Source organism: Panicum virgatum, chromosome 5N, assembly GCF_016808335.1.
Source record: "Panicum virgatum strain AP13 chromosome 5N, P.virgatum_v5, whole genome shotgun sequence".
Lineage (NCBI taxonomy): Eukaryota > Viridiplantae > Streptophyta > Magnoliopsida > Poales > Poaceae > Panicum > Panicum virgatum.
The window spans coordinates 747,552-864,574 of NC_053149.1; the positions used below are offsets into that span (position 1 = coordinate 747,552).

At 46.2% G+C, this 117,023-nt stretch overlaps 18 protein-coding genes, 1 long non-coding RNA gene and 2 other non-coding genes across 35 annotated transcripts; 8 read left to right on the forward strand and 13 right to left on the reverse strand.

Moving 5' to 3' along the window:
- Positions 1-4,402: 4,402 nt before the first annotated feature.
- Positions 4,403-9,810, reverse strand: LOC120674201. The gene is made up of 2 exons (XM_039955338.1): positions 9,001-9,810; positions 4,403-4,824 (listed from the first exon to the last, which is right to left on the reverse strand). The coding sequence occupies exon 1, from the start codon at positions 9,616-9,618 to the stop codon at positions 9,022-9,024; it is 597 nt and encodes a 198-aa protein (XP_039811272.1). The 5' UTR covers positions 9,619-9,810; the 3' UTR covers positions 4,403-4,824; positions 9,001-9,021.
- An 882-nt stretch (positions 9,811-10,692) lies between these two features.
- On the reverse strand, positions 10,693-12,189 carry LOC120674203 (glutaredoxin domain-containing cysteine-rich protein 2-like). 2 transcript variants are annotated; one of them, XM_039955340.1, is made up of 2 exons: positions 11,256-12,189; positions 10,693-11,208 (listed from the first exon to the last, which is right to left on the reverse strand). In XM_039955340.1, exons 1-2 carry the CDS (start codon positions 12,045-12,047, stop codon positions 10,861-10,863), a joined length of 1,140 nt encoding a protein of 379 aa, XP_039811274.1. In that variant the 5' UTR covers positions 12,048-12,189; the 3' UTR covers positions 10,693-10,860. The 2 variants fall into 2 exon arrangements, with proteins under 2 accessions (XP_039811274.1, XP_039811275.1); XM_039955341.1 differs by having other exon boundaries at positions 10,693-12,189.
- An 88-nt stretch (positions 12,190-12,277) lies between these two features.
- On the reverse strand, positions 12,278-17,830 carry LOC120674202 (RNA-binding KH domain-containing protein RCF3-like). Its single transcript, XM_039955339.1, has 9 exons — positions 17,651-17,830; positions 16,129-17,171; positions 15,546-15,977; positions 14,329-14,580; positions 13,955-14,188; positions 13,749-13,828; positions 13,543-13,654; positions 13,301-13,462; positions 12,278-13,200 (listed from the first exon to the last, which is right to left on the reverse strand). The coding sequence occupies exons 2-8, from the start codon at positions 17,161-17,163 to the stop codon at positions 13,319-13,321; spliced, it is 2,289 nt and encodes a 762-aa protein (XP_039811273.1). The 5' UTR covers positions 17,164-17,171; positions 17,651-17,830; the 3' UTR covers positions 12,278-13,200; positions 13,301-13,318.
- A 9,423-nt stretch (positions 17,831-27,253) lies between these two features.
- Positions 27,254-32,040, forward strand: LOC120672632 (transcription factor MTB1-like). Its single transcript, XM_039953137.1, has 2 exons — positions 27,254-27,599; positions 29,795-32,040. The coding sequence occupies exon 2, from the start codon at positions 29,800-29,802 to the stop codon at positions 31,660-31,662; it is 1,863 nt and encodes a 620-aa protein (XP_039809071.1). The 5' UTR covers positions 27,254-27,599; positions 29,795-29,799; the 3' UTR covers positions 31,663-32,040.
- An 820-nt stretch (positions 32,041-32,860) lies between these two features.
- Positions 32,861-36,793, forward strand: LOC120672599 (WPP domain-interacting tail-anchored protein 1-like). 2 transcript variants are annotated; one of them, XM_039953094.1, is made up of 5 exons: positions 32,861-33,078; positions 33,431-33,979; positions 34,067-35,223; positions 35,995-36,159; positions 36,355-36,793. In XM_039953094.1, the coding sequence occupies exons 2-5, from the start codon at positions 33,484-33,486 to the stop codon at positions 36,586-36,588; spliced, it is 2,052 nt and encodes a 683-aa protein (XP_039809028.1). In that variant the 5' UTR covers positions 32,861-33,078; positions 33,431-33,483; the 3' UTR covers positions 36,589-36,793. The 2 variants fall into 2 exon arrangements, with proteins under 2 accessions (XP_039809028.1, XP_039809029.1); XM_039953095.1 differs by having other exon boundaries at positions 32,861-33,073.
- A 680-nt stretch (positions 36,794-37,473) lies between these two features.
- LOC120672600 (50S ribosomal protein 5, chloroplastic-like) lies at positions 37,474-38,733 on the reverse strand. The gene is made up of 2 exons (XM_039953096.1): positions 38,529-38,733; positions 37,474-37,964 (listed from the first exon to the last, which is right to left on the reverse strand). Exons 1-2 carry the CDS (start codon positions 38,629-38,631, stop codon positions 37,630-37,632), a joined length of 438 nt encoding a protein of 145 aa, XP_039809030.1. The 5' UTR covers positions 38,632-38,733; the 3' UTR covers positions 37,474-37,629.
- Positions 38,734-39,310: 577 nt separating this feature from the next.
- LOC120672819 (heme-binding protein 2-like) lies at positions 39,311-39,697 on the reverse strand. The gene has a single exon (XM_039953421.1). It carries the CDS (start codon positions 39,695-39,697, stop codon positions 39,311-39,313), a length of 387 nt encoding a protein of 128 aa, XP_039809355.1.
- A 5,858-nt stretch (positions 39,698-45,555) lies between these two features.
- On the forward strand, positions 45,556-49,402 carry LOC120673186 (protein DEFECTIVE IN MERISTEM SILENCING 3-like). Of its 2 annotated transcripts, none has more exons than XM_039953918.1 (8): positions 45,556-45,578; positions 46,194-46,296; positions 46,411-46,525; positions 47,176-47,410; positions 47,533-47,724; positions 47,812-48,132; positions 48,396-48,615; positions 48,885-49,402. In XM_039953918.1, exons 2-8 carry the CDS (start codon positions 46,249-46,251, stop codon positions 48,972-48,974), a joined length of 1,221 nt encoding a protein of 406 aa, XP_039809852.1. In that variant the 5' UTR covers positions 45,556-45,578; positions 46,194-46,248; the 3' UTR covers positions 48,975-49,402. The 2 variants fall into 2 exon arrangements, with proteins under 2 accessions (XP_039809852.1, XP_039809851.1); XM_039953917.1 differs by lacking the exon at positions 45,556-45,578 and adding an exon at positions 45,860-46,021.
- A 105-nt stretch (positions 49,403-49,507) lies between these two features.
- Positions 49,508-51,364, reverse strand: LOC120673187. Its single transcript, XM_039953919.1, has 3 exons — positions 50,981-51,364; positions 50,195-50,422; positions 49,508-49,982 (listed from the first exon to the last, which is right to left on the reverse strand). Exons 1-3 carry the CDS (start codon positions 51,244-51,246, stop codon positions 49,973-49,975), a joined length of 504 nt encoding a protein of 167 aa, XP_039809853.1. The 5' UTR covers positions 51,247-51,364; the 3' UTR covers positions 49,508-49,972.
- On the reverse strand, positions 50,782-50,853 carry TRNAQ-CUG. Its single transcript has one exon. It is a non-coding gene; the product is annotated as a tRNA-Gln (tRNA).
- Positions 51,365-52,129: 765 nt separating the features above from the next.
- TRNAQ-CUG lies at positions 52,130-52,201 on the reverse strand. The gene has a single exon. It is a non-coding gene; the product is annotated as a tRNA-Gln (tRNA).
- Positions 52,202-52,329: 128 nt separating this feature from the next.
- On the forward strand, positions 52,330-55,172 carry LOC120674140 (E3 ubiquitin-protein ligase SINAT5-like). The gene is made up of 3 exons (XM_039955270.1): positions 52,330-52,816; positions 53,958-54,344; positions 54,501-55,172. The coding sequence occupies exons 1-3, from the start codon at positions 52,619-52,621 to the stop codon at positions 54,858-54,860; spliced, it is 945 nt and encodes a 314-aa protein (XP_039811204.1). The 5' UTR covers positions 52,330-52,618; the 3' UTR covers positions 54,861-55,172.
- A 1,592-nt stretch (positions 55,173-56,764) lies between these two features.
- On the forward strand, positions 56,765-60,808 carry LOC120673936 (25.3 kDa vesicle transport protein). Its single transcript, XM_039954983.1, has 6 exons — positions 56,765-56,970; positions 58,146-58,384; positions 58,775-58,935; positions 59,024-59,170; positions 60,042-60,118; positions 60,312-60,808. Exons 2-6 carry the CDS (start codon positions 58,197-58,199, stop codon positions 60,393-60,395), a joined length of 657 nt encoding a protein of 218 aa, XP_039810917.1. The 5' UTR covers positions 56,765-56,970; positions 58,146-58,196; the 3' UTR covers positions 60,396-60,808.
- A 212-nt stretch (positions 60,809-61,020) lies between these two features.
- LOC120673935 (WW domain-binding protein 11-like) lies at positions 61,021-62,554 on the reverse strand. The gene has a single exon (XM_039954982.1). The coding sequence runs from the start codon at positions 62,108-62,110 to the stop codon at positions 61,145-61,147; it is 966 nt and encodes a 321-aa protein (XP_039810916.1). The 5' UTR covers positions 62,111-62,554; the 3' UTR covers positions 61,021-61,144.
- An 11,778-nt stretch (positions 62,555-74,332) lies between these two features.
- LOC120672821 (pectinesterase-like) lies at positions 74,333-76,191 on the reverse strand. Its single transcript, XM_039953426.1, has one exon. The coding sequence runs from the start codon at positions 76,189-76,191 to the stop codon at positions 74,401-74,403; it is 1,791 nt and encodes a 596-aa protein (XP_039809360.1). The 3' UTR covers positions 74,333-74,400.
- A 3,155-nt stretch (positions 76,192-79,346) lies between these two features.
- LOC120676829 (B3 domain-containing protein Os01g0234100-like) lies at positions 79,347-83,460 on the reverse strand. Of its 3 annotated transcripts, none has more exons than XM_039958151.1 (8): positions 83,288-83,460; positions 82,727-82,888; positions 81,949-82,008; positions 81,639-81,703; positions 81,430-81,541; positions 80,725-80,931; positions 80,505-80,595; positions 79,347-80,423 (listed from the first exon to the last, which is right to left on the reverse strand). In XM_039958151.1, the coding sequence occupies exons 1-8, from the start codon at positions 83,309-83,311 to the stop codon at positions 79,750-79,752; spliced, it is 1,395 nt and encodes a 464-aa protein (XP_039814085.1). In that variant the 5' UTR covers positions 83,312-83,460; the 3' UTR covers positions 79,347-79,749. The 3 variants fall into 3 exon arrangements, with proteins under 3 accessions (XP_039814085.1, XP_039814084.1, XP_039814086.1); XM_039958150.1 differs by having other exon boundaries at positions 81,934-82,008; XM_039958152.1 differs by lacking the exon at positions 81,949-82,008.
- Positions 83,461-88,988: 5,528 nt separating this feature from the next.
- Positions 88,989-92,721, forward strand: LOC120676832. 2 transcript variants are annotated; one of them, XR_005676005.1, is made up of 3 exons: positions 88,989-89,407; positions 89,668-89,952; positions 92,537-92,721. It is a non-coding gene; the product is annotated as an uncharacterized LOC120676832 (long non-coding RNA). The 2 variants fall into 2 exon arrangements; XR_005676004.1 differs by lacking the exon at positions 92,537-92,721 and having other exon boundaries at positions 89,668-90,007.
- Positions 92,722-94,883: 2,162 nt separating this feature from the next.
- On the forward strand, positions 94,884-99,447 carry LOC120676830 (putative ubiquitin-conjugating enzyme E2 38). 7 transcript variants are annotated; one of them, XM_039958157.1, is made up of 8 exons: positions 94,884-95,143; positions 95,863-95,955; positions 96,807-96,833; positions 97,382-97,587; positions 97,672-97,735; positions 98,206-98,345; positions 98,439-98,750; positions 98,936-99,447. In XM_039958157.1, exons 2-8 carry the CDS (start codon positions 95,895-95,897, stop codon positions 99,200-99,202), a joined length of 1,077 nt encoding a protein of 358 aa, XP_039814091.1. In that variant the 5' UTR covers positions 94,884-95,143; positions 95,863-95,894; the 3' UTR covers positions 99,203-99,447. The 7 variants fall into 7 exon arrangements, with proteins under 7 accessions (XP_039814091.1, XP_039814087.1, XP_039814089.1 ...); XM_039958153.1 differs by having other exon boundaries at positions 94,892-95,143; positions 98,891-99,447; XM_039958155.1 differs by lacking the exon at positions 94,884-95,143 and adding an exon at positions 95,484-95,615 and having other exon boundaries at positions 98,891-99,447.
- Positions 99,448-99,948: 501 nt separating this feature from the next.
- On the reverse strand, positions 99,949-102,602 carry LOC120676827 (serine/threonine-protein kinase AGC1-7-like). The gene is made up of 3 exons (XM_039958146.1): positions 102,398-102,602; positions 101,162-101,910; positions 99,949-101,042 (listed from the first exon to the last, which is right to left on the reverse strand). The coding sequence occupies exons 2-3, from the start codon at positions 101,908-101,910 to the stop codon at positions 100,190-100,192; spliced, it is 1,602 nt and encodes a 533-aa protein (XP_039814080.1). The 5' UTR covers positions 102,398-102,602; the 3' UTR covers positions 99,949-100,189.
- Positions 102,603-105,304: 2,702 nt separating this feature from the next.
- LOC120676831 lies at positions 105,305-106,838 on the reverse strand. 2 transcript variants are annotated; one of them, XM_039958162.1, is made up of 5 exons: positions 106,549-106,838; positions 106,414-106,483; positions 106,198-106,338; positions 106,010-106,108; positions 105,305-105,706 (listed from the first exon to the last, which is right to left on the reverse strand). In XM_039958162.1, exons 1-5 carry the CDS (start codon positions 106,819-106,821, stop codon positions 105,702-105,704), a joined length of 588 nt encoding a protein of 195 aa, XP_039814096.1. In that variant the 5' UTR covers positions 106,822-106,838; the 3' UTR covers positions 105,305-105,701. The 2 variants fall into 2 exon arrangements, with proteins under 2 accessions (XP_039814096.1, XP_039814095.1); XM_039958161.1 differs by having other exon boundaries at positions 106,198-106,483.
- Positions 106,839-108,244: 1,406 nt separating this feature from the next.
- LOC120676828 (cyclin-A1-2-like) lies at positions 108,245-112,379 on the forward strand. 2 transcript variants are annotated; one of them, XM_039958149.1, is made up of 11 exons: positions 108,245-108,590; positions 109,498-109,903; positions 109,995-110,128; positions 110,537-110,629; positions 110,724-110,857; positions 110,959-111,034; positions 111,146-111,222; positions 111,309-111,342; positions 111,440-111,589; positions 111,694-111,828; positions 111,912-112,379. In XM_039958149.1, exons 1-11 carry the CDS (start codon positions 108,384-108,386, stop codon positions 111,981-111,983), a joined length of 1,518 nt encoding a protein of 505 aa, XP_039814083.1. In that variant the 5' UTR covers positions 108,245-108,383; the 3' UTR covers positions 111,984-112,379. The 2 variants fall into 2 exon arrangements, with proteins under 2 accessions (XP_039814083.1, XP_039814082.1); XM_039958148.1 differs by having other exon boundaries at positions 108,300-108,590; positions 109,992-110,128.
- The last annotated feature ends 4,644 nt before the right edge of the window (positions 112,380-117,023 follow it).

Below are 117,023 nucleotides of genomic sequence, written 5' to 3' on the forward strand. Positions count from 1 at the left end.
TTAATTTATTGGGAAGATCGATCTGCGCTTGCTCACACGTACGCACAGGATCAAACCCGGATCGACATGTGTCATCGCATATTGCAATGCCAGCTGTCGTCTATATATAACATCATCAACAAGAACTAACTCAATCATCCATATATAGCTTCCTCGTACTTTAGTCAAATAATGAATTCACGACCTTTTATATTATCTTGCTTTTTTTGTGTTGTAATCACCCGGCCCTCACTGGGTACGGTGGGGAATATTCAATTCGCGGCGGTAGAGTCATTGCATTACATTGCATCCATGGTTTGTGTTACGAAGAAATTAGAATTATTGATCAATTTATTATAATAAGTTAATTAGCGATTAATGACATCATTAAGCTGCTTACTAATCACGAAAGGGTCAATTCTGAAGGGGTGTGTCGCTTCGGCCATTGGTCGGCATGTATATATAGACTTTGGCGGGCATCCATCCTTTCCCTCTCACTTTTTCTACTAACTTTGCAAGCCTGTAAAAGTGCCCTGCCTACGAAGTAGAAGGTGTTTAATCACTAGTTTAATGTTTTGGAATCAATTCATCAATCAAGAGCATGCACACTTAGTTTATGCTAGCTAGCCTGCTTTGCTCTTTTTGATTTGCATGGGTTAGTGCTAGGATTGTGCATGATAATTAACTTTCTTCATTGCTATTGTGTTTTTAACCCTTGCTTAATTATATATTGGCATCTCGATCTCTTTCTCTATGAATGCAAGAATCAACTAACGACACGCACGCATGGATGGGTAGCTCAGGCTAGGTGTGGGCTACGGATGAATGCAATGGATGATCCGTTGGAGCTGCAAATAAAGTGCGCAAAAGATTAAAATATGTTACCGGGCGCACGCCTCCATGTGGGAGCCAAAACCAGTTAACCTCTAGGCTCTATATAAATGTAGCCTCTGCTAGCTAGCTCAGCTTGCAGCCTCATCTGATGCACGTATACGCCTGCCGCCATTGGATTCTACTGAAGAACAACCCTTTCTTGTTAACATACTCCCTATGCAAGTGTGTTTGTGGCAAAAGGATCGCTGGCACAAAGGAGAGATCGATGATGATGCATTGGCATGGGTGATGAGAATGCATGCATGGGACCCACAAGCCTTTCCTAGGGAGAGGAAGCTCATCCATGTCTCACCTCCGATCCATCCGTCACGAGTGACACCACACAACGACTCCTTTTGGTTAAGCGCATGACGACGACCTGCTTCCCTTTCATTTCAGACGATGAATGAAGGAAATATTTCAGCTCTACACTACAAAAGAAGAAGAAAATTAAAATTTCAGGTATTTAAGATGCTTGCTAATACAACAAACATATGAAAGTGATCTATCATTTCCTAGGGAGTATCTGTCCGAGATGCCCAAAGGGAGGATCTTTGTCCCTCACATGGAGAGTATCACGAGGAATATACTAAAAACTGAAGACATTTGCGTGGAATTTGCATCACCATGAGGTGTGCCTAACCCAATCATACGGTAGGCAAACCACGAGACAGAGAGCAGCCAATTCAAGGTCTACAGGCAGCAGCGCATTAGGGACTCCTGCTTGGCCGCTACTGGCTCTCAATTCTGAATGGATGTTTAAATATGCTGTTAACCCGGGCATTAAGATTTAAGAAACACACCCACTTGGGCATTAAGAAACCTCCATGACAATAATGTGGAGATTATATGGGTGTCCTGCTGTCGGATTTGTCGTTTGCAGGGGGGATTATATGCAGGCTTTCCTTTCCTTTCCTATCCTGCCTGCCTTGTATTTGGCAATGTCTTGGTCCCCCATGCTTTGTTTAATCAGAATGCCTTTTTTTAATTTATAGCCACCATAATAGTTGTTCAGGTCCCTGTACTATGCTCATTATATTGACCCATTTGCATTACTAATCCTCACTAACTCAGATGGATGGATTGGTTGTTCATCAGTTACCTGAAACATCAATGTTTCGGCATCTGGGGAACAAAATTGACGTACTAACTGTTGTTCCATAACAAGACAAGAAACAGAAAAAAAGGAAATCATTTGTAAGAAACAAGGAGCAAATCAAAGGATGACAGTGTTCTATCTCACAGTGGCATTGAACTACCAAAAGTGGAGCAAATCATAGGGTAGAATATAAAGGTCTTCACTGTCTGCCTGAATAGATTGTGAAAAATAATGTTTAAGTAGCATTCACCAAGTTATGTGTACAAGAAAGCTTGTTCAGAGATGAAAGACTAGTTTAGTCAGTTTTTTTGGCATCTATGCATGAGTTGGATTGACTTAAAGTCTTGGCACTTGGCAGGGAAGATGTCAGTGTTATCAACTTTTTTAAGCTTTGAGGCAAAGCATAATCTATGCAGGCAGCCTACTGGCTTTCCAATTACATAGACAGGCAGCAAAATTAACTATGGAGCCTATGTTATGTGTGAGGAAGAGAAAGCTCCTGTAGGATAGGCAGGTAACGAATATGCCATGCAACTTGTTCTACCTATCAATTTTGACCGGATTTCTTTGCTATGCAAATCATGCTCCATCCACTCCGCACCACGTTTAAAAACAACCTGATCGATCCGCCAGTGAATTTTCCATGATGCTTCTCCTCTCCTAATCTGCTCCTATATCTTAGGCTGCTGCATATCTCATATAGTTATGATAGCAAAGATCACATTCTTGATTCAAAGCAGCAAGCACTTACTCCCAACTGTCAATAAACTAGTTAGTAGTCCTGCTCGACAGAATAACATGGCGAGTGTTCATATTGTCGATCGAACGATTCTCGCATCCAATGAGCTCTGATTTGCGATCGATGCTTCCTTAGGTGATGTGTTGTACTCCTACATGTGAGCGTTAAGCAAAGTGCTTAGCATGGTACAAGAGAGATAATCATATATATATGGGCTAGAGGCTAGTGGAGGGGACTTGAAAAATGCATGCAAAGAGGGCCAGGAAAGCAAAGCATGAAGGAGCAAGCTTGGGTTAGGCTCTAATATATGGAGATGGAGAGCAGCAGGCATTTGCATCTCTGACCACTAAAGGATGGCTTCAGGCCTCTGATGTGGATCCACTTGTCGACGCGCATTGCGATTGCTCATCATATATAATTCATTCAGGAATGGCATTTTTGCGCGCCAGAATAAAGCGAAAGACGCCTTTTCCCTGCGCCTTCGGCTCTGTTTCTGCTAATATATTTTATGTTTCCATTGATTCCTCCTAACTAATGCTTGTGGGTTTTGTTTTTCCTTTCAGTTCAAGTTTATCGTCAGTAGACCCCTCAGGCCTCAGCAGTGGATGCTGATAAGCATGAAAATGGAGAGCCTATTGGCTGCTACTGCAACTGCAACTGCAATGCCATCTTTTATTGCTGTTAAGCTGCCAAGAACCTTCTGAATGTTGGAACCAGCACTGCCTGCACATAAACACAATGCACTTGGTCCCCATGTCCTAACCTATCTGCATCCTAGGGGCTTACGAAATGCTTGATTCAACTGTTTATGGAATGCAACCAACTTCTGACGACGGCTCCTGTCATTGCAATGGTGACGGCAACGACATCGTGTTGAATTCGACTCAATCATTGAATTCCGTAGGAACTGAAGGGTTTTCCCTATGAAATTTAGTATTGCTCTAGTCTGAATGGCTAACTTGGCCGGTGGGCAAACTAGCACTGTTCCAGCATGTGGTCGAACACGAGTGCAGATAGCAGGTAAAGCTTGTATGATCCAGGATAGGATCTGGATCGAAGCCTGGGATTGAAATGGGCCAGCAGCACGTGCATTCAATCTAGCGTAGCGTTAGGTGAGACAACTGACCTGATCATGACAAAACCAATTCTTTTAAATCTCCTTCTGAATTTGACTTGATTTGATGGATGAGGCCGCTCACTCTCCTCGTCGGGAGGGGCTTGCACGACTCCTTTTCGCAATGTGCTGTGTCGAGCCTGTTTCGGACGCCTGAAATGACCTGCAAATTGACCGGGTGCAAAAGCAAGCACTAGCTAGCTTCCATGTCTTCAGTTCTGGCAAGGATAACTGTTATATCCATGCATGCCCTGCCATGAAACTGTGACAGTCAAATAAAATTATAAAAAGGTTGAACTGATAAAGGATATCAGGAGGTGAATCATGGGTATGTGATATGTTTCTTCTCCAATTTCTCTGTCGCAGCCGGAACTCGCAACTCAGTAGAACAAGTGTGACTGGACTGGTGCCGTTCTATGCCGCTCTGTGAACCATCACAGAAGGCACAAAACGGCACTGAGGAAGTCTTAGTAGTACAGACAGCCAGATTTCCTTCTGGGGAAAAAAATACTACAGAGTTTCAGCATCTCTATGTGCTTCCATCTTAACACGCAGCAAACTACAGCACACTGTTGTTGACAATAAGCATCGCAGAATATATACCACAAAGTTCCCAGGTGAAGGTGGGAGCAATTATACATGATCATAACATTTGCAACGAGGGAAAATAGGAACAACGAACATGAGGAGGTCTGGCAAAGGTTATGACAGTAAGATTCACATATACCCGAGTCTGCCATCCAATGGGGTAAAATCTCAACATTTGCTTCATATAGAAAATTGAACGAAAAAATTGAACTACAGGTTTACAAATCACCTTAACCAAACCAACAAATTCAAACTTATCAAGTCTAGCAAGACTGTCGGCCTTCACTTTTAAACACGAGTCATACAATAAGGAAGCAACAATATGCGGGGGGCCGAAGTGCCTTTGCTTGCAAATATTGGCAGCTTGCAACCACTTTTCCTTCAGAGAAACAACTGCACTCCAGATTTCTTGCTTAAAATTAGAGCAGCAGCCTACAGCAAGAAGAAAGGAATAAAGATCAAAAAAATCAGTACAGTATGAAGTTTCAGTTCCACACAGTGTCCTTTCTTGCAAAACTTAGATTTTTGTCCTTTTTTTCTGAGCTGTTCGAGGTACTTCATAATGTTATTGTCAAAAGAGGACTTGATTGCCTCCACAAAAGTCAAGAGTTATTGCCACAGTGATGGGGTAGTTTAATATAGTTTAATCGCAGATGTAGTAACTGATGCATTCCCAATTTTCCTAGATGGAAAAGACTCAATGCCATGGACCTAAAGACCATAATGCTGTAATAGAAGGGAATACATCAATACAAACACAAGAAGCGATGCATCAAGAGGTAAAAAATTTGAACCCTGAAAAACATCAACACAAAAGACTACAGAAAAATGTGGAACTTGGAAGTAAACGATTTAAGACCACAATAAAAGGATGGATCAATGCAAGTACAAACTGTTGTGCAACAGCTCGATAACAAGTGCAAACTCCTTATTTGCACAACAAGCAAATAAAACATAGCTGATTTGAACATCTGATCTATTAGTTCACAATGTCTACCTACCAGTTTTACAGAAGAGACATATCTGTTTTCATTTATTTTGTTATTTAGTCGGTTGAGATAGTCTCAAGTTATGCACCTTATTAACATGCAACTATAGCTTTTAATACAAACAATAAATGATGCATCACATAAGTTACTCTTTAGTCAATGTACATACACAGATAGAATGCAGTGATGCCCATCAACCTAGCTGAGAGAGGCTCAAGTTGCCATGCCACCATACACACGACGGCAAAACTGGAAACTCTTGGGAAAGTTTCCAAATAAGCTACAGCTTTGACTTTTCTTTTTCTAAATATCACCTCCCAAATCTAAATTGCCACAATGAAAAGAAAAGTTTCCAATCTTTACTTGACCATATCATACATATTATGCATGTGGCAGGAAAATAGTACATATTTAGTAGGCATTGAAAGCATCACTTCATTCGTGTAGGTCGTTCCGAGAAACTGCTTTAATGAGTAATATGCAATAGTGCAATATTTTTCATCTACTCATATAATATCCAAAGATGAATCTGTGAGTAAAATTGCTCTGTTTAGTATGTATGTAATCTCAACAAAGCACGAGACAAAAGGCTGAAGCAAGATTTAATTTACTTTTTTTTATTGCACGGACACATGGGATTTCATTTATGGAGTAAATTAGGAAGGCAAGACACCTACGAAGAGAATCCCATCTGTGGTCCGCTCCTCAATTCCTCTCATTACTTATCAGTGTATGCGATTAAAGATCTCATTGTATGATATACGATGTAATGTCAATGTGTCATCTATAGAATCATGCTATCACTTGATTATTTAATGGCATGTCATACAAGGCCACCAACATCAAGAAGCACCAGTTTCGCAACTGGTTTTACAAGAATTTAGTATTTGTGATGCTGTAATTTTCAGTTTCAACCATGTTAACTAGAACTTTTAGGAAAAAAAATGAATATTTGTATTTTGCAACTTTAAAATGGTCATATTAAATCATAAATGAAGTTATTCAGATGGCTCTACCATTTTGCTTCTGCATCCTGGATTTGCCATCAGAAACAGGTATGTGTGTGATTCTACTGTAAGCAAGAAGAAAATAAAGTTAAGGATGATGATTTGATGAAAGGAACACCCATGTTAATACCAGACATGATAGCCAAGAAAGGTTACAATGAATAAAATAGATTCATGACTAATGATAGTCAAATATCACCTTGAAGATTAGAGTCTTTGACATGTATGCCATTAAGAAAGTTCGTCGCGCTGTATATACCACTGAAAAGTTGAGTGGGTCATTTGTGCCATCGCGCGAACTTCTTTTGACATGTGTGCCATTCCATCCATATTCCGTTAGAACTTAACAGAGTTAGAGCCCTTACAGGTGGGACCCACCAAAGCAAATGACCATTATGCCCCTAGGTGTATATATCGAGTTTTCTCTCCTGTCCGCCCTTCCCCTCCCACCCAGCCGCCCCTCTCGTACGAGCGCCGCCGCCGGCAGTGCACTGGCGAGTCCGTCCGCGTCACTACCTCCCGGCCCCTTCCCGCTCTGCAGCCGCCGCCGCCAGGGCGTGCCGGTGCCTCTGGCAAGGCAACGGGCGGCAGGGGCGCCGGCTCCTTCCACGTCGCCCCCTCCCGGCACCCCTTCCGGCCTTCCCGCTCTGCAGCCGCTGACGCCAGGGGGGCCTGCAGCTGCCGCCAGCAAGGCAATGGGTGGCAGGGGCCCTAACCTAGAGCATGCCTTGCGGCGGTAGCGGCCGGCACCGGCGGCCCCCTAGCGCAAGGCACCGGCGGAGGCGGCGCCCCCCTCGCAAAGGGCACCTGTGGAGGCGCTGCTGCAGGGGAGGGCGGCTCAGTTGCATGAGCACCCGGTCAAGCCAGCGCGGCTGCTGGCGCGCCGCGGCGCGGGCCTGCCGCAGGGGGCGTAGCAGGTCGGCGCGGCTCCCGGCGCCCCTGCTGGGCGCAGCTCCCAGCGGCCCTGTTCGAGCAGCGTCGGCCGCCCCTGGTGCAGGCGCTGCAGGCATGGACGAGCCTGATTCTTACCAGGATCCTGAAGCAGCCGCCAGATTACTAGTGTCCGGTGTCATGATTCTGATTCCCGAAGCAGCTACCGGATTACGAGTCCAGTGTCCGGTGTCTCTAGCTAAGAGAGTTTCCGTCTACATATTCTTCTTATTTTGGAGTAGGGCCGGATCTCTTTCAGAAAAGCAGAAGGGCATTAGAGTCATTTTGCACCTCCGTTAGCCTCCGTTAAGTCTCCATCCGTCAAAAGTGGCACACATGTCAAAAGAAGTTCGCGCGATGGCACAGATGACCCACTCAACTTTTCAGTGGCACATACAACGCGACGAATTTTCTTAATGGCATATATGTCAAAGACCCTGAAGATTAACATAGTCCGAAACAGATTACCACAGTTATGGTTATGGGTGCTTCTTCACTGGGACTGCTCAGATCAAGCGTGCTATCATCCTAGGGAATGAAGTTTTGTTCCTTGTATTATCCAGTTAAGTTTAGGACAAATTGAAACTACAAGTGCTGCAGCATTGCTTGTAGTATTCCTTTGGATTTCTTTTCCCCCAAACAAGTTGTGCAGTTCCGTCAAAAGTGCAGACTCATTTCGTTGGTAACAGACACAGAAATCAGTTCCCCAAACCTTATACCCATACCACCATGTGTATGTACAGGGGATCAGTTTAATAACAAAAATCGAGCCAGCAGAGCAAAATAATAATTCTCAATCATGGCGATATTTTCATCCCTGAGAAATACTGGAAATCTAAATTCTATATTCCATCCACATCCTCAATGAACCAATATTGTGCAGAAAGTATACATCTCTGATTTTTACCTCACCAGTCAACTCCTCTGCTGAATTCAGATTAGCACTAAACTCCACACATGACACATCCCATCCTATGGTTGTCCTTTCTGCTTTAGCTTGGATGCTCTAGAACTATGCCAGGGCAAGCTTAAACTGAAGTTGTGTTTCTAGGTTGGGTTATACTAGTCTAATAGATGCTAAACACAATTTGGGCTCTTGTCGTGCCAATTTTTTGAAGCAGGAATCGTGTGCCTAACAACTAGTGTACAATCCTACTGCCGCTTTACAATTCAAATGTTGAACCAGCAACGCACTTGAACCATATCACATTCAGCTGCTGTCTTCATGTCCCAAAGCATTGATGATACAGCCATTTGCCGTCAGGAGAAGAAACCTTGGCCAACTGTGTAACGCAGAAGTTACAGTAACAAAAAAAAGGGGCCCTCTATAACAATTCCATATGGACAGTGGATGTGAAGACAAGACATGATCATCTGTGCTGGAGCCTGGAGGTGGGGCACAGCTAGCGGCATCCAGCAGGGTAGACATCCTCTGCCTCCCTATATGATCCAAGCAGAGCCATATTTGCCAAGATCGCAATACAGATTGTAGGATCATAAAGATTGCATAATGTGGATCTGAATTTGATAAGATCTGTCGTAAGTTCAACAGTGCGAGTAACTGAATGGCAGTGATTAACACACACTAAGGTAAAGGTTGCATTTTTGGTTGTTTTTCTGTGAGTCTGAACCCTGGAATCATAGAAATCACGGCACCAGGAGGCTGAGAGGAAATGCAGTACCTTGAAAACTTGTGTAGGTATTTACCGGCCAATGCAGCTGAATCCCCTGCAGACTGCGAGCCATGCGGCGAAGAGGACGGCTAGGAGTACGAGATCCACGAGTATGACCATCCAGAGCTGTCGCCTCCAGGCCCAGGCGGCGGCGCCCCCGTGGTGGTGGCGGTCCCGCTTGGGCGTCCTCCGCGCAGCGAGCTCAGCGTCCCTCCTGGCCGCCTCCTGGGCCTCGGCCTCGGCCTCTGCGGCGGCGACGTCGCGCGCCTCGCGCGCGAGCGCCGCCTCGTCGTCGGTGGGGAGCGGCAGGCGCATGGCGAGGCGCGGCATCTCGGGGCGCATCCTGTCCTCGGGGAGGCATCGCAGGCGGCGGAGGAAGAGCAGGAGCTGCGCGGCCGGGAGGTGCGGCGCCCGGGAGACGGCGGCGAGCGCGAGCGGGGGCGCGAGGAGCAGCGCGTGGGCGCGGCCGGCGGCGGAGTGGGTGAGGTGGCGGTGGTGCGGCGGGGCGGCGGCGACGAGGGCGGCGGCGAGCGGGGGGAGGTCGTCGGCGTCAGTGGGGAGCTCGGCGACGAGGTGGGTGTCGCGGAAGACGCAGGCGTAGAGCAGCGGGTGCGAGGCCGGGAGCATCCGAGGCAAGCGGGCCCCAGGGCGGGGAGCGGAGAGAGAGATCCGAGTGGGTGACGGGGGCGGCGCGGCGACTGCGAAGCGCTGGAGGAGGGAGGAAGGAAGAAGGGGGTCTGGTCTGGGTGGATCGTGGTTGGCTCTCTGTGAGAGTGCAGCTCTGCCCTTCTCCTCCTTCCCCCTCCCCTCCCTCCCCTCCCTTTGCCAAGAAAATTCATTCCAGTTTTCAACAGTTTCTTTCTCTTCTCAAAAAAAGGGGAATGAAAAAACATTCAACGCGAAAAGCTTCTTTTATCTGTTCCCTTTTCTTTTTGGATTGGATGTCTACATTATCTAGTAAAAGAAAGGCGAGAAATGGTTATGCTGGAGCCGTGATAGCAGACGACAGATCATTTCTTTTTGTTTTTTTTCTGTAACATAACACTTAGTAACTGAAATAGTTCATCTATCTATTCCACTAATCTTACCTAATGTCAAACTTGTTGTGTGCCAAGGCGGAATAATGCCGTTGCGTTGAGATCTCGCAGCAGCATGGTTTATTATTCGTTTCCTTGGTCCTGCATCTATCCATGTGCTGCTTTGTTGCTCTGCTCGTTGAGGTGCCCTGGGATTGGCAAGGATTGACTGACTGATTGCTCATTCATATCCATGTTTTTTCACCCACTCATCCAAGGGCATGTTTCAATGTTAAGTCGCATCTATTAACCTTCATATATTTACTAAAATAATATTTAAATCTTGATTAAAATTTAGACTATCCATTAGCACTCCTGTTTGGATAGGCTAGTGCTAAAATTTAGCACTTTCACCCATTAGCACTCAGACCTAAGATTATATGCAATACCCTAGTTTATAAGCCAGAGCTGTGAATGAATATGATGGGATGCCCCTAGCATACCTGCAATTTGTTTAGTTTTTTTCAAATCCATTTATATAACGTTGTGTTCGCTTGGCTGTGGTTGGTGCTGATTTGTTATGAGAGAACAGTACTGCTGACTGGCTGTTAGCTGGTGCTGATTTAGTATGAGAGAATAGTATTGTTAACTGTTTGGCTGCCAAGCCAAACGAACCGAGCGAATATGCACAACTCTGCAGCCAACATATATATTCAAGGAATGGAATCATCATACCATACGTGTACAATATACATACAGTGGATGCTACTGGAGTGTATATGTATACATACAAATGTAGTAGTAGTAGTTCAAATCTCTTGAATGAATGAACAAAGGGATGATGCAGTGCAAGCTAGTAAGATGCTATTGATGACGCATGGAGGATGATCCGTAAGACAGATAGATTCAGTGGCAGAGTGGGCACATCATGAGTCCGTTCTCGTTGCACTTGGCGCACCTCTCCACCTGATGCTGATGGCCGCCTCCCTCCGCCACCACCTTGCGGCGGCTGCCGCCGCACTCCCAGCACGGCACGAAGCGCGCGCCGCCGCAGCCCTCGCAGCCGCGGCCGTCCATGGCCGCGCCCGCCTCGCCGCGCGCCTTCACCCAGCGCATCATCTCCCTCAGCCTCCCGGACTCGGCCAGCTTCACGCACTCCTCCGCGCCGCCCACGTACCGCCCCATCACGAACAGCCGCGGCGGCGCCGCCGCGCCATCGCCGGCCAGCTCCCGCAGCTCGCGGAGGTACTCCCCGTGCAGCGACACGTCGCGCTCGTCCACCGCGCCCACGCCCGCCGCCTCCGCGCAGGCCTCCACCACCCCCCGCGCGCGCTCGCAGTCCTCGAAGGTGCGCCGCACGCCGTGGAGCGTCGTCGTGTACAGCACAACCCCACCGCCCGCCGCGCCCGGCGGCCGCCGCTCGGGGCAGCCCTCGAACGGGTCGCGCCGCTTCCACCTCGGCGCGCTGCCCGCCTTGCTGCTCTCGCGGTCGCGCATCAGGAAGGGGTTGTCCTTCACCACGCGCCGCCCCGCCAGCTCCGGCGGCGCTTTCTTGCCAGCCTCCTCGTTCGCGGCACCACCACCAGCAGCAGCTACGGCCGTCGTCGTCGTCGGCTGCTGCAGCTTCTGCTCCGCTGCTGGTTGTTCTTCTTCCTTCTTCTTCTTGGCCATCTTCTTCTTCTTCTTCTTCTTGGGATCCGGTGGCTTGGTGTTGGCCTGCTTGGAATCCAGCAGCACGGGCTTCATGTCCTCCAGGGCCTTGCTGACCTCGGACCACGAGGCCGGGGCGAGCTCGTAGCCCTCGAGCTTTTCCAGGAGCGGGAGCGGCACGACGGTCTTCTCCTCTTCCTCGTCGTCTTCCTCATCGGTTTCTTCTTCCTCCTCTTCGTCGTCATCTTCCTCGTCACCGGCTTTGTTCTTGGCGATGAGCCAGGGCTCCTCGACGGCGCTGATGTCGAAGAGGGAGACGCTGGTGGGCGGCGGGCGGTAGACGTCGGCCACAGCGACGTCCGCGCTGGCCTTGGAGCCCCAGCACCCCATAGTCTAGCCTAGCTAGCTCATGGAGGAGTAGAGCAGTGAAAATCGAAGAAGAAGAAGACGGAGGTTGTGGTGGAGGGAAGGGCAGCTAGCAGAGTTTTTGAGCGGCTGCCTTGCTCTCTCATGATAAGATGACGACGATGCGTCAACGTCCAGCAGACAGAGCAATTCGATTTACACAAACAAAATTCAGAGTACAACAATAAAGGAAAAATAAAAATTCAGACGCCAGGGACATACATACATACATACATACATACTCTTTGCAACCAAACATAGCATAGTTACATATAATTAATCCCTGCAACCTAAGGCACTCTTTGCAACACGAGAAGATTTTCTCCAAGGACTTGGAAAGAAGAACATTGGAGAGAAACTCAGAATCCAGCATTCCAGAGAACGCAAGGCTTAAACGTGGAGCAGAGCACAACAGCAGCACACAGATATTGACAAAACAAAACGACCCACCAGATAGCGATCCCACAAACATGCAAACAAATTGGTTTTGCAAGCAGCTTGTGGCCATATGATCTATCTGTCTGTCTGTCACTGATGCTGTGACCAAGTATTTGCCTTGCCCTCCATGGTCCACCTTCTCAGCCGACAACATCCAAATCTGGCCCTATTGCTACCCTTGCATTTCATTCAGGCCACAATTGTTATTTCTGGCTGCAACAATTTTGACTAAAATTATTCTTTCCTTTCCTTTTTGCAGATGCTGGCACTTGTAGCACCACAAAAGGCACAGTTTGACAAAGACACGAGGAATTACACATTATTATGCATACAAATACCATAAACACTTCCCAAACCTTGGTCGCAACCGATAGGCACTAGCCGCATTGGTGCTTCTTAGAGATACAGATACCAAAGAAAATGGTATTTCTCATCTCATAAAAGAAGGCTAGAGGCTGATTTCCGGTTCACGCATACTGCTTACAATAAGCAATACATTTCGGGTGCTACCCGGAATGTGCCCCATATCTCTAAGGGGCGAGTTTGGAACATTCTTCAACAACCTAGAAAGAACCAACAGATTGGGACTTTAGTCTCTATCTATTCAGCCTAATTAACCTCTTGGACCATATGCCACTCAGGCAAACAGGGATGCATATTCACAAACACGAACCCACATTTTTGTCACTAGCTTCAATGCCTACACAATTAACATCGCCATAAATTCCACCAGCTGCTTTAGATAAGATATATATTTTGTTGAAATGAAACAAACAAAACATTAGGAACAGATGCATCACCTTTCCAGGATCGCGATATCATGGGCCAAATGATTCACTTATAACAAATGCTTCAACAAGACTCCGGGCAGCATGCATCTGGTCTGGTGTGCCAGATATTAAAACAGCAGAGTCCATTGAATCAGCTATAGGTTCAGCGACTGTTATCTTAGCTTCCGAAAACTGCGCACAAATTAAATAGGTCAAGCACGCTTATCACAGTTAGCAAGACATGCTAAACAAAATACTAGTTGAATACAGACCTCACGAATCCTATCCAAACAACCTCCATCTTCACCACAGAGAGCGGGAATAACTAATCTTGGAACTAAGACCTCTGCAGTCACGTTTGGCATCAGGGATGACTGACCAGGACTGCAATGACAATTTTCTCAGGTTTAAACACCTAAGTTGTTGATCAAGAGTGTGAGTGTATACAAAAAGACAGGGTATGAGAAAAGAAACAGACCCAGAAAATCCACCAAGTTCTCTATGCCCTGCTCCGGGGATATCAGGTATTGACATTGGATCACCGATATCACGCATGCCCTACAAAATTTTGGACCAGAACTGCATCAGAATAAGTATAAGGAACATGGAAGTCTATCAAAAGATGCATCATGCCAAATCTGTTGATTTTGCTGCTCAAGCAGTAGTGATCAGTTGGCTTGGTACCTTCACTGTCCAAGGGGCAGAGATCCCATCCAATGGCCGTCCCATAAAATCTTTATGAAACAGAGATGGAGATTCATGGTTCCCCACATAAGGACCAAACTGAGAATCTAACAAACCAAAAGGTGGCCGCATATTAGGACCCATTCCAGGCATTCTGTCTCGGAAAAGATGGTTACGAAGCCTAGCAGTTATCTGCATTAGAGCTTCTTGAATGGCTTCACAGCCCCCGCTTATCTAAAAACAGCAATTTTACAGATAATTAACAAACAAATAAATACAGGTAAAATATGAATTAGAATTTCATCGGGGCAAACAAGATCTCCATACATTCTTTCAACAATTAAATTCTTGAACACTGCACAACAAAAACAGACCTGAATAACTTCATCATCTTCTGGGACACCACTCGGGATCTTGTCTTTGCTCAACACAATTATAAATGCTCCAGAAAGCTTCCTCATTTCAGCTATGACACTACCACCTTTGCCCAGAAGGCAACCAACTTGGTTTGGTGAAACAATCAGCCTACATATTGCAGGACCCTCCTTATCTGAGGTAGGCAGCATAAGTTTTCGCTGCACATGCAAAATGGCATTCTGAGCAGGGGAAATTCCATCACCTGGATGCTGCAGAACAAAAAAAAAAGGAGAAACAGATACATCAGTGATCAGTGACTAGTCTCTCCTTTTAAAACGTCGAATGACAGTGGTAGTGAAATATTAAGAGCTAAGTCCATAGAAACCTTATAATTCCTTTATGAGTTCCAAAAGCAAAAATTAAAAGTCACCAAATGAATTAATAACTCTCAAGAGTCAAATAAAGAACAAAAAACTAATTTAGGTAAGCAAGAAATAACTACAAAAAATAAAGCTATGCAAACAAATTTTTATGCCATCAAAACTTCTAACACTCCCTGGTAAGTAGGTTGTGGATTTGATGGAAATTTTATCCTAAGTTTTAACAAGATTAATTGCAAGCTGCTGACAAGCACATTTCTGGTTGCTGCCTGCCTGCAGTCTTGCTCTTCCTAGTAAATGTAACCCATAAAGTGGTTCCAAGAGGGATATCTGTATATGGAGCATGCAAAAATAAGTTGACATTGCACTAACACTAATTATGTCCAGAAAATTTACAATTCAAGAAACATGAAATGGAGTTTCACAAATAAAGGTGTATTATGCAAACAAATTTTTATGCCATCAAAACTTCTAACACTCCCTGGTAAGTAGGTTGTGGATTTGATGGAAATTTTATCCTAAGTTTTAACAAGATTAATTGCAAGCTGCTGACAAGCACATTTCTGGTTGCTGCCTGCCTGCAGTCTTGCTCTTCCTAGTAAATGTAACCCATAAAGTGGTTCCAAGAGGGATATCTGTATATGGAGCATGCAAAAATAAGTTGACATTGCACTAACACTAATTATGTCCAGAAAATTTACAATTCAAGAAACATGAAATGGAGTTTCACAAATAAAGGTGTAACTCAGCTGAATGCCATTATATGCAGCAAGCAGGTCAGAAAATACATTAAATAGGGACAGATGAAAATCTGATGCAAATATTTTGCAACAAGAGATAATGAAGGTGGTTACCGCAGGTCCAGATATATTTATGATACGATCATCTGTTTTTGGCAGTGTCTCAAGAACTTTTATTTCACAGCCTGTATCATTTTGGATAGTTTTAACCGTGTTTCCACCCTTGCCTATTACACTGCCAACCTTGTCTTTTGCACACAGTAACCTAAAGGAGAGGGATTCTATAGGAACTGAGGCATGGCCGTGTATTGGAGCTTCAGGTTTGATAGGAAAAGGAGCCATATTTGGTTGACGATCAATGATACCAAAAGGTCCATTGGGTTGCATTCCTGAAGCAAAGCCATCTGACTGGCTAAACAAAGACCGCGATGATGATCCAAAAGAATGAACACCAGCAACTACATCAGTTTCCTTGGGTGGATGAGCTAACAGCAATTCAGCTACTGCATTCAAACCTTTCCTTACTGAGTCAACCTCTCCATTGATCTGTTTGAATGATATATCAACAAACACCAAGAGCAAAAGTAAATATTTGAAAGAAAGATTGAATGATCTTACAACATGATCAAAGAAAATTTACAGGAGACACTAGATGAAAATGAAACACGATAATGAAATCCAATCCTGAAAAACGTACCTGGCAAAGTCTGTCATTGGGTAGTGCACATGATGGAAGTTTGTCCTTTGAAACACGGATTTCACAGTTGTTATCAATTGACATTTGCTTAATGACACTACCACCCTTCCCCAAAAGCCAACCTGCTTGGCTGTATAGCACCAATAATCGCAAAGAAACAGGAGCGCTCGCATCTGATGCATCCCCAGTTTCATTGTCCTCTTCAGCTGCAAAAATCCTGTCAAAGACAAACAAAATGGCCTTCAAAGCTGATGGCACTACCTTCTCCGGTTCTGACTTGATATCTTTTGGAACAAAGGGACCATCCTTTTCTTCCTTACTGTGATCTTTCTCCGAAGCATCCTTTTCTTCCTTATTGTGATCTGTCTCTGAAGCATCATTTTCTCCCTTACTTTGATCTGTCTCTGAAGCATCATTTTCTTCCTTACTGTGATCTTTCTCTGAACTATCATCATTTTCTTCTTTAATGTGCCCTTTCTCTGAATCATCCTTATTTTCCTTACCATTTTCTTTCTCTGGACCATCCTTCTGCTCCTTGCTGTTGTCTTTCTTTGAATCGTCCTTTTCCTCATTACTATAGTCTCTCTCTGAGTCATCTTTTTCCTGGTTATTGCGATTTTTCTTTGGATCATCATTGTTCTCCTTACTGTTGACTTTATCCTTCTCATGGTCACCAGAAGCAGAAACAGCAACACCTCCATCATTCTCTCCACCTTGCTTGCTAATAGCTTCTTCATCCTTGTCAATGGCAGATATGAAAACAACTCTCTCGTCACAACCAAGGACTGCTTTATCAACACTGATTCTCAATCCAGTTTCTTGCCGTATCTTTGCGATAATGCCGCCCTTTCTACCGATTACATTCCCAGATTTTGAAGCAGGGCAGAGAATGCGAAAGATAGGGACACCAGGCTCTATTTTGGACTGAGATTTATGTGAAGAAGAATGCTTTGTTTTCTGCCACTTGCCCCGGCCATTGTGATCTGAAGAATATTTCTGAAACGGCCTCTTGGAAGGTGTCATGCGTGAAGCCATGCCTTCTCCTGGAAACAGAGGGAAGAACCCATGATGTGAAATGAGGTACCAGTACCACAGCAGAAAACTTAATAAACAAAAAAATAGTAACTGCTGGCACACATGAAAAGAAAACTGAGAGCAATTGTTATATAGTAGTCAAGAAAAAAAATGAAACTAAAGAAAAATCCATCTCATTAGCATATAAGCATCTGTAGTTGGTTGGTAGCACTCGTTTAGTCACATGTAGGCTGTCAAGTAAGGATCAGAATACATGGCAAACTTTCAACGAAGGCGTTAGATCAAAACACGGTTTTTACAAGCAGCATAGGGCGGACCCAGCATAAGACAAGGGTGTACACATGTACACCCAATAGTTTTTGCAAACGAAATCGAAGTTAGCAGGTAATATTTTGTAACTGGATTCGGATCCGAATACAAATAGATTTATTAGGGTTTGGGGTGCTCCGTCTTGCAAAGCAAAAGGAAAGAGGAGGGGCGGGCATACCTGGAAGATGCTCGTCGCCGGCAAAGGGCTTGGCGAAGACGTGACAAATGGCGCCGCCGCTCGCCCAGTCGCCGCCGCCAGGGAAGGAAGAGCAAGGGAGAGAGTCCGAGAGAAGGGAGGAGATGTGAACCTGAGGCCCTGAGCCCTGGGCCGTGTTTGGTTTTGTCTGAAAAAAAAATTGGCGAAAACTTTTTGCATTTTTAACTATTTATTTAGAGTATTAAATAAAATCTAATTACAAAACCACCTGCAGGATCCACATGTAAATCGCGAGACGAATCTAATGAGGTCTTTGACCGCGTGATTAGAAAATGATTACCGTAGCATCACCGTAACAAATCATCAATTAATTACCGTTATTAGATTCGTCGCGAAAAGTTACATCCATCCCTGAAAAAAATTTTACAAATAGACTTTATTTAGTACTTCATACGGACATTCGTCTGTTTGTGTAAAGTTGATGTGACACCTATCCAAACACAACCCTGAGCGGAATTTTGTTGTGAATGAGCCGAGCTCAAGCGAGCCTGTCAGCCTGCCACCTCAAACTCGGGCCGTGTTTAGATCGGGCCATAAAAGCCTTTTTTTTTGCAAAAACGGCATTTTTGTGTTTACGCATCTAAACGGGTCGGCGAAGTATTTTTTGGCATCGGAGGGCCGTTCGGCCGCATTCTCTGCCTACCAACTCCCCCCGGCGCCCCGCCTTATCCATTCGCCCATAGCATGGGCGACTCCCAACCCTAGCTCCCCCGCTCCATACTCGCCCCCCCCCCCCCCCCCGCCCTGCCGTGCACCCACCCTCCCGCCGCCGCCACAGCCAAGATCCAGCACCGCCGCCTGCAGATCTAGCCCCTGCGCAGGTGCAACGACCACCTGCGCACCTCCGCGGCCATTGACGACTACAACGACGACGCCTACAACGCCGGAGGCTACGGCAACGAGGACGATGGCGGCGCCGGAGACCTTTTCGGCGCCGGCGTTGGAACCAGGGACTTCCTGTCCATGGGGCCGGGGCCGTCCGCATAAGGTGGGTACGCCGCACAAGGTGAGCCTGCCCCCAAGTTATTTGGAATGTCCACACATGAATGCCTTTCGTGATTCAGTTGCGCTCGATTTGTTGCATCGAGGTTGAGCTGTGTTTATGTAACGGGACTTGTACTTTCTGTTGTAATTCGTGAGGACTTGTACTGTTGAGGACTTTAATTCGTGAGAATTTCTACTGTTGAGCTATGTGTTTCCTCATGTGTTGGAACTGGAAGCAGCATGCATCATGGAAATGGCCTACCCAGACAAGCGCACCAGCATGCAAACGAAATGGCCAGCATCGCATGCAGCCATGCAGCGGGCGCATGCAAGCATTTATTGATGATGTCCTGTACACTAGAATACAAAATGAGTCATCCAACTAAACACCTGTAAACACAAAAAAACTGTAAAGTTTTACATCCAACTTTAGGGCTGTAAAGTTTTTTTGCAAAATTTTGGATCTAAACACAGCCTCGAGCATCCGAGCCGGTCGATTGGGCCCGAGCTGGACAATATGCATCGGCTCAGTTACTTTAGGGTCCGTTTGGTTGCCCGCGTAAGTTCTAGCCAGGCTCCAGCAGTACAGGTATCTCATGTTTGGTTGCCTGTTTAAGGTTCTTAGCCAGGCTCTATCAATGCAAGGAGGGGGCCTTAGCCAGGCTTGCTGGAAACGGCCAGATCTAGCGTCTCCACGGAGCCAGGCTTGGCTTAGCTTCGGCCCGGTGTCTGCTCACCAATCCATTTGCCCACCGGTCTTCCCCGGTTGTCCGCTCACCGGAGATGCCCTTCCCCATGGCAGAGCTCCCCCGCCTGGCCGGCGGTGAGGCCCCGCGGCGAAGCTCCCCCGCACGACTGGTGGCAAGAAGGGTGAAGGATGGGTCCCGCCGGCAGAGAAGGGCGTTGGGGAGAGAGATGGCGGCGACGAAGAAGGTGAAGAAGGGGAAGAAGAAGGTCGACGGAGGGTGCTCACCGCACGCCACACTGGGTTGCCTCCGTGCATTCCATTTCCATTGGAGCTCAAGGCCGCCGACGAAGGGCGCCCACCTTGCGCCGCACTGCTTCTCACCTCCATGTGTTCCATCTCCATTGGAGTTTGAAGTCACGACGGTGATGGAAGTGGCAGAGCTCAATTCGATTCATTTGCCAGGGTCCTCGATCCGGCCATCTCGAGCTTGATTCGGCCACCTGGTCCATGGTACGATCATGCAAAGCTCGATTCAGCCACCTGGGATCTTCATGCGGCCACACCTATTGGGCAAGCATAATGGGCGGCGGCGGGAGCAGGGTCGCTGCATGAGCCTGCGCCTATGTTGGCGGCTGAGCGCAGGGTAGATCTTGGGTGGAGGAGTTCGATTCGGCTTGCTTTGAATCGCCATCACCATCGCTAGGGAGAGGAATCGACTGGAGCATGTTCATCACCGTCACTTCGTCAGCTAGCAGTGAGAAAGGACGAAAGGTGAGACGAAGTGAGTGGTCACCGCTGCAAAGAAGAGGTGATGCTACTCAAGTAAACCAAGCAACCAAACATAAGCTTACCCAATCGAGACTTATCTAAGTTAAGCAACCAAACATGGTCTATTGTATCTGTGAAGCCAGGCTTGGTCAAGTCAGGCTTAGAATTCTAGCCAGGCTAGACTTGGTCTGATAACCAAACAGACCCTTATAGACTGACTTCAACAGAGATAGGCAAACACATTTTTGCCTCTCCAACCTCTATGTTCAAACAATGCAAACTCGGGAGACAATGCATTCGAGGAGAGAGGGCGATGCAAAATTGCAATCCCTCTCCCCTCGAATGCATATAAGTCCGTGAGGCCAGACGAGCCCGCGGCGAGGAGCGGTCGGCGGGGCCAGGCGAGCCTGCGGCAAGGAGCGGCCGGCACTACCACGACCGCCTCCCGAGCGACGGCTAGCAGGAGCTCCCTCCGCTTCTCTCCCTTGGCCCGCATGACGACGCGGAGGAGCAAGGGACGCGGAGGCAGGGGAGGTGTAACAGAACCGCCCAAATCAAACCGGGTTAAGTGCGCTAACTATCATCTTAAGCGTTAATCAAGTAAACACGTACTTAAAACGGTGTAATCCGGCAGCCTGTTGGGTTAATGATCGAAAACACTGGAAGTCTCGCACGAAGACGAGCACAGATGATTACAAGCAGATAAAAGTTCTCAAATTTAATTTACAAAGCAGAGCTTTACAAAATGAGTTTTAAACAAATTATCAGAGTTCAACATGCAGCGGAATTTTAGTAGAAGTTTAGTTTAAAAACCACGATAACTACGATAACGTGAGGACGTCACATCGAGCCCACCAATGTAAATCCTGGTTAGCTCCAACCAGCAGTAGTTACCTGAAAACAGGGTGACAACAAACCCTGAGTATACTAATACTCAGCCAGGCTTACCCGACTAGTGGTATATACTTAGCCGACTCCTAGACATGCAAAGCTTTTTGGCTCTGGAGTTATTTTGCTCAAAAGCTACTAATAGTGGATCCTTACTTTCAATATTTTAGCTCAAATTTATCATACAAATACCAACTAGGTTTGTCTGAATATCTAGAGCACACATGGTTGATCACATTATCTTTTTAGAGTACCACAGTCATATCTCATAATCTCAACTTTCCAATCTCATTTCAATCTTTTACTACGATGTGACGCAGTGACCAAGGTTCTCTTAACCGAGAGAGACGGTGGATCGATCCGATTTAACCTTGCAAGATGGACCTAACTCACATGACACATGCAAACCACGCCGGGCCACACGCGTCAACTGTTCCCATCATTACCCCGACGTCTGAATCACGCCTGCCAAAACCCGGGTGAAGGGCCCCTCACAGCGAACTCCCAGAGAACCCGGAGATGACATACACTCCAACACCCGCCATCATTCCACTCCCAGAGTAGCATGTCACGATTCAAAGTTTCGTTGCAAATCAGGTAATTAGCTTACCGGTTTCGACTACCTCCTACTTCCGGCATGTGGTTAGTACTGTTCAAACTCGGTCAGCAGGGCCAACAACGGTACGGTCCTCAATCGACATAGGCGGAGGCTTACTTTCCATCCATTCCATATCCAAAACCAAAATCATCTCCGCCCGGTCTCCATTTTTCTTTCCTCATTGTTTCATTCTCAAGCCACGTTGCCATAAGTAACAAAAACCTATAGCTCGCGAGTGACAGCAATCACTCGACTTCTACCGGATCCTAGTTAAGCATGGCAATACTAACGACATATGTATACTAGTATAGACTCATAGGTACCTAGGGAGAAACATGCATACTAGGGTTCCATACAACTCCTAAAAATGTAAATGCACAAATACTTAAATAAACATTGAATACTCAAATTAGGGGTTATGCTCCGGGGCTTGCCTGGGTTTGACACAAAGTCAGTCAGTTAGCTTGCACCGGCTTGATAGCATCTCCGGCCCTAGCTTGCATCTTAGTCGGTCCTTCCATCTTGTGGGTCGGTTCATCAGTACACCATCTTCTGGATCGACTCCAACATCACCCTTCAGTTCTGCGCGTCACACATCTAGCGTACCTAAATGGGATGCAACAATGCGGATGTCTGAATGCATGGACAATGCATCGAAAAGGGCAAGCAAGATAAGCACAAGGTCGCTATTGCATGGGCACGAGCATCTAAAGAAGTGAAGGTTAATTAAACATCACACAAGTCTACCGTAGAGATAGCAAGTACAGCAAGCATGGTACACAACTAGCAGACAATATAAATAAAGTGTTTCGCTTCCAAAAAGCATTACATAAACTTATTTTGGAAAAGCTAAGACACAGCGTAAATCAGGAAAGGTTAGACTAGAACTTCATTAACTAGCAAGCAAGTATGAGCAAGAGAACACACTAAGGTTTTCATTTATCTTAACCAGCCAACATAAGCAAAATGGAAAAAAACTAGGGACTTCTATTCAACTAAAAAGCACATAGAACCCAGCGATATGAAAGCAACCCATATTCTGATTCTAGACGCAACCACCTGAAATGTAAACTGGACCAAGCAATATAAAGCAAACCACATATGATCTCAAATGAGTTTACACGCAACAAAGCATTTCCTAGCAACCGCATACAAGGAAAACTAACACTAGGAACCAAACAAAAAGTAAAAACTTAACTTGCAATCATAAACTGGTAACCAAATTTTACCAGCATGATAAGCTACTAAGAAGAAGTGTAAAAACAATTAACCAATATTTACTGATAACATAAAGCATTTATTTTATCCTCAACAACACAAACCGAACCAAAAATAGATTTACACACATGCACATAGCTTCTGGTTCTGAAATTTTTACAGTGAACTAGACATGTAAAGAGTAAGCTACTACATAAATTCCATAATTTTTGAACATCCAAAAACTGTAGATATTAAATACAAAAGCTAAAACAAGCATTAACCATGATTAATCAATACGTCATAGAAACATTAAAAAAAATAGCAGGTTAAATATATTTTTTTAAGTTCTACATGTCAAAATAAAGCTAACCCAACTGGTTTTACATTTTTACCATTTTCTACTATTTACTATGCATTTTCAAAGCTTGCAACCACTTAAATTAACATTTAAACTAGAGCAAAAACTATTTAGAAACTGAAGATCAACCTGTAAGTAAAGTTGTGGATCTTAGAACAAGGAATCCAACAAATTTTAGTTTGCATTTTTCTGATTTTCTATGATTTACTATGATTTTCCAAAGTTTCAGCCAAAAATTTCAAAAAGGTCCAGCGCGACACTATTCATATGAGTCTTGGTGTGTGCACAAGGTCCCTGGTCGCGATTTTTGGAACAGAGGAGGCTCAGGGAGCTCGATTCCGGCGATGGGGTGCTTCCCGGCGGCGAGGGAGAGGTGGGGGAGCATGAGAGACTCGAGAGCTACCTCTGGGTGGTCTCGGTTGATGCCGGGGTGGTCGGAGGAGAACCGGCGACGGGAGCAGGCGGCCGGCGGCGGCGGTGAGCGACCACGACGAGGTTCCGGTGGCCGATTCGGGGCGGGCTCGGGCCGAGGAGCACCGGTGGGGCGTGAGGAAGCTTGTGGGCGGGTCGGTTCGGGCCGAGGGAGGCCGAAGGAGGGAGCTCCACGGCGAGCAGGGGGGCGGCGACGCTGATGGCGCGCGGCGGCGCCTCTGGAGCACGAACAGGGGCTCGCCCCGGTTCTAGGAGGAGTGGAGCAGGTGCGGGGCGAAGCGAGGCGGCCTAGGGCGCGAGGAATCGCAGCGGGGCGGCGAGGGAAGGCCGGCGCGACGCCGGTGGCGGCACTCTGCTCAGCTCAAACCGGAGGAGGAAGAGAAAGGAAGGAAGAAGAAAAGAAGGCGCCCAGGGAGGAGGGGATAAGGTCGTGCGCGAGGGATAAGGCCGAGCGCGGCGTGGAGGGCGAGGATCGCCGGGCGTCGACGGTTGGAGGTCGCCGGCGACGACGCGTGGGCGTGCAGCATGAGCGCCGGGAGCAGTGAACACAGAGAAAACGATTCAACGAAACTTAACTCGATTTTGACCGTCCAAAACTCAAAATTTCATATAGAAACTCGAAAAATTTCAAAAATGAAAGTTGTTGAAAATTTGATTTCCTCCAACTTTTGTTTTAGGCAAAACTTCATTTGAAGATCAAATCATGGTTTAAAATTTGAAATGTTAAAACCAAGGCATTAATGTTCTATTCAAAGCAAAATTAAAAGTTTTCTTCAAATTTTGTGCTGAAACTTTAAAAAAAATCATAAACACGAAAGTTTTTCAACACTCCAAACTCTACAAGTTTGTTTTTTTAGACAAAAGTTTATTTAAGCAAGAATTTAAAAGTTATTTTTAAAACATGTTTCATTGGATTTGAAAAAATAGTCATCATTTCATGTGTTAACAAGCTAGCAAAAATGTAATTAAAAAATATTTTTTGAATGCACGGTTAGTGTTAATGACGATACCAAACACATGATTAACCTTAACTACAGGTGATTAACACCTGGGGTGTTACAACCCTACCCCCTTAAAAGAATCTCGTCCCGAGATTCAGAACGGAAGACTCTTAAGGGAAGAGGAGCAGACCAACCATCAAAGCCAGCAGGACAAAGTCACACTAGAGAAGATTGATGTTGACGATATGATCCTTTGCGGATAAAGAATGAGAACTTAGAGATAGTTTAAGAAGCAAGGTATAAGAAGCACGATATCTCCCACGATTTTATTCGATTGGTGACTTGTTCGATTTCAAGTGTTGTATGGCCTCTCGTTCTAACAGCAATGGCATAGGTAGTTTTGATCCTCTCGGCAGATTTAACAGGGTCGCTTGTCTGCCACCTTTTGACGACGACGATGCTTTTAAGAAGGCACTCAAACTGGATTCTGACACGGCTCTTAAACCAGGACGAATAATTAAGTTATGTGAGGTTTTCCGTTCAAGAAGAAAATGTCAAACAAAGCAAGGAATGATGATGAGACAAGGTGATCAACTTCTCATAGAGCTAAGATCACAACATGAGGAAAACAATTGTCGGCGAGATTCATCACAAGACTTATGGATAGCAAGTGATGATAGTACAAGAGATTGATTTACGAGTGGTGTTTGGAACATTCCTGCTCAGAGTTTATTATCTGAAAAAATCACTTTAGTGAGCAAAGTATAAAAAAGAATTAACAACTCATCCAGGTCATCATACATAGCAATAAGAGAAAAGGGGGAAAAAACTTTGTTCACACACTCCACCAATCGCCCATGTTTGTATTCATATAACACCATAAGTAATCGATGACTTGTAAAAAAGATCCACTTTTTATTTCCCAAAATGTCAAGCGCCCTCCATCCTAAAAGCATAGCTTTGGATTTAACTTTCGGTGCTTTGTACAACAAATTAGTTGTTGTCTATCAAGTACGTACGTAGATGGAAACGTGGGCTGCACTACACAATAGCAGTATAGGGCATGCGGTACTAGTATTTTGGTAGCATAAATCTTCAGATTATAGCCGGAGCGTCGACTAAGAACAGTGTTAGATTATCAAGTCGATCCAATTGGAGGAAAGAAATGATAAAAGCAGGAAGCAACAATGTCGTGCTAACGAGAGGTAGGAGAGGAGGAGCACGCCCACCTCGTCCCTCCCGTCGTTTGCCGGGGCCGGTCCCACCGAAGACCGCCACCCAGCTGCGGGCCCCGCGGCGTCAGCCAGTGCGGAAAGGAAAAGGCGCGCATGGTTAGAGCGGGCCTAAAACGTGTCAAGGGCCTCACGTTTTTCCTTAAATAGAGTTCACGTTTCCCACCACCCACCACCCTCGTCGCTGGCTGCCTCTGTCTGACAGATGGGACCACCGAGTCTCTGGTCCCATCCGTCAGTGACGTCTGGAAGCAACACTGGCAGTGCGCCTCGGGTGGGCACACAGGTCACGTGGCGTCACGAGCCCCCCCTCTCTCCCGATCCCGCCAGGTCCTATGACACGTGGCCAGCACGTGCTCACGCGGAGCCGGCCAGCTGCGGCAAAGGAGCCCGAGCCCGAGCCTAGCCGAGGAGGAGGGGGTTCACGTGCTGGAGGGATCCTCTGCGCGGTGCAGGTGGTGTGCTTATCCGGGCAGGCAGGGACAGGGCCCAGCGGCCCCAGCCGCCCAGAGGAGGGAGGGAGAGGGGCTCGTGGCGTGGGCGCCCCCGACCAACCGCGCGTCGGCACGTAGCGGCGGGACGCCACGCCAAGGCGCAAAAGTCAGCACAAGAAAAAAGACAAAAAAAGATAAAAAAAAAGAAAAGGCAAGCACATTGCTTTTGATCAATCAATCTATCCTAGGCGCTAGGCACTGGCCTACAAGATGAAGATTGGTTCGCACTTTCTCTTTTTAAGCAACTCTAGAAGACTCTTCATATCCATCTTAATTGTTAGGAATAGATATTTTGATGAAAAAATAGTCTTCAAGAACTTCTCTAAGTGATTATCCAAATATAGCTATCATCTATTCCGAATTTCTCACTAGCCAAAAATAGATAGTGAAAATGGCTCTTTAGAGTATAAATATGATATAGAAAAACTGTTGAAGAATGAAGATGCATAGAGAGCGAAATTTATGTAAATGACTCTCCAAATACTGATTTAGAGAGTGAAATTGAGATAGACTCTTGGAGACTCTTAAGGGGCACTGGCTCACACATACATAGCAGTGGTCTGTTATAGTCACCGACTAGGCTACTTCAATAAGCATATGAACAAAATGGAAAGCTACATAATTTTTATTAAAAAAACAAACCTCGATTCTAAGGAACACCGCATACTTTCTCAAATCACTAGCAAATTCAAATTTCTAATCCATACCTAAACAATAGGCGATATCATATAATTGTATAATCCGTACCTTCAGTTTCTATTATTATTATTATTATACACAGTCATGCTAAATTGAAAGAAATATAAAGCAGAGATGTAACTAAGTGCAATCATCGTTGGTCATCAAACCCTCCTTAACTTGATGGTCCGTCAAAACTGGGCTGCACCGAGCCGACGGGGTGTATCGGCTCGGCTCTGTAGGAGAAGCCAGCCAGCCAATAGAAAAGGGTGGGAGGGAGGGAGGCTCTCCTCTTCCTCCTCTGCCTCTGCATCCATCCATCTCTCTCTCGGAGTGAGTCGCACGCAGCAGCAGCAGCAGGGGCTGTTTGGCTGAGGTCGGGCGGGTCGCCCCCACCTCCCCGAAATCCCCTCGCGCACCAGAGAAATTCTCCAGCCACCGCCACCACCGCCGCGCCCAGCACCTCCCTCTCCCCCACCCCCACCCCCGCTAGGCGCTACCTAGACTCACGCCGCGCCCCTTCTTCCTCCCCACGCCGGAGCGACCTCGCCTTCACGCGGGAAGAGATCCGGGCCCCGCGGCTCGGATTCGGCCGCGCTGCTGGATTCCGCGGCCGAGGCCTCGATTCGGCCGCTGGGCCCCCAATCTGGTGAGACCGCCGCTCTCCCCTCTTCCGTTTCATCCTTTTTTTATTTTAATCTAATCTAATTTAATTCGATCAATTGCCGCAACTCTCACTCCCTGCCTGCCCTGCCTGTTGTTCCGAATGTGATTCTCATTACTGCTGCACTCTTAGCTTCGCTAGTCTGCGGATTTGCGTGCCCAGGAGGGTTAGAGACTTGATTAGGCCGCAATCGCCCTCCTTCTCATGGGTGTGATCCAAATCACTAGCACCAAGCCACACTGTTCGCGTCATGTTGCCTTTAGCTCAGATTTGGATTACAATTCCGTGGGTCACGCATCCTCAGATCAAGTGTCAGCCTAGTTAAAACATACAGACAGTTGGCGGACGTTTTATTTTATGCTCTTTGACTGACTGGGTTATTACGAGTATATATATACTAGGTAGAATCACGCGCTCCGCCGCGTGAAGAAAAAAAGCACAAAGATAAAAAAGAAGAAGAGGAGAAAAGCAAAAACAGAGAAAAAAAAGGAGAAAAGCCAAAAAAAAAAACAGGCCGGCGCTCCCACGTCAACATCGGAAGCGCCGGTCGCCTCCTCCTTCCCCAGCGCCCCGCCTCCGCCTCTGTACCCGGCGCCGCCTCCCTCCCTCCTCGAGCGCGAGCGCCATGGCGGGCCTCCTCGAGCTCCGCGACGCACCATGGCGGGCTGCGTCGAGCTCCGCGACGCGCCATGGCGGGACGCGTCGAGCTCCGCCGCGCGCCATGGCGATCGTCGTCGCCCTCGACGGAGGCTACGGCAGGCGAGCTCCCCGGATCTGCGCGCCCACATCTCGAGCCGACGAGCGGCGGACCTGGCGGCGGAGCTCCACGCCAAGCTCTTGGCCCTCCCCGCGTTCCGGCTGAGGTTGAGCTTGCGGAGCGTGGGCGCGAGCGCGCGGAAGGTGGGCTGGACGCCGCCGGGGAGGCGCGCGAGGGAGGGCGCGAGTGCGCCAGCGAGGCCCGCGCCGTGGATGCGCAGGCGCTGCAGGGCCCATGCTCGGCGGAGGTAGAAGGGGAGGGGCGGCGCCTCCGCCATGGCCCCGCGCGGGCCGCGCCTCGGCCATGGCCCCACGCAGGCCTGGCACTTGCGAGCGGGTGGGAGGGGCGGCGCTGGAGCGGGAGAGCGGGCGAGCGGCGCTGGCCCCTGCCCCTGCCCCCGTCGGCTGATCCGCGCCCCCGCTGCCACTGGCCGAGCGCCTGGGCGGGTAACCGCGTCTAGCGAGCCTCGCTGCCGCCGGCCGAGTACGCGGGCCGCCACGCCGACCTCCATCCGCTGAGTGCGTGTCGCACTCCATCTCATCCTTGGATTTGCGAGATTCATGGGGTTCCTTGCGCAACGCTAGGCAGATCCGGCCACGGGAAGGTTGGATCCCGCTCTGGTCCGCCTCCACGCCCCACATCGCCGGCCACCTCCATGCTCTGCCGCGCTGGCCGGATCTCCGCCCGCTGGCGCTGAGAGTAAGGGGAAAAGGAGAAAGAGGCAGAGGAGGAAGCCGAGGTGGGAGGCGGCGCTGCGCGGTCGTGCTGATGCGGGGCCAGGGCAGACCCGACGTGCGAGGAGGAGACGGCGTTTTCCTCAGGGCCCGCGTCGGGCTTCTCCACACACGTGTCGTCCCAGGGCCGCTCGCGGAGCGCAGGGCTGCTCCGAGCGCTCCCTGCCCACGGCGGATAGGAGTTATCATATCATATTTCCATTTCATAGCCACCCCCTTGGTAACACTAATATGCCCTATATTTTACGAGCTCTGCTCATTTTCATGACATACTACTCTAGATAGTGTCACCCTTGGCCTGACAAGCTCATCACATGTAATATGTATCTACTGCCCTGGATTAGCAAAATCCGCTTTTTATTTTACTTATTCCTCTGTGGAGCTTGCAGCCTTGCACTAGACACTGGTTCAATCTCAAAAAGTGTATGTTTGGAAGTGTGTCGACTACCAAGTGTGCTCGCAAAACTTTTGCTTACCACTTTGGATGCAGTTCAGTATGCCTTTCTATCTAGACAGTGACAGCAAACCGTTCTGTTTTACCTTTTCCATAAATACAAATATGATGGAATTTATTTTCTATATTTGCCTGAAAATCTTATCTTTTATGTTTACCTTACATATATATTGATTTAGGACTTACTTTCCCCAACTGCACTGCTTTATGTCCTGATCTTGTCCATTTTGAGTAGGTATTATGGTCATGAAGATGGAGATGGAGGACGACGGCGCTGTCGGAGGAACTGGTGGGACATGGACGGAGGAGGACCGAGCTCTCGGCGCTGCTGTCCTCGGAACAGATGCCTTTGCATATTTAACAAAAGGCGGCGGTGCCATATCCAAGGGTCTTGTTGCTGCATCTCTGCCAGATGACTTGCAAAACAAACTCCAGGAGCTTGTTGAATCAGACGGCCCTGGTACTGGTTGGAATTATGCCATCTTCTGGCAGCTCTCACGCACAAAGTCCAGTGACCTTGTCCTTGGATGGGGGGATGGCTCCTGCCGTGAGCCCCGAGATGGAGAGGTGGGAGCTGCTGCTTCTGCAGGCAGTGATGATACCAAGCAGCGGATGCGCAAGCGTGTGCTGCAGAGGTTACACATGGCATTCGGGGTTGCGGATGAGGAGGATTATGCCCCTGGTATTGATCAGGTGACAGATACTGAGATGTTCTTCCTAGCATCTATGTACTTTGCATTCCCTCGTCGTGCTGGTGGCCCTGGCCAAGTATTTGCAGCAGGCATCCCCCTCTGGATTCCCAATAATGAGCGCAAGGTATTCCCAGCCAACTACTGCTACCGCGGGTTCCTTGCAAACGCGGCAGGATTTAGGACTATTGTGTTGGTGCCGTTTGAGAGTGGTGTTCTTGAACTGGGCTCAATGCAGCACGTAGCTGAGAGTTCTGATACTATCCAGACCATACGGTCTGTGTTCACAGGGGCAAGCGGTAATAAGGCTGCAGTTCAGAGACATGAGGGAAATGGCCCCACTCCTCCTGAAAGATCTCCTGCTTTGGCAAAGATTTTTGGGAAGGATTTGAACCTTGGCCGGCCTTCAGCAGTGCCTGCGGTTGGTGTATCTAAGATAGATGAAAGGTCATGGGAACAGAGGGCTGCTGCTGGTGGTGGGACCTCATTGCTTCCCAATGTCCAGAAAGGATTGCAGAATTTTACTTGGAGTCAGGCACGGGGCCTGAATTCTCATCAGCAGAAGTTTGGCAATGGTGTGCTGATTGTGAGCAATGAAGCTGCACACCGCAGCAATGGAGCTGCGGACAGCCCTAGTGCAACGCAGTTTCAGCTTCAAAAGGCGCCTCAGCTTCAGAAACTGCAGCTCCAGAAATTGCCACATATTCAGAAAACACCACAGCTAGTGAACCAGCAGCCGCTGCAGCCACAGGTACCTAGACAAATCGATTTTAGTGCCGGGAGCAGCTCCAAGTCTGGAGTGCTGGTTACAAGAGCAGCTGTTCTGGATGGGGAGAGTGCAGAGATGGATGGCCTGTGTAAAGAGGAAGGCCCGCCACCTGTTATAGAGGACCGGCGGCCAAGGAAGAGGGGAAGAAAGCCTGCAAACGGGAGGGAAGAACCACTTAACCATGTCGAGGCTGAGCGGCAGAGGAGGGAGAAGCTCAACCAGCGGTTCTACGCACTCAGAGCCGTTGTCCCAAACATATCAAAAATGGACAAGGCGTCCCTGCTGGGCGATGCGATAACGTACATCACTGACCTCCAGAAGAAGCTGAAAGATATGGAGACAGAGAGAGAAAGGCTTTTGGAGTCAGGTATGGTGGATCCGAGGGAGCGAGCGCCTAGGCCAGAGGTGGACATCCAGGTGGTGCAGGATGAGGTTCTTGTTCGAGTGATGTCTCCCATGGAGAGCCATCCAGTCAAGAAAGTCTTCCAAGCATTTGAGGAGGCAGAAGTCCGCGTTGGTGAGTCGAAGGTGACTGGCAACAACAACGGGACAGTGGTGCATTCTTTCATCATCAAGTGCCCTGGCACTGAGCAGCAGACGAGGGAGAAAGTGATTGCCGCGATGTCTCGTGCGATGAGCAGTTGAGCAGAGCTTAGGACCAGATTGGCGCCGTAGGGGGTGTCGGTGTACCATGTTGCTTGCAAACAAGCAGCAGCAGCCCTTGACATGTCCCGTTGTCGATAGGAGGAGAGTTGTAGGTGGAGAAAGGAAAGTTCAGATTCTGACCTTTAGCGTTGCAGGAAGAGGGGAAAAAAAAGGGGCTCTGCTGCTGTGTGGTAGATTTCTTGTGGTGGTCCGTGTAGTTTTTTCTTTTTAATGTTTTTTTTGGGGGGATGGGGATGGATGGATACACTGTGTGTCCTAGTGTAAGCTTGATGATGCAGCAGAACAATAAACAGCAGTACATGTTTTTTCTCTTGTCATGAATGAGTTGGAAATTTCAATTTCATTTAAATTTTCTTATTCATGTGTCAATTCCAGTTTATGTGTGGAAGTACAAGTTTGAACTCCTGCCCTGGGACAGAGAGATGGTTGCTCTTGCTCGTTGTCGTGCAGGGGACCGCCGTTTACGGTGAGCGAGCATTACAGGACTGCTGGAGCCAGACACCCACACCCTACAATCCCAGATAGATGCAGTCAAGTTTCTCCCTCCCTCCCTCAGGTATCCCGTGTCGAGGATGCAAAAAAATCATACTGCTTCTGCGCTACCCTTCTCTGATCTCTCTCACACACACCACTCTGTTTGGTTTTCCCTAGCGCAACTTGCGCTACGAGAAAATCTTGTATGCATGGAGTACTAAACGAATTTTATTTGCAAAACCTTTTTCACGGATGAGTGTAACTGTTCGCGACGAATCTAATGACGGTAATTAATTCAAGATTGTCTACAGTAATGCTATAGTAGCCATCCTCTAATTATGCGGTCAAAGGCTCATTAGATTCGTCTCGCAAGTAGCGCATGAGTTGTGAAGTTAGTTTTGTAAACTAACTTTATTTAATACCTTTAATTAATAGTCAAAATTTGCTACAGTAACTAACGCTACTGCACCACCAGGACCCAGAACAAACTGTATCTCCTAATTCATCAAAACAAATGTGATGCATCATGTTCACCTTCTGATAGAAATGTCTCTTGATACTTTTTTTGTCCAATCGATTTGTTGAAGATTTGATGATCCTGCACGGTGAAGTGATCAAATCTGAAATAAGTAGATGTTAATACCATTTTATTTATATAAATTCGATTCAATATAAAATCGAGCTGCATTCTTTTGCAAATCCACGAGGGGCCACGTCAGCCCCCCTCGTGCGGTGCGGGTCAGGGACCCCACCTCAACGTTCCTCTTTTCCGGCGGCGAATCATCCCATCCGGGCCGGGCTGGGCGGCGCAGGCACAAGAAAACGGAGCGTCGCCCCCTCTCAAATCCTTCATCCTCCTCGTCTGCCGCCGCTGCCACCCCCGGAGAAGGAGATCGCGACGGCTCCGCAACCCCAGGCAAGGTAACCCAACCCAACCATCAGGAAGGAGGAGCTCCGCTCTCCCGATTGCACTCGACTACTGTTATCCTCCATCTATTAGCTCGCTGCGATTGTTGCCTGATTGTTCGACTTCACGGTGGAGGGATTATAGCGTGTAAGATTCGCCGGTACGTATGATGGGAGGAATGGACTCGACTCGCGGATTATTGGGGCTTATTATTTTGGGTTTAATTTCACACATCCAACTTCATAGCCACAATATACCCACCCACTGACCCACCCTGCATGTTCCTCTCCTACAGCCTCTTCATATATGAGTGTCTGACTACTGTTATATTTATTCCTTCACATCACATATGTATGCAACCCTCAGGCAGGATATACACATAAATAAAGACAGAGAAAACAACACGAAACAGAACCACCATGGATGCCCACAGTTTTCAGGACGATGATTATTTTCAAGAGGACATGCTGTTACCCGGAGAACAACAGCTTGCAGGGGCAAGCACTTGGGACATTCTGGCTAGGGTGGACCTCGAGGTCGCGTTCGCCTCCGAGAAGCTCCTAAACCTGGAGGTGCTGGTCATGGAGATCGCTCGCCGAGCCGCTGACATCGAGCCTCTCATGCGGGAGCCTCAATCCATTTCTGCCGAGTTGGTTCACAAGGCTTTCGAATTCGATGTCCTCTATGCCATCGTAGACTCTGAAACCAATGAGTTGGAGAAGCTAGTTGCTTCTATCCAAATGGCTATTGCTAGCGCTGAAAGCAAGGTCCCGGAGGAAGAACCAGGGAGCAGCCTCATGGACAAGCTGCATACCACAACAGATTCCTTGAAAAAGATGCAGGAGCTCATCTCTGCTATTAGAAGGGAGTCTGCAACCTTCGAGAAATCCATACAGCCTTCGCAAGATAATCAAGGTTTGCTCAAACCGTCAGTTTCTTATTATACTAATTCTAGTGGTGAGTGTTGATTGAATGCATTTCCTAACTACTGCAGTTTTGCAGGAACTGGTGAGGCCATGGGATATGAAGATGGACACATGTCAACTCACACCACTATGCAGGCTGAGGATCAGAGAAATGTTCTGCAGATGTTACAACAGTCTATAGCAAGTGAATTAGATCTTCAACAGAAGTTATTCGGTTCGCAGTCTTCTGTGGAAGACCTCAAAATGAAGCTGCATTACGCGCAACAAGAATCGTATTTCTTGGAGGAATCCATTGGAGATCTTTACGAAAGAATGTTCATAGCAGAAAATGCTTCCCAACTGTTTCTTGGAGCCTCAAAGGAACTCATTAGTACAATTGATACCATCCAGTTCTCTCTGACTGCTTCAATTCACAGGGAAGGTGAACTTAAATCAAAGTTAGAGGAAAGCTTGATGAAATTAAATGTCAACCAGAGCACAAGGGAGATAGTGCCTGGAGACAGTGACAACAATGGCAGTCAGGAGGCTGTGCAGATGCAGGTGCTATCACCACCTGAATTCTTGACTTTGCGGAATAAGGTTCAGCAGCTGGAGGAATGGTTGAGGGACTCCGGTTCTCATCCGCAGTGGTCACTGCTATCAAGAGGGGAAACTGAAGAAGTGCATAATACAATGCAGATTGAGATAGACCCATTTGGGAATATTATCAGTGATCTTAAAATTGCCATTACCAATGCAGAAAGTAGAACACAAAATGCTGAAGCAAGGTGTACACAGCTCACTCAAACAAATGTTCAGCTTAGCGGGCAGTTGGACTCCCTTAAAAGTCAGGGTTCAGATAGGGCTGGCTTATTGGAGACAAAACTTAAGGAATCGGACACTCAATTAGAGCATGCAAGAGCATCAGTAGATGCTATTGTTGAACAACAGGGTATGTTAAGATCTTCGATGTCTGATATGGAACATATGATTGAAGACCTGAAAGAAAAGTATTTGAAAGCTGAAACCAGGGCTGAGAATGCTGAATCAAAATGTTCATTGTTGACAGACACTAATTTAGAGCTTAGTGAAGAGCTATCATTTCTGAGAGGTCGAGTAGAAAGTCTAGAAAACTCGTTGCATCAAGCCAATCAACTGAAGATCTGCACTGCAAAAGACATTTGTAGCAAAACTAAAACAATCACTGACCTGGTTTCAAAACTTGCCTTGGAAAGAGAACGACTTCATGCACAGGTACTTACATTCTAATAAGTTTGTTATATTACTTTTTTTTTCTGCTGTCTGTCAGTGTTTGCATGTTATTTGGATGTATGTACATAGCAGCTGTAATCTATATGATTATTAAACATTTAGATTAGTGCTTTCATATCGATGGCTTAGTGTCCTGACTCCTGAATGATTTGCACACTACTTCCTCTAGGATGCTGGTGTGAAAACAATAACATAGAAAGGATAAATACTGAATGATCACTTTTATGTCCTCTATGTGTCTAATGTGAAATTCTTATATATCATGTTTAGGCAGACTGAACCAAACTTTTCACAGGATACAATAATGATTTTCATTGTGGTTCATCTAATGCAGAAGAAAAATGCCATGATTGAATATGTGATTCCAGTTGCTTTAATCTGATGACTTTGAATAAGTTGACGGAACAAGTTCCCTTTATTGTGCTGCGTAATTGCAACGACCCTATTGACACAATTTTCTTCTTTGTGTTTGTTTGGAAATAGAAATAGATTTATCCTCTATTCTCGGAAATGAACTGTCTGCTTTTCCAAAATAATTAGTTGCCAAGCTTATGAATTGAGTTGTTCTTGATATGTAGCCATGCAAACATATTTTGTTGTTCACTTGTTCTGCTGTATTGTTCTCCTGCTGCCTTGGCTCTGAAATTCTCTCCGGCTGCTTTTCTACCACTTCCGTATCACTCTATAGTTGTTGCAGTGTATGTAAATATCTTGAGCAGTTATTGAACCCTCCCTGATGCCTGTGCTGTACAGATCGTTACACTGACAAAAAAGAACAGGATATTGGCTAAAAAATGCAAGGAAAATGATAATGGAGCTGCATCATTGAGCAAAGAAGTTACTGCAACTGAAGGTGAACTCAGGCCCCTTAAAGTAATGGAGGAAGCATCTCTAAATTGTTCAACAACACAACCCAAGGTCAGTTCTATGTTTAAGTATTTTGTTTTTGTTATGGAACATGTCGAAGCTATGAGTGTCTTGTGTGTTCCCACTGCATTGGTAAATAAACATTAGCTGCTTCCTATTTAATTTTTGGCGGATAGATTAATCTATCTCTTGTTGGTATACCACTTAACCTCTAACTGCCTTTGTTTATTTATGTGGAAATTAAAGGTGGCATCTACTGATAGCACTCCACAGGAAGAGGTGGAAGCTGAGGAGGTGACTACACTGGAGGATGAATCTGGTGCCAGGACACTTGAGACAGTGCGGTCTATTGAGCCGCTGCAGCTAAATTGGAAGCACATTTCCGTGGCAATGCTGGTCTTGCTTGCTGCTGTTCTTGTGTACCAGCTGTACCAATCTGATGACAGAGTTGAACAATTTCTAACGAAATTTTTAGGCTAGTAGTATTGCGTAGAATAAAATAGAAGCTATCTTCTAATATCAATCGTTGCAGATGCAAATTTTGGTAGTGGTTGGCTAGTTGTAACCGTTGCAGTTGCAACTTTCTAGTGTCAAAACATAATGTTAACTGTGAGATGACCCTATATGAGACCAGATGCCTTCGATGCACAGCCAATGAAATTCCGCTCCACCCATTTGTGTGGCCGAGACTGTTGGAAAATGGTCAGCTACAGAATCTTTCTTTCATTTTTTTTTTGGTGGGGTGTAACTACGGCACCTAGCAGGATCTTTCAGAACTTCAGTACATGTAATGCACCTTCTTGTATAATCACTCTGTATCTGACCAGATTTTTTTAAAGAAAAAATTAATCTGAAATTGCAAACACATTGCGGTTGACACCTGCATCTCCAGAAAACTAAACAGCGGATGTGTCATAAGAAATACAACCTTTGGATAATTCAAGTTGTGCTTGTAGATGATAAAATAACTTCAGCTGTTTTTCAGGGCTTATGCACCTTGGTAATCCTCCCGTATCATATTATTAGTTGATGCGGAAGTAGGTAAGAGCACAAACTGTGACATATTCAGGAAGCAGAGGGCACATTCTGATAACTGATGAGAACTGACTTCTTAGCCTGAAATGGTGAGCCCTGAGTCGGAATCCACTGCAAATATGAGGGCAGGAAATGTTCAAGCCTTGAAGGATCATCTGTTTATCATTCCAATGACATTTATCATGATGTACGACAGGTAACGAATACGCCTAAATTGCTAAGGAAAGAACATATAGTTATGTATGCAACATAGACTGTAGTGCTGGCCCTGAACCATATCTAAAAAAGCACATCAATCCTGTAAGCATCCAGGGTGAAATTCAGACACAATGACTCCAGTAGACTGTGAGAAGATTCAATTACGTGAAAAGAGAATTACATTTTATAGGCATTGTGTTTCAGATTCTGAACAACAAAATTGGTAAAAAGGACAAGCTCAAAGTATCAATAAAGACAAGTAAGAGTGGCAGCTAACATCCACGCTGTTCACACGTTCTTGAGCTTCTTCATCTTGGACGGTGGCCATCTGCCCTTCTTCCTAAGCCTCCTCTTGCGGACAAGCCGCTTGTGCCGCTGCCTCAGTTTCTTGGCGAGCTTCATCCGCGCCCTCTGCTCCATGATCATCTTCTGCTTTGACTCGAGCGGCATTTCCTCAATCTTAGTCACAGGTTTCGGCTCTTCCGGCTGCCCCGCGTCAGCCTCACCACCCTCTGCGGCGGCGTGGGCAAGAACCAGCCTCTTCTCGGCCAAAGAAGCACATGGAGCAGTCGCATTCAGAGGGTTCTGGTGGAACGAGAGGCCCTTACATTGCAGGCTTGGGGCTGCAACAATAGTGATAACAAGAAGCAAAACCACTTAATAGGATCCAGTGCACACTATTCCGCGTATTAAAATTCTGAGCTCACATGTGCAATGCAATACAATACAAATTCAGTGTGCTTCCTTCCTACTATATCACTAGATTAACAAGGCAGAGAAGGGAAAATGTGGACATATAATCCACTATGGCAAGTCTGAAGCCTAGTGTCATTAGGCTTTGCTGCTTCTTAAATTTTAATTGGGATGGTCTTTCAAAAAAAAACTTAAACGGCATTAAATAAAGCAGGAAAGAAGCAACGACCCAACTGATACTGCTCTAGCATATTGGGAGCGTAACAGCCTGCAGCTCCAAAGAAATTGCTTGCATAACAAGTGTTGGAAGAAATTCCCTAACGAGCCAGCAGCATCACAGAGAGCCCGGGGCTCGACACTTAATCCGGCAGCATAGCAGCCGTGGCTGGCTACAGGGGATTGCAGACCCATCCCAAGAGCCGACCCCAACCCAACCAGCATATAGGACTCGAACAAGATGCTGGGGATCGAGGACGCGCGCCGGTGGAGCTTACCGTGGTAGGATACATTGGCGGCGGCGGAGAAACCTGGGGAGCGTGGAGCGGAGGGGGAAGAGAGGAAGGAGACGGTCGGGGAGAGGAGGAGCGCCATCGCCATGGGTGGTGGTGGTGTGGCCTCCGCCCTGGATGGGAGGGATAAGCCTGAGCTGCTGACTGAGGCTACGTTTCGGGTGGGCCAGGGCCCAACCAACCATGGATCGGCCCGGTACTCCAAAACATTCCATTTGGATGTGGAATTTCATTCATGGAAAATGATTCAACGAATATCCAAACAAACAAATTGTATTGAATCAAATTATTGGTAATTTATTTGTTGTTGAGTCTCTTTTCTGGAATACAATTCCTAGAATGAGTTTCAAATGCAGAGATCCGAATGGGGCCTGGTGGTAAGCCACACCCACTTCACAAATTTGCTGAATCAGAATAAACTTCTTTGTGTCCAGAAACTGAACCTGCAACAGCTTCACAAAAATTCAGTTGAGCTCAGACTTGTCCTCTTTCATGCACGGCTTCTAATTGTCTGACTAGTCAAAGGATAAAAATGTAGAGAATATGACTGGAACGATCAGCAGCACCATCATGTTAATCACACACAAGTCACACGCAACATCACTCTAAGCTGAGCTTGTGACACATTGTATGCAGTTGCATGCGCTACATTTGACATTCACCATTACCATTACAAAGTATACATATATACAATGTTGTCCACAGCTTACATGATATTGATGCACACTACACTTAGTTTTCATCGACGACGTGTTGCATAAACATTCTCAGTACGTCTCCACACCAGTAGACTCGCAGTCGACATCAAACCACACCTCATTGACACGGCCGATGAAGCGGAATGGACTACTGTACTGTGCAATCGAGTACGCGTTCTTACTAGGGTACTTTGTGGAGTTAGCCCAGGGCGACCGGCTCAAGCTCATGGCAAGCTTCTCAGCTTCCTCAACCACATTCTTGTCCCGTGCATAACCTGAGAAGCTCCTCACTGCAATGCAGTGGCCTGGCCATCTGTCTGGGTGGAGGTTCAGTTCTGGGAGAGGAACAGGAGGGGAAGCCTGGAACTTTACTGGTAAGTAGAGACGGACAAAGTAGGCTGAAGAATGCAGGGGCCCTGCACCTGGAACCACACTTGTAAGAACAGGGGTGGTCATTCTGATCCTGGAAGAGTTGAGGTTTGAGCCCATCAAGTATTGGAACAATCTGGCAGCCAGCAACAACATGAAAATGTTTAGAGGTTGTTGGATCTATCTACCTTACCTAATAAAGCAGATTAAGCACAGGTGCAGCTTAAACAAATGTAAAATAGCAAGGACATTAAGAACAGAGCAATGAATGCCATTGGTTGTTAAGACATGCTGCAATAGGATCTACAGAAGATGGCCCAGCAGGACATCAATATTCTTGTGGACAATGATATCTTAAACTGAGGATCAAACGCTAATGATATTCGTTAAGCCTATAAGCATTAGCCTCAGGTAAATATCAAGCTAATATCAATTCAAAATTCAAGAATCGGCAGACTTGCACTCCTGCAGAACCACTGGTTGGAATTTTGCAATGCCTAGAATAGGAGTGCCAAATCAGTACTGTCCTGTAAAGACAATTGATTTGGTTCTAGGAAGCTTATGATCACTGATTCTTCCAAAAATCAAAGGTTGCCAATCTTCAGCAGTGAGTAATTTGCATGATTTAAGATAAAGGGTATCAAAATGATCCTAATTTCAGTCCAACAGATTATAAATCGGATTATGCTTTATCAATTTCAGAGATCTATAACTTTGCAATTGGTTATGAACATCAATAGATGGCTTCTCGAATATGCACATGTATACTCAAATTGGTTCACAGGATACGGAAGAATCTAGCTAAATTTACCAGAAGAGGCTCCTAGATGTTTTTCAGCCAAAGAATCTCCTACCGGTTCATATACTTTTAACTGAAATTACTCTACTCAAGATCCTTTTTAGATAATGGATATAAATCCGGCCTCTACTCTACTCAAGATGCAAATCTCAACAGAAATGCACTAAAAAACAGTTGCATCCTGATAAAAAGACCAAGAGCACACCAACCTCTAAGTTTGCCCCCTCAGGTTAAACTAAAATGCATAATTTCCTTGCATCTTTATCCATTACTGTGCAAGGGCAATAATCCGCAGGCACACTGACTATGCAGGCTGAGTGTTGCAGGATTTCTAGGGTACCCACAGCCGGGTGGCGGAGCGCACCCGCCTATTCCCAGTGAGGGAGGACTCTGGGAAGTACTTTGGCGATTGGGCTGATCTAGCTTTTGGAGGAAGCTCATAAGAACACACGATTTAGAGTGGTTCGGGCCGCCGGAGCGTAATACCCTACGTCCACTGGGAGAAGTATTGTTCTTGGTTGTGTACGAACCTATCCTCTGCCGGGCCTTGGCTCTCACCCAGCCTGAGTTTCTTCTAGCGGGCGCCCCCCTTTTATAGACCAAGGGGTGCGGATACATTGGGCATTGGGCCCCGACAAGTGGGCCCAATGTTCTGTGCAGCATACTGTGCAGAGTACTCAAACGACTACAGTAGTTACGAATCTTTCCTCCGATATGCTTCCACGCTCTGCTGCCCCTCTGACTCAGGGGGGGTCTTCTCTTGTCCGGTCAGCTAGGTGCCCGTTGGAGTAACGTAGCTTGCGGCGTGGCCTGCTGAGGCTATTATGTAGGCGTCATAATGGGCGAAGCCGAGCCGTCGTATCCGTCTGTTACAGCAGACTGGCAGGCGCGGCGTGGGCGGCGCCAGCAGCTCCACTATCTTGGTAATACGCGATCAATAGTGCCTCCTGGTCAAAGAATCGCCTCGGCTTCTGCTACATCAATGCGGACGTCCACCTACCATAATGAATGCTGTGGTGGGTGAGGCTTAGTATGGAGACCAAGCGGCCTTGTACACGTGTCCGTACTTGTAGACACGTGTCGGCTCCGGACCACCCCGAGGCAGGGCGTTGATTTCGTCCTTTTGCGAGGGGTCCGGTTACTATACAGGTGGTCCGGGACCCCATCAGGGGTCCGGGACTTCCGCGGGGGTCCGGGGCTTCGCGGGAGGTCCGGAGCCCCGGCTGTTTGGTTGAGCGCGCGCCTCTCCTGGGACACGCGGCGCTTCCCGGACCTTTCCCAGTTGTGAGACAGGTCCGGGGCCGTTGTCGAGAGAACCCGGACTCCGGACCACAGGGGTCCGGCTGTTTGGACGTAGCCCAGGATAACTACAAGGCCCTTGCCTAGTCACAGCAAGAGAGGGTACCCCAGTTCTGGGGTACCAACAGTGGCCCCCGGGCCCACCTCGGGTGAGATACGAACCCGCGGGTGGGGCCACCATCGTGATGTGTTCCTACGCAAGTTGATTGCGTTGGTGTGCTCATGGAGAGAGCGGGCATCCCGGACCCCTGAGGCCGGTATGCCTGTTGCCAGGTTCAGGTACTAGGGTGCTCTCCACAGGGCGATGAAGGTGTAGGCTTAGGGTACGGAACCAAGCTAAGCGGCTACACAGACTTCGGATTGCTCAGAGAGCAAGCACTACTTCCCGGACCTGGCTCTTAGCGACCATGGCGAGCGGTCTCCGCCGGAGCGGGCCACCGGAGTGGACTTGGAGCGACCGTGGCGAACGGTCTCCGCCGGAGCGGGCCACCAGAGTGGACTTGGAGCGACCGTGGCGAGCGGTCAACGCCGGAGCGGGCCACCGGAGTGGACTTGGAGCGACCGTGGCGAGCGGTCTCCGCCGGAGCGGGCCACCGGAGTGGACTTGGAGCGACCGTGGCGAGCGGTCTCCGCCGGAGCGGGCCACCGGAGTGGACTTGGGTCATTGCTGACGATCCGATGAAGCATGTTACCGGACCTCATAGTAAGGTGCAAAGAAACCAAGCATTATACTAGAAGGGAGTCGGGGACCTCTAAAGACAGCAGACTCGGATACTAGAGCACTTGTAACAGGGTAGTGAAGTACGTAAACTTAGGGTACATTACCAGGCTAAGCTACGCGGAGCTTCACTACCCCAGGATACGAGTACCACTTTTCCAGAGCAGATCCTTAGGGGTCCGGGCTGCCTTCCAGCTAGAAGGGGCGTTCCCACCTGACCATAAGCTAGCAACTTAACTTGGATTGTTAGCAACAAGGAAAACTCCGTTCAAGAGGAAAGGATAGTTAAACCAAGGCGAATAAATGTAATCAGGGTGGAGCCTAGGTAAAACTGAGAAAGAAAATCTCCTTTATTATTGTGGTTGTCACGGTATACATCAGAGGTTGGGATTACGAGGTCGGACCTCCACTGCTCCGGACCGCTTCTTGCCTGTTTGTCTGATAGGGCCAGAGGTCGGGTTTACAAGGTCGGACCTTGACCGCTCTGGACACACACGTAGGCGCCACGTTATTACAAAGGAGGAACTCTCTTAGTCTTTTCTCAGGAGTAACCTACGGCTGCATGCTATACAGCGTGTTGGAAGTGGCATGGACACTTCTGAATTTTTCATCGTCGTCGGAGGCGAAGGCGCCCCGGATGTGTCTGAACTGCATCATCCAGCATCACTTCGGGAGCTCGGGGGGCCCCTCCTTGCCTAAGAGCTGTCACATGCTTAGGTAGCATGAGACAAATTCTTTGGCCTTGAATGGAAGAGGCCCCCTGCCGCCGCCGTCCGCCACCGAGCGCCGACCGCCCGCCCCTGCTGCGGCAGGAGCAGGCTTTCCGCCCCTGCGCAGCGGGGGAAAGTGTGCTCGTATGGACGAGCACGGAGCGTGGAGAAGGGCGGTCATTCGCCGGCTTGTCCTTGGTGCTCGCGCCTGGGCCCCCGCGCCTGGTGGCGGGGTCCTGTCTGCAGCATCACCAAGAGCCTGGGGCGGTGCCGGAGACGACACGACAACACGGTCAACTTCCTCCGGGATGGCCGTCGGCTCCAGGCTTCATGTTGAGAGAAAGCCTTGAGCCGACGCCATGCCACCGCAGAGGAAGCGTGGCCGTTGCTTGAGAGAAAACCTTGAGTCGACGTAGGGGTAGCAGCGCCCAGCGGCGCCTCCGCTGTGCGCTGCCGCGCCGGCTCTGAGGTGTTGCCGTGGTGACGCACAACAGACGCCGCTGCCGTGCGCCGCCGCACCATGGGCGTTGGTGCCCCAGTGCCATGGCACGTGGCGTGGGTGACGCCCTGCCTTCCTTCATCTTCTCGCTCGTCGTTGCAGAGGATGAACACGGCCCAGAAGCCCGAAGATCCAACCTGCGCCAAATGTTGCAGGATTTCTAGGGTACCCACAGCCGGGTGGCGGAGCGCACCCGCCTATTCCCAGTGAGGGAGGACTCTGGGAAGTACTTTGGCGATTGGGCTGATCTAGCTTTTGGAGGAAGCTCACAAGAACACACGATTTAGAGTGGTTCGGACCGCCGGAGCGTAATACCCTACGTCCACTGGGAGAAGTATTGTTCTTGGTTGTGTACGAACCTATCCTCTGCCGGGCCTTGGCTCTCACCCAGCCTGAGTTTCTTCTAGCGGGCGCCCCCCTTTTATAGACCAAGGGGTGCGGATACATTGGGCATTGGGCCCCGACAAGTGGGCCCAATGTTCTGTGCAGCATACTGTGCAGAGTACTCAAACGACTACAGTGGTTACGAATCTTTCCTCCGATATGCTTCCACGCTCTGCTGCCCCTCTGACTCAGGGGGGGTCTTCTCTTGTCCGGTCAGCTAGGTGCCCGTTGGAGTAACGTAGCTTGCGGCGTGGCCTGCTGAGGCTATTATGTAGGCGTCATAATGGGCGAAGCCGAGCCGTCGTATCCGTCTGTTACGGCAGACTGGCAGGCGCGGCGTGGGCGGCGCCAGCAGCTCCACTATCTTGGTAATACGCGATCAATAGTGCCTCCTGGTCAAAGAATCGCCTCGGCTTCTGCTACATCAATGCGGACGTCCACCTACCATAATGAATGCTGTGGTGGGTGAGGCTTAGTATGGAGACCAAGCGGTCTTGTACATGTGTCCGTACTTGTAGACACGTGTCGGCTCCGGACCACCCCGAGGCAGGGCGTTGATTTCGTCCTTTTGCGAGGGGTCCGGTTACTATACAGGTGGTCCGGGACCCCATCAGGGGTCCGGGACTTCCGCGGGGTCCGGGGCTTCGCGGGAGGTCCGGAGCCCCGGCTGTTTGGTTGAGCGCGCGCCTCTCCTGGGACACGCGGCGCTTCCCGGACCTTTCCCAGTTGTGAGACAGGTCCGGGGCCGTTGTCGAGAGAACCTGGACTCCGGACCATAGGGGTCCGGCTGTTTGGACGTAGCCCAGGATAACTACAAGGCTCTTGCCTAGTCACAGCAAGAGAGGGTACCCCAGTTCTGGGGTACCGACACTGAGGATCAGAGAAATGCTCGGGCCCGCCATGCTCCAAAAAAAATACAGCGCACCACCTCTCCCTCCTGTGGGCCTAAGCGAGACCCGCTGAAACTGTCTCCGCGGGACGGCGCAGTCTCCTGCTGTGTTCCTTTTCGTTTTCATCTCCATTTGCCGGAGGTGGTGTAGGGTTCCGGAAGGGGCCGGCGCCGCCGTCAGCGGAGGGGGACCTCGCCGCCGGCGAACGCGCCGGCCGGCTGGGCCGCACTGACGCTTTCCTTCTCCCGCCGCCCTCCCATACAAGCGCGGAGTGCCTCCTCCATTGCCCCTGTGTTCTTCGCTCCTGAGGTAAGCTCTAGATCTGTACTGTCCTGTGAGTTCCCAATTCATCGGATTAGGAGTTTGTTCTTCCGTTCCATGCTGATGCTTGCATTCCTAGTTCATGTGCCCGTTGTGTCGCTTGCTCTGTTCGCTGGTGCCGTTCTCTGCGGTCTGTCAAGCCGGTGTGTCCTACTGTATCTGTTGGTTAGTTTCTTCTTCGTCGCTTGCCTGCGCTACCTGTATCGGATTCGTGCTGTTGGTTTGCCTGTTCCATCGTTCGTTTGTACCTCTGCATCTCTGTTTGGTGCTGATATTGTACATTTTATTTATAGGTGTTGTGCCTGTTGGACGCATTGTGCTTGGGCATCTCCTCCTGCAGTTCGCCAGGCGTGTACTCCCTTTTACATTATGCAGCTCCCTCATATTTGATGCCCATGTAATCCACGGTTCAATCTGTGCGCGGCGCAGCGCACAATTTTCCTAGTTAATTACATGCATATACAAACTCATGTATATTCAAAATTTCACATAGAACGTGCATGAAAAATCACATTAAAATTATCTTAAAGGCAAACTAAGTACGATAAATAATACAAATTGAATCTTAATCATAAAATAAAATAACTACTAAAATATCTAATTCAATATAATACTTTCCTCGTCATCACCCTCCAACCAAACACACCCTTCTCCTTCTTCTTTCCCCTTCCAAACCTCTCTCTCCCCATGAGCCATCTAGCCCACCAAGCAAATCTCAAATCTACCCCGCTTTCCTTCCCTCCCTCCCCTGCAACGCCAGCGCCCTCAGCTCCCGCAGCCATGGCATCAAGGTGAGTCTTTTCCCTCCCAGTCAGAGGCTCCCATCCGCCCTGCGCCGCCGCCTTAGTATTCGCAAACCCTCATATTCTTTCGGCTTCGCAAACCCTCATCATCTTGCCGGATTCCTTTCCCTCACATTCGGGCCTGCCAAATTGATCGCCGTTCGTTCCTAACGACTTGCAGATTGGTGGTCACCTAGTTCTCCTTCCTGTAGCGGCTCTACTCGTGGAGGCGCGGCATGGCTTCGCCGCGGCTTCCGTCGCAGATTGTGGAGTTCAACTGCAAGGCGTGCTCATGCTGCTATCCCGCTTTTACGGTTTGATTTGCTGCTGCTGCTGCAATGTTTGGCTAGGTTGCTGCTGCTTCCTAAAATGGTGGTTTTGGCGGATGTGTGTTGCAGGTGATGGAGGAGAAGCTCAAGAATCTGGGCCTCAAAGTCAACCACCATGATGAGAACTTAAGGTTCCTCAAGTCCGAAATCAATGCCATAGAAGAGGTCTGCGTCGACCTGGCAAGTAAGTTGTCAGTGACTCAGTGTGTTCGACCCCTCAGTTGTGGTAGCTTTGTGCCCCTTTGGTTATGCAACTCCTTGTCCGAGAAATGCTTCTCAAATTGTAGACTTACAGGGCCATGTTGACCAATTTAACTTACACCATTTATTTTGTGCCGATATATTTAGTGGTAACTGTGGCCTGCGATGCATGGAATCTGAGTATCTGACTACAGCATGACACAGAGTTCGGTTCTAAATTGTGATACCCAGATGTACTTACTGAAATCATCTAAAGAAAATTTGGTAATCTTCAGCATGTAACTGGCATCCTTGTTAATGGATGATGTTCCAAAAATATCTAGATAAGATGTAAGGCAGCATTTGGTATGTTTTACATATCTTCCCTTGAATATAGAAAATTGTAAGCTTGAATGACTGACATTATTCAAACAGTGTAAAAGTCACATTGGAAGTAGTCTTTCTGACCAATTTTCCTTTTATTTGCTACTGGTAACACTCTGATTGGCTGGTTGCTTTGGATGGCTGTAGCGCATTAGAATAAACCTGCAAATAATATGTAAATATGTTTTATCTGCATGACTCATGATTCATGAAAGAGGTCCACACTCTGCGGTGCCTCTATAAGTGTACTAAACCTGCAACTTTTTGTAGTTAAACTTGGGAATTATCATACATCCGCTGCTGCTGTTGCGACTAATGATACTTCTACTGAAGAGGCTGAACAGCGTACTATTCGAAGTATACTTGATCAGGACAACACAGCAGCTGCCCTTGTATGCCAGCTGAAGGTCCGTTATCATGAGCGCACATCAAATATGCCACTGATGAAAGATATCCTTGGTTTTGTCGCTACATTGGGAAAAGTAAATGATGATAACCTCAGCAGGTCAAATTTTCTTCTTGGTTTGGTATGAGAGTTTTAGTGCCTTAATTGATGCTAAGTTAATTGGGATGATATGTATGCTTTCTTAATTTGCCATTATCTGTTTCACTGTACTTTTATTATAGGGTACTTGCAGAGTACTTGGGAATGGATAATATGCTTGCTCTTGTCTGCAAGACTTATGATGGTGTTAAGGGTCTTGAAAAATACGACAAAGATGGCATCATTGATAAGAGCAGTGGCGTACATGGACTAGGTCGCTCTCTAGGAAAAATTCTTGATGGAAGGTTCACTGTCTTTTGTCTTGAAAATTTGAGGTACATTTTGTAAATATATCTACAACCTTATTCTCTTTTAAGGTCAACTGGATGAGAACTTTACAGCATGCAGTTTAAATGTTGCAGGTCATTTTCTGGTGATGTTAACATTGATGATCCGCAGAGAAAGCTTATTTTGCATAGACCAAGGTTGCCTGGTGGGGAATCTCCTCCTGGTTTTCTTGATTTTGCGGTAAATATGATTCATCTGGATCGAGCACACTTGAGTTGCCTCACAGCCAGTGGTCACGGTCTTCGGGAAACTTTGTTTTACAGTCTGTTTTCTCATTTACAAGTTTACAAGACCAGGGCCGACATTCAGTGTGCTCTTCCTCTGATAAATGATGGTGCGGTTTCTCTAGATGGTGGTATACTGAAGCCCAATGGCTCATTTTGCCTTGGCTATAGGTATGCAATTTATCCTTTTACATCTCTTGATAATGACAACGGATCATACAATTTTTGAGTTTTGCTGACTGTCCATTACTGTGTAACAGTGTAAGTGTGTGCTTTTGCTGCTGTAGGGATTTCACCATTTAGAGTAATTTAGTTACATCATGAGACTTTTCACAAGCTCATGCTATCAGACACTTGATACACTTAATCACGAAATATGCACTGATTCTAATCACGCTAAATTCGATTGCTTTAACTAATATTGACTTTTGCAGCAAAAATATTGAAGTGAAGTTTCCTGTAAGCCTTGAGGTTTCAAGTTCACCTGAAAATATCACTGAAATGGAGGAGCAAGTTAAACTTAAGAATTGGGAGAAGGAAAGGCTTCTTGAAGATATGAAAAGGGAAGAAGATTTGCTGAAGCAAGTTAGGGAATTATATAGCAAGAAGAAGCAAGAGCTCATGGATTATCTCACTCACCCATCCTTGACACAGGTATATTAGCAGTGTCAATTTATTCCCTTTAGAATCTAAGTTACTTCATATTCGCATTGATAAATGAAATATCTATGCGTATACTAGTACATTATAGCTTCCAGTACATTATAGCTTCTTGCTTAATAGGCCATTTCTTAGAAATCTGATTAACCTTTGATGATACAAGTATTTCTGCTATTGCCCTAAAAAAATACTTCTGCTATTACCCAAATATTCCTAAAAGGATAGAAAACGTTGAAACTTATCCACTATCTTTTCTCTTGCAGATGTCGCGTGATTCGCCAACAAGTTGTTCACCAGCAACTCCGGGAAGTAATCCATTTGGAGCCAAGTCCTCTCACACGCGCCGGTATTAAAAACATTTAGTGGCATCCTAATTTTGTTGGGACTTTTGCATGCTCTGGCGTCAGCCTGCAGTACCAAGCAAAAGTACCTTCTGCTACAATGGTGGTGTTAGTCTGTTTAGGATAATAGGAAGTACACTGTTATTTTGGGAGCCTGTTTATCTGCTGTTTGTAGTAGATGGTGTTACACAGCCGTACACTACTACTTTATTTTTTTGATAGTTCTATGTATCTTCTCGTCAGTTGAAGGGAAGATGGTCGAGGAGGTTTCTATCAAACCAAATTGAAGAAAACAGTAGAAGGAACATGCAGATGAATGTAGTTTCTCCATTAGCTGTCCAGAATGCGACTTCTTAAAGGCACTACTGGATGATGGCTGGATGTACATTTCAGATCTTTCCGGGGTGGCTAATCTGACCGTGACTCAATCTACAGCTGAATCATCATGACTTGCATGATTGAAACACTAACGACTGTGTATATCATACTACATTAGTGTAATATATGCAAATTCACAATGGATGAAATTGACCGGATCCTGAAGATTCATAGACCAAAAGAAGCACATGTTTGGTAATAGTTTTCTAGATCACAATCATCCATTGTGGCCGTTCAGCAAAAGTGCACGGGACAATCACAAATCACGATCATGTGTACAGGTAAAGAAGCTATTCCATTTGAAAGCAATAGAACAGCTTCACCAGCATTAGGGCACAGTCAGATGTTCAAACTTCCAGTGCCGTGTTGCTACTTGCTATTACAATTGGAAACAAGGAACTGCATTGGCAATGTATACCAAAATTGTTGCTTTCTGAATACTTGAACTTTCCCAATTCCTAAGTAAACTTTCCCAGATTCCAAAGATGATGCAGGTAGCCAAAACTTCTTAGTCACCTTGAATAGCATACTTATCCAAATGTAGACCAAAACTTCTAAGTAAACAAGGAACATGCTTCATTTGGTCTATGAAACTCCCATTGTCAAGACTGCAGTTCCTTGGGCTGGATTACTTATTTGTCGCTGCAAGTTGAAAGTTCAAGTCAGATAAACAAACAGCTATTAGTGTATTGCAGCTGCAGGCACAAAGATAATGCCACTCCATGCGACAATGAGTGTAGAATTGTGAAACGACAACACACATGCAAAGAAACAAAAAAGGAAACCTATCCATATGGAACATTGGTCATCTTCATCTAGGAATGTGTCGAGCATGTACTTGTGCAGTAGGTTACCTCTTCTTTTTGGCCGGGGAGATTTTCTTTCCCCTGCCGGATGCGACGTCGTCCATGCTTTGGCCCTGGCGCCGGTAGCGGCCGCCGGAGGCGACGAAGCCGGGGCATGGCCGGTAGGCCTTGATCGGCCACCAGCTGAAGCCCGGGACGGCGGCTATCCCCCCTTGGATCCGCCCCTCGCCATTGCAGCCCCTCTCAAGCTCCTCCCTGCCGCAGCCCCTGCATCCCCTGTGTATGCATGTGTAGCATTACAAGATCATCTATCGTTGCAAGTAATGCAGCACAAATTATGCTGATTCTTGATTGAAACCAAGCATTTTTTTTTGTCTCGATAAAAAAATCAAGCATCTTTTGAGTCAAAACAGGGTTGTGTGAGGATCTTTCTCTTCTTGGTTCAGAACTGGCATAGAAAGCTTTAGATTGGCATGGAGGGTTGGAAACATCATCAAACAAAACCTGTTACTACTGTGTTAAAGAAAAAGATGCCAAAATCAATCTCAGATGCCAACCTATATAATAAACAGTAGGGACAGAAAACAGCCAGAGAGAGTACTGAACAAAATGAATAAGACATGAACAAAAAATAGAGGTTCCACCGAGATTTGAACTCGGGTTACTGGATTCAGAGTCCAATGTCCTAACCGCTAGACCATGGAACCGCTTGATGATGGACTGAAAAAATACAAAGTATATATACAGCAGAGTATTATTTTCATCACGCTGCGTATGCAGAGCGCCAGAGACGGAAGACGCTGGATGGAGAGCTGAAGAAATGAAAGAAGATACCTGAAGTTGGGGTCATCTTTGTAGCTAAGAAGTGAAGGCTCAGATCCTTCTTCCGAAGGAGCAGTGACTGGTTCCTCTTGCTCCTTGGTCACCACAGAAGACGAGGCGCCCGATGATGAAGCGCAGCAGAGAAGAAGGTCCCTTGGCTTGTTGTGCAGAGGAGGACATGCAGAGGAGGAAGGATGGCTGCTCCTGCTTGAGAGGGAGAGGGAGTTGTGGAGAGCAGGGGAAGGACGCTGCAGCAGCCAGAAGCTGGCTGCGGCCATTGGCTGCTGGTCTGCGGCAGGCAGTAGCAACGAGGAAGGAGATGGGGGGAAGATGGAGAGGAGGAAAAACAAGGGAGGTGGGAAGAGAATGGATGGGATGCTAGCCACGTGGACTGACCGCTCTGTGCCAGGGGATAATAATATTGAATATTGATGGTGGATCATCCTGCTTCATGGATGGCCCTTTTTTTTAGCTTCCTTTTCTTTTTCGAAAAAAATCATATATATATATATATATATATATATATATATATATATATATATATATATATATATAGGCTGATTTTGGGGACAGGTTTTGTCCATGTTGTCATGTCTACTGACTTTGTTTTTGTTTTCAGTCCTCTTCTAATTATTTTTTTCAGTTCGTCATCCATAGCTCATTTCAGTTAAGTCGGATCCCACCACAAGGCAGCTTTAAACATTTTTGCTTTGCACATTATAAAAACTTGTTAGTAGAAGCCATTTCGTGGCTTGTTTGCAGCATCTTGTTGCATTAGCCTGCCCTGAAAGCGCAAATCTGAACTACTAATTCGATGTCCCACCACCCAACCAACCATTATTATCCTCATGCAAGCAGGTGGTTACAAGTTGAATCAACTAAGAGCCTCTATGATTCAACATTATAGTATTGTGCTCCGACAAATAATGCAAATATGACATTGAAATGACTTGTATGGAGGTTTGCGCAAACATGGAAAAAGAACCACCAATGTTCTTTGGGATATGGACAATTGACTATCATTGGATGATTAGACGTTTAGACTAGTGACGAATGAGTAATGAGTGGTTGACTTAAGCAATAAGACTGCTCGGGTTATTTATCCTTTGCTTTAAAAAAATAAAAAAAAAGGAAGAAGAAAATTTATGCAAAAGAAAAAAAAGGTTCCACCGAGATTTGAACTCGGGTTACTGGATTCAGAGTCCAATGTCCTAACCGCTAGACCATGGAACCGTTTCTGAGAGATAGAAGATTTACGTTTATATATATAACTAGGAAGTATCCCTCATGGACGTCAAGTCAACGGCGGTCATCTCCCATCTCTGGACGCCATCCACCTCCGCGCACAGCCTCTCACCTCACTCACCAGCTGCTGGGAGCGCGAGCACCGAGCAGGAGCAGCCATCCCCCCTTCCCCATTGGGGAGCCCATCCACCACCGAATAATAGAAAAACAAGAGAAAATGGTCCTGCTATTATAGCTCGCCGCTCCCCCGCACTCCTCGGCGCTCCCTTCCTCTCCCGCCACAAAGCGCCGGACGGACCCCCGCGCCGCCCTCGCCTCCCGTCCCTCCGTCCGCCCAGCCCCTGCCGGAGCCCAGGGACCGCTCCCGCGCCTGTCCCCGCGGCGGAGGCGGGCCGGCGGGCGGCCATGGACGTGGGCAGCGTCGACTGCGTCTCGCTGCTCGACGCCGCCGCCCCCGCGGCCGTGGACGATGCCGGCCGCGGCCTCGGCACGCTCCTCGCCGCCGCCCGGGCCTCCTACCCCAAGCCCGCCAGCGCCGGCGGCGTGCACGAGCTGCTCGAGTGCCCCGTCTGCACCAACTCCATGTTCCCGCCGATCCACCAGGTCGCCGCCCGCGATTCCTCCTCTTTTTCCTCTTCTTGATTGAATTGGATTTCGGCGCTGGGGCGGTCCGAAACGGTTGCCCCCCACACATAACATTTAATTATTCCTAGGCCACGGCGCAACAGGAATTCTGCATGCTTCTCTTCGTTTATGATAATTTCATCTGGATCCGAGATTCGCTTTATGATTACTTCGACAGCAATCATCTTATCAATCAGCTGTAATTGTATCACTTCCAGCTCATTTTTAGCGCTACATCTAGGCCTGAAAAGGAGTGACGAAGAAGAAAATTTGTTCTTTCAGATAATCATTCATTAATTACATGGGTTCTCTTCTGTTATCATTTGACCAGCTTGCGAAAAAATGGAGTAAACAATCTAACAGGTCATGACTAATCAAGAGTTGAGCTTCCACAACAATCCTGAGTTCTGACTGCCAGAACCTTGCTGCCCTACAACCTGTTTTGATTTTTGAATTCTGATTGTCAGCTCAGAGGAAGTTCTGCACTCAAAGAAAAAGTTCAGTGGAAATTGCAACCTTTCGTTATCGCTTGTTTATTTGCCACCTCCAGTTTCTTTTGCGGAGCCAATTGTGAACCAATTGACAATTTTAAGTGAGGGTGCATTGTTGATGGGGGGCTAGTCAACTTCACTTCGTAGGAAGCCATATTAAGACACAGCAGAACTGCAAAAATAGTATATTAGCAATTCTGGCATGGGAGTGGCAGTGGCACTAACTCGGATTGCTCTTTGCAGTTTGCACAGCATGGAGCGCATTGATGTGAAGAATAGTGACACATATAATGACACGAGATATAAGTAAAAACTAATTAGTGTCGTTGAATATTTGATTTGACTGCTAGTACAAATATGTTGATCCATCCTGAGTCAAGACAAGTCCACATAATGATAAGTTAAGTTACCCATTTGTTGGCTGCATGCTTACAAGTGGATGTTATCGTGAATACGACACCTCCTTGGAATAAGATACTTGGTTACATGTAAAGAGTTGGAATGCAATATCCTGCAATTAAGAGTCTTGGGGATAATGTAAAAAATGAGAGATTATGTGGTGTTTATTCTTCATCTTAGTGTAGTTCTGGTTTCAGACGTTCTCATATATTTTGCATTTGCACTTGCAGTGCCAAAATGGGCATACGTTGTGTTCAACATGCAAGGCTAGAGTGCACAATCGTTGCCCTACATGCAGACAAGAGCTTGGTGATATCAGGTGTTTGGCATTGGAGAAAGTAGCCGAGTCGCTTGAACTTCCCTGCAAGTACTACTCCTTGGGATGCCAAGAAATCTTTCCATACTACAGCAAGATAAAACATGAAGCACAATGCAACTTCAGACCGTATAATTGCCCCTATGCTGGGTCTGAGTGTGCCGCTGCTGGCGACATCCCATATCTTGTTTCCCATTTGAGGGATGATCACAAAGTTGATATGCATAGCGGTTGCACATTCAACCACAGATACGTGAAATCGAACCCACGAGAAGTGGAAAACGCCACCTGGATGCTGACAGTAAGTGTCTATACTATAATGTTGGATTGTTTTCTCTTCATATTTATTATCATAAGATTCTTGTTCTCGCTTGATAACTGAGTCTATAACCAGAAGATTCTGTTCTATGAACAAAATAGAATGCTACTGAGAAATGGATTTGGTTTCTCTGAGCAGGTGTTTCACTGCTTCGGGCAGTACTTCTGCCTGCACTTTGAGGCCTTCCAGCTTGGGATGGCACCAGTATACATGGCCTTCCTTCGTTTCATGGGAGACGAGAACGAGGCGAAGAACTACAGCTACAGCCTTGAGGTGGGTGCCAATGGCAGGAAGATGATTTGGGAGGGCACCCCCAGGAGCGTCCGCGACAGCCACCGGAAGGTGCGGGACAGCCATGACGGCCTCATCATCCAGAGGAACATGGCCCTGTTCTTCTCCAGTGGTGATAGGAAGGAGCTGAAGCTCAGGATCACAGGTCGGATCTGGAAAGAGCAGCAGACCCCGGATGGTGCCTGTATACCCAATCTGTGTAGCTAAGCGATGCAAATTGAAAAGAGATGCTGCTGAATTTGGCCAGATATTGTCTAATCCTTTTGCCATACCTTGCTGTTCTTCTATTCGGTGGTGGTGGTGGTGGGGGTTGGGGTGGGGGGATGTTGTATCTTTGCTAAAAGAATTTTCGCAGGTTAGGATGCTCCTGTAAATGAAATTGTGCATATGGCATCCGTTATGTCACAGTACAGGTGGGCTGATCAAGCTCTCTGCTGCTCCACGAACTTGTGCTTTTCATCATGAAACGACGTTTTGGCTTCATGTTTTGGAAGGGCATTTTTGTGCCAAGAAATCAAAGTTGAGCATTTGCAGGTGCGAAGAAGGTTACTTGTTTTTTCTTCTCCCGTTTTCTTTAGTTAAGGGCATGCGCTGGCTCCCTTCAACACAGAGAAGAGAGTTGAAGATTTGAATATGTGGCCATTCTCTTGTGCTAGTTTCTGAAGCGTTGGAAATGAGGAGTTACTGGTTAGTCAAGCAGCGAAGTGACTATGATTGATGCTCTTTCTTCGCTGTGTGTGTGTTTGAGGTGAGGTGATGGGTCAGGATGGATGGAGTATATGAGTGCCTGAGTGAGTGTATTGGAGGGGGGCCTTAGTTTAATTTGGATCAATCAGTTTCGCACCGTACGTGTAAATGTTGCTAGTTGTTGGATGATGTTTGCTTCATTGCCTGAAGAACAGGGAGATAATGTCGCGACCATGTTACAATGCAGATTGATCATATGTCTGCAGGAGCTGTTGTTGTTGTCATCAAGTCATAAACCTTGTTTGTTTCAGCTTATGATCGAGTTTGAAGACTTGATTTGAGAAATTCAAAAAGTCAGATGACTTCAAGAATCCATAATCAGCTGGATTCTCGATTTTGGGAGTCATCTGATTTTTGAATATTAAAATCGAACTTTCGAAATCAGCAAGAAGCTGAAACATACTAGAACATTTGAGGAATCTTGAGTATGAAACCTCAGCCTTCGGTGGTGCTGGCTCCAGAATTCCAGCCGAGCCACTGATGACTGATGTGAATCCATCAATATATGGTGTGATGCATGCAGCCGGAGCTAAGTCCAGTTTTAGTCATAAATTCCGTCACATTATATATTTAAACACCAATTAAGAGTATAGATGTATTATCAAACTAATTTCGTAAATCGTAATTTAATCATGAGACAAATCTATTAAGCCTAATTATTTTATAATTTACCACTAATTAATACAGTAACCATCCGTTAATCATACATTTTATTATACTTAATTGATTCATTTAGAGCTCTAATTGCAAATTATACAATTAATTTTATATTAAATTAACATCCCAACATTCAAACTAATATCCGAGCATTCGACGGGTGAGCTACTTGGGCCCGTTTAGATCCCCAAAAACCCCCACAAAAACCAAATTTTCCATCACATCTCCATCACATCGAAACATTAAATGTAGCAAATGACCCATGCATGGAGTACTAAATGTAGGTAAATAAAAAAACTAATTGCATAGTTTTGATGTACGTTGCGAGACTAATCTTTTGAGCCTAGTTAGGTCATGGTAGGACAATATCTACCGCAAACAATCGAAAAGTGGTACAGTGTGCTACAATATTTTTTCAGCAGCGCTATAGTGTTTTTCAGAGGGACTAAACACAGCCTTGGAAAACCGAAGGAGACTAAGGGGGTGTTTAGTCCCCAAAATGATTCTACAATATTCGTCACATCGAATTTTTAGACACATGCATGAAGTATTAAATGTAGTTAAAAAAATAACTAATTATACAGTCTAACTGATTATCACGAGCTGAATCTTTTAAGCCTACTTAGTCTATAATTAAATATTATTTATTAAATAACAACGAAATGTGCTACGGTACCAAAATCCAAACATTTTCACCAACTAAACACACCCTAAAGCCTTCAAGCCGAAGCCTCGTCTGAACTGAAGGCAAGCCGAGCCGACCAGGCGCAAGCTGCGCTTCTTCTTCTTCCTCCAACTCTTCCGGCGCCGCGCTAGTGCTCTCCACCTCCTCCTCCTCCTCGGCCTCCCTCACGAGAAGCGGAACCCAAAAGCCGCCGCAGCCACGCACGGTGACGGCGCGGCGCGCTACATGGTGAGCGCGATTTTCCACCCCTTCTCGGCCTCCAACGCGCGCCGATCCCGCCAGCGCGCTGCGCTGCGCTGCGGATCTCGCCTGCTCCTCCTAGATCTCGCTCCTTGTCACTGCTGGTTCGGATTCCTCGAACGATTCGCGGTCAGGATTTAGGGTTTCGGTACAAAAGACCGCGCGCGTGTTCCGATCCCGCGATTTAGTACTGGATCGCTTCAGGCCCGCCTGTTCCTCACCCTCAATTACAGGAATACCTAAATTGTTGCGCCATTTTCTAGCTCTATGTTGCAGTTGCATTGTCTTATTCGCTCTTGATTCTGTGCGGATCCGATGACTCAACTAGGTCTTCATGCTTTCCTCTCCAATCAAATGGGGACTCAGTTGGGGGCGCTCGCGCGTGCCATCCTATCCTATGTGCTCACTTCATTTGTATGCCATCGTTATGCGGTTAGTGGCACGATGCTTGCGTATCATCCAGCACCTATCCTAATTTGTCTGATGCACGAGATGTTAGAAGATCATAGCTGCATCTGAAACCTAATATGCTTACATGAAATATATTCTGGCAATGTGTTGAACTGGAGAAAAAATGTTTTACAGTAACAATATTTTTAGTGGCCTTGACAGCTTGGGCATTGAAGATGTAATTTCTTTCTGATATAGTTGGATCAGATGATAACAATTTGTTTCGCCCCTTGATTTTTTTTTTAATTTCCACATCTACATACATTGGTTCACATTTTTGCATTTGTTAGGTTCACCCAAAATTTGATACTGCCTCATGTGTTTGTCTTGTGCAGCATTATTAGTTTGGAGCTGCTTGATGTTCTAGTCAAGCTTACAAGAACCTTAGATGCATTTATCCTTTTTCTTGAATACAACTGTATTGATTGTTGTTAGCAATTGCCAAACTTATGACTGCCTTCTCCTGTGCCTGTGGTTGTTTGACAAGTTACATTGGAGTATCTGCCATGCTTGAGGTTTCAATCCTTTCATACTGCTTGTGAATGGGTTCGGGCAGCATGTTTGAAGTTCAAATTTACAAAAAAAAACATATATACGCATATTACCTATTTTAACAAGTAGGATTCACTGCGCAGGACTATGCAGTAAAGTCTACAACTAATGGTTGATGCTTACACGTGCCTGAAGCATTTTTCTCTTTTGTTTTTATGCAGGTGGTGCTTTTAGATTACCTATGCTAGTTTGCCTCTTGCTATATCTCCAAAATGGTGAAGCTGACAATGATAGCACGTGTCACCGATGGCCTTCCACTGTCGGAGGGACTAGATGATGGTCGGGATCTGAAGGATGCTGATTTCTACAAGCAGCAAGCAAAACAATTGTTCAAGAACTTGTCAAAAGGGCAGCACGAAGCATCGAGGATGTCAATCGAGACTGGGCCATACCTTTTCCAGTATCCTTAATCATTTTTCTCATTCGCAATATTTTTTGTACCGTAGTTCCTCATTTGGAAAGAGTTATTTTTTTAAGGATCCTAATTAGAGTATTGTGCTCAAGAAAGAAAGGAAAACATGCAAGTCTAGGCTGCCTAACCACATTGCATCAAACATACTGAATCCTTATGTATATCTTAGATTCAATATTTGTTTACAAGTTCCTTTGACCTGCAAAAGCTTATGCACATTATGTGCTTATTATCATCTGTCTCCATTTAGACATTGATCTGTGGATGGTACCAAGGAAATTATATCTCTAATGATGCACATTAAGATTAAGTTGATCTTTTTTTGGTAATTAAATTCTTGTGGCACTGTTGTTGTACCTTGATTCAAAAAAAAAACAGCTACATCATTGAAGGCCGTGTGTGCTATTTGACACTGTGTGACCGTTCTTATCCCAAGAAACTTGCATTCCAGTATCTCGAAGATCTCAAAAATGAATTTGAGAGGGTCAATGGCAGCCAAATTGAAACTGCTGCAAGGCCATATGCATTTATTAAATTTGGTATGGTTCTATGCTCATGTGTTGTCATCTTTTTATACACATTCTCTTAATGTTTCTACTTGTTGATAGCTTATATTTCTCTGCTTAGATGCATTCATACAGAAGACCAAGAAACTGTATTTGGATACCAGAACGCAAAGGAACCTTGCCAAGCTGAATGATGAGCTCTACGAGGTGCACCAGATTATGACTCGCAATGTTCAAGAAGTTCTTGGTGTCGGTGAAAAACTAGACCGTGAGTTTGCTTCTGTCACCTTGTCTAGACTATGTTTCTTCTTTATATATTACATTTTCTGGAATTAAGGACCTGTTCGGTGCCATTCAATAAGCAGGCTATCATGTTCACTTGGTTCTAGCAAATTATGTTGCCTGATGAATTCTAAGCTTTCTGTTAGTGACTTCCTTTGATGACCTTCATTCTGTTTTGATTTTGTCATACTAGAATAAAACCTGTGCTTTGCAATTGGTCTACACTCTGCAACAGAAACAATTGGCACATGTTGAATTGCTTTCGAGTAGCAGAAGAGAAAGTTCATGCATTCATAGTGCAGCCCATGCTCTAAAATAGATTGTTCTTGTAGTCAAGGGTTTATATTGGAGGATAACTTTTAGAAACTTCTAGAAGCTGCGGTGAGGCTTATACCTGAAATCGGTAAACCTAGGGGAAACATGTGAGATGATGTGCGCACTTTCTGTGCTTCCTTTTGCATTCATCTTCAATAATAACCTAGATTTATTACTTTATGTGTTTTCGGGAATACATTAACTCTCTCATATTAGGGTTTGATGATTGTAATTTAGTTCATATTTATACTCTACAACCAAATACGCCCATCCAAGCAGATTATCAGGCACAGTCTCATAATGTCTGTTTAAGCTGTGTTCCCCTCCAACAATTGCCTGGCAACTAAGCAGCCTTAATCCTAAGCAAGTTGGGTAGGCCAAATATGGCCCAACAAGAACCAGATGAACCAAGAAAACACAATAGTAGTAGTCATAGCATCAGTAAAAGTAGTTCAATGTGTAGGTCATGATTGTTTCTGTCCCCCCTCCCATTTATTATTTAAAGACATGACAGTTGTTTAATGAAAGGTTTCTCTTTGCAGAGGTGAGCGAAATGTCCAGTAGGTTGACCTCTGATACTAGAATCTATGCAGAGAAGGCGAAAGATCTCAATCGCCAGGTATGGTCCTGTTGGCGACATTTGCCTTTCCTCATGTACATCAAAGTTTTTGAGTTGAATTTGGTTAGCTATAACAAAGATTAACTGGTTGGTTTAATGTTTAGACAGGAGATGTATAGCATAGGGCTGCATATTTTTTCGGATGCCTGGTTTCATTGGTGTGTGTGTGACATGTTTCTATTGATGGTTGCAGGCCTTAATTCGTAAGTATGCCCCTGTTGCCATTGTGATTGGGATAGTACTGATGCTCTTTTGGGTGAAGAACAAGATATGGTGACTTTGGTGTATCTCGGACCTCCTGCGTTACAATGCTGGAACACCTGGTGCAGAGTCATCTGGGTGCAAGCACCATATGTTGATTCTGGCTCAACAGATGCTTCGATGGCTTATCCCGCATCTGCCGATTCAAGCGATTACTTTAGCTGCCAAAAGCAAACCCGTTGTAGTATATGGACCTGGTCTTAGTGCTGAATTCTCGGAACTGGCGCGTTCCTATTAACTGGATCTGCATTGTAGTATATGTTTTTTTTTCTGCGAGCGCACCATGTACAAGGCCTGAGGCTGCTGAATTGTGATAGACGAGTGTTTCACTTACCATACTGTATGAAAAACTAAGCATGTTGAAACTTGCTGGTGGAGCCCACCTGGAGGCAGTTCATTTCCATTTATTACGGATTACTTCCCAGTCTATTCAACTAGTATTCCATTCCCAGTATGTGACAGAGAGGGCTCTTGCTTGCTTTCTCCTCGCATCGCAAGAATCAAATTGAGATGTTATTTTGTTGAATGTAGTGTGTAATGAAATGTTTTTGTGTGGAGTTGATATGATGGGCCCTGATTGGCACACTCTCCTTGGGTAGTAATCTGACAGTCTAGAGGACGTTCACACACAGTTAAGCAAATGGGGAAAAGGACTGGTGACAGTTATCTAGCTAGAATCCATTCATACTGATACTGTATAAGCAAGCAAGCATGTACACATTCCATTTCCAATTTTCTCAACAGCAGAGTGAGCAAGCCTGATAGTCAGCAGCGGAACCCGAGCACCCTGCCGTCGACGGGCGAGACCCCGACGCGGCACACCTTGGCCGCCTGCACTCGGTGCGTGAGCAAGCCCAGCATCTTCACCCTCCCCTTGACAACCAGCAGCGACTCCACCTCGATGGCCATCTGCTGCTCTTGCTGCTGCTGCTGCTGCTGCTCGACGGGGATGGCCGGGACGTCGAAGGTTGCGGACATGTCCTTGGTGCGCCCCCCGTCGATGAGGCCCGCCGGGATGTAGACGGAGCCGAGCTCCCCGCCGGCGTAGGCCACGCGGAGCGAGCTGTCGAAGTGCGCGAGCGGGGAGCGGTTGGGGTTGCGCACCGACGCCGTCTGCTGGAAGGTGAAGGCGACGGTGCCGTTGGCGGCCGCGAAGGAGGGCAGGCGCACCGCGGCCACCGCGATGTCGGGGGGCCGCGGCCGGAACAGCAGGAACAGCGCGGCGCCCGCACCGCCCGCCGACAGCAGCAGGAACGCCGTCGCGGCCAGGCAGGACGCCAGCGCGGAGGACGACCTCGACCTGGTGCCGGGCCGCACAGGGGGCGGCAGGGGGGCCTCTCCTGCGTGCGGTGGAGGTGGAACCCTGCTGGGCATGGGGCCACCCGGCGGCCTGGACAGAGGGCGCTCCGCATAGCGGTGCCCCGGCTGCCTGGGCGAGGGGCGATCCGGCGGGTCGGTCGGGGGCGGCGGCGGCCTGAAGAAGGGTTGACCCGCGGCCGCGTAGTGGCCCGGTGACACGGCGGCGGGGGCCTCGCCGCGGCGTGGGGGCTGCTTCTGGTGCATGCGTGTCAGGGTGTGGAAGCAGCAGGCAGTGCCTGGTCTGGTCTGGTCTGGTCTGGTGGAAGTGGAAGTGCAGTCTGGATACGGCCGGCGGCCGCTTCTTCTTCTTCTTCTTCTTTTTATCATGCATGTGTGACTGATGGTGATGATGATGGTGGTGGTGGGTGGCATGTGCTTACACTGATGCGGATCGCAAGGAAAGCAAAGCAGAGCAAAGCAAAGAAAAGACTCACACTCACTACTGGTCAGTGATCACTGTGAGAGTGAAGTGCAGTGGCTTGCTTGCTTTTCACTTGTTTCCCGGCCGGCCGGGAAACTTGCTGCAGACGAGCGGCTAGCAAAGTGAAGTCGATGCTTGCTTGTTTGCATGGCATCTGATCAAACGAACGGATGGATGCACAGAACAACAGTACAGGATAGGAAACACGAGCTCGGCTCTGCTGCTCCAGATTCAGAGATGGATGGATCCTGTTCCTGATGGTTGGTCTGTTTCTTTCGTGTCCCTCCCTTTTTTTTCTTTCCTTTTCCTTTGGGCAACGTCCATCTAGCTCTTAAAAAAGTAAGGAAGGAAAAGAGCACTGCTACTGCTTAATTTGAGGAGGACAAGGAGGAGGATTAGGGGGAGGGTACCTGCTTCGTTGTTCCTTAGTCTTTACGCAACATCGCGCCGAGATCTCCATGCATCTTTCTTTTTCTACCTATTTCCCTCCTCTTTCTCTTGCTTTATTTAAAAGCTTTCGCTGCCATCTAGCTCTTTCCTCCCCTTTCCCTGCTAGCTCTTCAGACCTAGATAGTTGGGAGAGAGAGGGGCACCAAGGCTCTTTTTCTTTATAATTAAATTGCTATTATGAGCACAATACAAAATGATAACGTGTCACTGTATTTAATACGCATAAAATCCCTATAAAACTTGCACTAGAATTAATTTTATTTCTATCTCCTCGTGAGTGCTGATTACACGACATACGCATGCCATGTCAGATTGCTCCGATCGACGGCATTGAATGCAAGATTGGCTTGATTGGATCGACATATAGCTAGCGGGTACCGTTGATTGTGTCCCAAATTTAACTTACACAAGTTGAGAGTACGGTCTACTTAATTCCATAGGCATGCAACACTACTCGTGATATGCGAATGGGACCAAAGCAACACAAGTCGAGGGCCTCACATTGCTTCGTTGCTTGCTTCTGCTACCGTGAGGTAATGGAGGAGAGATGGTTAGCATATAATTTTTTTTTTACCCTGGGTGCATATGCACCCACGGGCTACTGACCCTTTTGTTTGGTTTGTTTGTTTATTTCTGTGTTTGTTTTTGTTTTTGTTCTGCAGGTCCTCGTCATGCCGTGTCGGAGTATTTCAGGACGAGGGCAAGTGTTCGGATGTGGGATGTTCTGGGAGCAGTGCTTCCAGCGGCACCGGCACCAGCACTAGGAGCGCCTCGGCCACCACCGCAGACGTGTCCAGCGGCCAGCCTCCGAGTGCAGAAGGTGATTCATGGAATCTTTGCGGAATGCAATGACGTGTTTGCGAGTCAGAGTTGCTTCACTGCCATCGATGATGGTAAGGCGTGTCACCAATTAATGATGTAAAATATGCATTCTTGCAGCTAGGGCCTTACAAATTGTGCATGCAGACACATTTCTAGTACACGAGCGCACAGGCGGCGTGATGATCAGCAACACCGGCGCTGTACAAGTGTAGTCGTTCCCTGACGAGCAGCTGAGGCGCGTGCAGATGACACAGAACTTGAGGTGGTTGGGTTCGCTCATCAGGAGTGCCGTCTTCACGAAGGAGAGCTCGGTTCCTGTGCGTGAGGTCGAGGATGGCATCATGCACATGCTAGAGAACGATGATATCTCGATGTGGCCCGTCATCAGACAGCACACGTCTCTTCTGCCTATCTTCAACCGGGTGCACTGCCTTCTGGCGCTTCATGATGAGATTCTCTATGTGGTGGCACCGGTTGACCTGAACGGCTACTGGAGAGTCCTCGGACAACTGGACTTCCCGAACAATTGGCATTCGGTGATCAGCCAAAACATGTACTTTATTTTTTTTAATTTTTTCTTTGATTTGTTGATGATAATCATATCGATCAGTACTTGCATGCTCACTTGTGCTTCAATTCTTTGAGAGTTTGCTAATTAATGTATTCTTTCTTTCTTTCTTACGGGCACGGCATCACAAGAGCCTTCCTAAACACCAACACCTACGACCACTGGAGCCCCGACCCCACAGTGCGGGCGTACCACGTGCTATGTTACCACCGAAAACCCCATGGAGGCGTCCACGCTACCGGCCAATGCCTTCCCAACTGTCGGGCTGCCCCACGGGTTCCAGACCAGGCTAGCCGCGCAGCCCGGTCACGTGCCGACCTACGAGCGTTGGCATATCGGGCTAATTCACTACGCAGTGATGCCCATGTTACTTCACTCGTTCTACTAGAGGGACATGCACTAGAATGGACATCTAGAGCGTGTACGGATGCAGTTCCTATTTGCCTACCCACGATACTGACATCTCTTGGGTTCTTCTTAGTCATTAATTATTACTAGCTATATATACTTATCTAGTCATTTCTTTACTACTATATATGTCTATCATCTTATGTACTATTTATATTAGTCATCGTCACGAGGCTTAAGTATGTCGTGTACTACTACTAGTATAGTATATATATTGTTGGGTATCGAGATAGCCCTAATACCCACTAAGATGAGGAGGTACACCTAAGACACACCAACTCACTCTGGAGGCGGTTAGCCTTTTCAATTTCTATCTACTTAGTGTACAAAGTCTTTTCGACGGCAGAGCGCCTTCTCGCTTCCGGGTGGCAGAGCCTACCAACAGATGAAGCTGGCTTTCGAGAGGCAGAGTCTTCCTACGATGAAACCCAGACCCTTTGTGATCCCGGGTGGCAGAGCCAACCTATGATAGGTCACAACTTATACACTAAGTACTCAAAAACTGGAAGACTAACACTTACAAAATACTTGCTTTATTACAACACAATAGTATTACACAAGAGTACACAACACACCCTCCCTTTGTGGCTAATCTAGCACTCACCCTTCTCACTACTTCCTAGCACCACTCATCTATCATGCCCATTGGAATGGATGTCATGGAAAGGGAGGGGGGTCCTCTATTTATAGGCCAAAGGTGGATTATAGGGTGGTGACATGTGTCCCACCTTCTAGAGAGTTCCTAAATATTACAAGATTTTCTAATTTATTTATTATCAAATCTAGACTGCTCCATGGTAAATATCTTACTCTTGCATAGTGTAGAACATTGTAGAAGGTTGCCTTGACTTCTTTCAACACTCCCCCTCAAGGCAAACTTCTTTTCAATGTTGTCCTGTAGACCATGCCGAGTGCCTCTTAAAACTTCACGAACTTTGCATTGTTGAGACTTTTTGTGAGTATGTCGGCAGTCTGCTCCTCTGTCTTGGTAGGCACCATTATGATCTCACCCTCAAGGACCTTTTCTCTTATGTAGTGATAGTGAACTTCTATGTGTTTGGTCCTTGCATGAAAGACATGATTTTCTGCCACACGAATGGAAGATAGATTGTCACAGAAAATCCTTACTTGGTATTCTGTTGGCTGGTGAAAATCCTCCATCAACTGCTTGAGCCAGGTGCTTTCTTGTGCTACCATTGCTGCTGATCGATACTCTGTTTCGGTACTGGATAATGCCACAGTTGGTTGTCTCTTACTGCACCATGATGTAGCTCAAGATCCAAGACTGAAGAAGTATCCCATAGTTGATCATCGTGTGCCACAATCTCCAACATAGTCGGCATCACAGTATTCCATCATCTGGCAATCATTTGTCTTCTTGTATAGAATACCAAAAATTGATGGGGCCTTTAACATATATGAGGATACGCTTGACTGCAACAAGGTAAGGCTTCTTTGGATTGCTTATGTATTGACTGACCACTCCAACTGGGTAGAAAATATCTGGCCGAGTCAGGTAAGATAGATAAGGCTGTCGATCAGCTGTCAATACATAGTCACATCCTCCAAATTCTTCCCTTCATCTTCTTGTAGCCTCACATTGGGATCCATAGGAGTAGACATGGGCTTAGAGTCAATCATCCCATACCTTTGTAGAAGATTCTTGGCATATTTCTGTTGACCCAGAAATATCCCTTCTTTTGTGCGCTCCACCTCAAGTCCAAGAAAATGTTTCAATTCTCCAAACTCTCTCATTTGAAATCGTACTAAGAGATTTTCTCTTATCCTTTATATTTCCTCAGAGAAATCTCCAGTTATTATCAAGTCATCAACGTAGACCAAAATTATTACTAGTCTACTTTCCTTTTCCTTGACAAATAAGGTAGAATCTGATGGAGCGACTTTAAAACCACTTTGTACGAGAAATTCACCGATCTTCTCGTACCATGCTTGTGGAGCTTGCTTTAATCCATATAGTGCCTTCTTTAATTTGCAAACATACTCGGGGGTGAATCTTACTCTAGAATCCCCTTAGTTGCTCCATTTTGATATCCTTGTCAAGCTCGCCATGTAGAAAAGCATTCTTGATATCCATCTGCCACAACTTCCAAGACTTGCAAGCAGCTAATGCGAGTAAGATTCGAACAGTTGTGATTTTTACCATCGGACTAAATGTTTCCTCATAATCCAGCCCATACTGTTGAGAGAAACCCTGAGCCACAAGTCAAGGCTTATACCTTTCAACTGAGCCTTCTGGACGGGTCTTTACTTTGTAGACCCATTTGCAAAATATAGGCTTTACTTCATTTGGCCTTGGCACTAAATCTCATGTTTGATTATCATTTAGTGCCATAATTTCTTCCTTCATCACCTTACGCCACTGTGGACCTTTTGATGCTTCTTCATATGAAGATGACTCAACAAGTATAGGCTCACCAACAAAGGCAGCATTTGCATACCTTGGATTAGGCTTGATCTTTCTTGTTGTCCTCCGTAGTTTTTGAATAGGGTCCTCAAGCTCTATTTGTGGTAATTGAGAGTCCTCCGGTGTCATATGATGTACACCGGTCTTCCATGGGCTTTTGGCTTTTACTGATGAACCATCTTTATCTTCACTTGCAGTTTGTGCCTCCTCCTCAATTTCTAGGATTTCTTCTAGATCCTCCTCCGATCCTTTATAATTAGGTAACTCAACCTTTTTAGGTGACCAAGCCGAAGCTTCATCAAACACCACATTTCTTGAGGTGTGGCACTTCCCTGTGGTTGGATCGCATCATCTCCAATCTTTTCGTGCATCATCATATCCGACAAAGATGCACTGAATTGCTTTCTTCTCAAACTTGCTCCTTAGGTGATCAGGCACAAACATGTAGCAGACATAATCAAATACTTTGAGATCGCTTACCACTGGCGTCACCTTCCATAACAACTCATGAGGAGACTTGAATCCCAACTTTGGTTGAGGTAGCCTATTAATGATATAGGCTGCCGTCTTCATACACTCAACCCAAAATCTTCCAGGCACATTCTTGGCATGGAGCATACTTTGGCAAGTTTCAGCAAGGTGACGATTCTTGCGTTCTGCTACTCCATTTTGTTGTGGAGTATTGGGGCATGTCAATTGCCTTATTATCTTGTGCTCCTTGAGATAGATAGTGAACTTATTTGATAGATACTCCCTTCCATCATCAGTGCGGAGGCATTGAATTTTCATGTTGAGTTCACCTTCTATCTTCTCCTTGAACTACTTAAACTTTGTGAAGGCTTCAGACTTCTCTTTCATAAAGTAAACCCAGACGTACCTTGAGAAGTCATCAATAAAAGTTTTTGTGTTTGATCGATTGGATGATGACTCAATCGGCCGTGACCCTTTATATTTATAGGGTGGGTGGACTTATCCCGCAAGGAATCCTTTTTACAAATCTAGATCTACAAAAAATTCTAATTATACTCAAATTTCGGGTGGACCGGTCTGACCGATCGGACCCACCGGTCAGACTGGTCGTCACTTTGCCGGATCAAAAATAGGGCCGACCGGTCAGACCACTTACGGGCACTGGTCAGACCAGTCTTGTCTAGCCTATGCCAATTTTGGCCGTCAACAGAGCGCCTTCGCCACCACCGCCAAGCGCAGAAGGTGATTCATGGAGTCTTTGAGGAATGCAATGACATGTTCATGAGACAGAGTTGCTTCACTACCATCGATGATGGTAAGGCGTGTCACCAATTAATGATGTAACATATGCATTCTTGCAGCTAGCGCCTTACAAGTTATGCATGCAGACACATTTCTAGTGCACGAGCGCACAGGCAGCGTGATGATCAGCAACACCGGCGCTGTACAGCCGCGTGCAGATGACGCAGAACTTGAGGTGGTTGTGTTCCCTCATCAGGAGTGCCGTCTTCGCGAAGCAGAGCTTGGTTCCCGTGTGTGAGGTCGAGGATGGGCTCCTGCACATGCTAGAGAACGATGATATCTGATGTGGCCTGTCATGATGAGCTACTGTATGTGGTGGCACCGGTTGACCTGAACGGCTATTGGAGAGTCCTCGGGCAATTGGACTTCCCAAGCAATTGGCATTCGGTGATCAGCCAAAACATGTACTTTATTTTTTTATTTTTGTTTCTATCTGTTGATGATCATCATATCGATCGGTACTTGCATGCTCACTTGTGTTTCAATTCTCTGAGAGTTTGCTAATTAATGTATTCTTTCTTTCTTTCTTACGTGCACAGCATCACAAGGAACTTCCTAAACACAAACACATACAACCCTGGAGTCCAGACCCCGAAGTGTGGGCGTACCACGTGCTATGTTACCACCGGAAGACCTGTGGAGGTGTCCACGCTACCGGCCAACGCCCTCCCAACTGCCGGGCTGCCCCGCGGGTTCCAAACCAGGCTGGCTGCGTAGCCCGGCGACGTGCCGACCTACGAGCGTTGGCATATCGGGCTACTTCACTAACTTCACTCGTTTCAGAGGGCCATGTACCAGAATGGACATCTAAAGCGCGTATGGATGCAGTTTCTATTTGCCTACCCGCGATACTGACATTTCTTGGGTTCTTCTCAGTCGTTAATTATTACTAACTATATATATACTTATCTATTTTTTATATCTCTTGGGTTCTTCTCAGTCGTTAATTATTACTAGCTATATATATACTTATCTATTTTTTTATTTCTTTACTACTACATATGTCTGTCAAACTTCTCTCTCATCGTAACAATGCAATAATCGTACGTCTTCACCCCAAATTAAACTTGGTGTGGTGCAGTAAACAGAGAAAAAAAATCCACCAAAGAATCCAACACAAGTTGAGAGTACGGTCTACTTAATTTAATAGGCATTTCAGTATGTATGGGATTGATTGCAACACTACTCGTAGCGTGGCATGCGAATAGGACCAAAGCAACACAAGTCGAGGGTCTCACACATGCTTCATTGATTGCTTCTGCTACCGTGAGGTCACGGAGGAGAGATGGCTATCATACATAATTTTTTTCCCGTGGCTCCTATACATTTTGTAGAAGGTAGATAAGACATCCATCTTTAAAGCCCATTTGGCATAATTAGCTACTGCAAATATATTTAATATTTTAATAGAATTAAGTCAACATTTTTTTAAATAGGTTCAACATTTGACATCAAAATGTTGAAACTGTGAAGACAAATTGTTGAAACTAGACTAACAAAATGTTGAAATGGTAAAATCGAAATGTTGAATTTCTTCTTCGCATCTACTTCTTCTCCGGCGAACGTCTTCCCCGGCGGGATTTTCTCCGGCACAGCACTGGGCGGCGCGCGCGGCTCGGTACGGCGCAGCACCGGTGGCGGGGCCGAAGACGGCGGCGCAGGGGACGGCGGCGCGCGGCCGCGAGACGGCGGCGCGCGGCTGTCAGGGCAGCGGGACACGGTGTAACATCCCAGTTTTCATCACTATTGAGGGGGGAGTGTTGAATTATACAATGCAAATTTCTAGAAGGTTCTATAAAAATAAAGAAAACCATGGCATAATTTTGTTCACCATGACAAGATTCTAGAATGCTCCACAAGAATCATAAGAAGATATGAAGTTTGGATATTTTCTTGTCATGGTAAAATTTAGAATTTTCTAGAAATAGATATTTGTAGGGAACTTCCTAGAGTGTGACATGTGTCACTCATCCAAGAGGGTATGCGTGTTTATATAAGGAGGGTGCCACCCCTTGCCATGCCATACTAGTACACTCCATCCTACACACATCCAAGGGTATGGTAGAAGTGAGCATAGGTAGAGTGTGCCAGGTTAGCCACCACAAGGTGTGTGTCCCTTTGTAACTTTGTTGCTCCAATAAGGTAAGTGTCTTTATAAGTGTTAGTCTCCCGGTTAAATTTAAGTACTTAGTGTATAAGTTGTGATCCATCGAAAGTTGGCTCTGCCACCCGGGATCACAAAAGGGTCTGGGCTTCATCGAAGGTTGGCTCTGCCACCCAGAAGCCAGCTTCATCTGTTGGTAGGCTCTGCCTCCCGGAAGCAAAAGACGGCTCTGCCGTCAAAAGGACCCGGTAGATTAAGTAACTAGAAGCTGACCGACTCTGAAGTGGGTTGATGTAGATCCTCAACTTAGTAGGGCCACCTCAATTTCCAACAATCACTAAAATAAAACTTATGTTACAATTAAACTAATAACGTAAAATAATACTAACGTCATATGAGTTATTACATAATTACTAGGCAAACTATTTTATACTTTTGGCTTGCGTTAGTACATTCGTTCCCTTTAGTAACCAGCATACTCATGCTTGCACCCGCGACAAATATCATCTCGTGTCTTTCCATAGAAGCCTCTTGAGTCACCGTACCACGCCTTAACTCACAGTCAACCGATGGCAGCACCTACTCGCTATTACTCATGCCTCGACGGCAACGTACCACGCCATAATTCCCACACAATCATGGCAGCGCCTGCCTCCTTCGCCATAACTTCATCATCCCCTGGAAGCCACAGAGTACCCACACTATTGACCTTGAAATGACCCGTCATGGCAGCACTCACTCCATTTCCTGGAAGCCGACGCCCCCTGCCGTCCTCACCCGCTCGCTCTCGCTCGCGCACGCGCGACACACCGGCCTCACGACGGGACCGCGCACTGTCGTCGGCACCACACCATGCTGCCCACCCCCGCGTCCCCACCTCGCCCACGCCACTGCAGCGTCCTCGCCGGCTTTGCCGCCTCGACGCTCACGCTTTCAGCGCTGCCACTGTTCGCGTTGACGACGAGCTGCCGCAGCCCACGCCATCGCCCGTCCCTGCGCGACGCCGTTGCTGCTCTCCTCGCCTATAAAAGGAGCAAGGCCGTGACGAGCTCCGTCACCAGCCCAAGCACACCGAGTCGCTTCGCTCCGCTAGCTGAACCACTCCTCACGAGCCCAGCTCACTCACGAGACGAAGCTCCAACAGTTGACCCTCTTCCTCGAGCTGTTCCGCGCCAAGGTGAGATGGCAGGCAGCTCCCCGACCATTAACTCCGCAATACTAATAAAGGACCAAAACACCCTACCAGGCTGTGAGCACTTAATCCAATTCATTCTATTTTCAGAATTAAATACCAACCAATACTGTAAACTCAATATCTCCTTCATACCAACTCCTTTTTCACGTAACTCTTTTTTACTAAACTCTCCTAAAATCATATACTATATATTCCTCCTATTTTCATCTCCATTTGAGCTTATTTTATTGCTTGCTGGCATTTGTTTGCCGGTTGTGCCGTTTTCGCCCGTAGATCACGGAGTGACCGAGGAGGAGCCTGCCAAGGAGTACGAAGGCCAGTACCGCGAGCCGGAGCCAGAAGACCCGTACCGCGAGCAGGAAGCCGCCGCCGCCGACGCATACGGAAAGCGAAGGCAAGTTTCATCGACCCCTACGTGAGCGGTTGCATCCATGTGAGGACGTCTAGTTGTAGCCTTGGTTTAGGATCGATTACATATACCGGTACTTGAGTGATTGAGTGTGCTCATACATGCATATAAGTAGTTATGCATATCCAGAATTGAGACTAGGATATGAAGGGATTTGGCTGAGGCTAGGGCAGCTGGGTATGATGGAGCTGGCGCTACCGTGGTGGTAGACTGGCAGGTGAGTGCTACCGTGGTGGTAGGCTCGAGTTGACATGTTGAGGGATGATTGCTGCCCTGGTGAACCATAAGAACCGAGTTGTTTTGACATCTCACCTAGCTTACTTTAGTGCGACCACAGGTTCCGGTATGGGCCGGACTTAGCCTAATCCCACTGGTTAGTCTGACGGTCGCAGGGATGGTTTACAGGTATAGACCATTGGGGTCAGGGCCCGAGGGTTTGTGCGGCCGGGCTGGGGCGTGACCACGGCTGGGTGTCGGCTATGTCGGTTGTCCGTTCGGGCAGTTGAGCGTGTGGGTACAGTGTACGACCTCTGCAGAGTGTATAATCCATTTGAATGGTCTGTGTCCACGGTATGGACAGCCTACGGTGTGGTCCTGACAACTAGTGAGCTACCTACTGTGGGTTGTGTCGGGAAGGGTTGCATACCATTAGTTGCATTATTAGTAGAATGTGCTTATTATGTGTCGTGCATGTCAGTCCCCTCCCGTAGGGTGAGGTGGAGCTTGCTGAGTACTTTTGTACTCACCCTTGTTGATTTTCTCCAGAGGATCCTGACTTTGTGCCAGAAGACTACGAGTAGATCGTGTCTGCACCCAAGCTGATCGAGTGGAGCCGTGATGGATGAAGAGCTAGTCCTCCATGCCGTCATGCTAGTCGTTATCCTATGGTTGTTCTGTGTAGCTCTGTGTTGTCGCTTTATCCCTCGTGTATATGTTGAATAAAGCTCTGTATGATTCTGGACTCCATTTGATGTAACATGTATTATGCCAGAGACTTTATTCGGTAATTAATACATGATTTAGCCTTGATCTTTGGGTCGGGGCGCTTCACACGGCGGCGCGGCAACCGGTGGTGGGTGGCGGCGGGTGGGGCGGGCAGGGGCATGGGGCGGCGGGCAGGGGGAGGGAATTGGGAGAAGGAAGAGAGAGGTGGGGATTAGGGTTTGAGTGGGATCTAAGGATTATAATTGATTTGCACGAATCTCAAACACTGCAAGATGAGTAAGAAAAAAACTTACGGAAGATATAAAGACATATAGAATCCAGCGTGTCGGAAACCCAACTGCCCTCTAGTGCTTCGTGGTGGTGACGCGGGCCTCGTCTTCAGCCCAGGCCCCAGGCTCGATCTGCTAAGGCCATTCCCAACCCACGCAGGGCCATGTAAGGTAAGAGCCGCTGGTGGATCGTGGATTCGTGGCCAATGGTCGGATGGATATATGATTAGCAGTTTAGCACTGGTTATAAATACCTATGCTTTGCTGCGGGGAAAAATTATATCAAATAACTAAAATTGTACAACTTATATCTCACAACTTATTTTTATATCACAGACAAAGTCGAGTTTGAACAAAATATTTTATAAAGTTGTGTATCATCATATCATATACATGTGTGATTTTTTAGTGAATTTAAACGATATTTTTGCCGTAGTTTACACGGATTTTCACGGAAATTGTGGTTTGCAATAGATACATTCCCTTATAGGAAAGCATATATTTCTAGGCATATGCCACGCGCAACAACTGTCAACCTCCATATGCATCCCAGTAATCTATCTACTACATGCCATTATCCGGAGTTACTGATAGATGACAAATAACCCTCTCCTCTGAATTAGCATCTCCATGGCTGTACTGAGTTACTATAGATGACCAAAGTTTGGAAAATAATCTCTATCTCTACTATTTCGAAACCAAGCAATATTTTCTTGGTTCGTCAATTGGAGTCCAGACAAATTAATTTGAATCCTAATCGAACACGGACAATCAATGTCTCGCACAATTATGATTGAAAATCATATTATTTATCTAGTTTTTTGGATCCTCAATAAATGCATACTGTTTATTTACATCTTTTAAATTGGAAGTAGAAAAGCGAAAACCATATTACTTGTTTTGTTTTCATTACATTGAAACTAGAAAAGTAGCATCTTCCATAAGTATTTGATTGGCTCTATTAGTTTTCATATACAATATATTCTTGGTACTTGGTGTTGCTTTAATTAGATAGATCTCATTACAAGCTAAAATAACACTCTATGTGGGGCAAAATTTAAATGCTAAAATAACACTTATTTGGGGACAAAGGGAGTAAGCCGCAACAAAAAATAGATAATCAGATATAGGCATATAATCAATGGAATTAAATAAAGATATGGGAGAATAATTATCTATATATATGTGAGCCGTACCTGACACACAAGGCTTGTTCACATCTCATGGTTATAATTGGAAATAAATAGAGATAATCGCTCCATATAATTAAAATAATAAGAATCCTAGTAAACATTACACACGCGTACGTCTGCCATTGCAGAGAAAGAAATAAAGGAAATAGGCACAAAATAAACTCAAAGCTTACCATGCACATCACGCGGTCAAGCCGGCGACGAACGCCACCCCGGTGGGCGGCAGCCAGGAGTCACCGCCGATGAACCTCCCCACGGTGAACTCCATGGCCTCTGCCTCCAGCATGATGACGCGGTGGCCCGGCCACGCCAGGCGCCCCGCCACCGCCGCGCCGGGCCCGCAATTCTGGTACTCGCCGTAGTAGACCGTGCTGTCCGGGGCGCGGGCGGACGCGTCCCAGGCGAGCCACCCGCCGGCGGCCACGTGCTCCGCCATGTACGACATCATGTACACCACCCGCGCGTACGGCTTCCACGGCCGCCCAAGGTACGTCATCGCAAATGTTGTCGTCAGCATAGGAACGTCATTGGGTACGCGCCGCCCCGCCGCGAGCTCCGGCGCCGGGACCAGCCGGCACCGGTGCAGCGAGATGCCCGTGCTCTGGTTCGGGTCCGTGCGCCCCTGCGCCGTCACCGTGTTCTTCTGCCCCGGCAGTGGCCGCCGCGCCCGCAGCGTGCAGTTCTGCAGCACCGCCGCCGCGTTGCCCCACACCACGTCCACCGTGCCGGCCACCTCGCACTCGCGGTAGAAGTGCCGCTGCGCGTGCGCGTACAGCGTGTCCTGGTACCCCAGCACGGCGCACCGGTACGCCACCGCGTGGTCGCCGCTCATCAGCAGCGCCACCGCCTGCTGCTTCGCCGGCCCGGCGCTGTTCTCCATCGTCATGTTGCGCATCATGAACCCGTCCCCCAGCACCGACACCGTCGCGGTATGGAACGTCTTGAACCCGTCCTGGACGCTCCGCCACCCGACGACCTCCGTCTCGCCGGCGCCGGCGCCGACGAGCATCAGGTTGGTCTTGGCGCGCCCGATCATGACGTTCTCGGTGTACACGCCGGCCGTGACGTAGATCACGACGCGGCGGCTGCTGTACTCGGGCGCCGCCTCCACGGCGTCGCTGATGCTCAGGTGCATCCCGCTGCCGTCCTTGGCCACAACCATGTCGGGCACCATGTCGGCGGCCGCAGCCACGAGGAGGCGCCGATCGCTGTGGTTCACCCACCTTGGTGGGAAGCGGACGTCGTCGTCTACCTTGGGTGTTGTTCCCAGCGCCTTGAAGATGGCGAGGCTGTTGCTGAGGTGCTCGCCGAGGTTGGTGAGGTACTCAAGCATCTGCGCCTTGACGCGCCGGCGGTCCCCGTCTTCGTCGGAGCCGACCTGTTGAAGGCTGTCGTGGCACGTGTCGTAGTACGTGAGCGCCGCGCTGAGCCAGGACATGACGTCGTCGTCGTTGGTGTGGGCAGCAGCAGCCCCGTCAGTCGAGTTCGCAGGCGACGCCGCGACGGCGCGGACGGACCGCTCGAGGAGCTCGCCAGCGACGTCGAGCAGCTCCAGGCAGTCGTCGCGGCAGGCGGCGGCCGCCGGCGCGCCCACGGCGAGCGCCGTGACGTTGGACAGCGCGTCGGCCACGCGCCGGCACGTGGCGTCGAGCGACATGGGCACGAGGTCGGCGTCCCCGGCGGCCGCCGCGCCTGGGAGCGCCGTGAGCTCGCTGGCGCACAGCGCCGGGTACCGCGTCACCCCGCACGCGCGCGCGATCGCCTCGGTCGGCCCCCGGCCCGCGGAGGGGCGGTCACCCGGCGCATGCCTCGGCCTCCGCACGGCGAAGATGGTGAGCGACACGGCGAGGCCGACGGCGAGCGCCACGCCGACGACGGAGACGAGGATGAGCAGGCGGCGGCAGCGGTTGCTCTGGGCGCATCCGCGCTGAGAGCGTGTCGGCTCGGGAGAGCCGAGCTTGATATGGGCCATGCAATGTGATCGAGTGGGCTCGACCTCGACCTTGATATCGCATTACGTGGTACATTGCCAAAATGAGGCAGCTGCAGGTCATGTACCCACACTCACCATCGCTGCACACACAAGCCCGGCACATGAAATAAATGTAGCAAATGTTTCTTTTTGCAGCACGATCGCGCACTGTGTGGTTCATCAGCCCATTAAGTTGCACATGAAAGATGCCTCTCGGCACCGTACCAGACATTTGTTTTTCAAATAATAATAATAGAAATTCGATCGTTGAGTATAATAACAGGATCGAATCTACAAGCTAATATAAGCTGCGTTAGTTAGTTCCAAATAAAACAAAGAAAGCATGAATATATAATTCTTGTAATTAATTATGCGGCCGGCTGAATAAGGCCCATGTTCCTGGCCTTGCGGTGGCCACAATATCTAACACACGATAAAAACAAAACATTTCATTCAAAAAAAAAGATAAAAACAAAACATACGGCAAAATACCTTTTTGTCGTGTGCTAGGCGAGCAGACACACGGCAAAGAAAAGGCACACAACAAAGTTATATGTTTGTCGTGAATCGGTCCAGAAGACCCACCGCAAAGATAAGGCACACGGCAAAACATTTTTTTTTTTGCTATGTGTCTGACAGCAAGCACACGGTAAAAATAGATGCCACTATTGGACGTTGGCCGGCGTCAACGTTTTTCGTGTGCTATGCCAGGCACTCGGCAAAACAAAATTTTTGCTGTGTGTAGTTTGTATTTGCGGTGTGCCTGGGCTCAAACACATGGCAAATTATTTGCAAAAATGTTGATTTTGCCCATCCAACTTTTCTACTACACATACTGTACGTGGTCTTCCATGTTAAGTTATGGTATGTTTCTCGGTCTTTTTGCTATATCTAGTCATTTTATTTTATTAAATAGATTTTTTTGCGGATAATTCAAATTTGAAGTGTAAGTGTTTTGAATAATGGAATATAATAAATCGAAAAATGATATTCGCGTTATTGAATCCAATGTGAGGCCGTATCCATGAAACGGAAGGAAATTTGCTCACGAACCATGATCACGAACGTATGGCCGAATTATTTTAAAATTTCATAAAAAGCAAACAAAGTCTGAAAATCATAAGATTTGTCATGATATAATGATTTCATACGTGGAGGCTAAGGTACGTAAAAAACTGAGAAGGTTTGACACAAGTTATGACGTACGCTCCTTACAAATCGAAGAATCTTCGATAGGATTCATAGAGTTGAGATGTAGTCGTTCAGAACCATAAATCATGCTTGTTCTGGACCTTCCTCTTCTTGTTCATCCTCTTGTTGTGCTGCAATCCAACTAGCAACTTTATCTATCTCAGAGTCAAAGGAAGCAATGGCCGGAACGATTTGTCTAGGGCAAAGGAAATCAGCCGCACTATCTTTCTTGTAAAAGGAATCAATCAAGTGCCCTACTTTAATACCACTAGTATTGTACCACGATTATCCTTTAAAAAATAGTTGTCAAATTAGCATCTAGAATAGGCTACTGATAACTCGAAGTCTCAATCTAAATTGATTTTACAAAGTGTTTCATCTTACCGTGAAAATGTAACCGGAGACTTCGAGAGGAGGTCCGGCTGGATGTGGGATGTCTGGACTGCTGGATGCGATCAGCGGTTATCTGCTGTTCGAGCCGATCAAGCGATCGGCGAGGCGATTGGAAGGCGAGAAGTCGCACGGCAAAAGGCAACTAAATGTGTAATGACAAAACGTTAACACTGATACTCGGATCAATGGAATTGCCCCAATCGGCAGTACGGGCTGAGAATACCAGTGGCCATAAACATGTTAATTTGATATGGTATTCTGTATTTTAACAAAAAGTTTATTTTTTGGGGGTGGGGGGGGGGGGGGGGCATGCCCCCAAGCCTCCAACTCGAAGGGGAGAGAAGCTCGACTTGTAGTATTATATACTGAGTGATCAGGCGGCGACGTTGGGATCAACTCTCGTGGCAATCTTCGGGACTTCTGACGACCACTACAAATGATCAACCACCGTGCGAAACAGTCGAGGGTGGTCCGATTTCCGACGCACTTGACATGCACGGCGTCGTGGGGAGCTAAGGGAGTAGGAGGGATTAGATTCCGCAGAAGAGCGAGACAGAGGAGATAGAGGTTGTAGTATTATATCACGCAGTAGCGCACGCACAGTCTAGAAAATTAGGGTGGCTTATCCATCTCATCCTCCCTACTTTTCGTTTTCTCCTTTTTCTTCCTCCTCTCTTTTCTTCTTCCTCTCCTTTCAACAATTTGCCGGGGGGGGGGGGGGGGGGGGGGGGCTGGAGCCCCTGATATCATGAGTGATCAGGTAGGGCAGTTGTGACACTATCATTACGGTGGCTTATCCATCTCATCGTCCCTACTTTTTTGTTTTCTTCTTCCTTTTTTCTTCCTCCTCTCTTGTCTTCCTCATTAGGTTGGTAGGTGTGGTGTGTGGGGGGAGGGGGTCTGGAGCTCCCTTGGATCCGCCCCTGATATCATGTGTGATCAGGCAGAGCAGTTGTGGCACTATACCTCTGCTTTGCTGCGCATTAGTTCCCCCCGTTGATATCATGAGTGATCAGGCAGTAACAACAAGTTTGCTTTCGGTGTGGCAAGCATACGGCCGGTGGAGAGTAACGACTAAGAAGTTTGCTGCTGTTTCCTGTACACGGCCGACGAAGCCACCACTAGTTACAGCCCGTAATCTCCAAACGCTGCTCGGTGCTCTGCAATTGCTGAAGCGCTGCGAGAACACGGCAAGTCTTCCACCAGAAAAAAAGTCTTTCCCATCAAAAAAGAAAAAAATCTCTAGCACCCTTGAGACAGTGATCAAACAGCATGGTGAACCCACCATGCTAAAGAACAAGGCACCGCCCAGACAAATGTCTGCAAAGGGACTGACAGTAACGAACAAGACAGCACCCAGATGAAAAAGACCATCTTTCTTGTTAGTTACAAGCAATGGCGTCTCATGTCTTGCATAGGGGCGTTGGACAGCTCGTCTGTGGCGTCGAGCGACATGGGCACGAGGGTCGGCGTCCCCGGCCACATTGCCAAAATGAGGCAGCTGCAGCACACGCACGCCCGGCGTCCCTTCGCTTTGCAGCACCATCGCGCACTGTGGTTCATCACCCAAGTTGCACAGAAACGATCCTCAGCTCGCTCCTTGATTCATTTCTGGTCCCAGAAATTTACAGCGACGGTTACATGGGGATTACAGTCACTTCACCACCAAAAGAGTATCGTCCCAGTTACTTACCGCTAGCTGGACACACCGAAGTGTGTTACTGCTACCCACACCTACATGTACTAGCTCCTACTACTATGCAATTGCTCAAGGTGCACACAAAATGTGGCCTCGCCACTGCCAGCCCTAACTCCTAACTAGCATAAGGCTCACCACTCACCCTCAGTAGACATGCATGATGCAGCGCCCATCTTCTGCAGACACCAGTTTTCTAACTACTCCATCCAAAGCATCTTCCTTTACACTCTGCTGAAAGATGTACCCAAAATGTTTGCCTCTGGTAACTGGCAACATCACCATGGTGCAGTGGCCAACTGCTGCAGTGTCAGACCGCTTCTCTTCACACTCGACTCCATCTCCTCCATCTCCGCGCCCATTTTCTGTAGCAGGCCCTTCACATTTGACAGCATAAGCTCAAGCGCTTTCAGTTTCTCCCCAGCATGGGCCCTCTCCGACTTGAGTTCCTTGTACTTCTGGCACTCGCTCGGCCCAGCTGGGAGGCTGAGGAGATCGTTGACGCGTTTCACCAGGAACGCGACGTTCATGCCCAGCAGCTCCAAGGACTCCAGGGTCTTCTTCCAGGTCATCAAGTCCTCGCGGGAAGGAGCCTGCGCCTTGCAGGCTCGGATACCCTCCGCGATGCTGATCGTCTCCATGATCACTCCCACGACAAGCGTCAGGTTTAGCTGCTTCAGCAGATTCTTGTGAAGGAAGGACTTCTGGGAACAGCAGAGCTCATAGTATCTCCTGCGCAGATGATCATGAAACTTGCAGTCGATGACCAAGCTGTCGACCACAATGTTGAAGTTGCTGAAGCTTGTGACATCGCCAAAGTCCATGTCTGAATCTGAGATCCTCAGGCCATCTATTGCTTCACTGGCTACAGCATTATTCTCATCACTCTGAGGAACTTTGTCGTCGACTGGGCTAGCCTTCTCAGCCTTGTCATCTTCGAAACATCCTTTTTCTAGCAATTCAGGAGATTCAATATTTGCCTCATATCCATGTACCAAAATCTGTCTTGAAAATTCAACAATAACTTACTTACTTGATAGCTTCCCTTTCTTGTGCACTTCCAAATTCAGCAGACTGATTGCTCCATCAGCTGTTGTAAATTTGTTTGCTCTTATTATATATACCTGAACGACAAGCATAGCAATAGAATTAAAAAGTTTACTATATATGAACATCAACACATGGTTCAAGAAATGGTGTCCTGTGAACATGTTACACTAAGCATTTTGACAAAACATTGTGGGGGGACTTGCCATAAATTTCGTCGATCCCACGAGCTGAAAAATCACAACATCGCCAACCTTAATATCATGCTTAATTGCAAAACCTCTCCACCCAGCACTGAGTCCCTGCTTTGCACCAAGATACAACGTCTGGTGGTCCTGTCCATTTTCATCTTCTAGGACAATTCCAGTGTCTTCCTTTGGAAGATGTTTGTTGCAAAAGTAAGTTGGCAGACCCTACAAGACCAACACAGTCATTTGCAACTAAAGAAAAAAAAAGGGAATTCGGCAGCAAACAAAGCAAGGTAATGGATCCAGGTGGCATGAACAAAAATTGAGATATAGCTGTGCATTATTTGTTTAAGCACAAGCACTCTTTCAGTGAAGTCAAAGAGGTCAGATAATCAAGAAATGACAACAATTTGCAAATTATTTCTTTGGCAGACTTGTATCTGTGCTCTCCTGAAAGCTAAATTTTAAAAATCTCAGTGATATCCCTAGTCCTACTATTTCAGTAGCCATGTGGCTGGGTGTACATCAGGCCCCTCAATGTGATAAAAGATCTAGTTTCTACTTTTGAAGCCATTTGTGTGGTAATTTGATTGAATGCTTCTTCAGGTTCCTTGCATTCCCTAGTTGTGCTTCCACTGTTGTTCATAAAGAAGCAATTACCAAATCTTTAGGATTGATCAAACATTCAAATAGCTAGTAGCCGTCTAACCGATGGCAACTTACCAGCCAAAAACCACGGACAACATGAGACTGTAGCATACGCTTGACAAAGCTAGGATGTTCTGCTGGCAACTTTGCCTGTACCTCCTCAGCTCTGTCCATCGCAGATCCATAGCTGTAGTGAACATTGGGATTTGGTTAGAGATGTAGTGGCATAAGTAGACAAGCTTGACAAATTACAGTTACAAAGAAGAAAGGACAAGTTGAAGTACTTTGCACTTATATTTTGGCCAGGAAGACTTCTTTTCTCACTCTCCAGTCCCTTCGATGCCAAAACCTTCCATAACAGAGAGATGGAAAAATATGAGATGTAAAGAAGAAAACAAGGATATATTTTAATAGCATGTTCCAAATGTTGTGCTCTGCAGGTCACGTTATGTTGTCAGTATTGATGTTGTGAATGGAGTTAACTACAATTGTAGTGAATATCCCTTGAAGTTGAAGAAAAAAAGGTCTGCCTATTACACCCTGATGTATACAAGAAAAACAATGCAACAGTACCCATACTTTTAAAGGAATAACCTCATCTTCATTGTAGGAATCACCATAATCAATTTCTATAGGGATAGAGAGCTCGTCATCCTGTAACCATTAAACAAATACTGTGTGACAGAAATATCATGCTAATCGAAGAAAGAAAATATAGTCTGATCAAACGAAAATGCATAGAATAGTTGATTATTGATGGTACCAGATACTGGTGGGCATTGACAGAAAAACATTGGAAATTATTTCTAGACTTCATTTAGGGCATAAGATACATTTCCAAACAACAAGCAGGGTGGATCTGCGGGGGGGGGGGGGGGGGGGGGCGACCTCCCCAAGATAAGCCCCCACTCCATTTTTTTGAACAAATAATGAAGAGGAAGGGAGAGGAAGAAGAAAAGACAGATGAGCCCCATCTTGACTTGGCTGCTGGATACGCCCCCTAACGACAAAACATGATCAAATTTAGGAAACAAAAGAAACTTTAAGGACATAACATTCTACGTAGCCCATCAAAGACTACAGAAACGCTGAGATCAGAACTGTGAATCATGGACCAACCAAGATACTGACACAGATTACTCTGCAACTCTGAAAACTGCAGGCCTGTAGCACCATCTAGCCTCTACAGTTCTAAAGTATTGCAGGTGTTAAATCTATTGTTCTATTAAACTAAGGGTGCTGATTAGGCAAACATATTGGTCTCCTTACATCAACTGGTAATTAAAGATCTTGCTTTTTATTCACTTCAGTATGATGAAAGAAACAGTAGCAGTATGAAGTCAATGCTAAATCGTTGCACGCAAGTCCTCACCATGGGCACAAAGTCATCATCCTTGTCAATCTCAGCGCTGCTGCTGCTGCTGCTGCTGCTGCTGGCACTGTCAAGCAAGGCAAGCCTCTGCTTGACCAATGCCGTCTTCCGCTCCATCTTGCTCTTGGCGGACTGAGTGCCAGGTGATCTCCCCCTCTTCCTCTGCAGAGCAAACAATACAATGAAGCAGATGAACGGAGTATGAGATTATCTACAAGTGCGGAATCAAAGATCAAAACTTCCCCTGTTTCTAAGTCACATCTGGCAGTGAGAGTAACAAATCGACCAAAGACGAATGCTAGAAATAATAGCACAAGCATATTCATGAGGCGACCAATTGACCAGGGAAAAAGAAAGGGCAGAAAAGCAATTATTTCGAGTGGCGAGACTGAAGAATAAAGAAAAATTCGTGCTTGCTGGATGTTTGCAAAAGAAAACAACGTCGCGGAATGTTCCATTAGCAGACGATTAAAGAAGCAGCCCTCGGTTGTTAACTGGTTAAATTACTGTACCGAACAACGAGGTCAATGGCGGAGGAGGATAGGGAAGAAAGGAACTTGCTTTGAGGGGCGGATCCATCGCCATTGCCTCCGCAACGCACTCCTGAAACGGAACCTTGGACGCCTCGAGGGGGTTTCGCTCTGCTCTGGAATCAATCGAAGGATTCAAAGTTGGAAATGTTGGGGTGGGGACTGAGGAGGAAGATCCAACAGGGAAAGGGGTGGCCTATAAACAAGGGTTTTTTTTATTCCTACCATTACAATTCTTCAACTTTGGACAAATACCATTACAATTCAGCTATTTTGAAATTTGCCATTACAATTTTTCATACATACGAACCTTGCCATTTTATACATCTTCTACGTGCTTGGGCCCGCTATCAGGCCGTATATGTGTACGTATATTTCGTAAACACTACTGCTGCTTCACTCACTCCACTCAATGACGTGCGGGCCCCACTCGTAAGGTTCTTCTTCAACCTCCGTCTTGGTGGTCAGCGGGGGCTCCAGCGCTAGGAGCACGACCTCACGCCGCCGCAGGGAGTCAGAGGAGGGCCGCCGCACAAGCTCCGCGGTGAGGGAGGAGGTGGTGGCACCGCCACTGGCACCTCACCGACCCACCCTGCTCCCGCCGCCATGGCCCCGCACCGGAGCTGCCGCCGCCGCATGCGCCGCGCGAGGGAGGAGGGATCTCGAGCCGTCCCCTGCTCGCCGCCCGGCTGCCGCACGTGCAGGCCGTCGTTCACGCCACCGCTCGCCGGCCGCTAGCGCCCTCCCCTGCTCGCGCCCGGCCGCTCGCGCGCGGCCGCCGCTCTCGCCGCCGAGCGCGCCGGATGCTGCACGGGCCTCCTCGTCCAGCTGCGCTGCGGCTCCGCCCCTACTCCGGGCTGCCGTACCTCTGCCCTGCCTCGCTTCCGAGCTGCTGCTCCTCCCCCGCGCCGGCATCCCCTACCTCGCGCCGGTCGTGCCCCGCCTCGCCCCTCGCCCCGGCCATCCTCTTCCTCCCGACCACGCCTCCTCTCTCCCGTCGCGCTCTGCTGCCGAGCTCGCCGGCCCTTCGCCCCTGTCCTTGCCGCTCCGCTCAAGCAGGGGAGCTCTGGTTGAAGAAGAACCTGACCAGTGGGGCCCGCACGTCATTGAGTGGAGGGAGTGAAGCAGCAGTAGTGTTTTCGTCCCCATAGAATATACATACACATATACGTCCTGACAGCAGGCCCAAGCACGTAGAAGACGTATAAAATGGCAAGGTTCAGATGTATAAAGAATTGTAATGGTAATTTTCAAAATAGCTGAATTGTAATGGTATTTCTCCAAAGTTGAAGAATTGTAATGGCAGGAATAAAAAAAAACCTTATAAACAATGGTGGTAGTAAAGGTGGAGAAGCTACAGGAGACTGGATTCTCGGAGTCGACCGTACAGCTACAGGAGGATTGATGGACGCGCGGCTGTTCCCACTCCACGCCACGGGGTTCACCGCCGAATGGCAGCATTTTTATTTTGAAAACCTTCCAGGAATTGGAAGTACAACGCCATTTCTGCACTTTTCTTTCGACGGAAACATTTCGTCCTGTTCATATGGGGAATCCGTTTCTTTCCTTCTTTTTAAGCTCGACCAGAGTTCTTTTCCTTACTCCTATATCTTTTCAACCTGTGCATTCGACTTCCATGACATTATTGACTTGTTATTTTATTTTTTATTTTTTTCCATAATGAAGAGCATTGAGCTTCACGTTTACACGATGGAAATTTCTCAGTCAAAATTTTCCATAATAAACAAAAAAATAAAATAACTCAGGTTATATTTGTTTTTATACTAAGAAACATTGATTGGACCTTGCGTGACCAACTCAAGTAGAAATGTGAAGCAGCTAGCATACTCATTTTCTTGGAATTGCATCTGCACAACAAAGATAGTTAAGCGGTTTTAATGCCTTTTCTGATTCCGTGCCCCCTTGTGCACTTACAGATGCTGTCAAAACAAAAAAAATTATAATTGCTCTCTCTACTCCCTCTTTATAAGGTGTGCACTTACAATTTTTTACTTGATATGGATAGATTTGTAAGAAAATGTATTATCCTTAAGTTTATAATCATACCAATTATAGTATAGAATAAATAAATGGTCAGACTATAGTTTTGGAGACCGTGCTATATTAAAATATACTCCCTCCTTCCCTGTTTATAAGGCATACACGTATATCAAGATTCAAATCTTGTCATCTTTGACCAATAATTTGACTATTAAATTTTTATTTTTATAATGCAAATTTCATATGATTGGATCATAATCAAATATATTTTACAATGATTATAAATTTATAATCAAAAGTGATATAATATATGATAAATAAATGGTCAAAGTATTATTTAGAAGACCGTGTCATGTTCCACCATGCCTTATAAACGGGGAAGGAGGAAGTATATTATAAAGTGAACTTTATGAATGCAGAGGAAGGAAACACGCAACTACTAATTAGAGCCCGTGTGGTGCGGCTCTAGCTTCGGCTCCACTAGTAGCTCCTGTAGGAGCCGCACCAAACATAGTGCTCCATCAGCAACTCCACTAGTAGCTTCTGTAGGAGCCGCACCAAACAGAGTGCTCCATCAGCAGCTCCAGAAGCATCAAATTGGGAGTGCTGGAGCTCTTTTTGATGCTATCTGCACTGCTATGCTATAAACACGCCGCTAAAATATGCAGGTGCACACGCTGCACCGCAGAATGCTATCGGTACTGCTATTGATGCAGCGCATCTGCACATACAACGTGCAGAACCAGCGAACGCCATCGGCTCTCCTCTCTCTCCACCACACAGATGCAGCAGCGGGGCCAGCCGGGGTCGCAGATTTGGGGCGGGTACAACGTAGGGTGCGGTGCCATACAGGGTGTGCTACCACCGTCCTGACGTGCGGGACTGGCCGGCTTGGCATGCCGTTTGATGACGGAGCGGTGCTGATAGACTGAGAGGTGCTTCGGCTCCGGTCTCCGGCTGCAGGAGGAGCTTTTTTTTTTGCAAGTTCCAGCCCTCCGAAAACAACTTCGGCTTTGGTTTTTTTGATGGAGCGCTTTTCTAGTTGAACTAAAATTGTTTTGAAAAATATTTGGTAAAATAGTTTCACCATATGTTTTCATAAATGGATTAAGAAAGTCAAATGTTCAATAATTTTTTATTTTACCTTCTATTTTATTTTTTGCTTTCATTCTCTCTCCTCTATTTATTTCCTCTCCCGTGCGCCTCCTTCCACTGGCGGCGTCTCCTCCCCAACTGCCGGCGCCTACCCCGCGTGCCTCCTCCTGCCGCCAGCGGCATCCACTAGCGCCACCACCTCCCCGTCTCCACCCGCTCCTCCTCCCACCGACCAGCACCACCACCTCCTGAGCTCCACCCGCACGCGCTGGCGCGCTGCCACTGGCCTTCGCCTGCACCTCCTCTCGACAGCCTAGCCTCGGCCCGTGCTCTCGTGGCCCTTCACGGGGACAAAGAGATCCAACGGGTGGGAGGAGCTGCGTGAAGCCGTTTGGAGCCACGTTTTCATGGTTTCACCCATATGTGGAAGTTGCAACCAGCTCCATATGTGGCTCATGGTCCGGAGCTGGTGGAAAATCCACGGCAGTGCTCTGGCCGTTGTTGGGACCCTGTTTAGTTCCCTAAATTTTTCATGCGCTATAGTAAATTCGAATATTTGATCACTAATTAGAAGTATTAAATGTGGATAATTGATAAAACTCATTCCATAACCCCGGGTGAAATCGCGAGACGAATTTAATGAACTCAATTATGCAATTATTAGACAATGTTGTATTACAGTAAACAACCTCTAATGATGGATTAATTAGGCTTAATAGATTTATCTCGCGATTTTTTGTCCATCCATATAATTAATTTTATAATTAATTTATATTTAATACTGTTGCATACATTGCCAAATTTTTTTTGGAAAGGGGCTCTTAGATTTGCGCCGCGGTGGTGGTTCAGCGGTGACGTGGATGCTCAATGAGGAAATGCAAGACGCTTTCCCAAATCATGCTTTTGCGTGTCGCGAGGCTGAGATACGACTATACGAGGAAACAAGCAGGCTCCTATGAGTTCCCTTGCGGTTACGGTTCTGGTTTAAACGCGATCAATTTCACGGTGATTTTGTGCAGGCTTTTATTTAGACTAGGGAAGATGTACGCCACAGATACGTATTTTATTTTGGGTTAATTGGATTCATGCCAGTATAATTTTTCGAGTTCACTGATCTGCCATTACAATTCATCATATTGGAATCGTGCCACTATAATTTTACAACTCTATGAAACATGCCACTATGTACCTCTTCGCTGTGTTTTTTATATTTAGAGAAAATTCAATTCATGCCACTATAACTCCCGTGAAATTGGGTTTCATGTTGAAAATCATGCCACTCAATGGCATGGATTTCAACCTGAAATCCAATTTCAAGAAATTAGAGTGGCATGGATCCAACCGACCCTTATATTTATGGACCAAAATACACCTAGCTTTCTTCCTTCTCTCGTCCTCTCTCCTTCCCCTCTCTCTCTCCATGAGCAGACCCGCAGGGAGCATTGATTCGTTGTCGTCTTCCTCGCGAATTCGCTTGGTTTGCTGCCTTCCCTCCCTCCCCTTGTCGGTCGCACTCAGCTCCACTCCTTCCCTACCTCCCTCTCCAATCCACTCCCCCATTTTTTTTTCCAATCCACCTCAATGGAGTGGAGCCAAGCCCGCCGGCCCATGGCGGAGCTGCGCATGCCCCATTCCATCGACAGTAGAGGCTGTGGGGTAGCTGCTGCTCGCATTGCGCGCCTCCTCCTCGTGCTCCAGCCGCTAGCCAGCTCCTGCTCCTGCCCTTCCGGTGGCCGCCCGCTCGGGGGCCACAGCCGCCAACATGCTTCCGGTGTCGCGCCCGCTCAGGGGCCGCCGTCGCCACCTCGTCCGACACCGCGCCATCCGCGTTGGGTGCCACCAGGAAGAAGGGGAAGGCGTCGGCCGCGTTGCTGTTGCGGATGCCAGTCGGCTCGCCCATGAGCCGCGCCGAAGTAGCGGGTGTGTGCGGCGTCGCCCCGGCGAGGCAGCATGCGCGGGTCAGGACGCGATGCTCGGGGCATGGCGCGCGCGAGGGCGGCGAGGCTGCGGGCTGGCGGGCCGGGACACTACGCGGCGCAATCGCTTGGGAGCGGCGCACGGCGTCGTCGCAGCCGCGCAAGGGCGGGGCCACCGGCGCGGGAGCGACGCGCGGAGAGCGGCCCGCGCGCGAGGTTTGGGCGCCCAGTAGCGTGCGGGCATTTGCCGCGACGGCTGTGCGAAGCGCGACCTCCCCTCCGGCGAGAGCTAGCAATCGAGCGGCTATAACACCATGGAGAGAGACGAAGGAGAGAAGGGATTAGAGGAAGAAGAAGACCAAGAGTATTTTGGTCCAAAAATTTTCAGAAACACAACGAAAAAGTACGTAGTGGCATGTTTTATAGAGTTGTAAAATTGTAATAACATGATTTTAATATGATGAATTGTAATGGCAGATCAGTAAACTCGAATAATTGTAATGGCATGAATCCAATTAATCCTTTTATTTTTCTTCCATTAAGCAATGATGTCGTTTATTTTTTTTCCAAAAATAATACACATCTTCTTTTCCTTCCATAAAACAATGATGTCAATTAATATCCTTCCAAAACCATCAATAATACACGTCTTTCTTTTCCTTCCATAAATAATGATGTCAATTATTATCCTTTCAAATGAAAAATAGTAAAATGCATCTGTAGTACAACAATTATGCAAGTGCGTGCAAATTAGTCCAAGAACTAGTAAACTGATCAATCCAATACAAGAACTTGACACTTTGGTGCGCATACGATCCAAATCCCGCCACGTCACGTATTTGTCCGCAGTGGATGATGAGGTGGCAGGGTGGGATCAGCTTGGCTCGCGGAAACATTGGCTCGGCACGACTCAGCCCGGCTTGATAGACATCATGCAACAAAGGGATCCCACGTAGGGTTTGCGGCAACAAAAATATGGTTTCACGTCGGAACTTGCCGCAGCCGCCGGCGATCGGAACTCGCCGCTGCCGCTGGTGATCGGCACTCGCCACTGCCGCCGGTGATCGAGATCGAGTTGCCGCTGCCGCCGGTGATGGAGCCTCATCGTAGACAACCCAACGCTAGTCCTCCTTCATACGGTTAGTTGCCCCCTAATCTTAACCCAACTATTTTGTTCTTGCGATTTGTTCACCTGACTCCTATGTGTCATCGAAGTTGGAATGGAAACACTGTTCTTTTTTTGTCTGCATAAAAACCTTTGCCCTATTAGCTTGTAGCATGTGCGAGCAGTGCATGTGAAACACTCAACCGTGAGTTGTTTCAGATCATAAAAAAATGAAATCACTTTGGTAGTGCTTTGTGCTAAATACTTTCTTGACTAAGGTATTTTCCAATGCAGATGTAAATGATGATTACTTCAGTGTAGAGATACATTATAAAGGATTTTTCTGTGGACTTGGCAAGAAAAGGATATATATGGACAACAAGATAGATTGGTTTGATTTTTGTAATACTGATACATGGTCCCTATTGTATGTTGATGATTTCTTGGGGATTCTAGAATGCAATAATTCAGCATCTACAAGAGTTTATTGGTGTGAACCAGGGAAGTCAGTGGGAGATGGATTGAGAAGTTTGAGGGGTGATGCCGATATCATTGCAATGTCAAATGTGGCTTCTACTTGTAAGAACATTATGCTGTATGTCGACCATTTAAATTTCCTTGATGGCATTTTTCACAATGGAACACAACAACTCCAACAAGTGGAACATACTAGCCCTGAGAGGAAGTCTAGTCGTCTTGAGGTGACAAGAATGGGTTCTCAGGAAGGTATTGAGACAGAAGAAGGTGAGCAGGACTTAGGTGCAAATGAAGATTCAGAAGGGGATTCTGACTTTATTGACAGTGACTACAAGCTCAACATCGATGATGATGACTTATTTGGTCAAAATGTGGATGATATTTTAACAGATGAAGAGGCTAAAACTAAAGGGAAGGAGGTTTGCAGTGACAATGAGTTAGAGGAAGACAATGGCGAAGATGGCGTGGGGAGTTCAGATATCAGTTTGCTCAGGAAAGATGTTGATGCAAGTCCAGTGAAGTTTAATGTCAAAACTTTCAGGGCAGATGTTGACATGGTAGCACCAGTGTTTAAGTTGGGAATGGTATTTGCAAATGTTGAGGAGTTAAGGAAAGCAATCAATGCATATAGCGTTAGGGAAAGGAGACATCTCCGGAAGGACAGAAATGAGAAAAGTAGGCTAGAGGTGTATTGCCAAGGTGATTGTCCATGGAAGCTTAAGGCAACTACTGACAGCAGGAGCAAGAGCATGCTCATCAAGGAGTATGTTGGCACTCATACTTGCAACAAAACTTGGAAAATCAAGGCTTTAACTGCTTCTTTTCTATCAAGGAAGTACATTAACATGTTCATAGATGATGAGAAAATGAGTCTAAAGGCTTTTGCAGCTAAGGTGCAAAGGGAGTACAACATGACCCCATCTAGACACAAGTTAGGGAGGGCAAGGAAGGAAGCTTTGCGCATAATTCACGGTGATGAAGAAAGGCAATATAATCAGCTTTGGGACTATGGTGAAGAGCTCAGAAAATCTAATCCTGGAAGTACATTCTTCCTCACATTGAAGGCACTGCAGTATCCTAAAACTGGAATGGTCATGGAACATTTCAGTACACTATATTACTCCATAGATGCATGTAAGAGAGGATTTCTTAAAGGATGTAGGCCCATTATATGCATTGATGGATGCCATATTAAAAACAAGCATGGTGGCCAACTATTAACAGCAGTGGGGATTGATCCAAACGAGTGCATATATCCAATTGCTATGGGTGTAGTTGAGGTTGAATCAACAAGCACGTGGAAGTGGTTCTTGTCTACTCTGAAGAATGACATAAATATCCTCAATACAGGTCCTTATACCATTATGAGCGACAAACAAAAGGTACATCACAAGAACTTCTAGTGACTGCCCTATATTTAATTTTATGGTTGTTTCTTTACAAGTTTTGTGTGTATCAACAGGGTTTGATCAATGCTGTGAACAATATTTTCCCTGATGCTGAACATAGGTTTTGTGTGAGGCACTTGTATCAAAATTTCAACTCCATTCACAAGGGGGAAACACTAAAGAATGATCTATGGGCAATAGCTAGATCTAGCAGTATCCCTCAGTGGGAGAAGAACATGGAGCAAATGAAGAAGGATAGCCCAGAAGCATATGCATGGGTTGAAGAATTGGCACCTAGTACTTGGGTTAGGGCTTTCTTTAGTGATTTCCCTAAATGTGATTTGCTACTAAACAATAATTGTGAGGTCTTTAACAAGTAAGTTACCTCATACCCCAAGTCATTACTTATTGCACATTGTTACTTCATAGCTTCTTCTAACATCATTTTCGTATTCCCTTAGGTATATACTAGATGCTAGGGAGATGCCTATAATCTCAATGTTTGAGAAAATCAGGTGTCAAATCACAAATAGAATTTATACAAAGCAACAGGAAGCTACAGGTAAGTGGACTAGCACTATATGTCCCAAGGTGAAGAAGAAGCTTGATAGACATATAGAGATAGCAGCATCTTGTATGGTATATCCTGCAGGAGGAGGGATTTTTTTCAGTCAATGACAAATATGGGACTAACATTGTGGACATAAATGTGAGGTCATGTGACTGTAGGAGATGGCAGCTAACAGGTATACCCTGCTGCCATGCCATTGCATGTTTCAGGCATGACGATATCAAGCCAGAAACAATGGTGCATGAGTGCTATTCAATTGCCATGCCATTACATGTTTCAGGCATGACGATATCAAGCCAGAAACAATGGTGCATGAGTGCTATTCAATTGCAACATACAGGGAGGCATATGGCTATAACATATGGACTGTGAGACAAAATACAATGGGAAAAAATGAATGGGGTCGATGTGCAGCCACCTATCTATGAAAAGAAGGTAGGGAGGCCTGCAAAGAATAGAAAGAAAAATCCAATTGAATTAGAAGGTGGCACCAAACTTAGCAAGCACGGAGTGACAATGCATTGCAGTGCTTGTGGATCATCCACACACAATAAGAGAACATGCCACAAATATCCAGATAAGAGAAATATGCCTAATCCAGAAGAAGAATTGGAAGAATATGATGACCCAAGCATACTAGAGGTGCATGTTGTTTAATTTGTTTACATTTGACATAAGATTTTCATTTTCTATGCCAATCATAATATCGATGTCTTTATTTTTTTAGAAGATTATGCCAGCTAGACTGAACAATGAACTAGATCCTAGTGAAAATGCTGACACTATGGTGTTTAATCTTCTACGTCACGTATAGCAATCTAGTTATTTTTACAACATTATTTGACATTAGTTAATTCCAAGGTATATTAAACTTTGTCAATACTATGTAGGAAAACATAGCACGGTCAGCAATGCAGCCACGGGTCCGTTGATGGATGAAAATATGTTTGTAGCTATGGAAAGGGATAACCTACCTCCACAAAGGCTTACTACAGCAATGAATATAGGTAGAGGCCGAGCTACAAGTACAAGGTCAAGAAAAAGAAAGGCAAAGACTACAACAGATGATGAACATCCTACAGAATGCAGACATGCAGTGGTACTGCAAGGGTAAGAGGAAGGTCAGGAGTACGTACTGGCAGAAAAGGAGCCAGGGGAGGAGGACGTGGTAGGAGCACATGATTCAAGAGTAGCTTTTTTAGTCCATTCATCAGATATAAAATACATTATCTTGGTTGTTAAATTCAGTCAATAATTGTGTTAGACCATTCAAACGCATTCTGTATTGCACACATTTTATATTTATGAACACAAATAGTTTGGAACGTTGCGTTTCAATTCAAGAGTTGCACAAGTGTCATATATAATTTATCACTCAAACGGTCAAGAAGTTCACTCGTTCAGAGCCCGTGTTTCCGATGAGTTGAGCCAAGTCAAGCTGAGCTGATCCCACCCTACCACCTCATCGTCCACTGTGGACAAATACGTGATGTGGCGGGATTTGGACCGTATGCGCACCAAAGTGTCAAGTTCTTGTATTGGATTGATCAGTTTACTAGTTCTTGGACTAATTTGCACGCACTTGCATAGTTGTTGTACTACAGATGCAATTTACTCAATGAAAAATGACGTAAATTATAGATTAATGTATGTGCAAAGAAAAGTATGTGTATACTAAAGGAAAGTGATACGTTAATATACGACTTTTTTTTTCTTCCATAAACAATTATGTCAATTATTATCCTTCCAAAAGAAAAAATAACGTGAATTATGGGTCAATAAATATGCAAAGAAAAGTATGTGTGTGCTAAAGGAAAATAATATGTGGGTACAAGATGTGGGTATAGGAAATTGCTGGTGTAAAAAGTAATAGGATTTTGGTGGAAAACATTGACGAAATCAATCTTCCCTCCCTTTCGTCAAACCTTTTGGTCTGACAAATGGAACCTTCGTGTGGGGTACGGTGGACCTAACTTTGGTGAGAAAAGGTTTCAAATGTTTCAACTTTTATAGTATAGATTATAGTATAGAGAAATACAATGCAGTACTTTATATATGTATATAGGGGGTATTCCACAATTTAGGACACTGGCAGAGAGTTTGTATCCATGTATGTACCCGTGCCTGTTACATACATGTTGCACAACAGGAGAGTGAGAGAGAGGCCCTGCTGCCCAGCTTAACTTCGCTTTCCCCTCCTGCTACAGAAAGCGAGGCAAAAGGCGACTTCGTTGGGTCCGGCGTCGATCTCGCCAGATCTCCACCTCCGACGGCTGCTCCGGCGCCGGAGGGGGTGGGGATTTGGTGAATCGCCGTCCGGGTCCCTTCTATAGCTTAGTTCCTAGGGTTAGGTCTAGAGCTAGATTTTCAACGTCGTCTCCATGGCGTCGGTTGCTTTTGTTCCTCTGCCTCTTATCCGGTGAGTTCGTCTTCTCCGACGGTCAAGCTGGTGGAGAGGTGTTGAGGATGCAACAGCTTGCGAGTGAGGTGTCCTCGCTCCGCACTTTTGTGCTCACCTTCTTCTCCGGTGGATGTGGCCATGGTGGCCTTTTCTCCGGCGTTCAGCAGGTGAGCTTGCCTGTCCTCCATATTAGTTTCGGCATCTGTGTAGGCGTCGGAGCTAGTGTTGTGAGGTCCCTTTGCTTCATCCCTGCGATGGAATGGGAGCTTCCAGTCTTCTCCGTCTGTGGGAGTTGGATTCCGGCTGTCGGGTGCTTTGCCGGCGGCGGCGGACAGTGGGCTATTGCTGGTCGTTGCTGGACAGTCTTGTCGGTCTTCACTGATGGCGGGGATGGCCGATGTGCTTGGGAGGCCATTTACTCGGCTTCGTCGCCTAGCAGTAAGTCCTCCTCTGCGGTCTCCACCTTATAAACTTCGTCGTTGGTGCAGACGGCGGCTATAGCCTTGACTCCGGCGGACGTCCGGAATCGAGGAAGAAGACGTGAAGACCCTGAAACTTGGTGTGGCAGTTGTAATTTCTAGTTTCTTAAGGGTCTTTTCTGTAAAAGAGTTGGGTTGTACAGTTCCCCTATAGTTTAATACAGTCGCTCCTTTTGCAAAAAAAAAAAAAAAACAGGAGAGTGAGAGAGAGAGAGGGAACGGAAGGAAGGATACGCTATGTTAGGAGACGGCGCCCTTGACATGAGCAGCGATTTCAGGAAGGAAAAGCTTACGCTTTGCCGTCCTGGCACGCAAGGTGTCCGGTCCAGTCGCAAGCATCCCAAGCTCCCCCCAATTCCGGTCCTCCTCGCCTCTCGCCACCTACTACTAAAACCCTCTTCTTCCTCCCCAGCGCCAGGGCCGCCGCCGGTGCGCTCCGCAGGACCTCTCAAAGGTGCGTCGCAGCGCCCCCCCCCCCCAACTCTCGTCGTCGTTCCTAATTTACTCTCTTCTTCTTGATCGGTGCTCGCTGCTTTCTTTATTTGGCTTCTTTCTTTTCTCCGCCGTGCCTCCAGTTTCCTGATGGTGTCATGGAAGATTGATTCTTTGACTATGGACGCATTTCTTTTTCTCGGTGGGGTTCTTGATCGTGATGCACGCTGCTCCTGCTCCTGGACGGTGACGCTTCAAGTTTATCCCTCCCCTCCGGCTCCGGGGGTCTCGCTAGTCTTCCGGGATTATTTCTTTCCTTTTTTTTTTGTCTGTTCTTGCGCTTGGTGTTTGCGGTGGCTCGCCTTCATTGGACCGAGAGAGACCGACGTGGCGTCACGCAAGCACTGATTGGGGTCGGGGGTTCGGTCGCTGACGGCTGGGCCTCACAACAAACCAGTTCTTGGAAAACAGCGTGCTACTGGAAAGAGAAAAGAGTGAGATGCTTGCCGCGTTGGGATTCTCCAACTAAGATGATCAACTCTCTACTGCTCCTTTCCTTTTCTTCTTGTTCGGTTGTTCACTTGTTCTTAGCGACGAAATTAGATGATTTTTTTCTAAAGGTGCTTCTGTTTATGCATCTGTCGTTCCTGCGCCTGCGATCTTGACCTTTGTGGTTTCGCAGATGAAAAACACCATCTTTCGTGTTTGTAGTTACAAGCAATGGCGTTTCATGTCTTGCAGGTGTTTTTTGTGTGAGGTGATTCAAAGGAAGGATGACTCTCAAGAAGCTGCTGCAGCTGTTTTGTGTCAGTAAGAAGGATTCCAAGAAGAAAGGTGATGTAGCTTTCCTTGGCTTGGTTATCAGCAGCGCTATCTACCTTGTTGAATTGCTGATTGTCTTTCTGCACAGTTTCTTCTATGAGCCCTTGATTACTCAGATATGGGTCTGGTGCCATGACATGGCAATCTAATGGTCCATCAGTTATTCTGTTGCTCTATGTGGTTATAGTTTGAGAACTCAAGGTTCTGTGTTTTAACTCAAGGTTCTGTGAGCATCTCCAAGAGCTCTTGTATCTATGGATAGCTAAAATTCTGATATAGCTATTATGTAAAATAAAATAGCTAGCGAAAAAGGGATGAAATACAACAGCTTCTCCAAAATCCAAAAAGAGATGGCTAGCGCTTAGCGCTAGGCAAAGATGCCCAGCGGCACCCGCCCTCTGGATAGAAAACGAGGATAGAAGACGAGGTAGATAGAGTTTCTGTTGGATAGGAGTTTTTTGTCTTCCTTTTCTTTTTTTAGCTAACTCACCCAAAATACAAGAGCTCTTGAAGATGCCATCTTTTGTATTTGTAAATATCTTGCTTCTGTGAGAACTACTGAACCGGACGTAGGTAAGCTTTAAAGAAAGCATTTTTATTGACTAAAAGAACTTGAAAAATGGTAGTGGCATGCTATGTGTCTTATTGGGTGCTTAGATGCATACAACTATAATGCTTCAGGTAATACATTCACCAGGAGAGTAAATGTAGTACCTTGATATGATCAGTGACTCAGACTGCTGGTTGTGTGAGTGTTATGTTCTGTATCTGTGTGCAATGAATTATGTGAGTCCCACTGTTTTTTATCCTTTTTTTTCATAAGTTGAATGCTTTTCTAATGAACGAATGATCTGTTTGTGCAGGCAAATCAATCGATCCGCTTTGGCAAGGTAATCTTGAATTTTATACATGTTGTTGTCTGCCCTAATAATATATCTTTTCCCTCAAAATAACATGAGATTTGGTACGAACGCGTGTATTATATGTTCTGTTAACAGTGCCGCAGCCCAGAGGCTGACAAGGCCATACAACTGATAGGAAACATCTTGGTCACCGAGAAAAAGTGGTAAATTATTAAGGTGCTCTCCGCTCTGTCTAGAAGAGGGCAGATTTTCAGTCATAAATTGCATAAGTGCACTCCCTCTTAGATTATGCGATTCAACTTACTCAGGGGACTGGTATGATTTTTTAAATATTTTTCACTCTTATACTTACCAATTAGCCCCTTATATTCCCTTAATCTTTAAAGCAGTACTGCATTTTCAACATTATCAAAGGTTCAAGTAGCTATCTTTCATTGGTTGAGGGGCAGTTGGAATCTGCAAACCTAGTTGTGATGATAGTCTGGACTGTATTTTGGTTCATATCTCTGTCCTATGCTCAAATTATATTGTAATGTCCTTACTCGATAATCATTTACCTACATCCTCGATTTCAGCATCTGCTCCGCACTCCTCTTTGAGTGTCACTGCAAATAAGAGTCATTTGGATCCCTGTTCAAGTAGACATGAATGCTCAAGTATGATTTCATCATTGGCAAGGACTGAACATGGAACTGGAAGTAACGATTACATGTCATTTAACCATTTTGATGTTGTTCAAGATTTCTCTGATCACCACTATGCAAAAACATCACCAGGAAAGGTATCATGTGTGCCTGTGACATTTTGTGAACCTTTCAGCTATTAAATGCGACTGTGATTTTCTCACCTCAAGATACGTGACCAGGCCACCAAAGACTGGGTGAAGGCAATCCAAAGTGAATGGAATCTTCTACAGAAAAATCTACCCGGTCAGTTCATATGTATATTAGATATTGTGGCCAAAAAGCTTTTATAGGATGTTTTATCAATGTTTTGTTTCTTATTTTTGCCGAACTGCCAAAAACTGTAGCTAGGGAGAACTAAAGGACACACTATATTCGAGAGAAAAAAAAGGACACACTATGGTTTCTTTACAATCATCACTTATGTCATTTTGTTGATAATTCTTTTCCATAATAGTCTTGTCACACTAGTATACTGCAGGTGTTCCAATGTAATTATTGTTTATATCAGGAAACAAATGAGAAAAATGTAAACAATGTTATAATACCATGTGCCTAGGGCAGACGCAATGCCACTTCTCATGCACATCATGTCTGTATGATTGACATTTGGACCTGATAGTGCTTATTCTTAATTGGAGAATTTTCTACTGAAACCAGCTAGGGTGTTCTTTTTATTGCTGTTAACTTGGATCAGTTTGGTTTCAATTATGCAGAATCAATATATGTTAGAGTTTACGAGGACAGGATTGATCTGCTCAGGGCTGCTATAGTTGGGCCAGCTGGAACCCCATATCATGATGGACTGTTCTTCTTTGATGTCCGTTTTCCTTCTGAATACCCAAAATGCCCACCAGTACGCAGCCAGTTGACACCATATTTCCCTTTAATATTTCTATATTGTCATAGACACCCATAATATTTTGTAAAATCTGCTTGATTTGTGCAGAAAGTTCATTACCATTCAGGTGGACTTCGATTGAATCCGAACCTGTATGAGAGCGGAAAAGTTTGCCTGAGCCTTCTGAATACCTGGTGGGGTAATGGATGCGAGAAGTGGGGCAAGTCAAATTCAACAATGCTGCAGGTGCTGGTCTCCATTCAGGGCCTTGTGCTGAATGATAAGCCATACTTCAATGAGCCTGCAAACAAAAATTCTGCTAAAACAACAGCTGGTGAAAAGAATTCCTTGGTTTACAATCAGACAGCCTTTGTGCTGTCCTGCAAGACAATGTTATATTCACTCCGGAAGCCTCCAAAGGTGTCAAATCCTTCATCTCTTGATAGTGTTATATCAGCTCTCATGGATGATATAATTGGATTCGATATATGGAGTTCAATTTCCAATTATCCAAATAAGCTCTGCATCCACTGTTCTTACACACTCCTCTTTCCCTGCAGCATTTTGAGCATCCACTGTTCTTACACACTCCTCTTTCCCTGCAGCATTTTGAGACCCTTGTTGCAGGCCACTTTCATGAGCGTGAGCATGCCTTCCTCGACGCATGCAGCGCTTACATGTCTGGGACAGTCGTCGGATCATCTGCTGGAAGCGGCGCCAGATATGCCTGTGACAAGTGCTTTGCAGATTTCAAAAAGTCGCTGACGCTGTACACTGAACATCTCAGGACCGACTTTGCTGCTAACAGAAGTCGCTTGCTGGAACTGGAAAGACAGGCATCAGCTGTGGGTGAGATAGTGCCTATCAGCTAGAATTCTTTTGTCAGAACAACACCTGATCATTGCATTTCACCTTCCGAAGTCCTAATTAAAAGGTGAAATGGTGTAATAGGTCACAATTCGCACGCTTAAATATAGTGCTAGGTTCTCAAAGGTGCATGGCGTAGAAAAGGCTTTTGTATCTGGTACAAGAGTTGTTCTTGTCAGATATTACCTATTTCTGGTGATGGGTCATCTATTTGATTATATAGAAAAATTAGACTCATTCTGTGCTAATCTACTTTGTGGATTCTTGTGACTTCGAACAACCTGCTTGATGGCGATTCTTCCTATGCATTGCCTGCATCTTCATGGAGATGGCAGTAGTACCTGTTGCGCAAAAAGCAAACACATGTGGCACTGATGGCCTACAGAATTTATGTGTACTTTCCAGCAAAGCAGATACAGTTCTTCAAACATAACTGAAAGTAGATAGGCTTGTCAAAATTGTTATACATGTCAGTGGCAGAGGTATACTGCCAAATGGTGTTCGGTTGTGTGTGTGTGTGTGTGGAGTTAGATTTGCAACTCCCAGACAGAGTGAGGCTCCATATTCTAGTTTTAACTTTACCAAGCTGCGAAGAATTATAATAACTGTGAAGAAGGAAAAAACGGTATACTCACCAAATCTGTAGTAGCCATGTGTATCTGTTCAGCATTCAACAGCAGCTATGCCACAATGTGTTTGTTCATGGCATCAGAAGAATTCTCTCCCTAATTAAATGCTTTGAACATAGAGAAATTGTGATATCGCATAATTTTGTAGAGGTTTGGATGATCATTTCACATTTTTCTTTTCCTGGCGTATCTCCTAGAACTTTGTAGAGGTTTGGAGGTGAGTGAGATATTTTTCTTTCCTTTACCCAAGGTGTCTACATCATGGCAAGAGAAGTAAAGATAGAGAGGAATGGCAACAATACAGACATCTATATCTATGGTTTTCAGTCCTACGAATACCCAAACTCAAGACGGGGTGCAGACCTAGAAATACTGAAAATTGGCGGGAGAGTTGGCCGCAGCAGCACCAGCTGGTAAACTACTCGGGGCAGTCGCCACTGTTCTTTCCGTCACCTTCTTCTCCTTAGATCTGAGCTGACTGAAGTCTACAGGGTCAGGGACAGAAGGTGGATGAGCACCCCTCACAAGTGCCCAGTTCACCCCCTCAAAGAACGGGTGCTGCTTGATCTCAGAAGCACCCCTCTTGGTTGCAATTCTCTTCAGAGGGTCCTTCACTAGAAGCCCACGGATGAGGTCTCGTGCGACATTGCTCACAGGTGGGCTGTCAGGGAACCGCAGTGGCTGCTCCACCACATTGCAGAGCGTGGCAGGGTTGCTACTCCCCTTGAACGGTGTCATGCCATGTAGCAGCTCATACAAGAAGATGCCAAAGGTCCACCAGTCCACAGCGCTGCCATGGCCTTCTCCTCTGATGATTTCCGGTGCAAGGTACTCATGCGTCCCAACAAATGACATAGATCGTGCATCTGTCGGCTCGGCATTGAACTCCACGAATGATCCATTGACACTGAAGTCTGATTTGGTCTTGCGGCTCTTCTTGGAGAGCATGCGTGGGAAGAATGCTGATGGCTGCATGCAGCCTTGGCTAGCACCCGCAGTGTGGACTAGGCCCTTCTCAACACCATTGGCACCTGCATGGACCGATGAGGATTTGACTAACGTTGGGCTGACAGAACACCGCAGTGATAGGTCAAAGTCAGACCGCATAATGTGCCCCCCATCTCGGACCAGGACATTTTCGGGTTTCAGGTCTCTGTAGACAATGCCTAGCATGTGGAGGTACTCAAGTGCAAGCAACACCTCGGAGGCGTAAAATCTGGCAGGTAAAATATAATTCAGATTAGCAAATGATATGTCCTGATGTGCAAGAATTGTACGGGATGTATCGCCAGAGGTATCAAGCAAATGATACTTGGTGACCTTAGATGAACCAACCTGGCTGATTGTTCATTGAAATGCCTGTTAGGTTGCTTCTGCCGAAGAGAATGCAGGTTGCCACCACAGCAATATTCCATGACAAGGCAGTACAACTTATCGGTCTCAAAGTGAGAGTACAATGTGGGTAGGAAGGGGTGATCGAGAAGACCAAGGATTTCCCTCTCAGTTTCTGCCCGTACCAGCTTGTTCCTGTTGATGAGCGACTCCTTGTCCATCACTTTCATGGCGAAAAAAGCTTGTGTCCCCCTGAGTTCCACAAGGTAAACACTGCCAATATCTCCATAGCCAAGGCGCTTCAGAAGCCTGAAGTGGACTAGGCTGAGAGGTGGGTCCCTGCAGGTGGCCAATGGGATGGCCTCCCACCTTCCATCGCTCCCAGTATGCCGCTTCATATGGCCAGTACTGGAGCTATCCAAGCTGTTACTCCTAGAAGTATCAAAGCTGCCTCGACGAACATTCTTGTCACCTTTTCCTGATGCTTCAGATACCATTGTTGGCACAGGATTTGGTGCATTATTTGTCGCATGACTTGGGATATTTTTGTCAGCTGGATCAGACATCTTGTGGTGTGATTTCTTGTCAGAGGGGATACGCGAGTGAATTTCTGGTTTGGAGGCCGCAGATGGATTTGTTGACAGGCCAGATTGATTGTGCTGCGAGGCACCATTGGAATGGTTATTTGCTCGGGTATTGGAATCCATCTTGTCATTTGCAGCAGACAGCTTGTTGTATGACCTGGAGTTCATCTGAAATCACACAAGACAGTAGGAAGGATCACATCAGGACAGACGATAACGAATGTCTATTATGAACGGACGGGATGAAGCAGTTATTGCAGCAGAAATCGGTACGTGCCCGTGCTGGCAGCACAAGAGTGTACTGTACTGCGGTTATTTTGCCCAGGTCCGTCAAATGGACCCAAGTTGTGAGCTCTTGGCAGAACACCATGGATCACATTGGTTCAGCACAACAAGGTGGCATACCATGGCATCGAACCAAGCAACTAAACGGAAAGCTGATGATCAATTCAATTCCCCTTAGCTTTGTCGGAATACATGGAAATTTTATTTTGGAGCTCCCTGACTAGCAATTATGCATTCTCGCACCCTCGCTGCAAGCATATTCCAATAACTAGCAGCGATTACGCATTCTGAAGTCAAGCTTTGGACACATAATAATATTTGAAGAGGACCGACCAAACGAGAGTGGGGGGAGGGGGAATTGAAGGCGAACCTAATCGATTCGATCCAATATGGTCCCGTGGTGCTTGGGCTTCAAACGGCGGGAGAGAAGAGGGCCATGGGATCGGTGGGGACGACAGACGGCGGGCGCCGCCGCGAGCAGACGAACCGGGCGGTGGCGGAGGGCAGGGCGTGGAATGGAGGAAGCGGATGGACGAGGGGTGGCGTGCATTGCTAAAATTAAGAGGCGTGCGTGGATGTGGAGGACGACGGAGTGGGAGGGGTGTCAGGCGGACCTGGATGCTGCAACTTCAGCTGTCGCTCCATCCTGAGCGTCACCAGCGAATCGAAGGGCCACAACATACAGGCAGGGGCTCTGCACTCGTTGGAGGGAAAAGCCCTCCAAGGGCGCGCCGGTGGGAGGGAAAGCACCAGCATTTGGCGCCATTTTCTTCTTTAGACCAGCAACATGCGCATATTGTTTCAGGCAAGCTGAATGTTTCTTTGAACACTAGACTTTTCAGCATCAATATGAGGAGTTCCTTTGATTTTTTTTTTCATTCACATGCTTACTCTGTTAGATTTAATACGGGTATGACCCATATTTTATTGAAACAAATAAATTCTAAGGTCATATTAAATGTAATATGTAATAAAATGGTAGACTAAATGTAGTTGATGGACAAACTTGTAACGGTCATAGTTATGGCTGAGATTACTAGTAACTCCCATGGTTATGGTTGTAGTTACTAGTAACCCCCATGTTTATTTTCAGAGGTTACGAGTGACTCTTGGTGTTCATCTTCCATTTTCCGCGAGAACTTTCCTTCAGTTGCATTTTTCTCTCTGTTGAGTTGTTCCTAAGCTTCTCCGTTCCAGTCCTCCGCGCGCACGGAGGATTGGAAGAGCAGGCCTCCGAAACCACGTCTGCGTCTGTGTCACCTGCTCAAGTGTGCCGGGCTTTTTGGGGAGCATCTAACGCGACTGCTCATTGATCCACATCATCTACTACGTCTTCCACTACTTCCTGGTGGAGAATCAATGGACTCCACTGCATCGGTCTGAACGACTATATCAACAAACGCTATGTCTACTAGCGTCAACTCAGGGTATGCAACTGTTGCATCCCTTCTACTAATTTTATCGATGTTGATTAGTATTGTCTACATGATGTGTCATGCCTGGATCACACACGATGCACATATCTATTGTCACAAATTTGTTAGTTTTTCTTCTAGATTAAATTAGTACTGAAATTGCTTAATTTTTTAACATACAGTATGAAGGGCATCTGCAATCGTGGGAGCCATCTTGCTCATTTACGGTAGTACTTCAGCTACACAGAAATTAGTAATCTAGAGCACAAACCTCGAGCAGCTGCTGGCCGTCATCCATGGAGCCATCTGCCTCAACTGCTTCGGTACTTTCCGGCACGTTTGGTGCTACAAGAGATTGCACAAGGGGGCAGGGTAGCTGCGCAACTCCGGCAACAGACGAAGGCGATGAACCCAGAGGAGGTTCTATGGCGCGCCGGCCGCTCGCATGGTGGCCGCCCTTTACCCGCGGCAAAGAAAAAATGGCGCCAAAGTGCTGGTGCTTTCCCTCCCACCAGCGCCAAGTCTCTCCTTTTTCCCTCCAACGAGTGCAAAGCCCCTTGTGGCACTTCGATTCGCTGGTGACGCTCAGGATGGAGCGACAGCTAAAGTTGCAGTCGCTATAGTGATTGCACCTGATCCAGGTCCGTGTCAGGTGGGGCGGTGGCGTTGGCAGGGAGGACCGGAGGAGGAGGACGGGGATCGACGACGACAACAGGAGGCGGACGGTGTTTCCAACGCGCGCGGCAGGCCCAACCGGCCTACTACAAACAAGGCTCCTCCGGCCCAATCCCAACAAGCGTCCTCTCTCTCTCTCAAACTTGATTCGAGAGTTTGATGGAGAGGGGGTCAAACTGGTGGAAATAACAAGACAGTTCTTATGTTACCATTTGGTTCAGCTACGAGAGAATCTTGCATGTATGTAATACTAAATGAAGTCTATTTGCAAAATCTCTTTACGAATAGATGTAACATTTCACGACGAATCTAATGACAGTAATTAATCGATGATTAGCTATAGTAAACATCCTCTAATCATGTGGTCAAAGACCTCGTTAGATTCATCTCGCGAAGTAGCGTAGGGATTGTGAAGTTAGTTTTGTAAAATTACTTTATTTAATATATCTAATTAATAGTCAAAGTTTGCTACAGTAGCTTATGCTACAAAACCAAACAAGATCTAGGTCTCGTTTGTTTTTTAAGTAGCTGTCACATCAATTGTTCGGATTTAGATGTCAATTTAATATAAAAATAATTGCTTAAGTTGCAACCTTAACTCTAGATGAATTTATTAAGTATAATTAATGCACAATTAGTGGATGGTTACTGTAATAATTACTGGTCAAATTATGGACTAATTAAGCTTAATAGATTCGCCTCGTGATTAAATCACAACTTATGAAATTAGTTGGTAATAGGTCTATATTTAGTACTTCTAATTGGTGTTTAAACATACAATGTGACGGGACAAGTGATTTGAACTTATAAAACCAAATGTGACCAGTCTTAAAGCTTACCCTAACGTTGTCATTTGCTCCAAGAAAGTCAATTTACTCAGAGACGGAGAGGTTACAAACAAACAAACAAACAAACATCGCTCAAGAGGTTGGATTTCATGTTGGTAGACTTGTGAGAGCAATTCTAAGACTGTGTTTAGATATTTACCTGTAAAATTTTTGAAAGGGAATTTTGCTATTTAAGAGTACTAAATGAAGTCTATTTACAAAACCTTTTGCACAGATGGGTTGTAAATTGCGAGACGAATTTAATGAGCCCACTTAATCTATAATTAATTCATAATTAGCGGATGATCACTGTAGCATCACTGTTGCAAATTATAGATTACTAGATTTGTGCCCGTGTGTTGCTACGGGAAAATTTTTAGATAAAACTTTCATATATGTTTAGCTGCATTCAGAAATTAGGATGTAGAAGTTGCAAGTAGCACAATCACTCTTTCAGATAGGAGTTAAAAATTCAGCTATTTTCTTAACAATGCCAGTCAGCACAACAGGGATAGATCATGACAGTATTCAACCAGAAAACCAACATACGAAATCCCAGGTCCAACATCTGCTCTGTCTACATTTCCCAGGTGACCTTGGTGTCAAATCCCAGGTCCAAAATTTTAGCTAATGATCATAAAAAAATATCAGGCCAATTCCATATGGCGCCAACTCTAACACTATGACATATCAGATGGAAATGTATTCAATAAGGATTCTCGTAAATTCCAGATAACAAACATTATAATTTCCCACACTAACCTGATGCGCCAAAGGATGTCGGGCCAATTGGTTCCGGCAGTCCGGCGGCACTCCGGAGGTCGTGGGTTCGATCTCCGGAAGGGGCGAATTTCCGCCTCCGGTTAAAAAAAACCCCTCGCCTGACTCATGTCCAAAGCACTGTGGAGCCCGGCCTAACTCACAAGCCGACGGGCCCTCGTGTACGGGTGGGGCAGGGGTTCGGGGGTTTTCTTGGCCTGCTGTGAGAATGTCATTCTATCTCTCAAACAATGCCGTGGGGGTGGTCTTACCCCCCCACAGGTCAAGTTTTTTTTTCACACTAACCTGATGCAATGGTCGGAGGGACATCACTGGGATTATTTTGAGTTTGATCCATGCATTCCCCACCGATACAAACGTCATCTGAGCTGGGTGGCTCAATTTCTGCTCAGGCCAGCGTAATAAATGTGGAGCAACAACACATGATATATAGCAATTAATGCGAATAATGTGATGCAATAAAACATATATACCTGACTTGTTTTCTTTATTGGTTGTGTTCTCTTTCTTCTTCCTATAAGCCTTACATCTCTTCTTGTTCCCCTCATCTCTTTGTTCGTCAGTCATGGATGCATTCCTGATTCTCTCCCTCTGCAGTTTCAATTCTCTGCTACCTACAATTTGGGAAGCACGTTCTGCAGATGTCAGGTTTACCACAATCAAGGTGTCATGATGATTAAGGGAGAAACCTAGGAGCGCGCAGTTTGAAACATCGCCTAGAGGTGCCCTTCCCCGCTTCGTACCAGCACGATCCATGCTCTGCTGCAAACAATGGAGTTTATAAGATTGTTATAATTTAATCAAAACGGTAATGGAACTCGTACCTTGATCGGAGACAAAAAAAAATGGAGACAGGGAGTAGTATCCAAAACCACCAGGACGTGACACCAACGCAAGCACCCAGACCATCGCAGATACGTGGGCAGGATCTCGGAGACGAGCGTCTGTGGGAGCTTCTCGCTGTCGAACTGCTGCGCCACCGGCACCGCAGCGTGAGTGGGGAGGAGGCGGGGAGGCACCCGTGGATCACGACGGAGCCCGACGTGGCTTGCGACGGCGGCGGAGCCTGCGGGCCGGGGGAGTCCGATGACGGGCATCTTCAGGCGCGGTACCATGCCGGCGGCGTTGCGGAGCGGGATGTGCTGCGCGCGATGATTACAGAGCGGGATGTGCTGCGCGTGATGGACGGATTTTGAATTCGAACAGATCGGCGCGCATGGACGGACGTGCTGCGTTTGATCGTCTGGTCGCTTGATCGGACGCGCGATACTCCGCGTTGGCTGAACCAAAGCGCTGGTCGCACTAACCCGGCGTTCCTCTTACACAATTTTTAGGAGTAGAGAAGTAGGCTTATTAGATTCGTCTCGCGATATACAACTCATCTGTGCAAAAAAGTTTTGTAACTAGATTTCATTTAGTATCTCATGCATATATTCAAACTTTTGATGTGATGTATATTGTACAGGAAAACTGCAGCAGGTGCATGGCCTGTCTTCATAAATCTTTTTGCATTTGCAAGTGTCATCGCGGCCGCATGACCAAACAAACCGCCGCCGTTGAGAGATTTCTTCTCTCTCTCAACACTGCCATTCAGCTCGGCGGCTGGCTGGGCCCACCTCCAACGTTCACATAGCCCCTGGATGCAGCAGTTGAGTTCGAAACCATTTGAATGGAAGTGGGTGGCTTCCGTTCACCGGCCCAGTGAGTGAGGAGGTGAGGTGAGCCCACCCCACCGTCACCCAGCAGCAGCATTCTTACTGATCTCTGTTCACAGGATTCAGGTCGGGTTGGGCTCACCAGCCGGTGCGCGCAGCATGGCCTGCCCTGACGCGCGGGCCCCACCTCCCCTCCCCTCCCCTCCCCTCCCCTCCCCTTGCTTGCATGCAGTTCCAGCCGAGCCAGCAGCAACGGAAAACAAGAAAAGTGAGGTGCCCGTGGCCGATGCCATCCCCACCCCTGCACCACGTGCTCATTTCAAATTTCGAAACAAATCTCAGGTCTTCTTGCCACTACTAGTACTACTACTAACTGCAAAGTTTATTAAAAGGACGCTTTTAGCAACCCGAAAACACAGCCGTTCCCGTTCTTATCAGAGCAGAAGGAAAAAAAACTTTTGGATCTAACTAAACGATTGCAAATTTCATTGTAACCATGTAATGGTAAATTACTCTTTTTTATTTTTTTACCATATCTAGGTGCATATTAAAAACAATGTATCTAGAAAAGCTAAAATAACCGATAATTTTAAATGAAGAGAGTAGCAAAATAAATTTATTTCCCCGTGGCCACGTCGCGCCAGCCATTTGGATTGGAAGACAAAAAAAATTAGCCGTGGGATTCAATTCAGATAAAAAGGGGGATTACCAACGTCAACACCAGCTATTTGAAATTTCAAAACACTAGCAGACAGTGTGCAGCAACGGCCTAATCACCCTGCTGCCGTGAAAAAGGAAACAATTGAAACTACAGGGGCCTTTCCCTAAAATAGCCGCTCCTCATCCCCAACCTTCCTCTGCTGCTGCCATCGGCGGCCACCGGCCATCCTCCTCCTCTCTTGTATTTCTCCCCCTCTAGGCTCCCTCCCTCCCTCCCTCCCCAAACCCCCTCGCCGCTCCTGTCGGGACGCCCCAAACCCCTAGCCCTAAGCCCGACGAGGAGGATGTCGACCATCGCCGCCTCCCGCCGCGCCTCCTCCGCCACCGCCAAGCGCCCCGCCATGGCCGAGAGCGCCGGGGGGCCCAAGACGGCGAGCGCCGCCGCCGCGCAGGCCAAGAAGCGCGTCGCGCTTGGCAACATCACCAACGTCGCCGTTGCCGCGCAAGCGGGCAGGGCCGCCGGGAAGCTCGCGCCACCGCCGGCCAGCGCGGTACGTACGCCTGCCTGCCTCTCCGACCCACCACACCACGAGGATGATTTGGGGAACTTCTCCGGGGGTGGGGCCCCAAGATGATTCTTCCTTCTTGGCTCGGCTTTTCTTCTGAAAGACTGGGAATCGGCGTGGTTTTCTTGGTACTTCAGCTCTTCCGATGCGTCGATTGCATTTCCGGTTTCTTGGCTAGGGGAATTCTTCATGTTTGCACTAGGGGGAAATGGCGGCGTGTACATCATTCTAAGGAGAGCGACCTTTGCTGGTTTCCTTGTTTTTGTGCTATTGTTGGAGATCATCTGCGATTTGGTGGGGGGTTTCCCCCCCATTCATTGCATTCCTATTCTTCATACACCGTTTGCATTCTTGTCTTCGGTATTGAAAGATAGTCCCCCCCCCCCCCCCCACACACACACACATCATCAATCTGGTATTCTGAATGTACTAAGGTGTTTTCTTAGGAGCCACATCGCCTATTCCACATTCCCTGAAACCTACAGTTTTTTTTGATTTTCTACTGTTACTCTCGGTCAATCTTATAACTTTACTAGAACTCTCTTCTCTTTTGGAAAAAAAAGGAGAAAGAAATCTGTGGCTTCTCTTTTTCTCTTGCTGATTTAAAGGCTACTACTACTTCTTATTGGTTGAAATCTTGGATTTTGCTCATGGTCAAAAGGCGGACCATCGTACACATTTTATCGGCATTTTCAAAAGAAAGGTCCTTGGTTTTCGCAACGTGTCACTCTTTTGTCTTTGTTTGCTTTGGAATCTTCTCTTCTCAATATGATACTATGCACCTCAGCACCTGTAGTGTTGCTATTCATTTTCTTTTTGGGTACGTGATTACTGGTGATCCCAAATAGAGGTTTCTTAACTGACTTATCCCTTTTGTTCAATTCTCGTGCAGAAGTTGAATTCAGTTACCTCAGCTGCACCCTTGAAGAAGCCATCATTGGCAAGTGCTCGCAGTGTGAGCTCCGTTCGGGGTCCTGATTTGAAATCAGCTTCAATCAAGCCAGCTCCACCCCTTTCTCGCCATGACAGCACGACGCAGAACCATAATGTTCCTCTTCCTAAAGTGCCTACCGTTCTCCAGGCGCCCAGTCGCATACCTGCTTTGGTTCCCTGCAACACCTTTGTGTCTCCTGGACCCTCTGGAGACTCGGTTTCTGTCGATGAGACAATGTCGACTTGTGACTCCATGAAAAGCCCAGACTTTGAGTACATAGACAATGAGGACTCCTCAATGCTCGCCTCATTGCAGCGACGCGCAAATGAACACCTACGTATCTCAGATGATAGAGATGTTGAAGGTTTGCTTAAATTCTTTTTAGATCTGCACTTCTTAGTGTATTTGTCAACTTTTGTTGATTTGAATGTGTAAGGCCTGCTTTCATTTTGCAGAAAATAAGTGGAAGAAAAATGCCTCTGCCCCAATGAAAATTGACCGCATTTGTGATGTTGACAATGACTTAGAGGATCCACAGTTGTGCGCTACTCTGGCTTCTGACATTTACATGCATATGCGAGAGGCTGAGGTGACACATTCTTTCCGCTGTCTTCGTGCTGAAATGGTTTCCCTTAATCTTTGAACATATGGAATTGCATTTTTGGATAAAGATCACTATGCATACAGTCATTTTGGGTATATTGCATAAGTCTACATGCAAAAATCACCATATCAGCAAGCTGTAATCTGCTTAAGTTTAGTGGGTTTAATCATATATAGTTGCACTTTCCCAGTATGGCTGCAATTTCTTATTCTTTTCATATGAAGATTTTTGTTGATGGATTGATGAAGCTTGATTCGATTGGAAGGATGTCTAATTCTGTTCTGAGGAAATTTGGGCTAGACTTAATCCACACATATGCTATAGAGCCCTATATATTCTGCTTCTTCCTTCAACATGTATGTCACTAATAGTGCTGCTTTTGCTTTCTGGTAGACGAAGAAAAGACCATCTACTGATTTCATGGAAACAATTCAAAAGGATGTCAACCCAAGCATGAGGGCAATTTTGATAGACTGGCTTGTTGAAGTAAGTTTTTCTGTAAATATAATAAAAAAACCGAGATATCAATCTTGTTTGATCTTCCATTATATATTTATATTTATGATTTCCCCTTGTGCAGGTTGCTGAAGAATATCGTCTTGTCCCTGATACTCTGTACCTGACAGTTAACTACATTGACCGTTATCTTTCTGGCAACGAAATCAACCGCCAAAGGCTGCAATTACTTGGTGTTGCTTGCATGCTTATAGCTGCGTAAGATTCTGCTAGTTCTCCTTTGTTTTCTTTCAGTTACCATCTATCATCGTTAAACTGCTGGCATTCTGATTTTGACATATTGGAAACTTCAAATTCAGAAAATACGAGGAGATATGTGCACCACAAGTAGAAGAATTCTGCTACATAACTGACAACACTTACTTCAGAGATGAGGTATGTGATATATTTCTTCTGACCGTTCCTTGTTGCTTATCTGTTAGAATAATAACCATATCCAAAAGTCTCATGTCATCATTGTCACGCTCTAACTTGTATGTTTAACAGGTTTTGGAAATGGAAGCTTCTGTACTGAATTACTTGAAGTTTGAAATGACCGCACCAACAGCGAAATGCTTTTTGAGGTCCTTTTCTGTTCTCTTTCATTTTTGGTAAATTATGACGTTCATCTAAGTCGAACTGCACTAACTCTTTTTCTCGCGTATAATAGGAGATTTGCTCGTGCTGCACAAGCGTGTGATGAGGTACTGCTATATAGTCAACTTCTGATCAGTGCGACCAATTCCACAATTACTTATATCATTATTGCATTCCGCTGACCTATTACTCTTCTTTATATAGGATCCAGCTCTGCATCTTGAGTTTCTGGCCAATTACATCGCTGAGCTATCACTCCTTGAGTACAGCCTACTCTCATACCCTCCATCGCTAATAGCTGCCTCAGCTATTTTCTTGGCAAAGTTTGTACTCCAGCCAACAAAGTATCCTTGGGTAGGTAGAATAATTATGTTGCCCTTCCCGTACATATTGCTGTAACAGCTGCCTAATGACATGTCTGCATGAGCTAACATACACAACTCATTCACTGGAAGCAGAATTCTACCCTTGCTCACTGCACACAATACAAGCCGTCGGAATTGTGCGATTGCGTAAAGGCATTGCACCGCTTATTCGGTGTTAGTCCTGGGAGCAACCTTCCTGCTATCAGAGAAAAGTACAGTCAACATAAGGTATCTGAACCTCGGTCCCCGGTTTCTTCAGTTATCAACACTGTTTCTAGTACTAATGCCATTCTCTTCCTATCCTTCCTCAGTACAAATTTGTGGCAAAGAAGCACTGTCCAACATTGATTCCCACCGAATTCTTCCGAGATGTGGTGTGCTAGGCTTAGAAGAAGCCCAGGAGTAGTTCCAGTTGCTTACTGAATTCTTGCTCTTGTGGCTGAAATGCCCAGTAGCACCCGCACTGACTGTGCAGGTGGTTAGTTGATGCAGGAGGTTGGTGATGCCCCCCTGTTGTTTCAGGGGATTAGAAGAGTGTAGATTCTAGATTGAGGCTTTGAAGTTTGTGGCCATGTATTCCTGTCCTGCTTCCTGCTGTAATCTTCCTGTATCTAGACCCATGTTTGCAGGTGCATGTAAATTGGAGTTCTGTAGAAGTAGATGATAACATCTCGTTTGTAATGTCATGCATGATACTGACTGGAGCGCAGTCACTTGAAGAATGGCTTCCAAGCTGGGGCCTCATATGTTGCATGATGTATCTGTGAGATCCGTTGTTATTCTGTCTCTCGGACTTTTACATACGGATGCAGAGCTGAAGAGAAGAGCTCCCGTGAAGAAGACTTGTGTTTAATGGGATCGACCAGGCTAATCAATGTATATGGGGACAGACACACACAGATCAATATATAATGAGCGTGTTTGGATTCAAGGGCTAGAGCTATTTTTAGCCAAAAATAGCCCAAAATCTCCAAACATAAGGACTAGTTCTTGGCTATTTGCAAATAGACTACCTCAAAAAACTATCCCACTCAAAGGGTGATTATTTTAGCTATTTCAGATGGAGCCCACCATAGCAAGAGAGGTAATAGAACTCCAATAATTGAGAAAAGATGTTTTAAAGACTAAATAGCTCTTGGATCCAAACATGCTAAGGGCTATTTTATTGGAGGACTATTTGCTTGAGCTAATTAGCTCTAGTCTTTGAATCCAAACACGGCCAATATTCTAGAGGGTGGAAAATATGGGCCCATGTCAGGCTCAAACAATTCATGCTGCTGTGTTGAGCTAGCTGTTTAGACGTGTAAGACAACCAATTAATCAATAGTAGGAAAACCATGTCATCATCAGCAAATTAAATAAAAATGGTGCGTGATGAGCGAGCGGACTAGGGTTACACAGATCGTATCTTCTAGCTGGTGTCACAGCTAATTACATTGGGCCTGGCTGAAGCTTCCAGATAATCCTAGCTAGCTAGTCAGCTTAATTTGGCTTTTTGTTTTTTTAGGGCATTGCAGTACTGTGCCTTACTAAGCTTTGATGAACATGCAATGATTGATAGGATTTGGTTTTGATGGATGCAGGATGCTTAACCCCATTTATTATCTATATATGATGTCCACTCATCATTGATAACTGCATATTAATTTGCGCCTAGGGGATATTACTTTCGTAGTTGTATATAAACCTTTGGCTAAGCTTAAAAAAAAAATCAACCTTCGGCTACAGCTAGTACCTGGTAGCAGCACATTGCAATCTTGTTAGATAAAACAATCTCTTCCTATGTTGGATCTGATTTGCGTTCAAAACAAAAGTATCTGTTTGGCACATAAAGATATTCTCAGAAGCAGAAGAAATATATGTCTGAATATGAATATGATGTATGAATAAATGTGGAAATATGAGCATAGAACACCTCCCATCATTGCGACAAAGAACTAAATCATGTGCATGCATTGTTCCCTACAGTGATAATGAATTAAGATCCATATTATTTATGGTGTTCCCATCCAGTGCATAGTTAAAAAAAAAAACAAGTGTGCTGATAATACACATCATGATCCAGGTAACAAAAGCACTTCAGATACACGGCTCTATTATACTGATGTCAAAAATTCAATCCGTAGAAGGACATGTATAAGTTTATTTGAGACACCTCAGAGACACTTGTATATCGAAGAGTGTTTATTTGAGGACGGAGTGAGTGGCTAAGTTGCATACGCGGTTACTAACTTTTAAAACCCTCGGTGCTTACCATGAACCCGATTTGATTGGCGCCACGAAAAGTATTTGCACATTAAGTCTCTGTTTCCTATTCATTATAATAATAAAACCTAATCTCTTAGGTCACACGGTTGAGTGTTCATCCGTAACAAGTAACTTGACTCAGAAATTTGATTCCTCATTAGACTAGTTTTTGCAGGGGGCTGAGCTAGCTGTTTCTGACCACGGTTAGCTTGCGTTGATTGATTCTTGGCTAGCCGCACGTACACACTCAAGCATAAAACTGCTGACTGAGAATAGTTTTTGTTGGTTGAGGTATGCATGTAGTACTATCCATCACCCAGCTGAGCTGGCCTTGGTACCAGGCTCACCATCATATCATATATATATATATATATATATATATATATATATATATATATATATATATATATATATATGTATATATGTATATATATGTATATATATATATGTATATATATTTGTTATTCAAGACAAAGGAGAGTGAGTTGGTCCTAAAATACATTTTAGGAGGCCTTGCTAGCATTGATTGTATACATGTATTTGGCAAGCTCAAAATAAACAAACAACGACTACTACATACATAAATATCCGATCCGAACGATTGGTACTCAACGTCTATGCATGTATACTATGTGATTTAGGATTTGGAGCATCACGCGACAGCGCACCAACTCCAACTTTGTGTTCTAGCTGCATATATATATATATATATATATATATATGATGATGTCGGTCATTGGGTTATATATGTATGTCTTTGGAGGAGTGAAGGTTGTCCCCGATCGTCCTAATAAGAGGCTATATGTAATCAATCAAGACAAGATATATACAAAAAATAACATGCGCATACAAATCTTTTAAAGGTTAAGTTTTCCCCAAATTTGGACAAGCATGGCATATATACTCCATCGATGGAGGGGTATGTTTTTGTGAGTGCTGTCTGTCGCCTACCCCGCATACATGGCCACTTGGGAAGGGAAGGGAAGGAAAGGAGGCTGCTGTCCTGTCACTGCTGGTACATGTACCCCTCATGCCAGCATGTCATCCATCCTTGCTTGCTAGCTTGTACGACACTGCACCTGCTGTGAAGCCTAGCGCTAGCTGCCACAAGATTCCATCCATTCTCTACAGGTGTACTACTTAATTATGCTGCAAATTTGATGCCAAGTTAATTAGCTGGGTTTGAGTTGGTTATAACTTTAATTTGACTCCTGGCCATGGATGGACATACTAATCTAGGCCTTGTTTGCTTTCAAAGCGCTAGCTAGCGCTACAAAAGAATCTCGCATGCATGGTGTGCTAAATGAAGTCTATTTGCAAAACCTTTTCAGAGATGGGTGTAACTTTTCGCGACGAATCTAATGATGGTAATTAATTGATGATTTGCTACAGTGATGCTACAGTAACCATCCTCTAATCGCGCGGTCAAAGGCCTCATTAGATTCTTCAGGGTCACTAGCGCGAGGGTTCTGGAGTTGGTTTTGTAAACTGGCTTTATTTGACACCGTAATTAACGGTCAAAGTGTTACTATTCACTAGCGCGCTACAAAACCAAACGGGTCCTAATCTAATAATAATACACTCCGTTATTTTTATAGGATCATGGGGTGAGCATCTCCACCTGAATTTCATTGACAGGGGGCCAAAAGTTTACGACAGCGAGATCTTCAGTAATTTTTAAAGCAGGGTGATGGCAGCTATGTGGTGGTTAGAGCATCTCCAAAAGATTACTCATCTCTTTTTCTAATACTAAAAAAATTAATATTTTGGTAATGGAGGTATCTAATCCCTGTTATCTATAAATTTTTTGGTAATCACCAAAACACACCTCCATATCCTCTAAATTGTAGGAGATTTTTCCTCTACCCTATTTTCTTCATGGATATTTTTCTGATTGCTGCATGGGAATTATGGAAGCTTCGGAATGCTGCCATCTTCGATAATGTGCACCCCACGACTCATCTCTGGTCTGTGAAGTTCAGGGATCAAGTTCAGCTTCACCTTTGTCGTTTCAATTATGTAATGAAAAACTCTGTAGAACAGTGGCTAACTCTATTGTAACTAACCTCCCCCCTCTCCCCTCCACTCCCCCTCATTTGTAAATATACCGTCTAATTCCCTTTATATATGAAAATGAAGCGTTGTGGGGATCTCCTCCACAGTTTTTCCTTAAAAAACAACTATTACTCAATAAAATACAAAAATAGTTATTGCTATTGGAGAGAAAATATGTTTTGAATATAGAATATAAGTAATCTGGTCTTACATATTTGCAAAGAAAAAGCTATCTGTCACTCAGGTGATTTGAAGACTTTGCTCACTCGATTTGCTGTGCGGTCCGATCTCATTTTAATCCAATCTGCGCCCTTTGTTTGTTTTGGTGCCATTTATCTCAGTGATCTGCGGGCCCATGTTGTCAGCCTTATTTTTTTTTATCCTTTCGTCTGCCGCCTGATATTTCTAGCTGCTCTATCCCCATTCTTCTTTTCAGTTCCATTTCGTTTTCTTCTCCCTTGTGAGCTCCGCTCCCTTCCTAGCTCAGCAAGGTGAGGCGATTTTCAGGTTGTTGTCGTCTCCTCCCTGATTTCTTTTCGATTTGCTCCCTTGTTTGTGGTTTTGTAGCGGGTGTAATTTTGTAGAATCTGACATTTGTATAATCTGAAAGTTTGCATTTGCATTTGTGGGATTATACAATGTGCCCCATAATTTCTGAAATTATGTATTCCATAGAAATATTTTGAGAACTTTGTATAATCTGACAGTTTGCATTTACATTTGTGGGATTACACAGTGTGCACCTAATTTCTGAAATTTTGTAATAAATAAAAAATATTTGAGAATTTTGTAATTTGGCATCTTTGCATTTGCATATGTGGGATTACACTAGGTGCCCCATAATTTTTGGAATTTTGTAATCCATAGAAATTTTTTGAGAATTTTGTAATCTGACATCTTTGCATTTACATCTGTGGGATTACACTGGGTGCCCCCTAATTTTTGAAATTTTGTAATCATATAGAAAATTTTGTACATTTTGTCTTCTTGTTATTTCTTTTTTTTGTTTAAGTCAAGGTGCCCCATAATATTTTTGTTTCAGCTCTGTTTGAATTTTGTAATTTGGCATCTTTGCATTTGCATATGTGGGATTACACTAGGTGCCCCATAATATTTGAAAT

Excerpts from the sequence above, each read along its gene's own strand:
- LOC120672819 (XM_039953421.1), bottom strand. The coding sequence starts at position 39,697 with ATGACCACCCCTGTTCTTACAAGTGTGGTTCCAGGTGCAGGGCCCCTG.
- LOC120676830 (XM_039958153.1), top strand. The coding sequence starts at position 95,895 with ATGACTCTCAAGAAGCTGCTGCAGCTGTTTTGTGTCAGTAAGAAGGAT. Across the intron at positions 97,736-98,205 it reads TCTACAGAAAAATCTACCCG|AATCAATATATGTTAGAGTT; the intron begins GTCAGTTCATAT and ends TCAATTATGCAG. Across the intron at positions 98,751-98,890 it reads CACTCCGGAAGCCTCCAAAG|CATTTTGAGCATCCACTGTT; the intron begins GTGTCAAATCCT and ends CTTTCCCTGCAG.
- LOC120676829 (XM_039958150.1), bottom strand. The coding sequence starts at position 83,311 with ATGGCGATGGATCCGCCCCTCAAA. Across the intron at positions 82,889-83,287 it reads CGATGGATCCGCCCCTCAAA|AGGAAGAGGGGGAGATCACC; the intron begins GCAAGTTCCTTT and ends TTTGCTCTGCAG. Across the intron at positions 81,704-81,933 it reads ATGAGGTTATTCCTTTAAAA|GTTTTGGCATCGAAGGGACT; the intron begins GTATGGGTACTG and ends CTGTTATGGAAG.
- LOC120673935 (XM_039954982.1), bottom strand. The coding sequence starts at position 62,110 with ATGCCACCCACCACCACCATCATCATCACCATCAGTCACACATGCATG.
- LOC120674203 (XM_039955340.1), bottom strand. The coding sequence starts at position 12,047 with ATGGGGTGCTGGGGCTCCAAGGCCAGCGCGGACGTCGCTGTGGCCGAC. Across the intron at positions 11,209-11,255 it reads ACGTGTCGCTGCACGGGGAG|GCCGCGGCTGTTCGTGATGG; the intron begins TACCTCCGCGAG and ends CGCGGCGGCGCC.
- LOC120674202 (XM_039955339.1), bottom strand. The coding sequence starts at position 17,163 with ATGGCTTCACGCATGACACCTTCCAAGAGGCCGTTTCAGAAATATTCT. Across the intron at positions 13,655-13,748 it reads GAACTTGGTGGATTTTCTGG|TCCTGGTCAGTCATCCCTGA; the intron begins GTCTGTTTCTTT and ends TTGTCATTGCAG. Across the intron at positions 13,463-13,542 it reads GTTTGGATAGGATTCGTGAG|TTTTCGGAAGCTAAGATAAC; the intron begins GTCTGTATTCAA and ends ATTTGTGCGCAG.
- LOC120674140 (XM_039955270.1), top strand. The coding sequence starts at position 52,619 with ATGGACGTGGGCAGCGTCGACTGCGTCTCGCTGCTCGACGCCGCCGCC. Across the intron at positions 52,817-53,957 it reads TGTTCCCGCCGATCCACCAG|TGCCAAAATGGGCATACGTT; the intron begins GTCGCCGCCCGC and ends TTGCACTTGCAG. Across the intron at positions 54,345-54,500 it reads ACGCCACCTGGATGCTGACA|GTGTTTCACTGCTTCGGGCA; the intron begins GTAAGTGTCTAT and ends TTCTCTGAGCAG.
- LOC120676828 (XM_039958148.1), top strand. The coding sequence starts at position 108,384 with ATGTCGACCATCGCCGCCTCCCGCCGCGCCTCCTCCGCCACCGCCAAG. Across the intron at positions 110,129-110,536 it reads TGCATATGCGAGAGGCTGAG|ACGAAGAAAAGACCATCTAC; the intron begins GTGACACATTCT and ends GCTTTCTGGTAG. Across the intron at positions 111,343-111,439 it reads CTGCACAAGCGTGTGATGAG|GATCCAGCTCTGCATCTTGA; the intron begins GTACTGCTATAT and ends TTCTTTATATAG.
- LOC120672821 (XM_039953426.1), bottom strand. The coding sequence starts at position 76,191 with ATGGCCCATATCAAGCTCGGCTCTCCCGAGCCGACACGCTCTCAGCGC.
- LOC120673187 (XM_039953919.1), bottom strand. The coding sequence starts at position 51,246 with ATGGCCGCAGCCAGCTTCTGGCTGCTGCAGCGTCCTTCCCCTGCTCTC. Across the intron at positions 50,423-50,980 it reads AAAGATGACCCCAACTTCAG|GGGATGCAGGGGCTGCGGCA; the intron begins GTATCTTCTTTC and ends ATGCATACACAG.
- LOC120673186 (XM_039953918.1), top strand. The coding sequence starts at position 46,249 with ATGGCTTCGCCGCGGCTTCCGTCGCAGATTGTGGAGTTCAACTGCAAG. Across the intron at positions 47,411-47,532 it reads AATGATGATAACCTCAGCAG|GGTACTTGCAGAGTACTTGG; the intron begins GTCAAATTTTCT and ends CTTTTATTATAG. Across the intron at positions 48,616-48,884 it reads CTCACCCATCCTTGACACAG|ATGTCGCGTGATTCGCCAAC; the intron begins GTATATTAGCAG and ends TTTCTCTTGCAG.
- LOC120676831 (XM_039958161.1), bottom strand. The coding sequence starts at position 106,821 with ATGCCCGTCATCGGACTCCCCCGGCCCGCAGGCTCCGCCGCCGTCGCA. Across the intron at positions 106,484-106,548 it reads TTTTTTTGTCTCCGATCAAG|AGCATGGATCGTGCTGGTAC; the intron begins GTACGAGTTCCA and ends TGTTTGCAGCAG. Across the intron at positions 106,109-106,197 it reads CAATAAAGAAAACAAGTCAG|AAATTGAGCCACCCAGCTCA; the intron begins GTATATATGTTT and ends TGGCCTGAGCAG.
- LOC120674201 (XM_039955338.1), bottom strand. The coding sequence starts at position 9,618 with ATGCTCCCGGCCTCGCACCCGCTGCTCTACGCCTGCGTCTTCCGCGAC.
- LOC120672599 (XM_039953094.1), top strand. The coding sequence starts at position 33,484 with ATGGATGCCCACAGTTTTCAGGACGATGATTATTTTCAAGAGGACATG. Across the intron at positions 33,980-34,066 it reads GCCTTCGCAAGATAATCAAG|GAACTGGTGAGGCCATGGGA; the intron begins GTTTGCTCAAAC and ends GCAGTTTTGCAG. Across the intron at positions 35,224-35,994 it reads GAGAACGACTTCATGCACAG|ATCGTTACACTGACAAAAAA; the intron begins GTACTTACATTC and ends TGTGCTGTACAG.
- LOC120676827 (XM_039958146.1), bottom strand. The coding sequence starts at position 101,910 with ATGAACTCCAGGTCATACAACAAGCTGTCTGCTGCAAATGACAAGATG. Across the intron at positions 101,043-101,161 it reads TTCAATGAACAATCAGCCAG|ATTTTACGCCTCCGAGGTGT; the intron begins GTTGGTTCATCT and ends TTTACCTGCCAG.
- LOC120672600 (XM_039953096.1), bottom strand. The coding sequence starts at position 38,631 with ATGGCGATGGCGCTCCTCCTCTCCCCGACCGTCTCCTTCCTCTCTTCC. Across the intron at positions 37,965-38,528 it reads CGCCAATGTATCCTACCACG|CCCCAAGCCTGCAATGTAAG; the intron begins GTAAGCTCCACC and ends CTATTGTTGCAG.
- LOC120673936 (XM_039954983.1), top strand. The coding sequence starts at position 58,197 with ATGGTGAAGCTGACAATGATAGCACGTGTCACCGATGGCCTTCCACTG. Across the intron at positions 58,385-58,774 it reads ACTGGGCCATACCTTTTCCA|CTACATCATTGAAGGCCGTG; the intron begins GTATCCTTAATC and ends AAAAAAAAACAG. Across the intron at positions 59,171-60,041 it reads TGTCGGTGAAAAACTAGACC|AGGTGAGCGAAATGTCCAGT; the intron begins GTGAGTTTGCTT and ends TTCTCTTTGCAG.
- LOC120672632 (XM_039953137.1), top strand. The coding sequence starts at position 29,800 with ATGGTCATGAAGATGGAGATGGAGGACGACGGCGCTGTCGGAGGAACT.